This window comes from Drosophila obscura, unplaced genomic scaffold (genome assembly GCF_018151105.1).
Source record: "Drosophila obscura isolate BZ-5 IFL unplaced genomic scaffold, ASM1815110v1 contig_137, whole genome shotgun sequence".
Classification (NCBI taxonomy): domain Eukaryota; kingdom Metazoa; phylum Arthropoda; class Insecta; order Diptera; family Drosophilidae; genus Drosophila; species Drosophila obscura.
The window spans coordinates 615483-737378 of record NW_024542721.1 but is presented as its reverse complement, the minus strand read 5'-3'; the positions used below and the strand labels follow the sequence as shown (position 1 = coordinate 737378).

Sequence of the window (121896 nt, the reverse complement as noted above, 5' to 3'; positions counted from 1 at the left end):
CTCTATAAAGAGCACTGGCATGTTTGCCAGGCTGTACAGGTCTTCGTAGAAGGCACCGCCGAGTATTCGGTGACGCCTCCCCATGAGTGCAGGACAGTTGCAGAGAAGCTGCTCAATGCCCGTTACCCAAGTTCTCTGTCTGGATGCAGACGCATCAGTTTTGGGCATCATATTGCATCATATTGCAATTTGTCTTTAGAGTGGTGCTTAAATTGATTAGGGCAAAAAAACTGCATTCATACACTACAGCATAACACATGGTTATTTTTAATTGAATTTCAAAGTCTCATTTTTACCCATAAATAATGTAAACACAGTCAATTATGATTTGAAATAAAACGTAAAAATGTTGACATAATCATGTATGCTTTTAAACACAATATCAAAATTTACACACTTTTGTAGTTTGAAGTAATCTTGAAAATTGAATTTTTGAATGCTCTGGAAAATGCTCTTTCGAGTCCCCACAGTGCCGCGACAAAGTTTTTAGCGTTGACGAAGCCAGTAGCATTTTAAAGCCTAAAAGAGAATTGAAGAAATAGCCCCGCGCCTCCATGCCATGAAGCGTCAAACAAAAATTGAACGGGCATATGCTACTCATGCAACATCTTGGTATTGCCTTTGCTAATAGGAACACATGCAAACAGGCTTGGTTCCCCCTTTAAAGACTTATGTCGTAGTTGTAGAGACGAGGACGAGACGGTTGAACACCTGTTCTGCTCCTGTCAAGCTCTCAGCAGAAGGAGGCTAAAATACCTAGGCTCTGCCCTTATAAATGACATCTGAGATGTGTCTACAATATGTCTCAGAAAGATTGCAACTTCATAAAACCTTAACCTTTCCGGTAATTAGTATTTTTATTTTTTAGTTTAGATGCAGGCTTTACTCTTTTATTTCAATTGAATTATTAGTACATATACTAGTCTAAAATTTATTCGTCTTACATGTACGCAACATATTCGATTAAACGTGTCACGCGTCATGCAGCAGCGACCCTTAATCGGTTGTGTTTCTGCCTGTGATCTGCGCGTAAAAACTTCAGTTTGGTGTCGCAACAACTACTAAAGGTATTATGTTTTCCGACATAAATAAGCTATGAGCTTCCAGTTCCAGTTTTAAAATTCTCATTGTGATAACAAAATTTTGTAGAAAGTAAGCCATGGGGAAAGCGCATTTAAGTCGGATAAAGATTTATAAATAGAGATTAAAAAGTTTATTATAATTTTTAAAATTTGTTTTGAGTATTATATTTGAAAAAATAAATGTGCATTAATCTTTTATCTTATCGTAATTTGAAGTCCTTACTTTAATTAGATTTATGTAGGTTCAAAAACAGCATATAGTTTTTAAAACTAAAATATCTTATAATTGTATACAATTTTAATATTTCCTTGAAAATTTTGCATAATATTATTATTGCTTTTTGCATAGTTTTACTATTAAAATGTTTATGGAGATTATTATATTATCACATGATTTTCATATAGGCAAGAGATTTAAACAATTTTTTTTAACTTGATAAATTTGAAATTGCGTTGAGAGCTAAATAATTCATTGTTAATATCCAATGTAATATCCATAGAACCAAGTAGTGGTATTAAAATATTGAAAATACTGTAAAATGGTTATAATAAATATCAATACAAGTGTTTATTTGTATTAGTTGCGTTAAGTATTTATGTCCTTGCTTAATGTCTAAGTTGTTAATTGTGATATTATATTAAAAGGTTAAACTTACATGAACAAATTTTATGTGTTCTTATTATAGAAGTATTTTGGTATTAGTTTTTAATGATATAAATTAATCAAATATAGATTTAAAGGATTAAACTTATATTTATAATGTATAGGAATAATTAATTCTACACCTTTTATTTCCCCTTCTGCGATAGTTTATAAATAAAAAAATTGTGTTAACATTCTAAAACACGAATATTTTTGGCGTTTTATGTAAACTTCGAATTATTTTCACTGGAAACAAGATTAAGCGGTACAGTCAATTCCGCAGTTTCACAGCTGTCATTAAACGACAAGCAATTCGACTTTTTGCCTTTTAATAAAATATCTTTGAGTGCTGCTGCAGTTTCGGTTTCATCAATTACCTTTTTGCATTTCTGAAATATAATCAAGAATTATTTTTTCAACTACGAAGTATGTAACAAGAAGGAACGTGTGAGTCGCTTCTGTGGACGCGACACTACTTATACCCGTACTCAGTCAGTATATACATTTTTGAGCTTATAATTTTTTAGAATTAAAAAAAAAAATTAAAAAATTGTACATCTTACATTGCTACATCTGTTACTACTATGTATATTCTCCATCTAACATGTAGATTGTAGATTATAGATGTACCATTTATATTCCAAATCTCCCCCCCTAGCGCACTGAACGAGGCAGAGTGTGCGAGCGATAAAGAGATAGTGTAACGGATCTCTGGCTGAAGTAGGCGGTGGAACCAACAGAAAATAATTTCTTCATTCTGGCTATAATTATAATCCGATCTGATTCAGATTCGGCAATCTGGTAGATATGGGCATTCTCTACGATACTGCGTTTTTAGCTTTATCGTATCTTTAAAATTGTGCCTGCCACAGATTTTCGTCCTTTGTGGGGGTGGAAGGGGGTGAAATTTTGAAATACACTTGTAGCAGTGTGATATCATATGAGTCTGAACACCAAATTTGGTTTCTCTAGCTCTTATAGTCTCTGAGATATAGGCGCTCATCAAGACGGACAGACGGACGGACGGACGGTCAGACGGACATGGCTATATCGACTCGGCTATTGAGGCTGATCAAGAATATATATACTTTATGGGGTCGGAAACGTTTCCTCCTCTGCGTTGCACACATCCACTTTTACCATAAATACAATATACCCCTTAACTCTTCTTTGAGTACGGGTATAAAAATGTAAATCATTCATGAAAAAGAAGTACATACTTACATTTAAAACGAGACCGGAAATGTTAATTGTTTCTTGAGACGTCAAGAAATCGAGTTTCGATTGTTCTATTGAAGAGCAAGATACTTGCTTTTGTTCTGTAAACAGAATAAAAAAAGAAAATAATAATTACGTGAATTATCTTACGTTTTATTTAAATTGAAGCGTGACTTTATCAAATCTGCGTATGCATGAAAGAACTTGAGAGCTTTATTAAATGTTAAAAAAACAGCGCAAGAAAGCTCTCTCGCTCTTGGCGAATTCGCCCCGCTTCGCAGCCCTAGATAAGTAAGGCTTAAGAATATGTTATAACGTGGAAGACAAGAAGTCGAAGTCGAAGTTGAATTCGAGCGAACGTCCCTTTTTTAGTACCTTATTTTTCGTCGAAATATACAAAATTTGCAGCCACCAAACTAGGTTTTGTTGAAGTTAATTAAGAACAAATATTCTAAAATTTCATGGCACCCCCGGGTGGACTAGCAAATTAAATAAAGTTTAAAGGCAGAAAGTGACAGTGACACTTAATTTCGAAAGAAGTTTGCCACCTGCCAAGGAAAGTGGAATTTACCAGGATCCCATCTTATACATAGAGGTATTTGTGCAAAAAATTGAAAGCTCGAGTAAAGACAAAATCATTATAATCTCGTAGTTACTGTCTTGTGCTAAAGTAGGTGCACCTCACTTTCAATTCTAGGCACATACGTATGACATAGTAACATTAGATTTGCATGTATTTAGTAGAGTCTGTACATATATTACATATATCACATATTCACATACATCAAACCATCTTGGACGCAGAACATATATACATATAATTTATAACTGCAATCACTGTCGCCCCTTCCCCCCTTTCTCGTTTTCGTTGCGCATTGGTCATTGGCCAAGCGCACACATACCAACATAGCAGCTGCAGCGGTGAATTTTCGTTCTCGCTTTAGCTCATCACCGTTGCTGACCGGCGTTGTTGTTGGTGTTCTCTTCGTTTGGCGCGCTAACCCGTAATCGTCGGGTATATAGGTTTTATGCCAAGGATCCAACTGTTGATTTGTCAAAGCATGCCTTGCAATTCAATTGGGTGTCTATCGGTCGGTCAGCCAGGCTCAGCATACACAAACGCCAACACAGCATACGTTCATAGCTGCAGCGGTGAATTTTCGTTTTCGCTTTCGCTTGTCACCGTTGCTGTTTGTTGTTGTTCTTGTGTGTTTTCTGTTGGCACGCCTGCGCCAACAGATCGCCAAGTGCCTCGATACCCTTTAATCGTCAGGTATATCGGATTTTTGCCGCATTTGGCATCGACACCCTAGGTCCGTATTAAACAGATCGCCAAGTGCCTCGATACCTTTTAATCGTCGGTATATCGGTTTTTTGCCGCATTTGGCATCGACACCTTTGTCCGTATTAAACAGATCGCCAAGTGCCTCGATACCCTTTAATCGTCGGGTATATCGATTTTTCGCCTCATTTGGCTTCAACACCCTAGGTCCGTATTAAACAGATCGCTAAGTGGTGCGATACCCTCTAGTCGCCGGGTATATTGTTTTCGACCTAATTTGGGTACACCTTCCTGTTTCGACAATTTGCGCCGCAGCATATAATATTATAGTGAGAAAAGCCAAATACAAATACAAAAATTAGTGATTCACTTAAGCATCGGGAGTCAAGATGAATCCCAAATCAGATCATAAGCCTATTCTTGAAGAGCTGAAAAAGAAGCTCAGCTCCCGTGTCAAAGGCATTCGCCGACTAGCGGACCGGCTGGAAGCTGGGGAATTTCCGCTGCAGTTGACAGAGCTCGAGTGCAGACTCGACGTACTGAAAGCAACTATAGCCAAGGCAAGCCAAGTTCAAGAATCAATCGAAGAAATAGATAGTGACGATGACTTTGGGGCCGGAACTCAAAAGCTTTATTAGTTTATTTGAAACGCTTGTTCACAATGACGAAAGCATTCCACTTATCGAAAAGTTTAACCATTTGCTTTCATGCCTCTCTGGTGAAGCGTTGGGAACGGTAAGGGCGTTCCAAATAACCAAGAGTAATTATGAAAAAGCCATGGCTAGCTTAAAACGGGTCTATGATAACGAATGTCTGATCTTTATGAACCATATTGCTGCCCTATTTAGTCTTCCCAAAATGACCTAGCAATCTGCATCGTCCTTAAGGAACCTAATCGGTACCACTTCATCGATATATGGTTCCTTGTTGTCGCTAGGCGATAACCAAAAGATCTCGAATGCAATGCTTATCATCTCGTCTTGAACAGAGTCGATCCTGTGACCAAACAAAAATGGGAAGAACAGCTCGATTAGGAGAAGCTTCCGCTTTGGACTGACTGCGAAAAAATGCTTAATCGCAGATATCAGCATCTTTCGGCCGAAGAATCGGCTGCTGTGCCAAGCAAGCCTCACAATCGGAGCTCATTCGCGTGCTCTACTGCGAATGCTAAAAACCAACAATGTAGTTACTGCAATGCAAAAGACCATTTGTTGACTACTTGCAGTCCATTTGCGCGGCTTGCAGTGATGCAAAGATTCGAGTTTGTCAAATCGGCATCGCTCTGCATCAACTGTCTGCAACAAGGACACACTGTGGTACGATGCAAAGCTGGCAAGTGTCGAGTGTGTGGTCGCTGACATCATGCCCTATTGCATTGGTACACAGTTGTGGATAAAAGTTTAACGTTACCATCACCCCCAGAGAAATCTTCTCCCACTACTATTCAGAATAACCCTTCCACTTCGCATGCACTCCAGCTTTGGATAGAATAATTCTGGCAACGTCGATCGTAAGCGTCCGAAAGGTGATTGTCACTCAAGAAGCGAGGAACTGTCTAAGCTGTCGAGAAGAGTCAGCTGTGTCTATCGGCAACACACTACAAAAGTTTTGGTCACTAGAAGAATTGCCATCTTCTAAAAAGACTATCTCCGAACACAAGTTATCTGAGGAGCATTATAGAAAGACTACTCAAGTCTTACCTTCAAGGTCGGTTTGAAGTACGGCTGCCATTTAAATCAGATCCAAACTGTTTGGGCAATTGCTTCGAGATTGGTAAACGGCGGTTTTTGTCACTCTGAGTTGAAGAAAATGTAATTGGAATTCATGGAAGAGTACCTCTCCTTAGGTCATATGTCGCCGACTGACAATACTGTTCCTTCTGCTCCACACTACGTAATTCCACATCAGTGTATCCTTCGGCCCCAAAGTACGTCCACGAAGCTTCGCGTCGAGTTCCATGCGTTGTCGAAGACGTCCTCTCAGGTGGACTTGAATGACATTCTGATGGTCGGACCGACTATTCAAGAGGAGTTATACTCAACGCTGCTCCGCTTCCGCCCTGGTTCCGCACAGGTTCGCCCTGACTGCCGATGTAAAAAAGATGTATCGCCAAGTGATGGTGAATGAAGAGGATAGGCAGTTTCAGTTGATAGTGTGGAGAAGAGACCCATCTGAGTCCTTGAGAATATACCAGCTCAACACTGTAACATATGGGACCTGGACCTGCCCCATTTTTGGCTATTCGGTGTTTGAAAAGGTTGAGTGAGTCTGCAAAGCTATCATTCCCAAAGGCTGCTAAAGTTATCGGGTCCGACTTTTATGTCGATGATATGTTGACTGGTGCTGGTTGCGTGGAGGAGTTAAAGACAATTAAGTCTGATGTGGCTCACGTTCTTCAAACCGCAGGGTTTGAGCTAACCAAGTGGTTCTCGAACTCACCTGAGGTCACAGCATCCGAGAGCACAGTTAAACCGATAACGATCTCGGACTCCGAGTCAACCAAGGCGTTAGGAATATCGTGGCTACCGCACGAAGACGGCTTTCGGTTTCAAATTGACAGTTCAGTCATGGGTCTCCAAGCGACAAAACGGAGCAAATTATCGGTGACATCAAAGCTGTTTGACCCCCTTGGTTTGTTAAGCCCCTTGGTAATCAAGGGAAAGATCCTACTGCAGGAGCTGTGGCTTAACAAACTAGATTGGGATGAGTCAATTCCAATGAATCTGGAAACATCTTGGAACTTGCTAAAAGAATACTTGGGTCAGCTGGAGAAGATTGCCATACCTCGCTTTGTGCATACTGATCCCATGTCACCGATTCAAGTACATGCCTTTGCCGACGCCTCCATGAGAGCTTATGGAGCATGCGTCTGTATCCGTAGTAAAACTGCAGAAGGTTTCAAGGTCTCGTTGTTGACTGCAAAGTTGAAAGTAGCGCCGCTCAAGACGAAAACGCTTCCAAGGCTTGAGTTATGTGCCGCTCACCTTCTCGCAGATCTCTGTCACCGACTCAAATCGATACTCGAGGTGCCGATTGAACGAATGGTCGGATTCGGAAGTTACCCTTCCCACCCGATCCCACCCTTCGTCGCTATCAACATTCGTTGCGAACCGAGTAGCTGAGATTCAGGAGTGGTCAGATGATGCTACGTGGCGGCATGTTCCAACTAAACAGAACCCAGCAGACATAGTTTCGAGAGGTTGTGACATTGAGGAGATTTCGCAGTCGATCTGGTTTAGTGGACCAGCGTTTTTGAAGGAAGAAGAAGAGAGCTGGCCCAGAAACCCCCACTTCGAGCTTTCTGAGGAAGAGCTGAAGCTAGAAACCAGGAAGATAGCGGTCGGACTGACCGTGGCCGCTAAATCAAATGATTAAGTGGAAATAATCGAGGGATACTCGTCACACCTCAAGCTGCTAAGAGTGTTCGTTTACGTGTTCCGCTTCATCCGAAAATGTAAAGACAAAAGTCTTAAATTTGAAGTCAGTCCGTCACCAGTAGAGTACGATGAGGCTTTTCACAAAATTGTCGAGCTGATCCAAAAAAACGAGTATCAGGAAGAGATCGAAAGGGTTCGTAAAGGCACCAGGTTAGGCCCCAGTCTTCAGCGATTGAATCCCTTCATCAACGAAGAAATGGGGACTTGGTGCTCCTTTTCGTTGTTGCGAGTTGGGGGGCGACTAGTTAACGCTCCTATGTCATACCATGCCAAGTTTCCTTTGCTGTTGACAAAACGCTCGCAGTTTGTGCAGACCTATGTTCGCTATCTGCATCAAACGAATTTTCATGCCGGCCCACGAGCACTTGTGAGCATCCTTAGGCAGCGTGTTTGGATAGTAAACGCTCAGGAGGTCTGCAGGGCAATGGTCAGGTCGTGCATTCGCTGCTTTAAATGCAAGCCTCACCTCCAGACCCAAATGATGGTAAATCTACCCGCAGACCGGCTTGATTTTTGTGGCCCAGTCTATACGACACTAAAAATTCGTGGTAGGCCCACTTATAAGACCTACATAGCGTTATTTGTCTGTTTTGCGTCCAAGGCGGTTCATCTAGAAATTGTCTCCGATCTAAAGACTAAAAAAAATTTTATAAAATTTCTGTGAAAATATTAACATAATCATGTATGTATGCTCTTAAATACAATATCAAAGATTGTAGTTTGAGTTCACCTCCGCTTTTTTTAATTTGGTATCCGCAAAAGGTAGGCCTATTCAACCTATCACGGTCTCATGAATTTAAGACTGAGGATCGAATCAAATAATTTTCCTATACTTCCTGCTATGTCGTCCATTGTCAATTGCTTAAGCCGGTCGTTCTTTCACCTCGCTCCTGCCTTTTCTGCCTTTTTGCGATAATAACTCAATATTAATTGCTAATAATTGTGTACATCATTGAACCTATCATAGCTGATCACTATTTGTGCCGGTTATATCTGTTTAACTTGCTAACAATTGATTCAAGATAATTAAACATTCCGATCGTTAAAAAACTTGCTCAAACGATTTTTAGTGCTTTTATCCATTCCGCTTTGGATCAACGCTCTCTGTGCTTATCGCTCGTGCGCCTGCTGCATCGCCTACTTACACACGCTCTGGAGCGCACAAGTGCAAGCTCTCTAGGTCTCACTCTCTGGATTTTGCTTGCATTCTTCTTCAATTACTCTTTCGGTGTCTCTGCTGTCGTGAGCTTCACCGTTTGTTTTCGTCACTTCGATGGATCGTCTGCCGCTGCTGCTGATCGTCGCTCGCTCTGCTGCCTGCTCTCTTATTTGGCTTACGCTCCCCCTTTGCGTTTTTCTTCGAGAACAGTAATTCAACTGCTGTCAAAAAATGGCTGTTGTCTGCAGTGCAAAGAAATGCGAATTCGGTGGCAACATAGTCGGCGATTCATTCCTCAGTTGCTGGCTATGCGACAATGTCGCCCATATAAAATATGCTGGTGGTGGTAATTTTGGACGGCTACGCGATCTCATCTTAAAACGTATGGGTCTGACTTGGTCATGTTTGGCCTGCCGGGAGATTGAGGCCGAAATGCGCACTTTTATGAGACAGACACGTACTGGCTTTCTGGATGTCCGGAAGCAATTTGTCGGTCTCAACGAAAAGTTCCTGACCTTGGAATCTCAATTTCTTGGCCTCAAGCTTCTGAGTGAATCTCCTAACCGGAAAATCCCTAACACCGATAACAAAAACTTCTTGCAACCTATTGGAATCGGAACGCCTTCTTCTCACCTACATATATCGGAATTCTTGGCTTCGCCGAGTGGTCATGCCTTGCCGGAAATCAATCCGTTTTTCACACCGACTAACAATGTTATGCCAATCACTGTATCCATCGCTGCTGACACCGCTGTTAGTGCTTCCAGTGTGCGTATGCATGTTGCCAAGGATGTCTCCACTGTTCCTGCCTCCGTTCCTGTTCTACCAGTATCTACTGAAACTACCTTCGTTTCTGCCCGGGACTCACTGTCCTCACTGTTCATGCCACCGTTTCTGTTCCATCCATTGCCTCGGCTGCTGCCATCGTTTCTGCCCCGAGACTCCAACTAAGAGCAGTAGTACCTCAAAAGGCAATCTTTGTCTTTCGCCTCCTCTCAGAAACCAAACCGGAAGGTTTTTTTTAACTACATCTTAGTCATTATCTCAACTTACCGGCTGATGACTTTATCATAACTAAATTTAATTTTAATCATAAGCGTAATATTTCATTCTTCTAAATTTTTCTTCCCGATTCTCTTCTATCCAAAGCCCTGGAACCGTCCGCATGGCCTGAGCACGAAGTTCTTCCCAGAGTCCTAGAGTCACTGTCCCTAAGATTTCAAAAAACTGAGGAACGATTTCCAATATCAGAATGTACGCAGTCTTTTGGGTAAATTGACCAAAATATATAAGGATAGCGCCTCTTTTGAATTCGACGCTATAGCTATAGCTGAAACCTGACGTAACTCTTCCGTCTCCGAACATGAAATTTTCGTCCACAAGTTCACCACCTACTGAATGGATCGAACATCATTTGCTGGTGGGGTTCTTATTGCAGTAAAAAATGATTTTGCGTCCGAGCTGTTTCCATTTAACAACACCCATGAAATTGAATTTGTAGCAGACAAATCGATGTATTCATCTCATACCTACGACTCATCCACCCCTTATCCCTACCATCTTCCTCATATTAACAACGTAGTTCTTTCCTTATTTGAAGAAAGCGCAGTTTTTGAAGGAATGTCATCGATTGACATCTGTTTCTCTGCAGGACCTGATAAAGTTCCTTCTGCATTTTAAAGTATTGCGCTCGAGCCCTATGCCAACCTTTGACCATTCCTATTTAATTTGTCTCTTGAACGTTCTTGCCTCCCCGTGATTTGGAAACGAGTCCTACCTTATTCCTCTTCACAAAAAAGGGTCTAGATCTAACGTTGAAAACTACCGCGGAATTGCTAAACTTTCAACCCCTTTTCGTTTGCTTTGTTTCCAATTGGCAGTTGGGCCCGCAACATTCCAAAAAGTATTTTTTGTCTATTTTTTCACTTTTGAGGTTTGGTTAACGAATTTTAGCTCCACCGTTTCTCCATAGATTTTAATAAACAATACCTTAAAACCTTAAACGACGACTAATTAATGCGTCTATCTAAAACTAATAATGCATGAAAAGAAATATTTTTTTTCGACTTTTCCCCGAGTCAAAATTTCGAAAAAAAAATACCGCAAAAAATCATGAAATTTGAATTTGAAAGCTTAATATTTTCCAGGCGTTAAGCTGCAGATACAAAAAGTCTAGGTCGGATTTATAGCTGCGTTTGTCAGCTTTTCAGAACTGCAAAGTTCTATGCAACCAGATATAAAATACCTAAGTTATGTGAAAAATAGAAGCACCACCTCTGAAAAAAAAACAAAAAAAACCAGATTTTAAAATATTCTTAAAAAAAAAACTACACCATAAAAAAAAAAACCATAATTCGTTAATAATTTTTAAACCCCGAAATCTATAAGAATCTTAATTTTGGGCCACAGCCTAATTCTAGAGTTGACTAGTGTAATTTTAGAAAATAAAATCGGGACAAGAGTATATGGAAATCTGTTTTTATTGACTTTCATGATTTTGGCCTTGTAGACATTTTTGGCGTAACTGCCCATATCGAAAATTTAGTAAAGCTTTTAAATACTTAAAAGATCTATCAAGTTATAAAGTGTAAAGGGCTCAATTCAATTTAAAAAAAAAAAAATTTTTTTGTTCTTTAGTTTTACTATATCGACACTGTTTACCGTATTTTATAGTCAGTGATGCAGCCTTAAAGTAAATCCTGTTATTTGTTCGTTATTTGCACTGCCCACTGTACATACCTAATTGTAATCGAAATGGACCTACACCCGCCCCCTCACTGTAATAGCCGTTACAACCGTTCTTTCGTCTCTTCGTCTCGCACTTTTCTCTCGTCGCATATTAACACGAATCGCAGTATATATATGCATTTTTGCCCCGCCCCCTTCCACCGACACAAAGGACGAAAATCTGTGGCAGGCACAATTTGAAAGATACGATAAAAATAAAAACGTAGTATCGTAGAGAATGACCATATCTTCAAGATTGCCGAATCTGAATCTGAATCAGATCGGATCATAATTATAGCCAGAATGATGAAATTAATTTTCAGTTGCTTCCACACATCCACCATCAAGCGACCCGCTACTGATTCTCTTTCTCGTTAGGTACGCTGTCATAGAAGATGTAGAATATAAATGGTACATGTATAATCTACATGTTAGATGTATAACAAACATTGTAGATATAGATAACAGATGTAGCAATAATGTAAAATGTAAAATTTTTTAAAATTCTACATAAATCATAAGCTCAAAAATGTATATACTGATTGAGTACGGTTAAAAGTAGAGTCGCGTTCCAAGAAGCGACTCACACGTTCCTTCTCGTTTTACATGTAAAAACAAAAAACCAAAGTGGAGTCAGAAGTGGACAATGGGTTTGATGTCATTCTAAGCATCCTGCGCTATTCTCTTTCTTCTTGTATTTGCCTTCTTCTAAGGTGTTTAATGAAACATTTTGTCCGCCTTATATACGCTTGGCGTACTCAGTGGCTGGCGGGCTCGTCGCAACAAATTTGGAGTGTTGCCCGGTCGACATATAAAAGAGGAATTGGTTGGCTTCTTCGCACACGAGTTCTTTATTGGTATCTTAGGAATAATACTTAGGGATGCCTTAGCCTAGTCTTTGGTTAATCACTGCGCGGTTCCTGGGCCTCCTTTTGTTCCCTCGCTGATGCACGGCCGCGGCCGTCGCTGCTTAGCAACAATGGGACTTTCCTCCACGCGGTGCCCGTACTTTTCCATCGGCTCGTCTGATGCTCTCCAACTGCTACGTAACGGGACCAAGCTGGTGGCGTGATCGCATGGCCATATAAGGTCATGCGCTGGACCACTGCCGATCCCATTATCCCGCCTCTCTTCCGTGCTCCTCAATTCTCCATGGTAGCGCTCCCTTTGATCGCGGTTCTCCCTCTGTTGCCCGCAGATAAAGAGAGACCTCGGTCAATTTGCGGTCATCCGGCTATCCGGATGTGTCTATGTGTGTGAGGATACCATTCCTCACAGGTGATATCTGGCTAGCAAACCGGCAATTGGGATTTCTCTTTCAAATCTGTTCAACTTATAATGCAAACAATTGAGGTTTGCTAAATACAGACAGCCGCAAAAAAAAGTTTGTCAGGGCTGTCATTTCTCAGACCCTAATGAAAAAAATAAATATGATGTATTTCATTTTCAAATCTTTAGAGATCCCGATACGGATTTTCCGGATGACTTGACAAATCTCTCGAGTCAAAATCTCTAAAGATTTCTGTGGCACCCTTTTATGTGTTTTTTCGATTAGGTTATTACTTTCTCTTTGCGCCGTGAAGCTGTGAAAGCTCAAACAGATTATCAAATTCTTTATATTTTTATGGAATTATTTTGTTCAATAAATATTTGTTTTCCATTATGTACACTTGTTGCGTCTAAGCCCATAAAGACATAGCGCGCGAAAGTATCGTAAGTTTGTAGATCCTAGCTTTTTAGAACAAGGCGCCATTATTGGCAACAATTAAATTGACATACGTTTTTGTAGCTGAAACAATACAACCTTAAAGAATTTTACCGTTATTTTCCCATTTTAAGCAGAGTAATCTAAATAAACCTACTCCTGTAAAATTTTGTTTTTTGACATATCTTTGTCGAAAATGCGTGGATATACATAATATTTAAAATTTAATTTTAAACTTAACTGGATAATTCTCAAAAACACTACGACAAAATAGAAACATTTGATTTCACTTTGTACGAGATAATTATGTTGTACGCCTAGATGATTATATCATATCCTCATACTGGACGTTTACGACACCGCCCTACAAAACACCGCGCCACGCCGCCGTCGATTTTTGGTGTATAAGAAAGCAATTGAGCGGTATCAAAATACGATATCTGTTATGGTTTATGGTTTTTCTATTGACTGAACCGGCCGGAATCTAGCCTTTCCGGATCTAAATCAATTAAACTTATTTATATGGAATTTCATGCGGGGAATATTCAAAAGTTTAAAAAACATGAGTTGCAGTAATTTAACTGACATTTACAAAAAATTTGGGGACGAAATGCCCGATAACGGAATTTATCTGTTTAAACGCCTAAAGCAATTACGCTAACTGGGAAAGATCCAAATCTAAAAATGTTTGTCCAAAGAATATTGATGTATTAAGTTGGGCCTCATGATTTTAAAACTAGTTATTTTTTCCTAATAATGTAACTGTTAGATTTACAGAACAATTAAATTTTTGAATGGTTGGGCCTCATGATTTTAAAACTAGTTCTTTTTCCCTAATAATGTAACTGTTAGATTTACAAAACAATTAAATTTTTGAATGAGCAGTAAAGTTATGACTTTTTATACCCGTACTCAAAAAAGAGTTAAGGGGTATATTAGATTTGTGGTAAAAGTGGATGTGTGTAACGCAGAGAAGGAAACGTTTCCGACCCCATAAAGTAGATATATTCTTGATCAGCATCAATAGCCGAGTCGATATAGCCATGTCTGTCTGTCCGTCTGTCTTTCTGTATGTCCGTCTTGTTGAGCGCCTAGATCTCAGAGACTATAAGAGCTGGGGCAACCAAATTTGGTTTCCAGACTCATGTGATATTTCACTGCTACAAGTGTATTTCAAAATTTCGCCCCGCCCCCTTCCGCCCACACAAAGGACGAAAATCTGTGGCAGGCACATTTTTAAAGATACGATTAAACTAAAAACGCAGTATCGTAGAGAATGACCATATCTACCAGACTGCCGAATCTGAATCAGATCGGATTATAATTATAGCCAGAATGAAGAAATTAATTTTCAGTTGCATCCCCTGCCCCCTCCTTCCAACGACAACGCAACTCATTTGCCTTCTCGCTCGCACACTCTGCCGCGAGCAACCCCTAGCGGAGTAGATGTAGAATCTAAATGGTACATGTACAATCTACATGTTAGATGTAGAATATATGTACAATTTTTGTATATAGTAGAGTCGCGTCTTTAGCGACTCACACGTCCCTCGTTGGTTAAGTTTGGGGGTTGTACCATGGACTTTTTGGTTTCATTAAATTATGTGGTTTTTCAATTTTGACTTGACATTTCATATTGATAAGGTATTTTTTTTTTTTCTGTTAAAATTAACGATGGTGAAGGTTAGGGGGTTTTGTTACTGTGGGTTTTTTACTGTTAATCTGTGGTATTGGTCAACATATGGATTACCAATTATCAACTCTGCAAAAAAAGTTTTTTTCTTATAAATTTTTTGTAAAATTCGGAAGCAACCTCTAAAAAATAAAATATGTAAATTACTATTAAATCCAGGTAATAAAACAGGGGGGTTTTTGAAAAGTTTGGCCCACTAGTGGTGTTTGGGGATTGCGCTGGTGTGGGGGGAGGTCAGGGAATTGTGCTATCGGGTCGAATGGAGACGCGGGGGTTAGGGTAGTGGTGTAGGGGTAATCAGGGGGGGGGGGGGGGGGGGGTAGGGGGTGGGGGGGGCGGGGGGGGAGGGGGGGGGGGGCCGGGGGGGGGGGGGGGGGGGGGGGCCGGGCGGGGGGAGCCCTTTGGGCGCGTTTGAGTACTCCAAAAATGGCACGGGTTGTGGTCCTTTTCCGGGGGGGGGGGGGGGGGGGGGGGGGCGGGGGGGCGGGGGGGCGGGGGCCCCCGGGGGGTGCCTCATTCGGTTTGCCGCGGTGGGCCGTTTGGGGGCTGTAGGGGAGGTGGTCCGGGGGGGGGTTAACTCGGGGGGCTTGGTGTTTTTAGTGTTAGTGAGTAAATTTTACTCACTTTTTTTTCTTTAATTTTATTTTTACTTTATTATTATTATTATACTTTATTATTATTATTATTTGTTGTTCCATTTTGTTTTCAAACTGTTGTAATTGCTTGTGTCTAGTTTTAAATGTTTCTTTTCGTCCAATTTAATTCACAAGGGAACAAAATTGAACTTGTGTGTTGTTTAAATTGTTGGTTATTTACTAATTTGAGGTCGCTGATTTCAAATATGATCTCCATTTTTTCCATCATTTTTTTTTTTTTTCCGTATGTTTTTTCCATCACAAGTCCGGGGGGGGGCCTGCGCGACTCATTCCGCTGTGTTTCTTATGTTTTTTTTTAATTGAAAAAGTATTTTCACTACATGTGATTTACTCCTTGCGAGGGGGGGGGGGGGGGGTGGGGGGGGGGGGGGGGCCGTTGGGGTGGTGGTCGTTTGGCGTGGTGGGGGGGGGGGGGGGCGGGGCCGGGGGGGGGGGGGGAGTGGTGTTTTATTTCGGCGGGGGGCACAAAAAGTCAGTCTCACAGCTTTATAACTTATCGCAAACTACGATCTGAAGCTCGTAGCTCAAAAACATTAAAAAATATTTGTAATATAGATTTGTAATATATACCTTGATATGCTTTATGGGTAATTTTTCAACACCAGCTTTATTAATATGTTATTCACCCTTTGTACAAGGAGATTGGAGGAGACCGTAATGGCCCCGTATTTCCAGTGCCGTCAACAGTATCATTTACAAAAGTACCTGAGAACCTATAGCGCTATTGGGTAACCTAATTCCGATTGCATGTTCTTTTTATACCTGTACTCAAAAAGAGTTAAGGGGTATATTGTATTTGTGGTAAAATTGGATGTGTGCAACGCAGAGAAGGAAACGTTTCCGACCCCATAAAGTATATATTCTTGATCAGCATCAATAGCCGAGTCGATATAGCCATGTATGTCTGTCCGTCTGTCTGTCTGTCTGTCTGTCTGTATGTCTGTCTCGATGAGCGCCTAGATCTCAGAGACTATAAGAGCTGGGGCAACCAAATTTGGTTTCCAGACTCATGTGATATCAAAATTTCGCCCCGACCCCTTCCGCCCACACAAAGGACGTAAATCTGTGGCAGGCACAATTTTAAAGATACGATAAAACTGAAAACGCAGTATCTGATCGGATCATAATTATAGCCAGAATGAAGAAATTAATTTTAAGTTGCTTCCCCCGCCTCCTTCATGTAGAACCCGCTACTCATTCTCTTTCTCTCGCTTACTCTGCCTCGTTCAGTGCGCGAGCAACCCCTAGCGGAGGAGATATAGAAACTAAATGGTACATCTATAACACAAGGGAACAAAATTGAACTTTTTGTGTGTTGATTCAAAACAGATTAAAGTTTTACTAATTTGAGGTCGCTGATTTCAAATCTGATTCCATTTTTTCTATCAGATCGCGTTTTTAAGTTACAGGTATTAGTTAATTGAATTTTTTACATCAAGAAAAGTCGGACGGACAGACGGACAGACAGACATGACTCTATCGACTCTGCTATTGATGTTGATCAAGAATGTATATACTTTATGGGGTCGGAAACGATTCCTTCTCTGCGTTACTCCTCCTAAAGTACCGGGGGGACAAGCCAATCTCTCTACATCAACGACTGAGAAACCAGGTCCTAAGAAGACGGAGAAGGAGACTAAGTCGGTCCACCGTCTTCAAGCAGAAAACGCAGCGAGGATGGCTCCGATAAGCCAATCGGGCCCATCCACGTCAGGGGGCACCGGGGGCAAACCGGTCATCGGAGTGGCTGCCAAGCAGAGCAATATCGAAGCTGGGGTACTCCTGTCAAACTCGGTAGGCGGCGGAACTGCAGCGCAGCGTAAGAAGCCGTCCTATTGCGTAAGAAGCCGTCCTACCAAGAGAGGAGGCGCGCTTTAGCCTGTTAAATGACGACCCTGACTTTAAGTCGTCGGATAAGGGAAAGAAGCAGAGGCTTTGGGCCAACTCAATAATCCCAAACATCTAACGAGCCAAAGCTGAAAAGGGCGTAGACAAGCCCCCGACCGCTGCACAGCTTGGGCTGGAAAATCCTCAAGGAACTGCAGGTTTGCAACTTCCAGTACCTTGAGCATTTTCCAGCCCAAGCTGTAAAAAACCAAGTCGGTGGACCTACTCCTCATTCAGGACGAGGATGATCTGGAGAAGTCGGCTCGAGTGGTGGACTATGGCTCCAAGAAGGTAACCATAGTCCCCTACAAATCCGACTCAGTGGGCAGAGATCCAGCGGAGATCCAGCCAGATCGCGAGCTGCCGGAGGTCCCGGAAGCAGGAAGCTAACTCGCAGAGTCGGACATAGCGTCGGAGTTGTCAGACGACATCTTGGACAGCTACGAGTCGGATGCAAGCGACCTAGCCAAGGTCACGGACACGGAGTCCTCCGTGAGCGATGCTGACGATACAATGGGGCAGGGGAGTCTCAGGAATGTCATTGACAATCCTGCAGATGAACCTCCACCATTGTAAGGCAGCATGCGTTGCCCTCCTGCTCCACCTAGCCAAAAATGCAGCCGATATAGTTCTCATTCAGGAGCCCTGGACCCTCGGAAATAGGGTCTCCGGTCTGAGGACTCAAGACTACAAGTTATTCGTGGCTGATAACGAAGGTAAAAAACTTACTATCATTCTTGCAAAAAGAGTGTTACACTTATTTTTCCTCCCAAATTTCAGTAATGTAGACCACACAGCAGTGAGCCTTGAAGGCCAGGAGAGCTCACTGAGGATCTGCTCCCTTATACATTGGTCATGACATACCTGACCCCCCTCCACACACGCCCCTAATGCGAGGCCAATCCACACCACAGTCAGTGGGGAAGCACTGATACCAATAGACAGGTTGAGTTCCTTTTCATTATTGACCACTCAGATGGTCATGTTAAACCGGGGGATGATCCCACGTTTCTTATTAAAAACCGCAAGCAGGTCCTGAACCTTACACTTGCCTCTCACACGATACAGAACACTCCTCGGACCACAGGTACGTGGGAACAGTTTTCTTATTTTCCATACCGAGTCCAATCCAATTCCGTTCTCTTTCGTAGTGACCAGACGTGTTTTTGTTTTGCGCTCCGCATTTTCCTTTTGTATAAGTTAAACAGTCGGTGTTTTTTTTATCTATAATTTAACTCTCTAACTAACTTACATTAAAATCATACTTTTACCGCGGGTGCATGCCTGATAATTGTGTAAAAACACAACTTATTTAATAAATTTTGTGCGTCGGTTAGTCGTGTGTTTGTGTTGTTGCTTTTCGTAAGTACGCCCTCTCATTACATTTAGCCGCTCTTTGTCGTAGTTATTGCCTTCTATCACTCTCTCTATCACCTAACTCTCAATAACTGTTCTTTCGCTCTCGCTCTTGTAACTTTTTGTTCAGTAACGCTCTCACTTATAAGCTGTTGCTGCAACCACTCTCCTCTCTCATCTTTTACCGATTTCGCTTTAAGCATTGCTCTAAGCATTTGCTCTGCACAGTGGTCTGATTGCTATTTGTTTTGAACTTTTTTTTCCCCGAAGTAAAAAAAAATAAAAGATATAATTATGGAATTTTCTGTCGTCTGTGCCAAAAAAGCCTGCAAGAAGCAGATCACCCATGACTAGCCCAATATCCCCTGCTGGCTCTGCGAAAGCGTAGTGCACGCAAAATGTGTACGGATCTCGGGCCGTGTAGGAGACGCCATTTCCCAAGACAACAACCTACATTATAGTTGTGAGGAATGCCGTGCTGTGGAAAACGACATGCGTTCGTTCATGAGGCAGACGCGGAGTGGCTTTAAAGAGCTGATCGTAGGCTTTAAACAGCAATATGATCGGCTCTTGGCCATGGACACTCAGTTCAGCAGTTTACAGCTGCTGGCTGAGTCTCCGAGGCGCAAGAAGTCTACTCCGCGGGACTTGCAAGTGCCGACTGCCCCACATCCGCCGGAATCCGAAAAACTTACTCCGACCACTCCTTCAGTGCAGCAGTTGATTACGTTTGCTACTCCAAGGGCAACGATCGCTGCTGGTGATGCAGATTCGGGAGCCGAATGCGTCACTTCGGAGAGTATACAGTTAGAAATGTCTGTAGAGTCCGTGTCCATCGACTCCACACCCAACCCCTTAACTATCCCCTCAGTTTCGCTCCCACCAGCTAATAGATGTCCAGGACCACCGGATACTACCACCACAGGTACTAGGCCTGTTGTGCCAAAACCACTGGTGGGAGTCCCACCAAAGCGACAAGTTTTTGTCTCGCGGCTAGTCCCTGACCTCACATCCAATGATGTGACCGCTTTTATACAAATCAAAATAAAAGCCGTCGGCTTAAACGTGGAAAAATTTAACTTTTCTTACGCCAGGGAGATATCTTCCTTCAAGATAAGCGTCTCCCCAACTCAATTTGAAACCATTTGTTCCGCCATGTTTTGGCCGTTTTTACTTGCTCGTATATTCCACCTTCCTCGGATATCTTAATATACGTGCATCACCTGTCCGCTTTCAATTTGCCAGGTACTGTTTGGTCTTCGGTAAACGAGTCTAATAACGTTGTGCCCATGTCACGACATGACTTTATCGACGGCTTGCTAGACCTATCCCTGTCTCAGGTCAACCATGTGAAAAATTCCTTGGCTCGATTGCTTGATCTGTGCTTTGTCTCGGATCCGACCATAGCGTTGTTAACCCGAGCCCTTCCGCTCACTATACCTGAAGACTCCTACCATCCTACATTCGAAGTGTCAGTCGATATTGGCCCTACTGTATTGGATCGAATGGGTATGCTATCTGAACGTGTCCGCTGCTTTCGTAAAGCCGAGTTTACGAAGCTTAATAACCTTATTAGGGATTTTGATTGGTCCGCTCTGTACTTGTGCACTGACGTTATGAAACGCACAAACATTTTTTACAATGTACTTGACACATTTTTTGATTCTTGGTCCCACTTTCTTGTCCGGTTAGATCTGGGAAGCCTCCTTGGTTTACCAAAGAGTTATCCAGTCTAAAAAACTTAAAATCAAGACTTTATAAAAAATTTCGAGAAGTTGGTTTTCCCTCTTCGCTTTGTAATTGCTCGGTCAAATCTCTCCGTTCTTAACGCTCAATGCTATAAAAATTACCTATCGCGATGCAGGATACGATTTTCACAGGACCCTAAACAGATCTACAGCTTTGTAAATAGTAAGCGTCGAACGTCCGCACATCCATCCGCGCTATCATTTCTCAATATGTCAGCAAACAATGATCAGGCAATAGCCGATCTTTTTGGCAAATTTTTTCAAACAACCTATTCTCATGCAAGCTATTCTGGTCAGCCGTATCCATACAGTTTACCAAGGTCGAATGGCATCTTCAGCCCCTTGTTAAATGAAAGCTCACTGCTTCATCATCTTCGACTAGTTAAGCCGGTGTTTTCACCAGGTCCCGATGGAGTTCCCGGCTGTGTACTTAGGTACTGTGCCGACGCTCTGTGTGGACCCTTGCTTAAACTATTCTCCCTATCCATTAACTCTTCATGCTTCCCCCCATCTGGAAGGAATCTTTTATTATTCCGCTCCATAAGAAAGGTAGCAAGTCTGATGCAAATAATTATAGAGGTATATCTAAGTTATCCGCTATTCCTAAAATGTTTGAACAAATTTTAACTCCTCATTTGAAACATCTCTGCAAATCACTTATCTCCGTCTAGGCACGAATTTATAAGGCGGCGATCAACAACCACAAATTTATTAGAGTTTACCTCTTTTATCATTAAAGTCTTCCAAGGTAACTTGCAGACGGATGTCATTTAAACTGATTTCAGTAAAGCATTCGATTCTGTAAACCATTCCCTTCTAGCACAAAAACTTGACCTTTCAGTGTTTCCGCCTAATCTTTTGAGAGATTTCTAGCTACCATCGTTCTAGGTCTCAAAGAGTTCCCTTCAAATACTCCTTCTTTTCACCTGTTAAGGTTACTTCTGGAGTACCACAGGGCAGCCATCTAGGCCCCCTACTTTTCAGACTCTTTAAGTATTAGCAAACTCTCGGGTTCTAATGTATGTGGATGATGTTAAACTCTGTGCCCAGCATAAAGATATTTCATGTCACTCACGCTTGCAATCCGATCTCAATAACTTTCAGTCATGGTGTTGTGCAAATATGTTAAACCTAAATGCCTCGAAATGCCTCGAATTTCATCGCTCCAGCCCCTTTTTGGCTCCTTACCTTGGTTGATGATCTTGGTGTTAAACTTGACCCCAAGTTAAAGTTTTCTGAACACATTTCTACCATGGTAAATAAGGCCATGGGCGTGCTTGAGTTTTTAAAGAGGTGGTCAAAGGAATTAGCCGACCCCTATATAACGAAGACTCTCTACATCTCGCTTGTTCGTCCGATTTTAGAGTACGGCTCTTGTGTATGGTGCCCCCAGTACAAAGTACACCAGGACCGTATAGAATCAGTCCAGAAAAACTTCTTAATTTTTGCTCTGCGTGGCCTTAACTGGGATGCAGGTGTGAGACTACCATCTCACCCTCGTAGATTGCTTTTAATAAACCTTCCAACCTTAGTTAGTCGTAGAAAAATGCTTGGTGTGATTTTTATGCACAACCTGATCAAGGGTGACGTAGATAGCCCTGACTTGTTGAGCCGCATAAACTTTACGATTCCTATTAGATCTACTAGAAACTTCATTCCTTTGTTCCTTCCGCTTTGTAGATCGAATTATTCCTTGCACGAACCATTTAGGGTCCTTTGCTCAGACTTCAATTCCCTCTACCACATAATATCCACTACTAATTCCCTTCCTCTTCTTAAATCACTAATACTAACATACCTTTCCCGTAATTAGTTATATTTCTTAGCTATCTTTGCATGTTTATCTCTTTGATTTGTGTTTAGCTCTAATTTTCCTCGAATTTTAGTCTAACACCTATCTTTCCTGCATGTTCGCGATCGGTTAGGTAACACGCGTCGCGCGTCATGCGGCAGCGCCCCTCGGTCGGTTGGGCGGGAGGAGGGAGACTTACGACAAGTATACAAATCTTAGCCTAATATATTTATTTAATTATTTACACTTAATTACTTAGAGTACGTCCCTAGCTAAGTGTTATTGCTGGGTGGGGAGGTCTCTTCGCCGGAGTCGTGTATGGCTAGTGTGCCAAGTTAAAGACTGCGCAAGTCTATCAGGAGGGGCTTGAAGCTTGGCCTGGTACTTTGCTTTCGATTTGGCAATTTCATCTTTAACTGATCCTACATTTAAGTCTTTATGGATATTTTCATTCCGTATGTACCATGGTGCCCCAGTGATAGTTCTTAGTATCTTCGATTGAGCTCTCTGGATTATTTCTAAACTACTAACGCAAGCATTTCCCCATAGCTCGGAGCCGTATGTCCAGATGGGTTTGAGAACTGCATTGTAGAAAAGTACTTTGTACGCCAGTTTAAGTAGTGAACGGGTGTTTATTAGCCAATGTAGATTAATAGCTTTAAATTTAAGTAGATTTCTCTTCGCTTCGATGTGTTTACGCCAAGTAAGCCTTCTATCCAGATGAACTCCATGAAGTTCGGTGGTTTGTGGAATGTTGATATTGTTGAGACATAATGGAGGGCAAGTTTTTCTGTTTAACGTAGAGGTGACACGGTTGCCCTTTTGCTCATTTGAATGTATCCGCCAGTCTGCTAGCCATTTTTCTAATGCCACGAGATGAGATGATAAGTGTTCAGTGGCCCTTCTTGGTCACTTGGAGCGACTTAATATGGGAGTATCATCAGCAAATGTCGAAGTTGTTGTTAGGCTGTTTGTCGGTAGATCTGCTGTGAATATGATATACAGCTTCACCAGCTTCAATTGGATGACATTCAGAGAGGAAATCTTTGCATCGTACTGCGAAACTTCTTTGCTGTAGGTATGACTCCAATATTCCATGGATGTTCTGTGGAAGTAAAATTTTGATTTTGGGGATTAAGCCATCTAACCAAACGCGGTCGAAAGCCTGGGCGACATCCAGAAAAACAGCGGAGCAATACTCCCGTCTTTCAAATGCATTTCGTATCTCAGAGGTTATACGGTTTACTTGTTCAATGGTTCCGTGTTTTTCGCGAAATCCAAATTGGTGAGTCGGGATGGCACCGTTGATCTGTAGGTGTTGCTTGATACGATTCAGGAGCAGCTTCTCAAATATCTTTGATAGGCAAGGCAGTAGGCTGATATGTCTATATGATGTTGGCTTGGACTTGTCTTTTCCGTCTTTATGGATCATTGTGATGACTGATTTCCTCCATTCTTGAGGATAATAGCCCCATTTCATCATGCTGTTGAATATCACAGTAAGGAAATACACAAAGCTGTTTGTTGTTGGGTGTGGTTTGAAGACGTTTTCTAGATGGACGGCAAATGTATTTGCCTTCTCTTTGTTGCTGCGAGCCCACTCTCCTGTTTGTGTACGCAAAGGTGATTCACTCTCGATTGGTGGGCACACGCCTGATTTTGCTTTCCACAGTGGGAATCGTTTGCTAGTTGGGAAAGTTGCTCCATATAGGATATTTGAGCTCGGGTTTTTCATCTTCTAGGGCTCTGCGTAGTACGTGGTTGGCTATATTTAGCCGCTCTTTCGAGGCAGGTCATCTGTGTGCTTGCCACTCTCGACGAAGACTTCTTTTATCGCGTAGCAGAACTTCAATGTGCCTAGAAGTACGACTGCTGTTGGAAAGTTTATTAGATGCTATTATTGGTGTGGAGTGTTTTGCCGCCAGTGACATTAAGGATACCAATGCTTCGACTGACCTATCAATGTCATCTTTACAATTAATGTTTGGGCAGCTATCAATATGAGAGCTTATGTACTTCCTGTATTTGAGCCAATCTGTTTTGCTAGAAGTTAGATAGTGTGGGCGTTCCGAAAGCTGTGGATGGTCGTAAAGGTGAAGTAGAATGGGCGAGTGATCCGATGATAGATCTGTTAAGTGATCTACATTAATCTAAGCTTGCAGCACCCTTCGTGTAACTGCAAAATCAATCAAGTCGGGTTGCTTGTTTGGATCTGTGGGCCAATATGTGGGCTTGCCCGGAGAGATAAAGTCTAGCTTGTTTCGTGGGGTTATTATTGCGTTATATAGTTGTCTTCCTTTCGGGTTGGTAAGTCTAGATCCCCAATGGGTGTGCTTGGCATTGTAGTCACCAGCTGCTATAAATCGGTCACCTAGTAGGTCGAAGAATGTTGCAAATTCTGTTTCGGAAATGCAGAAGCGTGGTGGGCAGTATACTGCGGCTAGGTTTAGGTAGCCGCTCTGAATTTCAATATGAATTGCTGTTGCCTGTAGATAAGGTGTAGCAAATGAAGGCAATGGATAATGCCTAATGCGATTCTTGATCAGAATGCCAGTACCTCCATGTGCCTTACCATCGGGATGATTTGTTGCATAGAAGTTATAGCCATCGAGGTGAAAATAGTTTTTATTTGTTAGGTGAGTCTCTGATATGAGCATGGCGTCAATGTCGTGTTGAGCGAGGAACTGTAGGAGCTAGCATTTGTGCTGCGAAATGTCATTTGCATTCCAGAAACATATATTTAGACAGGCCATTTAAACAGATTTCTGTTTGATTATGAGCTCCAGGAGGAGATTTTGGTTGCGCATAAGCTCCTGCATCGTTTTTTGTATTGCTACCATTGTGTTTGTTATAGTTACCAGCATTGACTCAATTCCACTAGGCCATTGGGATGGATTAGCAGATTTCTGGGAGCTGATTTGATGCCTGATGCTGCATTATTCCAGCTGTGGTTGGTTGAAGTGTCGGCTTAGAGACTGAGGCGTACGACCCGTTGTTGTAGCTTAACGCCTGAGCAAAAGAAACTCCTGAAGTCGTAGTTAATGGTATATATGGTAAGTTTTGTCGGACGACCGGGTTTCGAGCTGCAGATATTTGTTGGTTTAGACGATTTTTCAATTCTTTATAGACAGGACAACCTCTATAGTTGGCAGTATGGTTTCCCCCACAGTTGCTAAATTTTTTGGCAGATGGGTCGTCCTTATTTACGGGGCAGGCCTCAATGAGATGAACATCACCACAGGCAACGCAGACTGCCCGTAGAGTGCAATAGGTTTTCGTGTGTCCATATTCCTGGCAATTTGTGCATTGGACCGGTCCATTTCGTTTGTGTGGTTCCTCAACGGTGATCCTACGGTGCAGTAGATATTGAAGCTTGTATATTGGGTGAACTTCATTTTTATATATATGCATACTTTCAGGTGTCAGTTCTACTTTGAACATTGGCTGGGGAATTTTATTTCTTTTTATTATATTCATAGCCATTTTGACTTCGAAAGCCATATCGTTAAGTCCATCAATTATCTCATTGATTGGGACTGTTGGTTCGATTCCTTTGACCACTTGTAATCCTTTGCTACTTTTAAGTTGGCAGGTGTAGTAATTAATTTTTTTCATTTTCGAGGTATTTCGCAACTGAACGATAGTTTTGTTCGTCATTGACTTGTATTTTTGTTTCATTTATGTTACCCCTTTTTATGGGCGTGACATAGAATGTGTTTGCGCCAATTGTCTCAGTTATTTTTTTGACCAGTTCAGCACAATTTGCCTGTCGAACATAAATATGTGGCGTTCTTAATTTGTTGGCCTTGGGTGTTTGGGCGATGTCATCTCCATTTGGGACACTTAGTTTCGTAAATCTATTGTTGGCTAGTGCCTTATGTGGCACAGTGTTCTCGGTTATTTTAGTTATTTTGTTGCTGCATTGTTGTTCTTCACATTTTGTGGGCTCAATTTTTTTTTGATTTGCACATAGCGATCGAGCCCAGTCTGAATTAACGCTCCGTTAGCGTTTTTTGAACTTATTGGTTTGGAGAGGTGGGGCTTGTCGCAGTGGGTCGACAGTATCGGGCGCTGAGCAATTGCAGTGGTTGTTGTTGTGGTTGTTGTCGTTGCTGCGGTCGAAGACACAGTTTTGAGCGAGGGCATTGTACTAGTTGTTGTCGATATTAGCAAATCGCTGGTTAGGCAGTACGAGTCGGGGGATGGGCACTGAGCACTCCATGATCCACTTTGCAATGCAGGGGAGAGAGAGCGTGCTCTCTCCTCGTTCACTTGCAGTGATCCGACGCTCGTCTTGTTACTGTTGCCGGGTGTGGCTCACTTTGGCTTTGGTTACAGTGCTTGTGCTCTTTACCGAGCGGGTGCTCTTATACGTTTACATTTGTTCTTTTCTCACTTAAACTCTCTGGACCTAAATCTTCTCTTCGAAAACTTGCATGGGTATTTGAAGCTTCGGCCCTCAGCCTTTTTTTCTTGTGTTCATAAGAGCTTATCATTTTCGTTAAAGGTGAAGCTGCTATTGACAATGACGGTATGGATACTGCCATTCAATAGATATGTTACAAGCATGCATTGATTTCTTTTAATTACTTACTTTTTTTAGATCTCTCAAATTCTTTAGGACGCCTGCGTCTAGTGTGTATAGTATCGCGTCTCATTGAATGTGGTCTGTTGATTCCGTGAAGTTTGAAATATAGTCCACAGGCATTGCAGACCATTTCTCCTCGAACACTTCGCCTCCAAATCGTTGTGGTAAGAGTTCCACAGTTAGAACATGACATGTCCTTTTGAACGCCAGGTAAGGCATTAAAAATGTGAATGTTCTAAAAATGTATAAATTAAATTAATATATGTATATATTGAAGTTTATTTATAAGAACCTTTTTATCTTTTGTTTCTGCTGGTTCGAAATCTGAATGATTGTAAGTTTCCGACCCCTTTTCATTATTTGCATCGCTGCAATCGGTTTTAGTGGGAAAACTTTGTTTTCTTCTACATGTTTTTGATTTGCTGGATTGAGCATCTGATAGGTCCTGCAAGTAAAAATATATTTATTTGAAGCACACATAAAAACGCGAAGGAACGTGTGAGTCGCTTCTGGGGACGCGACTCTACTTTTCTACCCGTACTCAGTCAGTATATATATTTGTGAGCTTCTGATTTATGTGGAATTTTAAAAAATGTTACATTTAAAATTTTTTTTGCTACATCTATTATCGACATCTAGCAGGCACTCGCGCACTGATCGAGGCAGAGTGTGCGCGCGAGAAAGAGAATGAGTAGCGGGTCGCTACTGAACCGATCTAATTCAGATTCGACAATCTGGTAGATATGGTCATTCTCTACGATACCGCGTTTTTAGTTTTATCGTATCTTTAAAATTGTGCCTGCCACTGATTTTTGTTCTTTGTGGGGGCGGAAGGGGGCGTGGCGAAATTTTGTAATACACTTGTAGCAGTGTGATATAACATGAGTCTGGAAACACAATTTGGTTGCTCTAGCTCTTATAGTCTCTGAGATCTAGGCGCTCAACAAGACAGACATGGCTATATCAACTCGGCTATTGATGCTGATCAAGAATATATATGCACTATGGGGTCGGAAACGTTTCCTTCTCTGCGTTGCACACATCCAATTTTACCACAAATACAATATACCCCTTAACTCTTTTTGAGTACAGGTATAAAAAGAACATGCAATCGGAATTAGGTTACCTTCAATAGCGCTATAGGTTCTTCAGGTACTTTTGTAAATGATACTGTTGACGGCACTGGAAATACGAAGGGCTTCATCATGTTACGGATCATCTCTTTCGCATCTTCTTCCTTGTTTTTAGCTAAAAGGGTTGAATAACATATTTTATATAAAGCTGGTGTTGAAAAATTACCCATAAAGACTATATCCAAGGTATATATTACAAATCTATATTACAAATATTTTTTTAAATGTTTTTTGAGCTACTGAGCTTCTTCAGTATCGTAGTTTGCGATAAGTTTATACAAGTCGATGATTGTTCAGTTTAATACATGTACATTTTTGTTTTTTCAAGGGGACACCCCCCTGTTCTGTTCTTTGTTATTCAATAAAATTATACAATTATTTTCAAATTTTTGGTTTAATGTTTGGGGGTTGCTACCATGAAAAGGAAATACACTTTTTTGGTTAAAAATACATTAAAAAAAATTTAATTCGTCGGTTTTTTCAAATAATATTGAAACTTAGAAACTATTTCATATTGATAATAAGGTATTTTTAATTTTTTTTACTGTTAAAAAATTAACGATTGGTGAAAATCAAGAAGTTCAGCCCAGGCTGATATATTTATTTAACTAGTTCGTGCAGGTTTTTTTACTGATTAATAACTGATTAATGATGATATAAATGGTATCAACATATGTGCAATAGATTTCACCAATTACACCGCCTTTTTTCTCAGAACCGACTTTTCTGGGGGTTCGGGGGGTGGGGGCCGGGGGGGGGGGGGGGGCCGGGGGGCTGTTCCACCTGCCGGGCCGGCGGACGGGGTCCGCCCGTTGTTTGGGGGCTGCCGCCCTGGTTTTGGCGCCACGCGCCGCCCCCGGCTTTTCTGGTTTGCTTCCCCTGATTCCCGGTGCGGGTTGGCCGCGCCTCGGGCGGCCGGGCCCGCCCCGGGGCCGGGACGGTTGCTGGTTATCCAACTCATTCCGCAAAAAAAATTTTGTTTGAATTTTCTTGATTAAAATTGTTTGTAAAATTCGGAAGCAACCTCTAAAAAATAAAAATATGTAAATTACTATTAAATCCAAGGTAATAAAACAAGGGGGTGTCCCGTTTGAATTTCGAAAAAAAAATGTTTGGCCCATCCTATGTGGTGTATTATGGATCGGCAGAATATTAGCGACTGGTGTGCGGATGTGAAAGCGAGAGCTCATGACGCGTCAATTGATCGACTCAATACAGGGTCGAATGGAGACGCAGGGTTGGTTCAAGACTGTGTCAGATAGAAGATGAATTTCATGATATGCGAGATCAATACTACTCAAGGGCAGGCGGGCCAAATTGCCCGTGCACGAGGCTTCGAGCAGAGCGCAAGAGCGATCGAGAAAGCGATAACGAAAGCAAAGGAAAGATAGAAAGGCGCGATATAACTACGCGAGACATCGGCTACATAAGCTTCTGCCAAGAGGGAGCATATACAAGTTAACCAAGTCAACGGACCAGAGCCGTATATGTAACGCTTGGACCAGCGCAGAGGGGAAAGTCGTAGCGCCACCAGCAGTCATATTGGGGAGAGCTACAGCAAATAAAGCGCCATCTAGGTCTAAGGGCTGGGGGCAAGAGAAAGTTCAAAGAAAGGCAGTGATAATTTAACAGACTTAATTGTCAACTTTCTCGGGAACACCTCTTTTGGGAGAGACCTGAAGTTTTCAGCTTGCCTCGTGGCGTGGCTTCGATCTCTGCCCTTTTTGGCGACTGACCAGGTCGTTTGACAGCAGTATATTTTCAAGTTCATCTCCAAAAAATAGTCGCAAAACAAAAGCTATCACCCAGCAGATCGAGGAAAGAAAAATTTGATTTCTTGAGTCGCCAGTTTCCCCAGTTTAGGTAACCAGTCAGCATTTTTTTCACCTGGCTGGGGGCTCGGCTTTGGAACGGCTCGAAGCTGCAGAGGGAGAATGGAGCGAAACGCTAAGATCAATTGGTCCCCATTTATTTGGACGATGGGACGGCGACGCCAGACGGCCAAGTTGCCTACGATTTTCGAAATACGCCCCCAAAAAAGACGATTGCATAGGGAAGGAACCCAATCTCAACCCGGCGACTAATAAAGGGGTCAACAAATTGCAGCAGCCATAATATAAACCTTTATTTTTTCCGGTCTCAGTTGATAGACAAGCACAGCACTCAAGCTCGGCTAGTGAGAATTATTTTTTTTTGACGAGCCCAGTATTTTTTGGAGAGCGCTAGATCATCAGCGGAACGTTAGTGTTTGCAGCGGTCTAACCGAAGTCAGTCGAGTTTTATGGCGGGAATTGTAACTCGATAATTCTGTGTTCTAACTTGACGGGAAAATTCTGAAAAACTCTTGTGCCTGAGAGCTATCTTGGATAGAAATATGTTTTAGTGTTAAGTGAGTTCAAATAGTTTTATCACTCAAGCTATTATTATTATACTATTAATATTATTATTATTATACTTTATTATTATTATTATCTATTACTTTATTATACTTTATTATTATTATACTTGTTGTTCCATTTTGTTTTCAAACTGTTGTAATTGCTTGTGTCTAGTTTTAAATGTTTACTTTTCAGTCCAAATTTAATTACACAAGGGAACAAAATTGAACTTGTTGTGTGTTGATTTAAAATTGATTGAAGTTATTTACTAATTTGAGGTCGCTGATTTCAAATATGATCTCCATTTTTTTCCATCAGATCGTGTTTTTAAGTTTTTAGCACTATTAATACCTGTAATAGTGCTATTGACTTTTTTCCATCAACAAAAGTTCAACGAGAAGGAACGTGTGAGTCGCTTCTAAAGACGCGACTCTACTTATACCCGTACTCAGTCAGTATTTACATTTTTGAGCATATGATTTTTTAGAATTTTAAAATTGAAAAAAAAAATTGTACATATATTCTACATCTAACATGTAGATTGTACATGTACCATTTAGATTCTACATCTACTCCGCTAGGGTTTGCTCGCGGCAGAGTGTGCGAGCGAGAAGGCAAATGAGTTGCGTTGTCGTTGGAAGGAGGGGGCAGGGGATGCAACTGAAAATTAATTTCTTAATTCTGGCTATAATTATGATCCGATCTGATTCAGATTCGGCAGTCTGGTAGATATGGTCATTCTCTACGATACTGCGTTTTTAGTTTAATCGTATCTTTAAAAATGTGCCTGCCACAGATTTTCGTCCTTTGTGTGGGCGGAAGGGGGCGGGGCGAAATTTTGAAATACACTTGTAGCAGTGAAATATCACATGAGTCTGGAAACCAAATTTGGTTGCCCCAGCTCTTATAGTCTCTGAGATCTAGGCGCTCATCGAGACAGACATACAGAAAGACAGACGGACAGACAGACATGGCTTTATCGACTCGGCTATTGATGCTGATCAAGAATATATATACTTTATGGGGTCGGAAACGTTTCCTTCTCTGCGTTACACACATCCACTTTTACCACAAATCTAATATACCCCTTAACTCTTTTTTGAGTACGGGTATAAAAATGTTGGCCAAGAATTTTTTTTTTACCGCAAAAAATTATGAAATTTTCATTTGAAAGCTTAATATCTTTCAGGCGTTAAGCTGCAGATACAAAGGGTCTGGGTGGGATTTATAGCTACATTTGTCAGCTTTTCAGAACTGCAAAGTTATATGCAACCAGATATAAGATACTTAAGTTATATGCAAAATAGAAGCACTACTTCTGAAAAAAAAACATTAAAAAAAATACCAGATTTAAAAAAATTCTTTTAAAAAAAACTACACCATAAAAAGCCATAATTCGTTAAAAAAATGTAAACCCTGAAAGATATAAGAAAAAGTTATTTTGGACCACAGCCTAATTCTAGTGTTGACTAGTGTAATTTTAGTATTAGGTCATGAGGTAAATCGAATTATTTATTTGAAAATGTATGGGTTCAAAAAACTTTATTGTACATTTAAAAAAATTACAATCTTTATCTTGCCTTACTTTTCGCAAAATTACAATACTCGACAAAATTTAACTTTTTATTTACGCTTCTAAGAGAACCGACTTTTTCCGATAGATTAAATTTTTACAGCCGTACTCAAAAAGAGTTAAGAGGTATTTTAGATTTGTGGTAAAAGTGGATGTGTGTAGCGCAAAAAGGGAACGTTTCCGACCCCATAAAGTATATATATTCTTGATCAGCATCAATAGCCGATTCTATGTCTGTCTGTCTGTCTTAAGGAACGCCTGGATCTCAGAGACTATAAGAGCTACAGCAACCAAATTTTGACTAATGCAGACTAATGCACTGCTACAAGTGTATTTCAAAATTTCGCCCCGCCCCCTTCCGCCACCAGAAAGGACGATAATCTGTGTCAGGCACAATTTTAAAGATACGATAAAACTAAAAACGCAGAGAGTGACCAGATGGCCGAATCAAATATCGTTCAACCCGGACATCGTCTGCGACAGCACATTCCGCCACAACAGCAGAGATTCGAATGTACACACATTCGAATCAACATCCGGCGAGGACCTAAGCCAGCAGTCTCCGGTGTCGAAACACTATTTTCACTTTATGTACATTATATACTAAGCTTTCGGCCCTATAAGTAGGGAAAAGATTAAATAAAAACTTCAGTAATTCTTTGCACGAAAAGGAGAGTCGTCTTTATTATTGAAAGCAGAAGCCCATCATATTGCTGAAACCCATCCTATTGGACCCATGCTATTGGGGAACATCATCATCATAAGCTCACAGTAAAGTCGCGTCCAAAGAAGCGACTCACACGTTCCTTCTCGTTTTTTTAAATTTATTTTTTGTTGTTTATAGGTGCATATAAATTAATGAAGAAAAAGGCTCATCTGAAATTGGTTGATAAACCCTCCGAAAATCGTATTTTACCGTTTGGAACGTTACTCCAGCTTACTCCAATTTTATGAAGAATACCTTAAACGACGCTTAATTATACAAGTCGAGTTCATGCTTGCATTTCAAACAGAAGTGAGGAGTGAGAGATTTTTTGGTGATTTTTTGGTCAGAGTCTGGGCACATGAGCTTGGGGGCCCCTTAAGCTCAAGGGCCCCGGTGCGCCGCACCGTTGTGCACGTACGTAGCTACGCCACTGGGGCGGAGAGTAGCGTTTATGATGCCGAAGAAAAGAGATGTTTTATCGGTATCTGCGTTGTTTGTGCCATTGGTAAATGTTCCATATGCTCTATGCTCCGCGCAATCTTAAACAAAAATGAGAAGGAACGTGTGAGTGTGAACTTCTGTGGACGCGACTCTACTTTTATACCGTACTCAGTCAGTATATAAATTTGTGATTTATGTAGAATTTTAAAATATTTTACATTTTACATATGTTAATGTGTGTTTGTGTGTGTGTTTTGGTATGCATACGGTACATAAACCGTCTACAAATTTGTCGTCGTAACTAGAACTTGAACCAGTTGGACTGCGGAGAGGGATTCCTACGTCGAGCAAATGAGGGTCTGAAGACACGGCGACAGCCTCTGTTGATTGCAGTTGTAGAGAATGAGTGAACAGGCAGTGATGGTACTGTTTCTGATACTGATTTTATTCAACAAACTTAATTTCTATTTATAGGCAACAAAAGGTACAGAAAGTGCTGAGTCTAGTAAGAATATGGTAAAAGGGAATTGGAATTAATATTGAATTAATTTGGATTTAATATGATATTGTGTTATTGGGCAATTGTGATAGTCAGCAATTGCACCAGTGTTTTTGCCCTCTGACGAGCGATCGCATCGTTGGCAGAAATTGCTGCAGAAGCGGTTATTGTTGACTCAGCTACAATGCCTTGTCGTTTGTTATTATGTCTCCCGTTACATGGGTCGACCTGACTTATTCGATAAGTGTATATTATGTAATATTAATTACTGCATAAATATGCGACTGAACATTCTCCCGGCCGTTGAACTGGTGTTCAACCATCGCCCAAGTCGACTGAAAAGCGGCGTGGAATGGGGATTGGGGGTGATGATCCGCGTGGCTCTGCTTGGTTGATTGTTGACGGCCTTGGGTTCCATGATTGATACTTCTTCCGGAGAATGAACGCAATAATCAATAGCATTGATATTGCTAGGGCAGCATAAGTAGCGATTTGATGATGCTGCACTGTGTTGAGATGGTGTGGCAGCCTTTGTTGATTGATTGCCACTAATTGCAGGCGTAAATCTTCCAATTCTTGAAGATAATTTGATGTCTGGTTCTCCAATTGTGCAGTTGCTGGCGAAGGGGGTGTCGTTGGTAAGCGTATGTCCCCAAATCGAGTGTAGGTTGATTTGATTTCACTGATTGTTGTGCTGAAGGTACTGATGCTTATTTCTGTATTGCGAGCAGTGCATCCAGGTGACAGTGAGAGCAAGCCAGTTCCTTCTAGTTGTATGGTTGATGGAGACCCGTTGCAAACTGCCTGAAGTCTCATTGTAGAGTGTGTTGCAAAAATCCATTTATTTGCTTGCTGAGTTTTGGACCACACCATGTCCGCCTTCGTGTGGGTCACTTCACATAAAGGTGCTGTTTTATTGTTAAACAGCTGAAACTCACAGCGATTGTCGACATTGAAGACTGTTTGATGATCAAAGCAGATGTATTCTGCGTTGAGTAGTTTAAAGCAGCGTCGAAATTCTTCTGGAGTAAATCCCATGAATTGATCTCGGTGAGTGTTTACAGTGATTATGGTCGTTTTGAGATTGAACAAGCTCCAACTTGTTGAGTCCCAGACTGGAATCGGCATGATACTGAAAACTTCGAGCTGAAATGTTGAAACTAACGGTAGTGTCACCTTGAAAATTACGTGTGTGGTAGTCAGTGTTCCTTCGGCTCGCATTAGCCTGTATAATTAAATCACAACACATTTTGTGTTGTGACAGGCAGCATTTGATCAGCTGGCAAGTGATCCAGGATTTGGTCTAGTTGCTCTCTTAATTGCTCAGGAGATACTAGCGTTGGGCTTATTGTCCGATGGTGAATGCCGATTAATACATCAGATATGTCAGACTGCATACGTTGAAGACTCGTTGTCAGCAGAGTTAGTTGTGCTGTGAGCCCTAGGTATGACTGAATTAGATGATCGCCATGATATGTTCCTCTTTCTCGGCTGATGGTTGCCACTTGTTGTTCCAATACCTTTAGGCGGTTGTCCATGGCTGACTTATCCTTCCTGATCACGTTAATTGTGGAGTCGACAATTGACGTTTGATTTCGTAGTAGACGTAGCAGAAAGTCTTCGTTGGTTTGTACCTTTTCGATTACTTTGGCCATTTTCTCAGCATATGTAGAGTCAAGTACACCGAAAAGCTGGTGTGCCACGTTTCCTACTATATCCAGCGGTGATCTGCGTTGTCGAGAGGCCTTCATTAGCATATTTCCTGTTTGTAGTTCTTTGTAAAAATGTTGAAAGTGTTGAAATATGGAGTTGCACGCTGGAACATTTTTTAGTTCAGGGCACATGTGTCTTAGTTCGGACATTCCGGCTGACATGACTTGCATATCCTTCCAATATGGATCCAAGTCGTAGTATATAATCATGGTCCATTTGGAAGTGGTCATTCTTGAGGTTCCAAGTTTCTCATAGAATATTCCAGGCTTGTTTGCAAATTGCGTCACATTCATTGATTGTGAAAATGCTAATGGCAGCATGAGAAGTAACACTACCAATGTGGATGTTAGTGTAGGTGATGATAACCTTTTTCGCTGTGTTGGTGGCTCCTCTATTTCCGCAATGTCTTGAATAGCATTTTTGGAGCGTTTTGTTGCTACCTCCTCTGAGAATAATGGGGCGAGACGACTGATGGGGCGTTTGTATACGCCGGACGATGTTTTGACATCAACCACTCGTACATGGTTGTCTTGCCCAGGATAGGTTTTGATGATGCGACCCATTGGCCACTTCATTACTGGAAGGTTGTCTTCCTTCACCAAAACTAATAATCCTTCGGTCACGTTTGGAGCGGTGGTTTTCCATTTATGGCGAGTTTGTAGTTCGTGGAGGTATTCCGTAGACCATTGTTTCCAAAATGCATGTTTTAAGCGTGAAACCAATTCCCAGCGCTTAACCAGAGTTTTCTCTTGACGATCGGTGTTGACGTCAGGTGCTGCGGTCAAAGGTTCACCGATCAGGAAATGCCCTGGAGTAAGCGCACTTGTATCCGTTGGATCATTTGACATTGGAGTTATGGGTCGGGAGTTGAGAATTGCTTCAATTTCGATTATGACTGTGTTCAGCTCCTCAAACGTCAAGGATGCTGTTTCTGTGGTTGTAACTAGCAGCCTTTTCGCTGATTTTACCGCAGCTTCCCAGAGGCCGCCAAACGATGGGGCCCGAGGAGGAATGAATTTAAAATCCACTTGTTTTTTGTTGCAATGATTTGTGATCAGTGCATATGCCTTTTCGCTAAATATTGCTTCTTTCAATTCCTTTAGCTTGTTATTTGCGCCGACGAAATTCGTTGCGTTGTCGTAATGAATAGTCTGACACTTCCCGTGTCTGCTAAGGAATCGGCGGAGTGCTGCCAAGAATGCATCTGTGGTTAAGCCACTTACTAACTCCAGATGTACAGCCTTTGTGGAAAAGCAGCAGAATACGGCAATGTATGCCTTATCTGGCCGTTTTCCTCAGATTTTATGGTGGATCATAATTGGTCCACAGTAGTCAACGCCTGCATTAAGGAATGGGCGTGCTTGCGTGACTCTTTGTGCTGGAAGATTGCCCATGATCTGGTGCATCAGCTTTGGTCTGGCTCTGGTGCATGTAATACAGCTATGTATGATGCTTCTAGCCATCGTCTTGTCGTTGATAATCCAATATTGTTGTCTTGCGATTGCCCTTAATGCTTGGGCACCGCAATGCAGATTTTCCTCATGAAGCTCACGCATAATCATTTTGACTATTGGGTCGTTATACGGTAGCAGGATTGGATGTTTTGCGTTGAACGGAATTTGAGCTTCTTCGAGTCTTCCGCCAACTCGGATGAGCTCATCATCTCCTAGTAAGGGAGATAACGAAATGATCGAACTCTTTTTATCCACTGTTTGATAGCGTTTTAATTGTTTTAAATCCGCTGTGAACTCAACTTGTTGAATCGTTCGTAGGATCATAGTGCGAGCACGCCTTAGTTCTCCTGCGCAAAGTGTCGTTGTAGGTGCTCAATTAGTTTTTTAGCAGAAGCGAAACATGTACGCTACAATACGTTGTAGTTTGTTGAACGAGTTGCTATGTCTGCATGTGTATAACTCTTCTCCGAGAGAGCTAGATGCGAGTGGCAAGCTGACATGCTTAGCCTTTCTCTCGAGATTGCTGGGCTCAATGATGGGTGGTTTTGTCCATTTATCTCCTGATCCGTGCAAGAATAATGGTCCGTATAGCCATAGACTATGATCCCTTAGCTTGCTTGCTAGGATTCCTCTTGAATGGACATCTGCTGCGTTGTTGGCTGATGAAACATGACGCCATTGTAATTGGTTCGTCAATGCCTGGATTTTGGCGATTCGATTTGCCACGAATGTGTGGTATGTGGACGCCGATGCGTTAATCCAGGACAGTACAACGGTGGAATCAGTCCAGAAGCTTCCTGATACTGTGTCAAGATTCATATGGAGATCCTTTCTAACTCGATTGGTGAGTTCGGCACCTAAAACTGCAGCGCACAGTTCTAGACGTGGTAGGGATTGTTTGGCGGTGGGTGCTACTCGAGATTTTGAGCATAATAGTCGTACAGAGACCTGATTGTTTTTGTAGGTGGCTCGTATGTACACTGCCGCGCCATAGGCTCGTTCCGATGCGTCTACAAAGGTATGTAGATCCTGGGTGAGTGGCACTTTTCCATCATATACGTGCCGGGGAATATCCATTGAGTTTAATGATTGTAGGTCCTCCCGGTACTCCTTCCATTCGTTTTGGAGTTGTAATGGCAGTTCATCGTCCCAATCGAGTTTAATCTCCCACAGCTGTTGCATAAATATTTTTGTCTTGTCTTCATAAATTCCACATAGCCGTTCCAGGTGTCTGGTGAAATCCGTCGCTCTAATGCCAGTAATCGTTTCGTTGCAGTTTCCAAAGACCCCCCCAGGGCTGAAGAGTGTTCGGAAAAAGGGAGTTTTACTATCAACCTGCCATCCGATGCTGTTTGTAAGTTCTCTATAAAGTGAGCTTCGCAATGTGCTTCGATTGGCGTGCGTGGTTTTTCTTCCGTCTCTGAGTTGTCCAGAGTCCAGAATTTTTCCATTAGCTCGTTGAGTCCAATTGCACAAATGGATGCGGAGTTGTGTGCAGACCTGATTTTTCCTGCCACAATCCATCCCAATTTTGTATTTTGCAGCAACGGACCTCCTGACTTTGGCTGCTTTTGGTCTGGGAGTAGTAGCGAATAATAGTGTTCTGCTCCGATGAGCATGTCGACCTTTCCCGGTTTATAGAAATCCGGATCTGCCAATGGGCAATTGTTTGGTATGTTCAAGTTCATTTCATCGAGTGCCTGCGCTGGTTGATCAGCAATTATCTGAGGTAGTACGAATGCTTCAATTCTTTGCGTAAATCCGCCGTGAAGTGATTTTATTAGAAAATTTACTCGTGCTCTGCTGGTCTTTGACTGACCTCCAATTCCTTCGATGCGTAATGTTGTATCATTAAGTTTTACTGACAACATTGATGCCATTCGTTCAGAGATCAGGTTGATCTGTGATCCTGAATCCAGCAAGGCTCTGAAATTGGCTCTCTGTCCATTGTTTGCATCTACTGCTACTTTTGCTTTAGCTAACAGGTTGTAATTATTGTTACTTGCTGCGCCAACCGTCGGTGCTCTTGGTTCTGTACTTACGCCCGATGGTATGTCCAAGTGCAGCAGTGTATTGTGTTTTTTGTCGCATTTGAAACATGTCCGACCTGGGCATGCATTTGTTTTGTGGCTTGTTTTAAAACAGTTGACACACAATTTCTGCTTTTGTACCCAATTTAGTCGTTCTGATGGTGATTTGGAGCGAAACTCATCGCATCCGTAGAGCCAATGGCTTGCCTTCTTGCAGAATGAGCAGAGAGGCGTCTTCGATTTTCCAGTATTTACTGTTGCACATGTTGTGCCTTTTGGCTCTTTCCTTGACATTTGTGTCTTTTTGCCTGTTCTTAGAACTCGAACTCTTTGTTCTAGGAACTGAAGCATTGTGTCCAAGGGCTGTATTTCCTTTGAGCTTCCCAATGATTGCTCGTACAAGGCTCTGTTAGTGACATCCAGCTTATTTTTGATGACGGCAATCAATATTGGATCCCATGTGGATATATTGATGCCCAATCCCTTTAGTGATGCCAGGGATTCGATAGTTGTAACGTACAACTCTTTTAATGACTTGGAGTCGTCATTAACTGTGTTATAATTTAGGAAGCGGTTTAATACCGTGCTAGCGAGGTCTCTGGGATTGTTGTATGTATCAATCAGAACTTCCCAGGCGCTCAAATAGTTTTCTTCCTTTAGATCGATATGTCGGATCAATCTTTCTGCCTCTCCAGGTACGGTTGTTTTCAGATACCACATCTTCCGAACTGTGGGCATGTTTGTTTCATGTATCATACATGAAAACAGGTCATAGAACTGGGACCATTTCAGTATGTCCCCATCAAACTTGGGAATGTTAATGCATGGAAGCTGCACGTCATTAATGTTTGATGTGGCTGGTTTTGCCAATGCACTTTGAACCTCTTTTTCCAGGGTCAGGTAGGCTTCCATGTTGTATCCTCCTTCCTCTGGGTTATCGTATTCTTCGTGAATAGTAAAATGGACTTCTGAGCTTGAGTCCATAGTGATTTTATCAAATCACTTGATGTACGTCCTCCCGCCTCTGAGAATTGTCTCAGAATGCGTTTTATGGACGCTACTATGGCCTTTTGTCGGCGACATAGTGAAGGCAATTTGCTGTAAGTCTCCGTGGTGACAGCGTGTTCCTCCATTTCGCCTTTTACTTGGGGTCGGGGTCACCAAATGTTAATGTGTGTTTGTGTGTGTGTTTTGGTATGCATACGGTACATAAACCGTCTACAAATTTGTCGTCGCAACTAGAACTTGAACCAGTTGGACTGCGGAGAGGGATTCCTACGTCGAGCAAATGAGGGTCTGAAGACACGGCGACAGCCTCTGTTGATTGCAGTTGTAGAGAATGAGTGAACAGGCAGTGATGGTACTGTTTCTGATACTGATTTTATTCAACAAACTTAATTTCTATTTATAGGCAACAAAAGGTACAGAAAGTGCTGAGTCTAGTAAGAATATGGTAAAAGGGAATTGGAATTAATATTGAATTAATTTGGATTTAATATGATATTGTGTTATTGGGCAATTGTGATAGTCAGCAATTGCACCAGTGTTTTTGCCCTCTGACGAGCGATCGCATCGTTGGCAGAAATTGCTGCAGAAGCGGTTATTGTTGACTCAGCTACAATGCCTTGTCGTTTGTTATTATGTCTCCCGTTACATGGGTCGACCTGACTTATTCGATAAGTGTATATTATGTAATATTAATTACAGCATAAATATGCGACTGAACAACATATTTTTGCTACATCTGTTATCTACACATCTAGATTCCACATCTGAAATGTAGATTATACATCTCCTCCGCAAAGGTCGCGCATTGTACAGGGCAGAGTGTATGCGAGCGAGAAAGAGAATTAGTAGCGTGGCCTCGTGCTGGAGGAGGTGGGGGAAGCAACTGAAAATCAATTTCTTTATTCTGGGTATAATAATGATAAGATCTGATTAAGATTCGGCCATCTGGTAGATATGGTCATTCTCTACAATACGGCGTTTTTAATTTTATCTGCATTGCACACATCCACTTTTACCACAAATACAATATACCCCTTAACTCTTCGAGTACGGGTATATAAAACTAATTAAAAAATAAATTTAGATAAATGTATAACATATGTACATACATATATCTATACATATGTATGTACCTATCAAAATTTTGGATGCCACAGATTTTGGTCTATTGTGATGGCGGATGGGGGCGGGGACAAATTTTAAAATACACTTGTAGCAGTGTGATATCACATGACTCTGGAAACAAAATTTGGTTGCTCTAGCTTTTATAGTCTGTAAGACCTAGGCGGCAATCAAGACGGACATACGACATACATGGCTATTGTGAGGTCTATTTCAGGCTGAGGTAAGCATCAGTCTGTCCAGGGTCCGCTACAAGACAATTTGTAGTTTGTAGGTGACTTCAGGAGTCGGGCTGGCTCGTAAAAGAATGTAGTAGGCAGCGAGAAATGATGAGGCGACGGTTTTGTTGGATTGTTCTTGGTTTTTATTTAGTATTCTGGTTTCTTTTCATTCACTTTCTTCATTCACTTAAATTCTGCTGCTTCAACTCGTGGGTGAATGGTGCGCTGGTGGACTGCGTAGTGCAGTGTCTTGGGTGTGTGACTGAGGGACTGCGTAGTACAGTGTCTTGGGTGTGTGACTGAGGGACTGCCTTGTGAAGTGTCTTGTGTTTGGGCCGATGGACTGCCTAGTACAGTGTCTTGGGTGTGTGACTGAGGGACTGCCTTGTGCAGTGTCTTGTGTTTGTGCTGATGGACTGCCTAGTGCAGTGTCTTGAGTTTGGGCTGATGGACTGCCTAGTGCAGTGTCTTGTGTTCGGGCTGATGGACTGCCTAGTGCAGTGTCTTGAGTTTGGGCTGATGGACTGCCTAGTGCAGTGTCTTGAGTTTGGGCTGATGGACTGCCTAGTGCAGTGTCTTGTGTTCGGGCTGATGGACTGCCTACTCTTTCGGCCGATCTTGGCCCTTTTATGCAGCTGGCGATCGCACCTGAGACCCGGAAATAATTAATTCTTGCTGACTTAAGGTTATTGGGTAATAATAATTGTAGGGTGTGGTAACTAGGTCGAAGCTTGATGCTTCGTTGACAATTTTTAGTGAGTCAGGGTGGTTTTGCTGATGCTGCAACCCGGAAGGTGCAGTTGGGAATTGGGTATTTGGTTTCAAAAGAAATGAGTTTTTGCCAACTCTGCAACGCGGAGGTGATATCTGAATTTGGGTCGATGTTTCGAGGCCGAGTGGTTGCGAAATATCGCCAAGAAGTGGGTGACCGAGAATTTCGTGCTGTGGTTTTCGCTGATCGAGAGTTCTTAATTTTAGTAATTGCGTGCGTTGCTTAAGACTATTTTATTTCCGGGGTGCTGACTCACCGCTTTTTGTGAGGAGAGACTTGGCTAGAGCCATGGTTCGCTAGCTCTGTGTATATCAGTTAGATTATTGTCTCCCGCCAGCGGGGATGCGCTGACCCTTCGCCGTTTGTGACGAGCCATGGCTAGAACCATGGTTCGTTAAACCCCCCCCCCCCCCTTTCTTCCGGGTGGGTGATGGAGAGATTAGTGGCGTCGCTTGGCGGGTGCTGAGGTTCGCCATTTTCCTGTCCTTTGGCTTGTGCCGAGTCTCCGGATTCGTCGCTTTTAATCTCGTCACTTTAGCGTGGCGTCGGTAACGTTATATTTTCTACTGCTGCTGTGATCGTGGCCTTTCTGCTGTTCTGGGTGCTTTGTAGTTGGTGTCTGCTTGGTGGGTCGATTATCCCATATGACGATGGTTTTCTCGGCGGTTTTCTTCGGTCGTTCTTTGTCCAGGCATTCTTGAATCGTCGGTGCTATGTCGGGTGGCCAAGGATCCGTCGGTAGTTCTGGGTCGTCTTCGGTGGGTTCGATGGCTCCGGGGTCAAACGTTTGATTCTGGTCTTTCGGTAGGATGGGTCTGTCGAATGTAAATGCTTGGATCTGCGGGGCCAAGTCCGGCGGCCACGGCTCCGGGACTGGTTCGGGCTCATGTCCGGTTGGATCGGCGGCTTCGGAGTCAAATGGCTGGCTGGGGTCTTCGGTAAGAGGGTTGTGTCGAAGGCGCTGGGCGTTTCGATCCTCCGTTGGTAGTCGCTTATGTGGGCGACGATGGGTGTGGCGTTGGCCGTGGGTAGATATGTTTCATATCTCTGATGCAATACTTGGGTGGTATTGGCGGTCGTTTGGCTCATGAACAGGTGAGTCTCGGTGATTCCTCTTGTTTTGGACCAACAGCTGGTACGGGCGACGAAGATCTCGGACCTGGCTCTAGGCATGGCTCGGTGCATGGCGCTAGCAGTCAAGTCGGTACGCGGAAGGTACTCCATTGTGTTGGCGAGGATCGGTGTGGCGTCGGCCGTGGGTACGACAGAGCGGCGGTCGGTGCATCGTGGGGGTATCGTCCTGGTTTCCGGGCCCGCGTTGAGGGGCTCTGTGGATATCAGTTCAATTATGGGCCCCGACCAGCGTGGGGTTAGCGTGGCTGTTTCCCGTGTTGCTGGGCTGTCGGATGGTGGTTGCCGTTGTCCTTTTTCGCTGCTGGCGGTCGGTTTTGAGGGTGTCCGTGCGTTCCCTGCTTCCGATGCGGTTTCTCTGCGTGCTTGCTCTGTTGCTTGTCTTGGACCTGGGCTTCCTGTGTCGAGCGCCGGGTTCAAGTGTGTTTGTCTCGTGTGTGAGATCCTCGTGGTTTGTTTGGGGTGTGTGTACCCTGTGGTTGGCCTAGGACGCGGTTGCTCCGTAGTGACCGTGGGACTCGTTTTCCCGATTGCTTGGTTGTGGTTGGCTTGTGTTGGCCTCGGATTCGTGTTCTCCGTTGAGGGCCGGCGTTTCGTATTCGGTGCGATTGGTTTTGGTGTCAAGTGCTGCGTTGCGTTATTGGGTGCCGTGTGCGTTGTGGTAGGTCGTGGACGTAGGTTCGTTGCGATTTGTTGGGGTTTCTGGTATCGGGGTTCGGCGTCTTGTACGTGGATAGTTGTAAGCACGGGTTCAGTGGGCATGGGGTTACGGTCTCGTAGCTGTAGCATCGTGGAGCCGCATTGGATCGTCGTTTCGGTGGCACCTAGGAAGTCCATGCCGACAATGACTTTTCCCAACATGTTTGGCAGGACCAGGAGCGGGATTTGAACCTCTCGTTCATCCAGCTTGATGTGCGCCAGTAGAACTTGTGAGATCTCATTGACCGAGCCATCGGCCAGGCGTATGCAGACGCATGCATCTTGCAGGTTGGTGTTGTTGTCTAGTTGTCGGGCGAGGTTTGCGCTGATGAAGCTTCTGGATGCCCCGGTGTCGATTGTGGCTTCCGTTGCGTGTCCTCCTATGGTCACAATCGCCACTATCCGGCCGTTGCTCACGTGTATAGAGTTCTTTAGTCGCGGGTTGGAGGGGGCGTCGCTCCGGGCTGATCCCGTGTCAGTTGGGGACGCATGTCGTTTCCCGACGTGTTCTGGCGGCAGCAATTTACGGTCCGTGTGCCGCGTTTTCCACATTCCCAGCAGAATAGGATGGAGGGATTATGGCAGTCGTATGCCGCATGCCCCGCTTCACCACACCGGCGACAGGCTGCGCGTGGGTTGGTGATGGGGGTCGTGATCATGTGATGGGCTACGTCGGGATTCGCCGTACTGTTTGGATGAGCTGGTGGTCTCCCTGGTGTGTGTGTCGATGCCCAATGGGGACTCAGAAATGGCGTCTGGTGCGAGTCGCAATTCCTCGGCTCTGAAGCCGGCCTTGCGTATCTTGGAGTGTTCCGCGGGGGTGCGAAAGTGGTCGGGATGGTCCGCTCTTGGATGCTCTCGAACTCGGTGGCCAACATTGTGAGCTGTGCTAAGCTTTGTAGTTCGTGTCGCCGCACGTACATCTGGTATGCTGGCAGGGCGTTATCGTAGATCCTGTTCAGTTCCTTGGTTGCGTCGTACCTGGCGTGGTGCATGAGTAGACGTATCTCGATGAGGTAATCCTTGAACAATTCTCCTACCGCTTGCTTGCGGGCTCGGATCTGGTCTTCCAATTGTTCAAAATACCGTGGCGGCAAGAAGAAAGTCAAGAATTCTTGGCGGAAATATGCCCATGAGCTGCCTTGTAGTTGGCTGGTGCGGTACCAGCGACTTGCCCGATCGGTGAGAAGCTCTGTCATGGCCCGAGGTAGCTGATTTTTGTCCACCCCATATGAGAGAGCACGTTCCTCGAGTAGTTCGTCCTGTCCGTCGAACCTGATCCCCCATTTCCGAATCTGTTCCGCGATGTGGGCGGTGGAAGAGTCCATGGCTGGCACGATCCTCTGGGTGGGCGAGCGGCTGGTCTCCGTAACTGGAGGTCTGGGCAGATCGGCTGGCGTTACGATGCGTGGTGGGCAGGGTGTGCTGTACCGCTGTGGGGACTTGTAACCCGGCTTTTGGGTCGGTTTTCCGCTGGTCAGACGGCCCAGGAGTGGTGGGCATGGGCGACTTGGAGCGTCCTGCTGGTCTGGCGTATTGCCGTTCGAGGTCTGCCAGTCGAACCCAGGCATTCTGCGAGAGTGTTCCGGCGACTAGTGCGGCGAATCTCTTTCTTCGTTCCTCGACTGTTCCGTCGTTTCCGAATCCGAATTCCTCGGCCAGGACTTCCAGCTCATCCCGCCGGAGTTTGTAGATCCAGCCGTTGGTGACTCCTGGATTGGTATGGTGTCCCTCCGGGCAAAATTCGTCGGGTTGACCGGCTCCGTGGGCTTCCATGGTGTGTTTCTGTGGTTAGTAGCACTGACTTACGTGTTGTTGGTGGTATTTCTGCTTGCGACCGGATTTTGCGTTTTGTGCTTGACGGTTATTGATCCTTGCTAGCCTAGTCTCTTTCAGTGGCCGTGGGTCTTTACTCCACAAAGCTCCGTATTAAGGTGTTAGTCTCCTTAAAGTCACCAAAAGTCCCTGCTCGGGCGCCACTTGTGAGGTCCTATTTCAGGCTGAGGTAAGCATCAGTCTGTCCAGGGTCCGCTACAAGACAATTTGTAGTTTGTAGGTGACTTCAGGTGTCGGCCTGGCTCGTAAAAGAATGTAGTAGGCAGCGAGAAATGATGAGGCGACGGTTTTGTTGGATTGTTCTTGGTTTTTATTTAGTATTCTGGTTTCTTTTCATTCACTTTCTTCATTCACTTAAATTCTGCTGCTTCAACTCGTGGGTGAATGGTGCGCTGGTGGACTGCGTAGTGCAGTGTCTTGGGTGTGTGACTGAGGGACTGCGTAGTACAGTGTCTTGGGTGTGTGACTGAGGGACTGCCTTGTGCAGTGTCTTGTGTTTCGGCTGATGGACTGCCTAGTACAGTGTCTTGGGTGTGTGACTGAGGGACTGCCTTGTGCAGTGTCTTGTGTTTGGGCTGATGGACTGCCTAGTACAGTGTCTTGGGTGTGTGACTGAGGGACTGTCTTGTGCAGTGTCTTGTGTTTGGGCTGATGGACTGCCTAGTGCAGTGTCTTGAGTTTGGGCTGATGGACTGCCTAGTGCAGTGTCTTGTGTTCGGGCTGATGGACTGCCTAGTGCAGTGTCTTGGGTTCGGGCTGATGGACTGCCTACTCTTTCGGCCGATCTTGGCCCTTTTATGCAGCTGGCGATCGCACCTGAGACCCGGAAATAATTGCTTATTGCTAACTTATGATTATTGGTGACAATAATTGTGGGGCGTGGTAAGTGGGTCGAAGCTTGGTGCTTCGTTGACAATTGTTAGTGGGGCAGTGTGTTTTTGCTGAGGCTGCATCCCGGAAGGTGCGGGCTGCAGTTGGAAATTGGGTTTTTGTTACCTCCGCATCGCGAAGGTGATATCTGTGATTCGAGGCTGAGTGGTTGCGAAATATCGCCAAGAAGTGGGTGACCGAGAATTTCGTGCTGTGGTTTTCGCTGATCGAGAGTTCTTAATTTTAGTAATTGCGTGCGTTGCTTAAGACTATTTTATTTTCCGGAGTGCTGACACACCGCTATTTGTGGAGAACCGTGGCTAGAGCCATTGCTCGTTAGCTCTGTGTATATCAGTTAGATTATTGTCTCCCGCCAGCGTGGATGCGCTGACCCTTCGCCGTTTGTGACCATGGTTCGTTACACTATATCGACTCGACTATTGATGCTGATCAAGAATATATATTCTTTATGGGGTCGGAAACGTTTCCGTCCCTGAAATACACACATCCACTTTTACCACAAATCTAATATATACCTTAACTCTTCGATTTCGGGTATAAAAACTGTATTTTGAACGAGGAGGAGGAAATGGGAAGGAGCTAAAAGGTGGCTCTATCGGTAAAAACCGCGAAACAGAAATTTTACTAGCCGAGAATCCTCCCATAACTAAAAAATAAACATTGTTTGGTTACGCAGCCAAATAGTGGACAAATGCATAGATTATAGCCAGAGGTGCAGCAGTAGAGTAAATCCTTATTATTGTTCGTTGTTTGCACTGCCCACTGTACTAAATTGTCATTTACCTACAAACTCATGCACGCATTCATGCTCCAGCACGGCAGCAGCCTATGCAGCCGTTCTCTTTCGCCTCTTCATCTCGCGCCTTTCTTTTTTTCCTTTGCTTTGCTATCACTCTCTCGATCTATCGCTCTCTCGCTCGCATTAGGGCACGGGCAATTCGGCCGCCTGCCCTTTGATTCAGTCTGGACCTAGCAACCACTGCACATCGTCTTGGAATCAAGCTATTCAATCCGACACCCCGCGTCTACAATCTGACCCCGTCTTGAATCCAGCTAACTTTCCAACCGACTCGTCATCAACCTAACTCGAACCTTTCGGTATCACATTGACTCTGTATCGCCTTCTATACTGTTTACAACAATAAACCATATTTAATCTAAACAACCATCGTCTCGTTAATAAACATATCGCAAAACTACGCTAGTGAAAAAGCTCGCTAGCTCAACAAACATCTTTCGAAGAAACTTAGACTTATTATGTTTACATTTTGTATTGGCAAAAATTAAGCTTTGAAATTCAATTAAAAAATAACCATGTCCGACCGCCAAATAATTTCTGCACGTATATTCTTGATCAGTTGCGGTCCATCGAGGGTATTTTTTCGCGATTTTAGAAGCATAGGCCCGTAGATCGAACATTTATTAGATTTATTATTAGATTTCTCTAATAATGAGAATAGGCAAACAATGCAAACAAGTTTACCACCCCGAATTGCCGAGGAGCATCCCCAGCCGGGATTACAAGCGTGCGCCCTCCCATTCCGAACATAGCGCCTTGTTCGTTACATAGACCCAAGTATCATATAACACCGGCCAAATTGATGACCCAGCATTCGGCCGGATGCTCGTACATCGTCCCTCTCACCGTAATTACCAACTATAATTGTGGCCAGCCCCTTTTCCAGGGCACATTGAAGAAGCAGAGCGGCCGCGAGCCCCTCTCCACCACTGTTCAACCGGAAACTATAACGATATTTATTTACATATATGGAGATTACAATGTGGGATTACAGATATTAATAGGGATTTACTCTACTGCTGCACCATGCGCATCCTTTCGCTTGTGTTAATTTAATTTAATTTAATTCCGGATTCCGCCGGGCTAATATACAAAATTCTCGTGTCAAGGTGTTTTCGTTTTAACTCCTAACAAAAGACTCGACCGATTTTAATAAAAATTTGTTTTGTATATTTATTAGGTATGCAAAAAATATTTAACTGGAAATTGACCTGTACGCATTGATAGATTTTGGAATAGAAATATTTTGACCACTTTCCAAGAATCAGGAAATATCGATTGCGTCAATGATGTTTTCGATATGTTGGTTATGCATGTCAATATATTTTCCAAACACAATTTTATGAAATTCGGATTCATATCAACTCCAGTGACATTTGACTTAATTACAATGTTCTAGGGGTAAGCCCCCTGCGCACTTGTTTCGGTTCAGATATTTGATTTTTATTTACTTATTTCTTCTTCATCGTTCTCTAGCACAGATAAAATATATTAAAATTCTACAATATTCATAAGCTCCCAATCTCAGCACCTTCCAGTATTTTATTTTTAACTGCACTTACTGTAACGTAATTGTTCGTTTGTTAAAAGTGTTAACTTAAAACACATTTGATATGGACAGTTCATTAGCAATAACCAATGCAAATACATCTCAGGTCCTTAGAATTCTGGTGGAGCTAAAATCTGGATTGCAAATCTGCCATACCAAAGAACAAAGCTTGCCAAATTTGAAGAATTCAGACATATGTTCATCGACTCTGGTGTGGATGTTATATATGTGTCCGAAACTTGGTTTGTCCCGGACTTAAGTGACTCGTTAATTGAATGTAGAGGGTACAATGTATATCGTTCTGATCGTGTAGGGCATGCCGGGGGCGTTGCAATATACATTAATAACAAGATAGCTGCAAAACTCGTCTGTAAGCAAAGACCAGATAAGCTCCATAGAATATATGTTTCTAAAGATCACCATCAATAGAAGAAAGTTGCTCCTTGGTTGCATATATCGACCAAATCGCAAGTTTCGATTCGAAATATGACTACTCAGACCTGTCATGACTAATTATTGACATTTCCTTGACCTATACAGACTTAATCACCTGCCAACTTTATCTGTGATAATCTTAGAGAATCCCGATCGACAGAGAGCATGTTGAGCCTTGGCTTAAATATAGTGAACAACCAAATCTCCACAATCTTTACAAAAACCAGAAACACACTACTAGACCTATTCTTTGTCGACAGTGCTGACAAAATTCTACTATATTATCTGGACGTGGATATGCAATGACTGCACCAACAAGTGGCCCACGCGACACCAAGCCGGCAGCACAAAGACAACTATCTCTTTCGCCGAAACTAAATCGAACTCTTTGCTAGCATACGACAGTTAACGTACTCTTTAACATTGTTTTGCTTGCCTCTGCCTATGCTATTGTGAGCTGAGGAGAGGCCCGCATGAGCCTCGTCTGCATTGCATAACTAATTTAATTCGATCAACGCCGTAATCGGCTGGTTTTCGTTGTCTCGAGCTTGCACAGTCATGATGAAATTATACAAGGTAATCCATTTCCGCAACGCGCTCTCTTTTCGTAAGTACGCTCTCTCATTACAATTAGCTGCTCTTTGTCGTAGCTATTGCCGTCTATCACTCTCTCTCTATCACCTAAATCTCAATAGCTGTTGTTTCTCTCTCGCTCTTGTAACATTCTGTGCAGTAACGCTCTCACTTATAAGCTGTTGCTGCAACCATTTTCCTCTCTCATCTCAATTTTACCGCGTTTTTAGTTTTATCGTATCTTTAAAATTGTGCCTGCCACAGATTTTCTTTCTTTGTGGGGCGGAAGGGGGCGTGGCGAAGTTTTTAAACACACTTGTAGCAGTGTGATATCACATGAGTCTGGAAACCAAATTTGGTTTCTCTAGCTCTTATAGTCTCTGAGATCTAGGCGCTTATCAAGACGAACAGACGAACATGGCTATATCGACTCGGCTATTGATGCTGATAAGGAATATATATACTTTACGGGGTCGAAAACGTTTCCCTCTATGTGTTGCACACATCCACTTTTACCACAAATACAATATACCCCTTAACTATTTTTTTAGTACGGGTATAAAAATTGTACTTAAGTTTTTTCCATAAAAGTCCAAACTTGTTTATCCAAATGACCGTTTGGTTCTAATATGGCCAGAAGTGACCTAGGCCAGAAACATAAATAGCACCCCTCGTATTTGGATCGATAAAAAAGGGCTTAGGAAAGAATTCCTTCGCACCAATGCACTATGGGCTTTGACCACTTTTTCTGGCCACATTTTTATTTAAATATTGTTGACCTAATACGAATACATTGTCTTTAATGTTATGCAGTACAGGGCGCAGTTAATTAAGCGTTAGTCAGCGTTTGTATGGGCCAAGTTGGTGGTGTTTTTTCGTCTTATAGTGTAGTTATATTCATTATTTAATTGTTTTTACAATGGGTTCGATTCAGAAGGTATGAAATAGTTTATGTGTTTGCTGTTAAATTGTGTCATAATTATGTTAAATGACTCATTTTTACAGTTAATTGTGACGTGTTTTGGGGCGTACAGTGACGTCCTGAGATAGGACTTAATGCACTTGTAGAAATTCAATTCTTGTTCAAATGTTCATAGTGGTAATCGGACTGTGGCTTCTTGAATATCTTTTTAACTTTGCGGTTAAATGTGTTTTTGGGGGTTGGCAACCAATTTTAGTTGGATTTCTGATGTTTTTATAACAAGTTTGATGCGCTTAATTGGATCTACACACATATGGAGGTACGTTTGTTTGCTTTTTGTTTTGTCATTTTGGTTCTGAGCACCGCAATTTTGATGTTATATTTTCCAGTGGGACAGGTGTCAGGTGTTTTAGGATTTATCAGTTTCAGCAAAGTTCATTGCACCATATGTAAGTACTTAGTGGTAGATCATCGTGATTTTGTGTAGTGATTTGCGTATCCGGTTGTCATGCGTACGGTTTTGTTAAGCTAGGTTTACCTGGGGTATTTGAGGGAGGGTTTGTTTTTTTTTGTTTATGGGCCGAAGAAATTTCACGGACGGTTCCACACTTCCGATACTATTACTCATCGATTACCTTGGGGCATAAGCAATAATCTCATTCCAACTGAGGTTGGTTTACAGGAGTCATTCGTTCGGAGAGATCCACTGGAGATTGTTCGTGGCTGGCTGGTCATTCGTCGTGTGTGGGTCACAACTCCATGGGTACAAGGGGGGCCTTTATTTACAATAAATTGGTTCTTCATATTTAGGTTCTGATTTTTTTGTGTCCAGTATATTTTCATTTTTTTTTTGTTTTTGGGTGCCCGCCCCTTTGCCTTCCAAATTTGTTTTTTTATTTTTGCTTGGTTTTTTTAGGTGCAGCCATTTTCATACCTTCATTTTTCTATTTACTATCAAAACTAACCAATATGTTTCGTTTGGGTTATTATTTGCCACAAGGGTGTTCCCATAGTGCAATGACCCCGGGTGGATGGACTCTTCAGGAGAGTAGCCAACAGGCTGAGGAGGAAGCTGGCCAAGCTAAAGTCCGAATCCACCGACAAACTACTATCTGAGGCGACTGCAGGCGTGCACTCGAACTACACCCCATGGAAGCTCACAAGCCGGTACAAACGGCAATCCAACCCTAACTTCCCAGTTAGGAAGGCAGACGGCTTATGGGCGAGGTCAGCAGCGAACCGGGTGGAAGCTTTTGCAGATGAGCTGGAGTGCAGATTCAGACCATTCAGGGCGGCCTCAGCGAGGAGAGCAAGCCTAGTTTCTGCTAAGTGGGATGAAATCCAACAAATAGAGCTCCCGTTGGCCCCAATGATAAAAAAGCCCCAGGAAAGGACAATACAGATAACAGATTGGCAAAAGTGCTGCCACTCAGAGCGCTTTTGTACCTGTTACAAATACTGAATGCAACGCTGAGGTTGGGACACTTACCCAAAGCATGGAAAGCCGCGCTAGTTTTCATGATGCATAAACCCGTCGAATCCCCGGAAGACCTGGCCAATTACAGCCCAATCAGCTTGATACCCACTTTTGGGAAGCACCTGATTATTGGACAGCCCATCTGTAAATCGAGCTATCCCTAATCACCGATTTTTTACTTTTACAGTCGGCGTAAACCTCTACACCAGAGCAGCTTCATAGGGTGGTGGAGCATATCCTGGATGACTTTCACAAAAAGTCGCACAGTGCAGAGCAGTTTCCACGGTGAAGGCGATTGAAGCCAGAGTCCCACAAGGCAGCGTGCTAGGGCCAATGCTGTACAGCCGCACGATATGCCTAAGGATAGCGTTGACAATGCGTCCCAGCCAATCGATGTAAAACTTACCACACTTGCCGACGACACGGCAGTCCTGTCAAGGGCCAACTGCGTTTACGACGCTACGGACTACCGCCAGCGGTACCTTTAAAGGTTTAAGAACTTGGCATTCAGGTGGAATATCATTGTAAACCCTGAGAAGTGTGTGGTACACACACTTAGGAAAGAAACGTGCCCTGGGGTATTTCTTCTGGCGAGCTGTTGGAGCAGCGGAAAGAACAAAGGTACCTGGGAATCACGTTGGACACCCGCCTGACCTTTGAGAGCCACACAAGGATGGTCAGAAGCGCCTTGAATATCAATGCTAGAAAACTCTACTGGCTTCTTAAGCCTAACAACAAGCTCAGCCTAGCCAACAACATCCGACTGAGTTCCCTCTGTCGGTGACATTATTTACGAGCAAGCCACAAGATCCCTGACCAAACTGAGATTGGTAAGGAGCAGAACCAGACGAAGGTTAAACCGCATCTATCCGTCCGACTTGGCCACCAGGAACCTGTTGCAAATCTCCGTTGTCGTCCGTTGGTCCCGCATTTAACTTAAAATAGTAAATAGAAATGGTCCCTGATCTTTAACGAAAGTTGCTAATCAACAGTAACAGTACGTTAAGTAATTGTACTTTATTGTCTGCGATAATTTTTTACAATAAACCAACATAATGACACTAAAAAAATAAAAATAAATCTTCGTTTTTAACCAAAATCCATGCTCAACATAATTTTTTCTCAGCTTACTAAGGCTCTATCTAATGATGATTAGAACTTCTGTATTATCTGTCTGATCCTTCTGCCAAGGAAATTCACCGCCGCAAACTCCATTACATGCCATGAATTCAGTCGTGCGGTGCATTTTAAGTGCGCTTATGTGCGTGCCAGATACTTCATGCAAGCATTGCAATTCTGATTACGATGATTCTGATTAAAACATATCATCTTTGTTGTTCGTTCGTTCTTTTTCGTAGTGACCAGACGTGTTTTTGTTTTGCGCTCCGCATTTTCCATTTATTTTACCTAAACAGCCGGTGTTTTATCTTCAAATTAACTCTCTAACTTATTTATCTTAAAATCAATCTTTACCGCGGGTGCATATGCATGCCTAATAATTGTGTAAAAACACAACTTATTTAATTAATTTGTTGTTGCTTTTCATAAGTACGCCCTCTCATTACATTTAGCCGCTGTTTTTCAGTTGGTTCCCCCGCCTACTTCAGTCAGATACCCACTACTCATTCTCTTTCTAGCTCGAACACTCTGCCTCGTTGTGTACGCGACCGCCCTCTAGCGGAGGAGATGAAGAATCTAAACGGTACATTTGGTATCTTCATGTTAGATGTAGAATATACATTGTAGATGTAGATAAGAGATGTAGCAAAAAAATGTAAAATGTAACATTTTTTTGAGTACGGGTATAAGTAGAGTCGCGTCCCCAGAAACGACTAAAATGTTTCTTCTCGTTTTTTTTTTCTTTAAATAAATAAAAATACATCATGATGGATTTTGCTGTCGTCTGTGACAAAAAAACCTGCAAGAAGCAGATCACCCATGCAATATCCCTTGCTGTCATTGCGAAAGCGTAGTGCAGGCAAAATGTGTAGGGATCTCGGGCCGTGAAGGAGATGCCATTGTTGCGTTGATCATGAGGCAGTTGCGGAGTGGCTTCAAAGAGCTGATCGTAGGCTTTAAACAGCAATATGATCGGCTCTTGGCCATGGACACTTAGTCCAGCAGTTTACAGCTGCTGGCTGAGTGTCGGAGGCGCAAGAAGTCTACTCTGCTGGACTGGCAAGTGCCGACTGCCTCATGTCCGCCGGCAGCCGAAAAACTTACTCCGACCACTCCCTTAGTGCAGCAGTTGATTACGTTTGCTACTCCAAGTGCAACGATCGCTGCTGGTGATGCAGATTCGGGAGCCGAATGCGTCACTTCGGAGAGTATGCAGTTAGAAATGTCTGTAGCGTCCGTGTCCGTCGAGTCCGCACCCCGTAACTATCCCATCAGTTTCGTTCCCACCAGCTAATAGACGTCCAGGACAATCGGATACTGCCATCTTAGGTAATAGGCCTGTGCCAAAACCACTGGTGCGAGTCCCACCAAAGCGATAAGTTTTAGCCTCGTGTCTAGCCCCTGACCTCACATCCAATGATGTAACAAAGCAAAATAAAATCCGTCGGCTTTAAGGTTGAACCATTTAACATTTCTTACGCCAGGGAGATATCTTCCTTTTAGATAAGCGTCTTCCCGACTCAATTTAAAACCGTTTGTTCCGCCGGACCATTTGGTGGTTAAAGAGTTTAAGGCTAAGAAAAAGAATAGGCCCCCATTACTCTTCCAGGTAGTCAGACCAGTGCTCCATCTCCATCCTAATCTTTCACCTCTACTTATACCCATCCAAAAAACAAACTTCCTCTCTTTTAGTTACCTACCAGAATGCTAGAGGCTTGCGCAGAAAGCTCAGCACTCTTTTTCTTGAGAGTTTAGCATTCTCGTCCCATGTTATTGTGTTAACCGAGACCTGGTTAAAGCCGGACATCCTTAGTTCCAAAGTTTTGGCCGGTCGGTACACAATTTTAAGAAATGACCGTTCGTCTCGACGTGGGGTCCTCATTGCTGTGGACTCAAACTTCACGTCGGAACATTTCATAGTCCAGGTTCAACAAGACCTGGAATTCCTGTGCGTATAATTGATTCTCCCAGGCTTTTTCATAATCATTACTTGCTCGTATATTCCACCTTCCTCGGATATCTTAATATACGAGCATCACCTGTCCGCTGTAAAAACTGTTTCTGTTTCCAGATAAAGACCATTGTTCTTGGTGATTTATATTTGCCAGGTACTGTTTGGTCTTCGGTAAACGAGTCTAATAATCTTGTGCCCATGTCACGACATGACTTTACCGACGGCTTGCTAGACCTATCCCTGTCTGAAGTCAACCATGTAAAAAGCAGCTTGGGTCGATTTCTTGATCTGTGCTTTGTCTCGGATCCGATCATAGCGTTGCTAACCCGAGCCCTTCCGCTCAGTATACCTGAAGACTCCTACCATCCTACATTCGAAGTGTTGGTCAATATTGGGCCTACTGTATTGGATCGAACGGGTAGGCTGAACGTGTCCGTTGCTTTCGTAAAGTCGAGCCTAATAACCTCATTAGGGATGACACATTTTTTGTTTCTTGTGTCCCACTTTCGTGTCTTGTTAGATCTGGGAAGCCTCCTTGGTTTATCAAAGAGTTATCCAGTCTAAAAAACTTAAAATCAAGACTTTATAAAAAATTTCGAGAAGTTGGTTTTCCCTCTTCGCTTTGTAATTGCTCGGTCAAATCTCTCCGTTCTTAACGATCAATGCTATAAAAATTACCTATCGCGATGCAGGATACGATTTTCACAGGACCCTAAACAGATCTACAGCTTTGTAAATAGTAAGCGTAGAACGTCCGCACATCCATCCGTGCTATCATTTCTCAATATGTCAGCTAACAATGATCACACAATGGCCCATCGTTTTACCAAATTTTTCCACACAACATATTCTTATAAAAGCTACTCTGGTCAGCCGTAGCCATACAGTTTACCAAGGTCGAATGGCATTTTCAGCCCCTTGTTGAATGAAAGCTGACTGCTTCATGATCTTCGACTAGTTAAGCCGGTGTTTTCACCAGGTCCCGATGGAGTTCCCGGCTGTGTACTGAGGTACTGTGCCGACGCTCTGTGTGGACCCCTGCTTAAGCTATTCACCCTATCCATTAACTCTTCACGCTTCCCCCATCTGGAAGGAATCTTTTATTATTCCGCTCCATAAGAAAGGTAGCAAGTCTGATGCAAATAGTTATAGAAGTATATCTAAAACATCCGCTATTCCCAAAATGTTTGAACAAATTTTAACTCCGCATTTGCAACATCTCTGAAAGTCACTTATATCTCCATCTCAGCACGGATTTATAAGGCGACAATCAACAACCACTAATTAAATAGAGTTTACCTCTTTTATCATTAAAGGTTTCCAAGGTAACTTGCAGACGGATGTTATTTACACTGATTTCAGTAAAGCATTCCGTTCTGTAAACCATTCCCTTCTAGCACAAAAACGTTACCTTTTAGGGTTTCCGCCTAATCTTTTGAGATGGATTTCTAGCTACCTTCGTTCTAGGTCTCAAAGAGTCCTCTTCAAAAATTCCTTCTCTTCACCTGTTAAGGTTACTTCTGGAGTACCACAGGGCAGCCATCTAGGCCCCCTACTTTTCACACTCTTTATTAATGACCTGCCTTCAGTATTAGCAACCTCTCGGCTTCTAATGTATGTGGATGATGTTAAACTCTGTGCCCAGCATAAATATATTTCATTTCACTCACGCTAGCAATCCGGCTTCAATAACTTTCAGTCATGGTGTTGTGCAAATATGTTACACCTAAATGCCTCGCAATTCAAAGTAATGACATTTCATCGCTCCAGCCCCTTTTGGCTCCTATAGCCTCTGTGGTGGTTCTCTTGAGAGAATTACCTTGGTGGATGATATTGGTGTTAAACTAGACCCCAAATTAAAGTTTTCCGAACACATTTCTACTAAGGTAAATAAGGTACCTTTCCCGTAATAAGTACTATTTTTAAAAGATATACATATTTGCATGTTTAGCTCTTTGAGTTGTGTTTAGCTCTAATTTTCCTCGCCTTTTGGTCTAACACCTATCTTTCCTGCATGAAGTCAAGCGGCAGCGCCCCTCGGTCGGTTGGGTGGGATGTGGGGCTGCGTTTCTGCTGGGTTCCGCGCGTAACAGGATTCGGCTTGGTGTCGCATGGGACACTTGATGGTGCTGTCATTGCAAATCAGCGTACAGACCAAAAAAAAAAAACCTCAAAATTAGATCTGTAAAAATTGGTCAGCTCAAAAAAAGAAAAGTAAATTCATCTAAACAACTGTGTCAGACCGATTAGGCGATCGATAACTCTGTTAAACATAACACATGCCTTTTTGTATGAGCTGCCACTAACGCGTGTGTATAACAGCAGTCAATTTTGCGCTTAACAGTACAAAGTAAACAAATATCACAAAAGTGGATTCCAGTCGCTTTGAAATTGTAACGAACCATGGTTCTAGCCATGGTTCGTTACAAACGGCGGAGTGTCAACGGATCTACGCCGTTCGGGAACAACAATCAAACTGATATACACAGAGCTAACGAACCATGGCTCTAGCCACGGTTCTCCACAAATAGCGGTGTGTCAGCACCTCCGGGAAATAAAATAGTCTTAAGCAACGCACACAATTAATTAAGAACTCTCGATCAACAACTGTACACATTCTTGTCCACACAACAATTTAAAACACCCCACCTCTTGGGAAATTTCGCAATCGACGACCCACATAAGAAATATCATTTGCGTTATTTCACAATAAGTCAAGCCAGCATAAAATTATCGACCTACCGGCCCAAATTCAGCTATCACCTTCCGCGTTACCGAGTTAGCAAAAATCAATCCTAAGCCCAATTCCCAACTGCAGCCCGCACCTACTGCGATGCAATCTCAGCAAAACCTTTTCCTGAACACTTCTGACCCACTAGCAAATTGTTAACGAAGCACCAAGCTTCGACCTAGTTACCACACCCCAGAAATATTGTTATCCAATAACCTTAAGTCAGCAAGAATTAATTATTTCCGGGTCTCAGGTGCGATCGCCAGCTGCATAAAAGGGCCAAGATCGGCCGAAAGAGGGAGGCAGTCCATCAGCCCGAACATAAGACACTGCACTAGGCAGTACATCAGACCGAAAACAGAAGAGGCCAAGAACACAAGACAAGGCACTAGGCAGCCCATCAGCCCGAACACGAGACACTGACTAAGCAGTCCACCGGCTCACAGGCCAAGTAACAAGATTCGCGAGTAATCCATTGAAAACAAGCCCCCGAAGAATTAAGTGAATGAAAGAATAAAGAATCAACCAAGAACCAGAAAAGCAAAAACCACCGCATCATAATTTCTTCCCTTGCCTACTGTATTTCAAGGCTAGCTCGAAACCTGAAGTTCTCCTACAATCTACAAATTTTCTTGTAGAGGACCCTGGACAGACTGAAGCATACCTCAGCCTGAGATTGGACCTTACAAAATGAAAAGTATGACTTTTGGCTGAAAAGTAAAACGCAAAGTGAATGTGAAAACCGGAGTCTGCCTGTATGTCCACAACCGGCACCTCTCCCTACGATCTAAATCTACGCCATTGAAGAAGCTCAACATGTTTTCTTCAGCACTTATGTAGGTTTCAAGCTGGGTGAAACATATGACCCAAAAGATTTAAGGTTGACAGCAACAAGAAGTGTTCTTCAGCACTTATGTAGGTTTCAAGCTGGGTGAAACATATGACCCAAAAGATTTAAGGTTGACAGCAACAAGAAGTGTTTAAACCATAGACCATTGCAAATTATGCTAGGACTATTGTGGACACTGACACTAAAACGAGTGAAGCGTTAAGTCGCTTCTATTGCCCGTACTCAGTCAGTATATATGTATGTGAGGTTATGATTTATGTAGAATTTTTAAATATTTGATCAGTATCCATTTTTGTTTGCTACATCTGTCATCTATATCTACATCTACACGGTAGATTCTACATCTCTTCCGCCAGAGGGCGCACGCAAACTGCGCGGGGAAGAGGGAGTGACTGAGAACCGGCTGCAGCGCTGGAATTGGGTGTGGTTAGCAGCTCAAAATAATTTCTTCATTCTGGCTATAATAATCTGATCTGAACCAGATTCGGAAATCTCGTAGATATAGTCATTAGGCTGTGTCAAAATTAAAAATTTGTTTTTTCAAGGACACCCTCCACTTCTGTTCTTTGTTATTCAATAGAATTATAGATTTTTTTTTTCAAATAATTAGTTTAATGTTTAGGGGTTGCTACCACGAAAAGAAAATACACTTTTTTAGTTAAATATATGTACATTAAAAAAAATTGAATTGAAATTGAATGAATAATATTGAAACTTAGAAACTAGTTCATATTAATAATAAGGTATTTTGATTATTTTTAGTTGCTGTTAAAAAATTAACGATTAGTGAAAATCAAGAACTTTAGCTGAGGTTGATATATTTAGACAACTAGTTTGAAAAAACTTGTGCAGGTTTTTTACTGCCAATAACTGATTAATGAGGATATGAATGGTATCAATATATGTGCAATAGATTTCACCAATTACACTACTCAACAAAATTTAACTTTTTATTTAGGCTGTGAGCCAAAATGACTTTTTCTGATAGATTTCGGGATTTTTTAATTTTTGTAGTACTTTTTTATGGTATAATTTTTTTTTTAAGAATTTTTAAAATCTGGTATTTTTTCATGGTTTTGACCGTTTATCCATAGATTTTAATCAACAATACCTTAAACGACGCCTAATTAATGCGTCTATCTAAAACTAAAAATTTTGGACAAGAATTATTTTTCTTTCGACTTTTCCGAGTTTTTAAAGTCAAAATTTCGAAGAAAAAAAAAATAATAATAATAATAACATCGCAAAAAATTATGAAATTGAAATTTGAAAGCTTAATAACTTCCAGATTCAAATTTTTTATTAAAATTCGGTAGCAACCTCTAAAAAATACAAAAAAAAATAACAACATACAAATTACTATTAAGTCCAAGGTAACAAAACAAAGGGGTGTCCCGTTTGAATTTCGAAACAAAAATGTTTGGCCCAGCCTAATGGTCATACTCCGCTTTTCGTTTTCTCACATCTGCAAAATTGTGGATGCCACAGATTTTGGTCCATTGTGGTGGCGGAAGGGGGCGGGGAGAAATTTTGAAATACATTTGTAACAGTGTGATATCACATGAGTCTGGAAACAAAATTTTGTGGCTCTAGTTCTTATAGTCTCTGAGATTTAGGCGCTCATGAAGACGGACAGACGGGCGGACGGACAGACATGGCTATATCGAGTCGGCTATTGATGCTGATCAAGAATATATATACTTTATGTGGTCGTAAATAAATCTAATACATATACCCCTTAACTCTTCAAGTACGGGTATGGTGATGGACTTCACAATATTTTGTGTTCCCATAAAATGCAGACTGTAAATCATATCGACTTAAAATCCATGGATCGACGCAATCAATGTAGTTCGGAACACAATATGATGAGAGAACCGGAATGACTAAAAGAATATTATCCTTTACTACTTTTTTCCAGTACGGATAATCCTAAACGCTTTAAGAGCTTATATAGTCTTTGAAAACAAGGTTTCAAACATTCAAGACGGACGGACTTGGCTATATACCCTCGACTTTTGATGCTGATCATTAATGTTAGAAACGCTTAGATCTCTATAAGACTGTTGCGTATCTACAGCTACACAAATTTAAATTTGTCCTGGTAAGCGCGCCCAATGATGCCAGGGTTTTTATACCCGGTATTCAAAGATTACAATTTAAATCGATTACAATACATAAACTAAAAAAAGTATATTTTTTAAATGATACATGATAACGAACAAACAGAAATCTTTTGAAAAGAACAGTTTTCAAATGAAAAACCGTTCAAATATTAAGCCATTTTTAATTGGTTTCATTCTGGGGAATTCATTCATTCGATAATCTCAGTAGGGAATATTTACGACTGTATAGGTATTTATAAAGGACTGTCTGCACTTCTCGATATTTGAAATTTAACTTACCAGCTGATCGTGCCAGAGCTTGCCAGAGTTGAGTGGTAGCTGCGTCTGTTGTGTGATCCGAGCTCACACTATCGGGAGTCTTTCTATCATTGATTGACGATGTTATGTCCATTTCTAGTTTATGAGAGTCAGAACTGTCACCAGAATCTAATAAGGAACTGCTATTTGTTTTTATTGGTGTAAGTTTATAATCTGACCCACCACGTTGGGTAATGGTAATACTGTAGTTTTGAAGATCCTCTTCACTTCTATGTGACTGTATTGGAGTTTGGCAAAAATTGTGTATTGGGATGGAATTTCTTTGATTCGAATAATCATTCCTTTTCTTTTTAACGGAAAGGTCAATTTCAACTCCGTCATAAAAATCATTTTTTTTTGTTGGACGTTTTGATTTTATCACAGAACTTTTAATACTTGTATCAATTACTGCAGAATTACGTGGAGATTGAGGATTAGAGCACGGGGGGGAAATTACAATTTTTTTACTTATATCCATAAGAACTGCTGCAGTCTCCAGTTGCTGTTGCAAGCTTTGAAATTGTTCAATATCAGAATCTTTATGAAATGCTGAATTGAATCGTTCATGTATTGGCCCAGACATACATTTTGCTTGCGTTTTAATCTCATCATTTTCCATATTGGTTGATTGAAAAAGACTGGGATGAAAGGTATGGGCTTGAAAATTCTGGGTTTTACTCTCTACACTTCCATCAAAAGTAGTTTGAAAAGTGGAATCTACTTTTTTTTTGTCGTACTTAAGCTGAGAGAAAGTGCTTAGCTCAGTCAGGGCCTTAGCTGCTATTTCCTCCGACGAAGACTTTAAAACTGTATCAAGCTGTATTTCCAAATCATTTGTGTCCTGGAAAAATAGAAATATTAAATGAATAGTTATATCAGTAGGTTTGCGCTTGTTTGTATGGAAACAAATGTGTCGGAATCTAAGTTCTCAGGGTCTTAAAATGTGCCTTCTCTATGGTCATTCTCTACGATACGGCGTTTTCGGTTTTCTCATATCTTAAAAACTGTGCATGCCACAGATTTTCGTTCTTTGTGAAGGCGGAAGAGGACGGGTCGAAATTTTGAAGTACACTTGTAACAGTGTGATATCACATAAGTCTAGAAACAAAATTTGGTTTGTCTAGCTCTTATAGTCTAAGAGAAGTAGGCGCTCATCAAAAGGGACAGACGGCCTAACAAACTATTGACGATTGACAATTTAATTGGTATGGTATCAAAATTTTCTTGTTTTAAATCACGACATTTTTCGAGCATTTTGACAATGCTGCCAGTAAAGCCATTAGGGCCTGTTTAGGTACCATAGTATGGCGAAGTGGTAATTCATTCGCATGCATCAAGAGTCTATTGAGATTTCTTTCTAATAAGCAAACGACTCTTTTTTTATCTCCACTCTCTGCAGTGACTTTTGACACTTTTCACTCGTGATTCATTCGGTGAATCACTCATGGCACGTCCTAATCCTGTGATGACTCACTGGTGAAACTCCAGATGAAATTTATATGGGCATGTCTGCTTTTCTCACTCGGGAAACTTCATATGAAATTTTCACTGGATTCTCTAGTGATTTCACCAGTGGCTTATACGTATAAGCCATGAGTGAAATCACTCGTGACATCGATGATTTCACTCGGGACTCTTTCGAAATGTCCCATATGAAATCACTCGTGACTCTTTCGATATATTCTATATGAAATCACTCGTGAGACTTCTCATGAAATTTAAAGCCACCTAAAAATTTCTTAAAACAGTTTATTGAAGTAAAATTAAATATATTTATTTTACACAGATTTTCTTGATTTTTTGTTGATTAAATTATTTTTAATATTTTGTAGGGACTTCAGGATAACACTATCCACCGACTCGATCGGGTTAATAAGCAGAAATGCTCCTGAAATGATATAAAAAACGAGAAGGAACGTGTGAGTCGCTTCTGGGGACGCGACTCTACTTATACCCGTACTCAGTCAGTATATACATTTTTGAGCATATGATTTTTTAGAATAAAAACAAAAAAAAATTTTACATTTTACATTTTTTTGCTACATCTGCTATCTACATCTACAATGTATATTCTACATCTAACATGTACATTGTACATGTTCCATTTAGATTCTACATATCCTCCGCTAGGGGTTGCTCGCGCACTGAACGCGGCAGAGTGTGCGAGCGAGAAAGAGATAGGTAGCGGGTCTCTGGCAGGAGGGGGCGGAAGAACTAACAGAAAATTAATTTCTTCATTCTGTCTATAATTATGATCCGATCTAATTCAGATTCAGCAATCTGGTAGATATGGGCATTCTCTACGATACTGCGTTTTATCGTATCTTTAAAAATGAGCCTGCCACAGATTTTCGTCCTTTGTGGGGGCGGGGCGGAATTTTGAAATACATTTGTAGCAGTGTGATATCACATGAGCCTGGAAGCCAAATTTGGTTGCCCTAGCTCTTATAGTCTCTGAGATCTAGGCGCTCAACAAGACGGACAGACAGACAGACAGACAGACGGGCAAACATACATGGCTATATCGACTCGGCTATTGATGCTGATCAAGAATATATATACTTTATGGGTTCGGAAACGTTTCCTTCTCTGCGTTACACACATCCACTTTTACCACAAATCTAGTATACCCCTTAACTCTTTTTTGAGTACGGGTATAATAAGCAGATAAAACAAAATGTTTCCGGATACCTGAATCAAAAAAAAAACCTATTAAGAGACCTACACAGTCTTAATTTTATTTCGTCTTATCTTTAAGAACCAAATATAGTACGGCGCGGGACTTTAAACATTTTTTTCCGAGAATCCCGTCCAGGTTGTACTCATGGACTACTGTTACGTCCAGCACACTTTTGAGGCACCTAGACAATGAGTCCTTCTCCAGCAGCTTCCAAACTTTTTTGAATCAAGTTGAACATATATTTTTAAATTTTTAGTCCTGTATTTGCAGTTTCTTCGAACAAAAAAACACGCGCAGCGACACACTTGGTTAACGGGACCACATGGTTAGAATGTTCTAGACATATTTTGTCTTGCGAATCCCATTTTAAAATTTAATTCAGGGGTGCCCAAAATTTGCTTACGGCAGAGCACTTACCAATACTCCCAAACAAAAACACAAATACGATTAAGGGAACAGTCCAAACTCGAAGAAAAGACAACAACAAAAGCATAGCCAAAGTCGGGTAACATCAATCAGAGAAGAGACAAAACTGGTTTTTGCTGGACTGATCGCATACAGACAAAGTTGTTTGCATGTGTTGAGCTTTCGGTATGCTGGTACACAGCACAAACTGTGTATGCATAGAAGAATTGGTTTCCTATGATAAGGGCAATTACAAAAACAAAAGAGCTCGCAGGGCAATGGGCCTGGGCACCGCTGCTTTACTGTAACTAACAACGCGCACTGTAATCACTGAATCCACTTACCTGACTTCAAAAACACTGAAAAAAATACTTTTAAATATATAAATCAGAGATGGGCACGCCGTGGCTCTTTCAGCTCCAGTGGCACTTTCCAAAATATTTTTCGTGAGGCGCCAGCAAGTCGGTGCAGACGGTCGTCGCTTGCGTTCAGCGAGCTGTGAATTTTTACAAAAACATTGCCACAGAAATTTGGCGTCAAAGAGACGGCAAAAATGCTTCGAAGGCGCGATCTCGAGATTGCAACAACACATCATGTGTCTTGGGCTACGCAAATGAAAATCAAAGCAACAACAAATTTAAAGGGAATTGCTCAGCTGTCGACGAGTTTCATTGTATTCACTTTTCTCGCCCATCCTGTCTGGCTCATGACTGCGATGCGTCGCGACGGGGGTTGTTTTTTTTGTTTTTTTTTCTGTCTGGCTCTTTCCGTTAGTTTTCGTGCCCATCACTGATCTAAATAGACGCTCAACTAAAAAAATCACAGCCGCTCGAAACAAAAGAGTGCACCAATTAATCGGTTTTTTTCACCCCTTTTCCGCAGTTTCAAATAATTTTTTTCCCACCAAAAGATTGCATTTGACTCTGGCAGAATAGAATATTAGAATAGTAGACGAAATGAGTAGAACAGTTAGGGTCGCATGCAGGTACAGAAAACCAGAAATATGAGTGAGAGGGTAATCTATGGATATCTGCTTCTATTTCTTACGTGCCCCTTTCGGTCCACAGCAGTTCATGCTGACGTCGACGTTGCTGCCTTTTTCCTATGATCCTTTAATGCCATGACAGCCAGAACTGTAGGCGCTCTTAACAGCATTTCCATCACATCCAATTGCCACAAGAGAAGAACGATATTTCCATGATTTTTCTAAAAACTCTTTTCTAAACCGTGGCCGTGAACTACGATTCGATGCGTTCGACAAATATTTTGGACTGATGCGAGAACAGGGCGAAGCAATGCACTATAAGCAGTAATTACATATGTGTGTGGGAACGGGAACGTACTGAGAGAGCGGTTTTCAGTATAAGAGATTATGTGTGACTATGTGATATTAATTTCCTAAGAACTATTAACGGCTGCTGCTGCGAACAACAGTCATGAACCAAGTTTTGTTTTGAAAAAAAATTAACATCATAGGCTTATCTCGTTAAACACATTGAAAATCTTTGCGAACTTTTTCGCGCTCTCGACGAATATTACTATTACTAAGGTCTATTACATTTTATTTTTATATGTGACTAGCTGTACCCGGCCACGTTTCACTGTGGCACATTGTGGTTGCATGGATGAGAAGTGAGTCGAATAATACGTCCAACATAAATTTGTTTTTGTAATAATTGGAGGGTATCAAAAACACAATATTCCATTCCCGTTTCCGGCATCTTCAGTTGATCGACTCCCATTTCGTCCCCGCTACGCATATGGATGCTTCATTTTATTATATCTCTTATCTCTCCCGGTCTTCCTCATTCATATTTGAAAACCATCTTCTTGTGCAGCATCTTTATTAATCTGTATACATATATTAATGATGATAATACTCACACAAAACAATTTCTAACACAGATCAAAAATGTATGTAAAAATTTCAGCACCTTTCAGCAAACAGGCATTTCTAAACTGTTTTTAAACAATTAGCCAAATCGGTCTATTAGAGTCTAGCCAATTGGTCTATTAGAGTCTAGCCAATTGGTCTATTAGAGTCTAGCCAAGAGTCTACACGTACTATGTAGAATTTAATAAATTTTAAATGTAGATTCTACATCTTCTTTGGAAAGGTCGCGAATTGCACAGGCAGAGTGTGTGCGAGCGAGAAAGAGAATGAGTTGCGTGGTCTAATGCTGGAGGAGGTAGGGGAAGCAACTGAAAATTAATTTCTTTATTTTGGCTACTATAATGATTCAATCTGATCCAAATTCGTCAATCTGGTAGATATGGTTATTTTCTACGATACTAGTTTTCTAGTTTTCTCGTATCTTAAAAATTGTGGATTTCACAATTTTTTGTCATTTGCAAAGGCGTTGAGGGGCGTGTTCGTAAAAATCAGACTGGAAATATGTATACATATTGAGTCAGTGAAGTAGATTAGTGTCAGTGTCAAGCTTTGCATAGTCAATTTTTTTTTCAGTTGTATCACATACATATAAACTGACTGAGCACTGGGTATAAAAGTAGAGCCGCGACCTTTGCCCCGGCAGACAACATTCCCGTTCGTTTTAATAAAGAGCGTTCTAAGAAGTGAATTTTAAAGAAACCTCATTTAAAACCAACCGAAAGGTATTTTCTTAAAAAGGCCTTCAAACTAAAAATAAACTTATCTTAATTAGGATTAGGATTCAAACTTACTAGCTTCAGAGTTTCGGATATAGCTAAAAATTCTTTTAGGGCGTTGTGGGAATTATGTGCCATAGTGCGAAATTTTCCAAAACAATCCAATTTGGCTCTGCACTCACGACAAATTACGTTCGGAAACCCATCATTAGGCAATGGCTGCAATAACAATAATATATATAATATACAATTATTTTTTTTATAATAAAATATTTAAAAATGTTTAAATAAGTTGCTGAAATCAATATATAGTTCTTGCAAACACCCGAAGAACAAACATACTGCTTATAATTGTTATATTTAAATATGTAGGATAGCTTCGGTATAACATCAAAACAAACAATATTTAATTGTTTGATTTTTTTTAATGTTTGATTACACTGCCCGACACGATTTTTCCTCAAGGAACAAAACCAAGCTTTTTTCAGAGGTAGTGCTTGTTTTTTCACATAACTCAAGTATCTTACGTCTGGTTGTAAAGAACTTTGCTATTTTAAAAAGATAATTGAAACTGATAGAAGTTAAGCCCCAACACTTTGTGATTTCAGCTTACCGTCTGGCAAATATATGAAGCATTGAAATGCAAAAATTATGATTTTTGTGCGGTATTTTTTACGAAATTTTGACTTTAAAAACTCAGGAAAAGTCGAAAAAAAATTATATCCTGTGTCCTCTATTTTTTGTGTATAGGTGCATTAATCGTTTAAGGTATCGCTCATTAAAATCTGTGGAGAGACTTTGGAGCTAAATATCGTTAACCAAACCTAAACGAGAAGGAACGTGTGAGTCGCTTCTGGGGACGCGACTCTACTTATACCCGTACTCAGTCAGTATATACATTTTTGAGCATGATTTTTTAGAATTTTAGAATTAAAAAAAAAATTTATATTTTACATTTTTTTGCTACATTTGTTATCTACATCTCATCTACAATGTCTATTCTACATCTAACATGTAGATTGTACATGTACCATTTAGATTCTACATCTCCTCCGCTAGGGGTTGCTCGCGCACTGAACGCGGCAGATTGTGCGAGCGGAGGAAAATTAGCTGCGTTGTCGTTTGTTGGAGGAGGGGGAGGGGAAGCAACTGAAAATTAATTTCTTCATTCTGGCTATAATTATGATCCGATCTGATTCAGATTCGGCAATCTGGTAGATATGGGCATTCTCTACTATACTGCGTTTTAGTTTTACGTATCTTTAAAATTGTGGCTGCCACAGATTTTCGTCCTTTGTGGGGGCGGAAGGGGGCGGGGCGAACTGAAATACACTTGTAGCAGTGTGATATCACATGAGTGTGGAAACCAAATTTGGTTGCCCTAGCTCTTATAGTCTCTGAGATCCAGGCGCTCATCGAGACGGACAGACGGACGGACGGACGGACGGACAGACAGACATGGCTATATCGACTCGGCTATTGATGCTGATCAAGAATATATATACTTTATGGGGTCGGAAAATTTTCCTTCTCTGCGTTACACACATCCACTTTTACCACAAATCTAATATACCCCTTAACTCTTTTTTGAGTACGGGTATAAAAATGAAAAAATGTAACAAAAAATACCTTTTGGAAGGTTGCGGGCCCAACTGCCAATTGGGAACAAAGCAAACGAAAACATTTGGTACCTGTTCGCGTTCTTTTGGTATGAAATGTTATTGACAGTTACTTTTTTCGTTATCAGAGGTAGGATACCTATTCAGGTCAAATGTTTCCTTTATATTCTCACGAGTGCAGGTCCACACAAATTGGATCTCGTCGCGTCTACCTAATCATAGCCATGGATATATAACTCTGTGCCTATAGTGTCTGTGCCTTAGTGTAGTTCTGACTTCCCTCAGAATACGATCGGGTGTTTACCAAAAAAATCTTACAATTAATTAAAATCAATTGTCATGGATACCTCTGGCCGATCATTTTCATGTGCTTTCCAAGCAGACTCATTTTGCTACATATGTGGTAAGTACACGATGATCAACGAAATAAAAATCGCTTTTACCGAAACTCTCCAAAAACAGTATGAAGAAAACTTTAAAATCAAACCCGAAAATTTTGTTGAACAGTGGGCACCAAGCTGTATATGTCTGTTGAGGAATTAATCGCTTAGTTTTAAGTCAATATTCATTCATATAAGAGTTGCCCTAATCATATGCTCGCGATTGTTTGCCCGCTGTTCTTATTGCTTATGTCCAAAAACTTAACTGTAACATTCTCACGCGTATAGCCAAAACGCGCAGCTGCACACGAAGACATCGATGTGCACCGTCTTGGTATTGGAGTGTCGCATCGCGTGATCTTCTAATTCCCTTTTGGGCTCGACTTTACTGGTGGAGTTGAGTCAGTACCAAACTATACTTGAGATTACCCGCACGCGTATTCATCATCGCACCGCTATTGTCACCCCCGCTTTGTATATAACCCGCTGTGCAAATAACATTTAAACCACTAATATTACATATGAATCAAATAAAAATACATAAAGATTAATACAGTCCACTCATTCGCAACCATAAGCAATTTTTGGTCCTTCGAGCCGGATCTCCGGCTAATTTTATTTGAAATATATTGAGTGATATTGCTGGTCGTCATGAAGACTCTCGTACATCGTATAATTCACCAGCGTGGTGCGTGCAAATCCCAACTAACTCGTGCATCTACGGAGGCTCAGGAGTTTGTACAGTCGTGCACGTCTGTGCAAACATTAGAACACAAGTTGGACCGATTGGCTGCAACTTTCAACCGCTTTATGGAGCTCTCTGAGGACTTAGTTCAATACAATGAGGAAGACGGATTTGTGGATCCGAATTTGGATATCGCCGAATATGAGGGAAAGTTTTATAGTGCCCATGCCGTTCTCACTGGAGCCATAAGTGAGCGGAGCAGTCACGATAATGGACACGACTCGTCAAATCTACTGATATCTAGTACTGTGGAACGCCTATTTGAGGGACAAACACAACTTTTGGAGAAGATTCGGGAGTCAGCGCGACCCGCTGAGCTGCAGTTCGAAAAAATACGCCTTCCTACATTTTCTGGAAGATACGAAGATTGGTGTCAGTTTAGTGATCTGTTCTTAGGCTCAGTCGACAAGAAGAGTAGTCTTTCCAACTGTCAAAAGTTCCATTATTTAAAGTCGTATCTAGATGGTGAAGCTTTGTCCCTGATTAAACATATTCCCATTACTGACGATAATTACCAGGACGCATGGGAGAGGCTAAAAAATCGTTATAATAAAAAATCACTGATTGCGCGGTCGTTCATTCAAAACTTTCTTTCGCTGCCAACTGCAAAAAGTTCAAACATAATCGAGTTGCGTAACATAGTCGACACCGCGGACGAGAGTATACGTGGTCTACACGCGCTGAAATGCGACAGCCGCGATGTATGGCTTATCCATATCTTGCTCTCAAAATTAGACCCTGAATGCAAGGAAGCTTGGGCTACGTCCAGTGAATCGTGCAAGGAAAATGTGACCATAAATGACCTGTTCGCCTTTCTCTTCGCCCGGTTTGATGCGCTGGAGTCCTGTCAAGAGTTAACAGTAGTTCATGATTCTCCCAAACGTCGTGCAGTTTCTCATCATGTGGACGTGCCAACTACATCTGCTCGTGGTTGCGTATATTGTCACGGGCCACACAGTCTGTATGTGTGCACTCAATTTAAAGCTATGAACGTCGTGGATCGTCGCACATTTGCATGGAGGGTAAGTTGTGCTTCAACTGCCTAAGTCGATCTCATCAAGTAAAGGATTGTAATTCCACAAATACGTGCCGTCTGTGCAAGTCGAGGCACCACACTCTTGTCCATCCAGAAGAGATTCGCACCACCCCGAGTGTTGCTGTCAATACATCCGCTGACCCAAACTTGCGCTCGCCCATGCATGCTGCTGAGGTTGATCCTGCCGTGGTCATCCATCATACATTGGAGAGAGGAGTATTGGCCACTAGTCAAGCTATATTGCCAACAATTTTAGCCACTATAGTCGACTCCTGGGGCAATGAGACAACCTGCAGGACTTGATGGATACTGGTTCGACGATAACGATGGTCTCCAGTCGTTTATTCAACGGATAGGGCTGTCGCGCACGCATGCTCGTATACCAGTTGTTGGCCTAGGTGCAAGCCCGGCTGGCGTTACTCGAGGTCGCGCCACGTTCACGCTGCTCTCGCGCACAAGCACAACATCCGTAGTGGTAACAGGTCTGATTATGAGTACTTTAACATCCCGATTCCAGCACAGAGGATTGAGTCGAACACCCCATGTGGGGAGATTTTGAGCTACCCTTAGCAGACCCTACATTTGGGACACCAGGTGAAATCGACCTGATTTTAGGAGCTGATCAACTTTGGAACATATACACTGGAGAACGAAAGAGTTTGGTTTCGCATATCCTATTGCACTTCATACTAAATTTGGTTGGGTCATTACAGGCAGTTACCATATCGGTATTGATGATTACACCCACGCACTAGCTCATCATGCTCACGAGGGTCTGGATACTTTAGTCCGATCGTTCATGGACATGGACCAAGTTCAACCAAGTAGCGCTACCATTGACGCTAGTGATCCCGCTGAACAACACTTCGTTCAAACGCATTCCCGCAGAGACGATGGAGTGTACGTCGTCCAATATCCATTCAAGGATTCCGCTCCGCCATGGGATCCACATTGCCGCAAGCCATACGCCGCTTTCTTCTCTCGAACGGAAATTTCGAAAGTTTCCGGCACTCAAACAACAATATGTCGACTTTATGGAGGATTACTTACAACGAGGACACATGGAGTTGATTCCTCCTACTACCTTAGCGAGGATCTCGCCAGTCACAATTATTTAGCACACCACGCAGTATTTAAACCAGACAGCACCACTACGGATGCCGAGTTGTGTTTGATGGCTCTGGGAGGACTGCAAGGGATATTCACTCAATCACGACTACACATTGGACCACCTATTCAAAGGGATTTACTTGGAGTCTGTTTACGGTTCCGACACATCGTTATGTGTTCTGTACAGACATTGAGAAAATGTTTAGAGGCATCCTAGTTTCAGAAGAACACACGCAGTATCAACGTATTGTCTGGCGAAAGGAGGAGACTGCTACACTTGACATTACCGACTTCTGACCGTGACTTATGGTTTAGCGTCTTCACCGTTTCTGGCTGTTAGAGTTCTCAAGCAAATCGCTCAAGATCATGCCGAGTTGTATCCGAATGCTGCTGCGGTGTTGGTAAGGGACGCGTACGTGGATGATATTCCTACGGGATGCGATAATATCAACGAACTCATTGCACTCAAGGATGAATTGATTTTGTTATTGAGTCGAGCTCAATTTAAACTTCGAAAGTGGAGTTCAAACTGTTGGCCACTACTACAATCGCTGCCAAAGGACATTTGTGAGTACCCCTTGAAGCTCTAGAAGAAGGAGCCCAGCTCAACATGTGAAGGTCTTGGAATACGTTGGGACCCGGCTGTGACAACTTTCCTTAAGCTGACCATTCCCGACGTCACAACTGCTCTGACAAAACGGATTTTGCTGTCGGAGCTTGCGATCTACGATCCCTTGGGTTTGCTTGCCCCCAGTACTGTATTTCTAAAGGTTCTCTTTCAAGATAGTTGGCTGAGCTCGGTCGAATGGAACGAGCCACTACCGGTGCAGTTATGTTCACGTTGGCAACAGTTTGTAGCAGAAGTTCATTTATTGGACACGTGTCGCATATCTCGCTACATATCCTCACCACTTCAAGCAGCGGAGCTGCATGGATTGCCGATCATCTTCTCATGCATACGCGCTGTTATTTACAGTCGCGTGAAACTCAATAGACTACGTTGTCAGACTGATCGCCGCAAAAACCCGTGTTGCGCCCATCAAACCTGTATCCATTCCGCGGCTCGAATTGAATGCAGCCCATCTTCTTTCAAAATTGATGTCTCTGGTTAAGCAAGCACTAACTATTCCTATTTCCAGTACCTCATGTTGGTCTGACTCAGAAGTTGTGCTGCATTGGCTCTCATCGCCCCTCGGACTTGGAACACTTATGTTTGAATCGGACTGCTGAGATCTGATGCTTGTCCACGTAGTTGCTGGAATCACATTCGCACTGGGGTAACCGCGGACTGTGCATCACGCGGACTTTTACCGAGGGATCTTGTAGACCATCAACTGTGGTGGAATGGACCACCGTGGCTTTCACAATCACGGCTCACTTGGCCACCTGCTACGGCAAAGTTTGCACTGTCGACTGGGAGGCTGCGCACATGGAAGTTAAGGTCAAGCCTCAAGTTAATCTACACATTTCCGATGAAGGAAATGATCTTCAATGTATGATTAACAAGGCTTCCTCTGGTCACATCTCTTGCGGACAATAAGCTACTGCTTCGTTTTGTACACCGTCTTCGCTGCAAGGAACGCCTGTCATCGTTTTTATCATCATGGGAGCTTCAATATGCACGCCTGGATAATCAAACACGTTCAGATGGAGTCTCCAAGTGGAGTACAAGCAGCTAAGCACTGGACGACCACTTTCTCAAAAATCCAAACTGATTCGCTACACTCCATTTATTGACGACCAAGGAACAATGCGCGTAGGAGGACGCATTGACAATTCAATGGCAACTTACGAGGCAAAACATCCCATACTTCTACCAAAGGAATCACCAGTCGCTGTTTTATTAGCTAGACACCAGCACGTCACATCGCTACACGCTGGAGTTGAATTTATGTTCCACACTTTGAGACAGAAGTATTGGATTCTGGTGCCCGCAACATAGTCCGGAAAACGTATTCAACTGCAAGATTTGTTTCCTCCAGCGTAAAGGTACGAGCACACAACTCATGGCTGACTTCCCGCTTTGGGTTCAGCCCACCCGCTGTTTCTGCATTCTGGATTGGATTACGCTGGACCAGTTATTATCAGACATCGCTTTCAAACGATTCTGGCTCGACGTGGCCCTATATCCGACTTATACTCAGACAATGGCACAACATTCCACGGAGCCAGACGGGAATTAACGGAAATGCAACGGATGGCTGTACTCAAAGTCAAGATGAGGACATTGCAAGTTTTCTGACGAGTCAGGAAATCAACTGGCACTTCATTCCGCAGCTGCCCGCATTTGGAGGTATTGGGAGACTGGCGTACGACAATTAAACTTCACCTTCGCCGGTAATTGGGAGCAGGCATTAACTTCGAAGAATATTCCACCGTTTTAACCCAGATTGAGGGTCTACTAAACTCCGCCCACTGTGCGCTCCAGCGATCACAGCCTGGATCCCCTTACCCCGCCATTTCTTACAGGTCAACCTCATATGTCGGTGCCAGAGCCACGTTCTTGGACGTGAACATTAACAGACTGCAGCGTTGGAGACAGCTGCAAGCCAAGGTTCAAGGGTTCTGGAAACGTTGGAATCTTGAATACCTTTCTTCCTTGCAGTCGCGCACCAAATGGCAGCAGGGACCAACAACATAACAGTGGATACGCTTGTGGACTGAAGGAGCCGAATCAACCTCCTAGCAAGTGGCTGCTTGGCCGCATCACCGAAGTTCATCCTGGTCAGCGGAGAGTTCGAGTGGTCACCGTAAAACTGCCCAGGAGTGTACAGAGACCTATCACCAAAATTGCTGTGCTTCCCTTTAACTGAACATTCGTTCAGGGGGGCCGGTATGTTGAGGAATTAATCGCTTAGTTTTAAGTCAATATTCATTCATATAAGAGTTGCCCTAATCATATGCTCGCGATTGTTTGCCCGCGTCTTATTGCTTATGTCCAAAACTTACTGTAACATTCCACGCGTATAGCCAAAACGCGCAGCTGACACGAAGACACGATGTGCACCGCTTGGTATTGGAGTGTCGCATCGCGTGACTTCTAATCCTTTGGGCTCGACTTTATTGGTGGGTTGAGCAGTACCAAACTATACTTGATTACCCGCACGCGTATTCACATCGCACCGCTATTGTCACCCCCGCTTTGTATATAACCCGCTGTGCAAATAACATTTAAACCACTAATATTACATATGAATCAAATAAAAATACATAAAGATTAATACAGTCCACTCATTCGCAACCAATGTCAAATGTGTAGATTGAATTTAACAGCATATGATTACGACGAAAAGTAAGTAACTCGAATCCACAAACTATTAACTTTACCCAAAATACTAAACATATTTTTTTTCAATTTTTTTCAAAACAATTTAAATGGTAGCAATGATGTGGAAAAAAACAGATATTCACGGCGCCGAATGTTTCTTTTGTTTAGTAAAGAAAACTGGAACTGGTGGTTACACATAATACTGCTGCTTCCTGTGTCTATGGGATAGTAGATCTACAGAAGAGCATTACTCAAGAAAACTCTGGCCAAAACGGGAGGAACATACTTTGGAAAATTACAACATACAGAATTCAGCTCTCGTGAAGTTTTACCACCATTACACATTAAGCTGGGACTAATGAAAAATTTTGTTAAAGCACTGGATAAGGAAGGCGAATCAATGCGTTACCTAAAAGCTGTTTTTCCACGTCTATCGCTGGCAAAAATGAAAGAAGGAGTATTTGATGGTCCCCAAATAAAAAAACTACTAATAGATGATGGATTTCCAAATATGTTATCTAAGAATGAAAAAGCAGCTTGGAACTCATTCCGAGGGGTAGTAACAAACTTTCTTGGAAACAGCAAGTCTGATGATTATGTTAATATCGTCCAAGAGCTAACTAAGAATTATAAAAAAAAATCGGGGCAAATATGTCACTAAAAATCCATTTCCTGCACTCCCACTTGGACTTTTTTCCGACAAACCTAGGCGACGTTAGTGATGAACTCGGAGAGAGATTTCATCAACAATTTAAATCTATGGAACAACGTTATCAAGATGTTTGGAATGAGAACATGATGGGCGACTCTGTGTGGAATCTCATAAGGGAATCTGGTTCGAAAAGAAAAGGAAGACAGCCAGAAAACTTAAATTATTTAAAAAAATGTTAACAAGCATTAGCAAACCAAATGTATTACTTATGTTTAAAAACTTGTAGCAACATAACACCAAATAAAAAAGTTTGTATATCCTTAGAATTAACTGAAAAGACTTAAACGTACTGATTGTTGTATGGGTTAAGGAATGAAATCCCATATCTCAGGTTTTTCTACTTTGGTTTTATTGAAATATGATTAGGTAGACGCGACGAGATCCAATTTGTGTGGACCTGCACTTGTGAGAATATAAAGGAAACATTTGACCTGAATAGGTATCCTACCTCAGATAACGAAAAAAGTGACTGTCAACAACATTTCATACCAAAGGAACGCGAACAGGTACCAAATGTACAACCCTTTTCGTTTGCTTTGTTCCCAATTGGCAGTTGGGCCCGCAACGTTCCAAAACGTATTTTTTGTTACATTTTTTCATTTTTTAGGTTTGGTTAACGATATTTAGCTCCAAAGTCTCTCCACAGATTTTAATGAGCGATACCTTAAACGATTAATGCACCTATACACAAAAAATAGAGGACACAGGATATAATTTTTTTCGACTTTTCCTGAGTTTTTAACGTCAAAATTTCGTAAAAAATACCGCACAAAAATCATCATTTTAGCATTTGAATGATTTATGTTTCCCAGACGGCAAGCTGAAATCACAAAGTGTTTGGGCTTAACTTCTAGCTGTTTTAATTATCTTTACAAAATAGCAAAGTTCTTTACAACCAGACGTAAGCTACTAGAGTTATGTGAATAAAAAATTTTAAAAAAATACCAGACTTCAAAAATTCTTCAAAAAAAGTTCTGCCATAGAAAAAAAACCATAATTCTTAAAAAAATTGTAAAGCCCCATATCTATCAGAAAAAGTCGGTTTGGATCCTTGAAGTTAAAGTATAATCGTACTTTTTCTTCTAAACGACAGACAGATTCCGTAGAACTTTTTTTTGTTGCCCTTTTTATGTTCTAAGTACTAGTTTTACTACATATTGTTACTTTTTTATAATTCGTATTTCTGGATCGAGGAACAGAAAATAGAGAATTGCTTTTAAAATTATCTGAGACTTTATTTAGAAGGAATTAAGGTTCTGTTAGGAAAACCTCTAAACTAAGAGTGATAATTCCAAGTAAATACGGCATGAAACCCAAGTCCTTGGCCAACTTAGCCAGATCAAGTTACACTTGCCTTCAGCCTAAGCCTAAGTCTCCTCCATAATAGGCCGTCAGTCACTCGATATGTTTAACATCTAACTTCGTTCATCGGCTATCACTTGTTTGTATTCGACACAGCACACCCTGGCGGTCTGGCGTTCTGGCGGTCATGGCATAAAAGTGTTATAGGAAAAATTGTTCGGGCTCGAAGTCGGCAAAGGCAGCGACGTCGAAATCAGCATGAAATTCTGTCCAGCTTCAACTGCTGCGGACCGAAACGGGCGCGTAAGAAATATAAGCAGATATCCATAGATTTCGCTCTCTCTCATAAAGGGGTGCCACAGAAATCACTAGTGAAATGGGAAACCGCGCAGAGGATTTCCGCTTAATAATTTCCGCCGAATTTTTCGAATTTCAATTCGAATAGGGTTCATTTTGCAGTTTTATTGATTTTATCATATCAAAACAATTGGTTTTTATTTTTTTCTTTTGTGATATCAAATAAATGACTTCATAATTTTATAATTTCAAACCAAAAAAACATCCCATATCGTGCGAGTCAAAGAAAACAATGTATTCGGCAACTCTAGCAGTTGTTTTGGCAACTCAAAAAGAACAGACATCAGAGTTTTACGGTAAACTTAATAAAAATGCTTTTAGCGAGACTGTTGGCCATCGAAGAGCTACTGAGGCAACATATTAGAATAGAAACCTTGCAGCGCAGGATTCTCAGATGCGCAACGGACTCGTTTTCACGTTCAGACGATACGTATGTGATTTTTGTGATTGTGATCAAACTTTGCTAATTTGGCTCATTAAAATTAACAGTTTTTGGTATAGTGATCGGTATGCTTCTCCTTGAACTGCCATAGGTCTGCACTTAGCCGAACAGGGATTTTTGACATAAACGCAATGGCAATAATGTGTAGAAATGGTTTGTTAGTTCTGTTTTGGCATTTTGAAGCGATGCCACCTGGTAGAACTACAAATGACTACGAATGACTACAAATGAGAACAAATGTTTTCAAAATTCGCACAAAAAGTTTGCACACGTTTGACGCAAAGATAGTTTTACTGCAATGAGCTATTTTTTGTAATGCTTAATTAAAGAAAAACAGAATGCTTTTAATATATTGAATATTAAATATATCGCTGCGAATTCGGCTTAAAAAGGTGGCAATACTGTATTAACTTCGAAAGTCCGAATCGGCCTAGGTGGCCACCTCGATCTGCAGCGGATTGAGCGCGGAATCGTTAAGTGAAAATTCAGTCAGCGGATTGGATAGTGATTTACTAAAATGCTTATTTTATTAACATAACATGTATAGTGTTACGTTATTTGGATGAGGGTTGATCATCAATTGAACAACCTTTATGGGAAAGTAGGATTCGAATCGTTTTAGGTGTGTTTTATGGGTGTATTTAATCAAATCGCTGGATAAATTGTGAGCGATTTTGATTCCGCTGAAAAATCGGTGTGTGGCCCCGCGGAATGGAATTGAGGTGATTTTCCAGCGAAAGTGATTTCTGGACTAAAAATTGCAGAAACTGTAGAATCGGCATTGAATGAATGGAAGATTTTCGAAAAAGTGGTTGCAATAGTGACGGACAACGCGGCTTCAATGGTAAATGCATGCAATACGCTCAAGAAACGCCAATTGGGATGCTTCGCGCATACCCTTAATCTTGTAGTACAAGATGTACTATCATCTCCAGCTGTTAAAGCTGCACTTTTAAAATGCAAAGCAATTGTGACTTTTTTTAAAAGCAGCGCCACTGCATATGCCAAATTGAAAACCGCACAAGGAGACCAGTCATATAGTCTTATCCAAGAAGTGCACACCCGCTGGAACAGCGCCTTCAATATGGTCAAACGATTTTTGCAACTGAAACATGAAATTTCTTCAGTTCTGCTCAATATTCCGACATATTCGAGTTGCTCAAAATTTTTGATGATGCCACACATTATGTGTCTGGCGACACGAAGGTGACCATTTCCTTAATAATACCGGTGACTTGCGGATTGTTTTTGAGTCTGGAAAAAGTGGCAACGAATAAATAATCCCAACTATTGAGGGAGACCATGTCCGTATATTATTGAAGGAAAGGGCTGAAGCGCGATTGTTCAAATTTGAAAACAGGACCGTCACTAGGATTGCCACCATGTTGGATCCTCGGTTTAAAAAGGAGGCCTTCAGAGTACCTTTCAATGCTGCGGAAGCCATGAAAGCATTAGAGTCCCATCATCTCAATAGAGAAGTGCAGGCATTGTCCTTAATTGGGTACGTCCAGGAAAAATGTCAATCCAAAATCAAGAACAAGAGGGTTGACTGAATCCTGGCGCTTAGACAGTACACAGAAAGGCCTAATGCTCCGCATTCCCTGGATCCTCTTACATATTGCAAGGTTATTAATAAAATATCTATTTAAAAGTATAACATTTTCTTAATATATGTATATATTATTATTCACAGACTCATTTCTTGGAATACCCAAGCTTGGCGGCAGTTGCCAAGCGCTTTCTCTGCATCCCGGCATCCTCTACCGAATCAGAGAGAATGTTTAGCAGAGCGGGTCAAATTATATCTGAAAGAAGGACATCTTTAAAGCCAAAGCATTTAAACCTCCTCCTTATGCTTAACAAAAATCAGTGGCTGCTGGACTGAATTTATTATATATTATCATTATGTTCCTTAACATAATCTTCCCAAAGAACGGATGATCTCAACTTTTTATTTAATTTTTAACCATTATTAATTATTCATATTCCCGAAGGACGGGCACAACATTTTTATTTAATGTTAAATCTTCATTCATCAATATTATGAATAAATAGTTTAAAATTAAATGGGTGTTGAATATTTGTTCCAGTTAGTTAAAAGTATTATCTTTAAGAAAATATATAACAAAATATGTAAGCTGTCAAACAATTTTATATTATGCCTTTTTAAAAATTGCAACATGTGCTTTTATTTTTGCTGCAGCTGTATATATGCCAGGAAATCTGAACTGTTTAATCAAAATAGGTTTAAAAAGAAAAAAAAAAATTTTTTTTTAAATAATTTTTAATTTTAATTTAATTTTTAATTTTTTTTTAAGGTCGATACTATAGAAAATATCTATGGTTTGGACTATCACTATCGAAAACATCGAATGGGGCCACTATCGAGGTTTTACAGCTCTACTGCGAGCTCTTTTGTTTTTGTAATTGCCCTTAGCATAGGAAACCAATTCTTGTATGCATACACAGTATGTGCTGTGTACCAGCATACCGAAAGCCCAACACATGCAAACATCTTTGTGTGTATGCGATCCGTCCAGCAAATACCGGTTTTGTCTCTTCTCTGATTGATGTTACCCGACTTTTGTTATGATTTTGTCTTTTCTTCGAGTTTGGACTGTTCCCTTAATCGTATTTGTGTTTTTGTTTGGGAGTTTTGGTGAGTGCTCTGCCTTAAGCAAATTTTGGGCACCCCTGAATTAAATTTTTAAATGGGATTCGCAAGACAAAATATGTCTAGAACATTCTAGCCATTTGGTCCCGTTAACCAAGTGCGCCGCTGCGCGTGTTTTTTTGCTTGAAGAAACTGCAAATACAGGACTAAAATTTAAAAAATATATGTTCAACTTGATTCAAAAAAGTTCGGAAGCTGCTGGTGAAGGACCCATTGTCTAGGTGCCTCAAAAGTGTGCTGGACGAAACAGTAGTCTATGAGTACAACCTGGACGGGATTTTCGGCAAAAAATGTTTAAAGTCCCGCGCCGGACTATATTTGGTTCTCAAAGGTAAGACGAAATACTCGGTCAGTATATAAATATGTGAGCTTGTGATATATATGGAATTTTAAAATATTTCATATTCATATTTCATATTTTTTTTGCTACATCTGTTATCCACAATCTACAATGTATATACTTCTACACTGCAAAGGGTAAAGTGTGTGCCAGCGAGAAAGAGCATAGAAATTTTGAAATACAATTTTATCAGTGTGATATCACATGAGTCTGGAAACAACATTTCGTTTCTCTAGCTCATATAGTCTCTGAGATATAGGCGCTCATCAAGATGAACGGACAGACATAGAATCGTCTATTGATGCTGATCAAGAATATATATACTTTTTGGGGTCGGAAACGTTTCCTTCTCTTCGTTACACACATCTACTTTTACCAAAAATCTAATATACCCCTTAACTCTTTTTAAGTACGGGTATAATAAGTATCCACTAATTTCAAAGTGTCCTGTAATTCTATTACCATTTGCTACAACCTACCTATGCGAATTGAGATTTTCGATTCTCAGTATGTTCTATTAAATAGAATAGAATAGCCTTATTAATGATTGCTGCAAATTTCAATCGTCTGTGCTCAGTTAAACAGGCTCTTATTTCTCACTAAACATCTTTTCATATTAGGTTTTTGATTTAAGTAATAAATAAATCTATATCTACATATATATCTCCGCAACGCGTGCACCAATATGCATGCTGTTTTTGATAGCCAGAGAATGTAGCATGGTTTGCACAAACAAATTTGTACTTTTCTATAAATAGGTTCCACAAGGTTCGCAAAAATTAATCAAAACGAGAAGGAACGTGTAAGTCGCTTCTGGGGACGCGGCTCTACTTATACCCGTACTCAGTAAGTATATACATTTTTGAGCTTATGATTTTTTAGAATTTTAGAACTAAAAGAATTTTACATTTTACACATAACGAGGTAGAGCTTGCGAGCGAGAAAGAGAATGAGTAGCGGGTCTCTGGGAACGTTTCCTTCTCTGCGTTGCACACATCCACTTTTACCACAAATCATACCCCTTAACTTTTTTTTTGAGTACGGGTATAAAAATCTCTAATTTGGTCTAAAAATGTGTTTGAACGCCTATTTTATTTTTTTGTCATTCTGTAGAACAGAATAGGGATATTGGATTATCGATATTGTATCGATACTTAAATGCGATATCAAAGTGATATTTGACGAAATCATCGATATTTCTTACATTATATCGAACAATTTTCTCGGCTCGGAGAAAAAAGCACATTGTGCTTGGTGTTAGAATTGCATTGTTTCCAGTTAAATTGCCTGCTGTAATTATGACGAAGTAAGTACCATGCTTACTATTTATTCTGCACTTTCGATGGGTACCTTTCAGAATAATATAAAAGCAGACCAAAATTTGACAGTCTTTTGACACCTGTTACCTGTTGTTACTAAATCAGTTCCATGCTGTTAGGACAATCACCCAACTTCAAAATCGCCTAATGCCAGAAATATTGTCAAAATGAATATTTCGCAAAAGTTTGGAACGAAAGGACTGGACAAACTAACTTTGGAGTTTATCGTCTTAATTTAACTGCATATAGGTGAAATCAGAGAAAAATGGATCTCATCTCATATTTTATTTATTTGTTCTTGACGACCTTATATTTAGGTGGTGCGCACTAGCACTAACCATACGGTGTATATAGATGTGCCAGTTCATACGAATGTGGCTCAGCTGAATGTTCTGCCCCTGTATACACTAATGGACGAAATAATAGGTGTGCTTTACTTTTCTTTTTTAACTTTTTTTTCTAATTAAAATCTTTTCTAATATCAGCCAATCAAAGTTTTTTCAAAACTTATATACATTTTCCTTAAACAAAAAGTAAAAACAGTTTCACAAACCATTTAATTTACAACAAAATTATATATTTCCTTAAATCCGCCAATTTTGGCTGGACACAATAATAGGTGTACGAAGATTAATGTTGAAACTGAATTGATATTTTACTATTTGACAAAAAGTCTTTCCGACCTCTCTTTTGAAATCACCCCAGTGATTCTCGATGGGATTAAGGTCGGGGGTTTGACTTGTCTACCCAAGAACATCCACACTTTGTTCTCGGAACCAATCCTTTACTACTCGAGAGGCGTGCTTCAAGTCATTATCCTGCTGGAACTTCCATAAAAGTGGCATATTATCCTCGGCATATGGTAGCATCACCGTCTCCAATAGATCTTTGTATTCGAATCTGTCCATTATTCCGTCAATACGATGAATCGGACCAACACCATACAATAAAAAGCAGCCCCATACCTTTAGGCTACCACCTCCATGTTTAACAGTTTTACATGGAGTGTAAAACACCTGCGAGCAAATGTTACCTGGTAGGTTTGCTACTGCCAATCGTCGCCGAACGGTCCGTGATGACACAATATTCCCAATTTCGTTGGCAATCGCCCTGAAAGACTTGAACGGGTCGCGTTTAACCAACTGAACCAAGCCATCGTCGGTCTTAGATGATGGGTGCTCCCTGAGTTTCACCTATTTTTTCCGGTTTTGAGGCATTGGTTACGAAGTTTTGAGATCGTTTCATTACCCTGGCAATGGATTTATAAGTTTTTCCTTCATCTCGTCGTCTCTCCACCGCACTGCATTGACGCCCACGGCTTATCTATTACAATTTTAATGGCTGTTAAATCCCAATTTAGTTATATTTTCCTAATAAATTACCTTCTGAAACCAAATAGTTATCTTATAAACTACAAATTATTGTTTGGCTTCATACACCTATTTTATTGACCAGCCGAATTTGCAATCTAATAGCCATATGACATTAGACCTCGACAAATTTGCTGCGTAGAGAGGGATAACATGAGAGACATAATGGAACATTATTTTTCGTAGCCTCTAGACACGTCTAATGGCTTTCAGTCGAACAACTAAGGCACTACTTAATTCAAAATGATGTTTTCCAGCTAAACATAGCCACCAAGCCATTAAAATTGTATCCGCAGAGTAAAATTTTCGATAAGTTCTGCCGCAGCGCTGCTCCTAGCTCAACTGGACAGCCAGCTTGACGACAGTATAGTTCTCTCGCTATGACTGCAGGAATTTCCCATAAGTCCAGCTAGTCATTTAGCAGAGTCTAATGTCATATGGCTAATATCCAATCCACAATTTTTCCCAGAACGCTAATTAAATACGGGAATTCACCCAATTCCCACCGAAACAGTGTGACCATATTAAAAAAGTATAGTTTTCCTTATAAAATGTTATGTTTATATCGATTTCAGCCGATATCTTAAAAAAAAAAATTCACACCTATTAAATTGTCCATAAGTGTATATACTGTATGGTTAATGGCACCCCCATACCATAATTTATGTTTAATAGTTTTAAGTTCTTCAAATTTGTGTTTATTGTTCTTCGCACATGCTGAGCTATCACTTAAAGTAGAAAACATTACATTTTGTCATATTCGACCAGAGAATGCTGCGCTATTAGTTCACAGGCCCATGGTTCATGGTCCGCAGTGACCACTATTATCTTTGGATATCCCTACTCAATAGACACAGAATTTTTTGGGGTCTCTTGGACTTTAGATTGTTAGCTTCAAGTATTATTCATATTTTAGAAGGGTTTGCCTCCAAAGAATATTTTTTTTTGTAATTATCAAATTATTTAAATGGGTCTTGCCTCACGAATCTTATCACATTTTTCTCAAGAATTCGGGATATTTTTGATTTTTGTAGCCGTGTTTCCTCTTTAATAGTATATTTTATTGCATTATCATTAATTTCCTTGGAAAACGTCAAGGTTTCAGCAAAAATTCCGTTACGAAAATCCATTTTTGTGGCCTTTTTCATGTCCATGGGTATCTGGGTACTTCTAAGCAAGTCCCTTCCCATCCCTAATATCTAAACTTTGTTTTATGGATTTTTTATATCTAAAATTACTAAAACTAATAATCATTAGTTTAAGACCAAACACCTCTTAGAAACATGCTGTTTTTACGAAATATAACATGTTTTATTTCGGTGTCCCTATTATTTCGCACAGCCAAAAGTCGATGACGTACCGATCAAAATTTTGTATTATTTTTTTCACCATTATACTTGGGTTTTTTACTTTTTGTTTATGGAGTGCAAACATCAATCTACTAATAAAAATTAAGATCACCGCAAAATTCCAGAAAATAGACATTTTATAGAGTATTTTCTGAAGCATGGCCAAGTGTCCTTGTTCAGTCGCATATTTATGCATTGATTAATATTAAATAATATACACTTATCGAATAAGTCAGGTCGACCCATGTAACGGGAGACATAATAACAAACGACAAAGCATTGTAGCTGAGTCAACAATAACCGCTTCTGCAGCAATTTCTGCCAACGATGCGATCGCTCTTCAGAGGGCAAAAACACTGGTGCAATTGCTGACTTTCACAATTGCCCACTAACACAATATCATATTAAATCCAAATTAATTCAATATTAATTCCAATTCCCTTTACCATATTCTTACCATACTCAGCACTTTCTGTACCTTTTTGTTTCCTATAAATAGAATTTAAGTTTGTTGAATAAAATCAGTATCAGAAACAGTACCATCACTGCCTGTTCACTCATTCTCTACAACTGCAATCAACAGAGGCTGTCGCCGTGTCTTCAGACCCTCATTTGCTCGACGTAGGAAACCCTCTCCGCAGTCCAGTTGAACTGGTTCAAGTTCTAGTTGCAACGAAAAATTTTTAAACGGTTTATGTACCGTATGCATACTAAATCACACACACAAACATACATCACAGGTACTAGGCCTGTGGTGCCAAAACCACTGGTGGGAGTCCCACCAAAGCGACAAGTTTTTGTCTCGCGGCTAGCCCCTGACCTCACATCCAATGATGTGCCCGCTTTTATACAAAGCAAAATAAAAGCCGTCGGCTTAAAGGTGGAAAAATTTAACTTTTCTTACGCCAGGGAGATATCTTCCTTCAAGATAAGCGTCTCCCCAACTCAATTTGAAACCATGTGTTCCGCCAAGTTTTGGCCAGAGCATTTGGTGGTTAAAGAGTTTAAGGCTAAGAAAAAGAATTGGCCCCCCAGTGCTCTTCCTACCATTCAGAGCAGTGCTACATCTCCATCCTCATCTTCCACCTCTACTTCCACCCATCCAAAAAACTAACTTCCTCTCTTGTAGTTACCTACCAGAATGCTAGAGGCTTGCGTAGTAAGCTCAGCACTCTTTTCCTTGAGAGTCTCGCATTCTCGTCCCACGTTATTGTGTTCACCGAGACCTGGTTAAAGCCGGACATCCTTAGTTCCAAAGTTTTGGCAGGTCGGTACACAATTTTTAGAAATGACCGTTCGTCTCGACGTGGAGGTGGCGTCCTTATTGCAGTTGACTCAAACTTCACGTCGGAACATTTCATGGTCCAGGTTCAACAAGACCTGGAATTCCTGTCCGTAAAACTGATTCTCCCAGGCTTTTCCATTTTCATTACTTGCTCGTATATTTCACCTTCCTCGGATATCTTAATATACGAGCATCCCCTGTCCGCTTTAAAAACTGTTTCTTCCTCGCTATCAGATAAAGACCATATGATAGTTCTTGGTGATTTAAATTTGCCAGGTACTGTTTGGTCTTCGGTAAACGAGTCTAATAACCTTGTGCCCATGTCACGACATGACTTTATAGACGGCTTGCTAGACCTATCCCTGTCTCAAGTCAACCATGTGAAAAATTCCTTGGGTCGATTGCTTGATCTGTGCTTTGTCTCGGATCCGACCATAGCGTTGTTAACCCGAGCCCTTCCGCTCAGTATACCTGAAGACTCCTACCATCCTACATTCGAAGTGTCATTCGATATTGGCCCTACTATATTGGATCGAATGAGTAGGCTATCTGAATGTGTCCGCTGCTTTCGTAAAGCCGAGTTTACGAAGCTTAATAACCTTATTAGGGATTTTGATTGGTCCGCTCTGTACTTGTGCACTGACGTTATGAAAGGCACAAACATTTTTATACCCGTACTCAAAAAAGAGTTAAGGGGTATATTAGATTTGTGGTAAAAGTGGATGTGTGTAACGCAGAGAAGGAAACGTTTCCGACCCCATAAAGTATATATATTCTTGATCAGCATCAATAGCCTGTCTGTCTGTCTGTTCGTCTGTCCGTCCGTCCGTCCGTCTGTCCGTCTTGTTGAGCGCCTGGATCTCAGAGACTATAAGAGCTAGGGCAACCAAATTTGGTTTCCACACTCATGTGATATCACACTGCTACAAGTGTATTTCAAAATTTCGCCCCGCCCCCTTCCGCCCCCACAAAGGACGAAAATCTGTGGCAGGCACAATTTTTAAGATACGATAAAACTAAAAACGCAGTATCGTAGAGAATATCCATATCTACCAGACTGCCGAATCTGAATCAGATCGGATCATAATTATAGCCAGAATGAAGAATAATTTTCAGATGCTTCCCCCACCCCCTCCGGCAAATAACAACGCAACTCATTTTCCTTCTCGCTCGCACACTCTGCCGCGTTCAGTGCACGAGCAACCCCTAGCGGAGGAGATGTAGAGTCTAAATGGTACATGTAGAATATACATGTTAGATGTATAATATAAATAGTATATGTAGATGTAGATAACAGATGTAGCAAAAAAATGTAAAATGTAATTTTTTTTTTTTTAATTCTAATTAATTATATGCTCAAAAATGTATATGCTGACTGAGTACGGGTATAAGTAGAGTCGCGTCCCCAGAAGCGACTCACACGTTCCTTCTCGTTTACAATGTACTTGACACATTTTTTGATTCTTGGTCCCACTTTCTTGTCCGGTTAGATCTGGGAAGCCTCCTTGGTTTACCAAAGAGTTATCCAGTCTAAAAAACTTAAAATCAAGCCTTTATAAAAAATTTCGAGAAGTTGGTTCTGCCTCTTCTCTCTCTCGATATGTAATAGCTCGATCAAATTTCTCCGTTCTTAATGCTTAATGCTATAAAAATAACCTATCCCGATACAGGATACGATTTTCACAGGACCCCAAACAGTTTTACAGCTTCGTAAATAGTAAGCGTAGAACGTCCGCACATCCATCCTCGCTATCATTTCTCAATATGTCAGGAAGCAATGATCAGGCAACTGCCGATCTTTTTGCCAATTCTTCCAAACAACCTATTCTCATGAAAGCTACTCTGATCAGCCGTATCCATACAGTTTACCAAGGTCGAACGGCATTTTCAGCCCCTTGTCAAATGAAAGCTCACTGCTTCACGATCTTCGACTAGTTAAGCCGGTGTTTTCACCAAGTCCTGACGGAGTTCCCGGCTGAGTACTCAGGTACTGTGTCGACGCTCTGTGTGGACCCCTGCTTAAACTATTCACCCTATCCATTAGCTCTTCATGCTTCCACCCCAACTGGAAGGAATCTTTTATTATTCCGCTCCATAAGAAAGGTAGCAAGTCTGATGCAAATAATTGTAGAGGTACATCTATGTTATCCCCTATTCCTAAAATGTTTGAACAAATGTTAACTCTGCATTTGCAAAATCACTTATATCTCCGTCCAAGCACGAATTTATAAGGCGACGATCAACAACCACAAATTTATTACAGTTTACCTCTTTTATCATTAAAGGCTTCCAAGGTAAGGTAACTTGCAGACGGATGTCATTTAAACTGATTTCAGTAAAGCATTCGATTCTGTAAACCATTCCCTTTTAGCACAAAAACTTGACCTTTTAGGGTTTCCGCCTAATCTTTTGAGATGGATTTCTAGCTACCTTCGTTCTAGGTCTCAAAGAGTCCTCTTCAAAAACTCCTTCTCTTCACCTGTTAAGGTTACTTCTGGAGTACCACAGGGCAGCCATCTAGGCCCCCTACTTTTCACACTCTTTATTAATGACCTGCCTTCAGTATTAGCAACCTCTCGGCTTCTAATGTATGTGGATGATGTTAAACTCTGTGCCCAGCATAAATATATTTTATTTCACTCACGCTAGCAATCCGGCTTCAATAACTTTCAGTCATGGTGTTGTGCAAATATGTTACACCTAAATGCCTCGCAATTCAAAGTAATGACATTTCATCGCTCCAGCCCCTTTTGGCTCCTATAGCCTCTGCGGTGGTTCTCTTGAGAGAATTACCTTGGTGGATGATCTTAGCGTTGAACTAGACCCCAAGTTAAAGTTTTCTGAACACATATCTACCATGGTGAATAAGGCCATGGGAGTGCTTGAATTTATAAAGAGGTGATCAAAGGAATTCGACGACCAGTATATAACGAAGACTCTCTATATCTCGCTTGTTCGGCCGATTTGTGTGTATGGTGCCCCCAGTACAAAGTACACCAGGACCGTATAGAATCAGTCCAAAATAACTATTTACTTTGTGCTCTGCATGGCCTTAACTGGGATGCAGGTGTAAGACTGCCATCTTACCCTCGTAGATTGATTTTAATAAACCTTCCAACCTTAGTTAGTCAAAAAAAAATGCTTGTGATTTTTTATGCACAACCTGATCAAGGTTGACGTAGATAGCCCTTGCTTGTTGAGCCGCATAAACTTCACGTTTCCTATTAGATCTACTACAAATTTTATTCCTTTGTTCCTTCCCCTTTGTAGGTCAACTTATTTCGTCCATGAACCATTTAAGGTCCTATGCTCGGAATTCAATTCCCTCTACCATATAATATCCACCAGTAATTCCCTTCCTCTTCTTAAATCACTAATACTAACATACCTTTGCTGTAATTAGTACAATTTATTAGCTATCTTTGCATGTTTAGCTCTTTGAGTTGTGTTTAGCTCCGCATTTTCCTCTTATTTTACTTAAACAGCCGGTGTTTTATCTTTAAATTAACTCTCTAACTAACTTACCTTAAAATCAATCTTTACCGCGGGTGCATGGCTAATAGTTGTGTAAAAACACTTATTTAATTAATTTTGTACGTCGGTTAGTCGTGTGTTTCTTTTGTTGCTTTTCGTAAGTACCCCCTCTCATTAGATTTAGCCGCTCTTTGTCGTAGTTATTGCCGTCTATCACTCTCTCTTTATCACCTAACTCTCAATAGCTGTTCTTTCTCTCTCGCTCTCGTAACTTTCTGTGCAGTAACGATCTCACTGATAAGCTGTTGCTGCAACCACTCTCCTCTCTCATCTTTTTTTTACCGATTTCGCTTTAGCATCGCTCTAAGCATTTTCTCTACACATTGGTCTGATTGCGCTATTTGTTTTTAACTTTTTTTTCTCGATATAAAAAAAAATTAAGACATTATGGAGTTTGCTGTCGTCTGTGCCAAAAAAAACCTGCAAGAAGCCGATCATGACCAACCCAATATCCCTTGCTGGCTTTGCGAAAGCGTAGTCCACGCAAAATGTGTAGGGATCTCGGTCGTGTAGGAGATGCCATTTCCCAAAACAACGGCCTGCACAACGACATGCGTTCGTTCATGAGGCAGACGCAGAGTTGCTTCGAAGAGCTGATCGGCTCTGGGCCATAGAAACTCAGTTCATCAGTTTACAGCTGCTGGCTGAGTCTCCGAGGCGCAAGAAGTCGACTCCGCGGTTGATTACGTTTGCTACTCCAAGGGCAAAGATCTCTGCTGGTGATGCAGATTCGGGAGCCGAATGCGTCACTTCGAAGCGTATGCAGGTAGACATGTATGTAGCGTCCGGGTCCGTCGAGTCCGCACCCAAGTCCTTAACTATCCCTAACTAATAATCTTGTGCCGATGTCACGACATGACATTATCGACGGCTGTTGGTCGGTATTGGGCCTACTGTATTGGATCTGGCTATCTAAACGTGTCCGCTGCTTTCGTAAAGCCGAGTTTACGAAGCTTAATAACTTTGTTAGGGATTTTTGTGGGTCTGCTCTGTACTTGTGCACTGACGTTATGAAAGGCACAAACATTTTTTACAATGTACTTGACACATTTTTTGATTCTTGTGTCCCACTTTCTTGTCCGGTTAGATCTGGAAAGCCTCCTTGGTTTACCAAAGAGTTATCCAGTCTAAAAAATTTAAAATCAAGACTTTATAAAAAATTTCGAGAAGTTGGTTCTCCCTCTTCTCTTTCTCACTATGTAATAGCTCGGAGCTCTCTTTCGACCTTAGTTAGTCGTAGAAAAATGCTTGGTGGGATTTTTATGCACAACCTGATCAAGGGTGACGTAGATAGCCCTGACTTGTTGAGCCGCATAAACTTTACGATTCCTATTAGATCTACTAGAAACTTTATTCCTTTGTTCCTTCCGCTTTGTAGATCGAATTATTCCTTGCACGAACCATTTAGGGTACTTAAATCACTAATACTAACATACCTTTCCCGTAATTAGTTATATTTTTTAGCTATCTTTGCATGTTTAGCTCTTTGAGTTGTGTTTAGCTCTAATTTTCCTCGAATTTTAGTCTAACACCTATCTTTCCTGCATGCTCGCGATCGGTTCGGTAACACGCGTCGCGCGTCATGCGGCAGCGCCCCTCGGTCGGTTGGGCGGGAGGAGGGTTGCGTTTCTGCCTGGGTTCCGCGCGTAACAGGCTTCGGCTTGGTGTCGCATGGGCCACTTGATGCTGCAGTCATTGCATATCAACGTCCAGACAAGAGTTAGAAGGAATCTCCATATGAATCTTGACACAGTATCAGGAAGCTTCTGGACTGATTCCACCGTTGTACTGTCCTGGATTAACGCATCGGCGTCCACATTCCACACCTTCGTGGCAAATCGAATCGCCAAAATCCAGGCATTGGGTAACCAATTTCGATGGCGTCATGCTAACAACGCAGCAGATGTCCTTTCAAGAGGAATCCTAGCAAGCAAGCTAAGGGATCATAGTCTATGGCTATACGGACCATTCTTCTTGCACGGATCAGGAGATAAATGGACAAAACCACCCATCATTGAGCCCAGCAATCTCGAGCGAAAGGCTAAGCATGTCAGCTTGCCAATCGCATCTAGCTCTCTAGGAGAAGTGTTATACACATGCTGACATAGCAACTCGTTTCGCTTCTGCTACAAAACTAATAGAGCACCTACAACGACACTTTGCACAGGAGAACTAAGGCGTGCTCGCACTATGATCCTACCAACGATTCAACAAGTTTAGTTCACAGCGGATTTAAAACAGTTAAAACGCTATAAAACAGTGCATAAAAAGAGTTCGATCAGTTCGTTATCTCCCTTACTAGGAGATGTTGGGCTCATCCGAGTTGGCGGAAGACTCGAAGAAGCTCAAATTCCGTTCAACGCAAAACATCCAATCCTGCTACCGTACAACGACCCAATAGTCAAAATGATTATGCGAGAGCTTCATGAGAAAAGTCTGCATTGCGGTGCCCAAGCATTAAGGGCAATCGCAAGACAACAATATTGGATTATCAACAAGACGATGGCTAGAAGCATCATACAGAGCTGTATTAGATGCACCAGAGCCAGACCAAAGCTGATGCACCAGATCATGGGCAATCTTCCAGCACAAAGAGTCACGCAAGCACGCCCATTCCTTAATGCAGGCGTTGACTACTGTGGACCAATTATGATCCACCATAAAATCCGAGGAAAAATCTCCACAAAGGCTGTACATCTGGAGTTAGTAAGTGACTTAACCACAGATGCATTCTTGGCAGTAATCCGGCGATTCCTAAGCAGACGTGGGAAGTGCCAGACTATTCATTGCGACAACGCAAAAAATTTCGTCGGCGCAAATAACAAGCTAAAGGAATTGAAAGAAGCAATATTTAGCGAAAAGGCACATGCTCTGATCACAAATCATTGCAACAAAAAACAAGTGGATTTTAAATTCATTCCTCCTCGGGCCCCATCGTTTGGCGGCCTCTGGGAAGCTGCGGTAAAATCAGCGAAAAGGCTGTTAATTACAACCACAGAAACAGCATCCTTGACGTTTGAGGAGCTGAACACAGTCATAATCGAAATTGAAGAAATTCTCAACTCCCGACCCATAACTCCAATGTCAAATGATCCAACGGATACAAGTGCGCTTACTCCAGGGCATTTCCTGATCGGTGAACCTTTGACCGCAGCACCTGACGTCAACACCGATCGTCAAGAGAAAACTCTGGTTAAGCGCTGGGAATTGGTTTCACGCTTAAAACATGCATTTTGGAAACAATGGTCTACGGAATACCTCCACGAACTACAAACTCGGCATAAATGGAAAACCACCGCTCCGAACGTGACCGAAGGATTATTAGTGTTGCTAACTCTGCTGACGAGTCTTCAACGTATGCAGTCTGACATATCTGATGTATTAATCGGCATTCACCATCGGACAATAAGCCCAACGCTAGTATCTCTTGAGCAATTAAGAGAGCAACTAGACCAAATTCGGGATCACTTGCCAGCTAATCACATGCTGCCTGTCACAACACAAAATGTGATACAATTATACAGGCTCATGCGAGCCGAAGGAACACTGACTGCCACACACGTAATTTTCAAGGTGACACTACCGTTAGTTTCAACAGTTCAGCTCGAAGTTTTCAGTATTATGCCAATTCCGGTCTGGGACTCAACAAGTTGGAGCTTGTTCAATCTCAAAACGACCATAATCACTGGAAACACTCACCGAGATCAATTCATGGGATTTACTCCAGAAGAATTTCGACGCTGCTTTAAACTACTCAACGCAGAATACATCTGCTTTGATCATCAAACAGTCTTCAAAGTCGACAATCGCTGTGAGTTTCAGTTGTTTAACAATAAAACAACTGGAAGGAACTGGCTTGCTCTCATTGTCACCTGGATGCACTGCTCGCAATACAGAAATAAGCATCAGTACCTTCAGCATAACAATCAGTGAAATCAACCTACACTCGATTTGGGGACATACGCTTACCAACGACACCCCCTTCGCCAGCAACTGTACAATTGGAGAACCAGACATCAGACTATCTTCAAGAATTGGAAGATTTACGCCTGCAATTAGTGGCAATCAATCAACAAAGGCTGCCACACCATCTCAACACAGTGCAGCATCATCAAATCACTACTTATGCTGCCCTAGCAATATCAATGCTATTGACTATTGCGTTCATTCTCCGGAAGAAGTATCAATCATGGAACCCAAGGCCGTCAACAATCAACCAAGCAGATCCCCATTCCACGCCGCTTTTCAGTCGACTTGGGCGATGGTTGAATACCAGTTCAACGGCCGGGAGAATGTTCAGTCGCATATTTATGCATTAATTAATATTACATAATATACACTTATCGAATAAGTCAGGTCGACCCATGTAACGGGAGACATAATAACAAACGACAAGGCATTGTAGCTGAGTCAACAATAACCGCTTCTGCAGCAATTTCTGCCAACGATGCGATCGCTCGTCAGAGGGCAAAAACACTGGTGCAATTGCTGACTTTCACAATTGCCCAATATCACAATATCATATTAAATCCAAATTAATTCAATATTAATTCCAATTCCCTTTACCATATTCTTACCATACTCAGCACTTTCTGTACCTTTTGTTACCTATAAATAGAATTTAAGTTTGTTGAATAAAATCAGTATCAGAAACAGTACCATCACTGCCTGTTCACTCATTCTCTACAACTGCAATCAACAGAGGCTGTCGCCGTGTCTTCAGACCCTCATTTGCTCGACGTAGGAAACCCTCTCCGCAGTCCAGTTGAACTGGTTCAAGTTCTAGTTGCAACGAAAAATTTTTTAACGGTTTATGTACCGTATGCATACCAAATCACACACACAAACATACATTAACAGTGCTTATTATTAATCACATGACTGTATATATGTATATATTTCCATGGCTATCAAACGTTTGCTTGATTTTTTGAATGGAAAGTGTTACATACAGGGGTGCCACAGAAATCACGAGTGAAATGGGAATCCGCGCAGAGGATTTCCGCTTAAAAATTTCCGTGTTACAACAGAATTCCGGGCGATTTCATTTTTCTTAGCATTTTCACAAACCAAATTCGAACTAAAAATAGGGCTGACACCTTTCAAGATTCAATTCGAATAGGGTTCACTTTACTAATTTATCATATCGAAACAATTGGTTTTTCATTTTTTTCTTTTATGATATAAAATATTTGATTTTTCAAAGCTGTACTTTTATAGCAGTTTTACACCGGGCGCGTCTGTTATGGATATCGGAATAGACGAAATGAAGAAGAAAAGGCGTCTACATTGGCAGACGTTCGTCTTGAATTTTGATTTGGGTGCTTGATGACAAGGAAAGAAAAAAAAATTTTGGAAAATCAACAGAATTATGCAAGACGACAGGAAAATGGACGAAAGACAATTCATTCTCATATTTATTTATTATTTTCAGACATTTCTTTGTAGAGTTTGTGCGAGTTCTTCTTCAAATTATGAAAATCCTCAAAGTTCGTCTCCATCAGTGCCTTAATGTCATCCGGGGGTCACAAAAATGTCGTATGATAATAATACAATCAGTTGCAAGTATTTTATTTAATGATTTTATGTATATTTTCACCTTTTAGCACAATCATACAATTTTAGCGCCAAAATTTGATTTTTGATCTACAAGTTTTTGTTGTTATTAGTGGTGATAGTTGCGCTGATAGGCAGAAAAGTGCAAAAATGTGCTCTTAAGCGCATAAACAATCGAATATATCGAACAGACACATATGAATCAGAGACCGACGCAACTTTTTGCAACCACTAGGGCCCTATGCTTAACCTATGTACAAAAAAACTGCGTCTCCGGCAAGACGCACAGAAGCAGGACGCAGCCCCAATGTAAACAGCCTATTATAATGTCAAAGAAAAAAAACATCATATATCGTGCGAATCAAACAAAACAATGTACTCGGAACTCTAGAAGTGTTCTGGCAACTCTTCGTGCATGGCAGGAATCAGCTGTTAAAAAAACAGACATGAATTTTACGGTAAACTTAAAGAAAAAATGCTTTTACCGAGACTGTTGGCCATCGAAGAGCTACGGGGGCAACATATTAGAATATAAACCTTGCAGCGAAGGCTTCTCAGATGCGCATCCGACTCGTTTTCACGTTCAGCCGATACGTATGTGGTTTTTGTGATTGTCTTCTCAAACTACTGCTAATTTGATTCATTACAATTAACAGTTTTCGGTATAATGATCGCTATGCTTCTCTTTGTGATGCCATGGGTCTGCACTTAGCCGAACAGGGGTTTTTGACATACATGCAATGGCATTAGTGTGTAGAAATGGTTTTTTAGCTCTGTTTTAGAATTTTGAAGCGATGCCACCTGGTAGAGCTACAAATGACTACAAATTTGTTCACAACGAGCTATTTTATGTAATGCTTAATTTAAAAAAACAGAATGCTTTCAATATAATTAATACTAAAAATCTTTCTGTGGCACCCCTGATAAATCAAAAAATAACTTCTGTCGTTTTAGAGCAGGGCTCGGAACGGCCCTATCTAATGAGTATAGGAAAAGGCGCTGCAGCTGCGCTGTCGGTACACGTACAGTATCAAAAAGCAGCAAGACTTCGTGTGGCTTCGGCAATGAGACTTGGGCTCATGCATGATGCAATTATATAAGGTGGTCTCGTCGGCAGCAGCAGGCCCTTAACAATACTTACAATAAGTGCGAGTGAAAGGGCTCAGCGCAGTAAGTGTGAGTAAAACAACAATAGAGCGTGTGGATTAACCCTCTGATGGTCCATGGGGTTTAAAGTGGCCGGTTATAATAAAAGGAGTTGATTGTTTGTTGATTGTTGTTTTTTATAATTTAATTTTTAATAGTTTTGAATTGGAAATTAAGCGTTGTTTTTGTTTTTGAATAGATATTTGTTTGTTGAGACTCTTAATTTTAAAATAAATTATAATCTTAAAATAAAATAGAGCTCTGGGTCTCTTTCCGGAACAGCATCATCATTCAGGCGCCTTCTTTTAAAGACTTGGCCTTTTTTTGGAGCTTCCACTCCGAAGCTTTAAAAAGGCTTTCGCAAATTTTGGAGTTCTCTCCCAGGCTGCAGCCTAGAGATTTCTCCCACAATTCTCTTCTCACAACACATTTTGGTGCCTTTATCAATTTTACACCGAGCACGTGCTTGCGGCAATATGTCATTTTTTTTTCACAAGGGTTAAGGTTTCCGCAAAAATTTGTCCATACCCAACCTTTCACTACAACAAGCGAGCGCGCACTGAACGTTAAGGTCCTCAAACCCGAACGATTCGGCAGCCGACGAGACCACCTTATATAATTGCATCATGCTTGGGCTCTTGTTTTCTCTCTTTTTCTACAAAGAGAGAACGAAAACCGAGAATCAGCCGTCGACAAATGCAAGATCACGCTGCGCAACTTTTTGTTGCGACACTGAGAGAAAACATGTTTAATGAATATTGGAAACAACACTTTTTCTTCATCCAAAATACGGATAGCGATGCGCAATGCTTCATATGTTATTAATTTGCCAGTTATTATTTTATTTCAATTTTTATTTCCCACAAAAGTATCAGCACGAAATAATTGCAACTTTTATTGCAAATCGTTTGTCGCAGTTTAAAACATAAAACGTTTTCGGTCGCAGGCATCTTCGGGTTTTTGCTACACACACACGCGCACTTTAAAACGTGTCACTGTATGCGTATGCAGCACTTTTTATAGAGTAAAGACGAAATAAATATGTTAAGACCGATTTAGCTAATTGTCGAAAAGAAACAAAAAATACTTTAAAAGTGCCTGTGATTTGTTTTGGAAATTGTTGTTTGTGAGTATTATCATCATTAATATATGTAAACAGATTAATATAGAAGCCACGACTAAGAATATATAATCTTTTAACCACGGAGCCGGGAAGCAATTAGGCTACGGAATAGTGCGAATCAATTTTCTGATGAAGAACAAAAAATTGCACGACAAGAGCGCTGCGTTGATGTGTCACGAAAGTTTGTGAGCGCAATGGGGCATTGAAGTTTTCTCGAGAAACGCTTGGATTGTGCTGCACTAATGGAATGCAGAAATGGTTTTGTCCGAGTACTATCATCATTAATGTATGTATACAGATTAATATAGATGCCGCGACTAAGAATAAATAGAGAAAAACACGAAGCATCCATATGCGTAGCGGGAGACGGAATTAAAGTCTATCAACTGAAGATGACGCAAACGGGAATGGAATATTTGGTATTTTATACCCTCCAATTATTGCAAAAATAATTTACATTGAACGTATTATTCAACTCACTTGTTATCCATGCAACTAGTATCTAGTATTTAAAATAAATATCTTTTTTATGTACCTCTAAAATATCTTGATTTGATAGGTGTACTTTAAACACAAAAAGTTTGCGGAACACTTGTTTAAGGTATCGCTATGCATAAACGGTTGAGCTACGGTTGATGCCTAGTTAATGTTTACTTATCATCCCGAATATTTACCTTATTTAATTTAACATTATTTACTTGGATTAAGCAATTGAACCATTCGTCTACAAAAAGGATTTCGTGCAGCAGGTACAACTTGCTTTTATACCCATTATTCGGTGGAATATACCTCGCGCAGAAATACGACAACGACCCTACCTCCTCTGCAGCGCTTCGTTTTTTGACTACTCTCTGTCCTTACGAAACACCTGGAAAAAGTTGGGATCGAAGTACTCATTGTCGAAGAAATTTGAGTTGATCAAAATGGCAGTGTCGTCAAATTGCACGTAGAGTTAGCCAAATAGACAGGCTGAGTTATCAGGTATATTTTCAAAATATATGCGTATGGATTTAGCAACGTCCATCGACACAGTCCCAAAAAGTGGCAGTGCCGTCCGGTCAGCGGCCACGGAAGGAAGATCCAGAGCAGGACCAGGCAGTTCTCAATGGGAAACAGGGGCATGGCCCATGCGTATCGGCCCATACCGATACAGGCATGAACTTGTCATCAAAGACCGTAGAGAATAGGGCTTCAGAGACTCCACGTTTGAGTTAACGAACTTCAACGCAGATAGATCGGCATCTCGCTTGACCAGCTTCGCAGAAGAAAGAAAACGCACGGCGGCATATAGATGAAAATGAAGCAACGAAGCTGAGCGGTAGCGACGTCCGAATCACATTCGGAGCAGAGATGAAGCGACATAGCGAAAACACCACCGAATGCAGTGAGAGCTAACTAATCCCTATTTAGAAATAACATTCACTGTATATCTTCATTTGTCTTTGTCATCTCTTCGCACGGACGCGATCAGCACTACGGTAGATGAACCAAGGAATCACTGTGGAATCGATCATCAAAATTATACATATTTATAGTTTACGGGGTCGAAGATGGTTTCCTATGTGGATTAAAAACTTCTGCCCAACTTTAATATAAAACATATACAAATTATCAGGAATCGAGTGACAAGAAGATACAGATCAATGTTTTATCTTGTATGGTAACATATACTTATGAAACACATATACATATTTATAGAAATAAGTATTATGGGGATGTTTATTTAAGATAGCTTCAAAATTGAAAAACCAGTTTTAAAGGAAAATACGAAAAGAGAAATAGACTAATATTTATGAATACACATATTTATACATACTATATAGCACCCTTCTGTGCATTACAAACACCTGACCAAAATTAGAGGAGTATATCAATATTTAAGTACATATGTATACATGTATCTATGTACATATGATACTGTCAATGAAATTGTTAATGCTGCATAGAATCCGTCATGTCTGATTATGATTTGTGATGTCGTAATCACAAAAATAACACACACACACAATTCGAACACATATTAATATAATTCTTACGATTCCCACATACCACGGCAGATTTTTAACCGCTTGCATGTACATATGAGTACGGGATTAATGTACATATATTTGTATTTGTGCGGAATTGAAATCTGCTTACCTTTATAGAGAGACAGTTGATTATCTGAAATGTAATATGTGAGGATGAGTCATCTCTGTGCTCTTGGCGGTAGTTATTAATTGTATGAAGTGATTGGCATAAATTTGATTTTAATTTATCGGTAACTAAATCATCTTGATGAAGTAAACGTCGCTCCATCTGAATTTCCGAGTTTGTTTTTGTTTGTTCTATTTTTTCCTGATGCAGTTTGATTTGCTTTGAGGGCTGATTTTTCAATACTGAACTACCGGAAATTTCGGGTACCAAAAGCGTAGCATATTGTTCACTGCTGCACAATGTGGTTTTTTTGTTAGAGTAAGGCACACTCGGTGTGTATTGTGTTTTATGAAGAGGTTTACTTGGACCCGTTTCATTATTGGTCAAAGCCACTGATAGCAGGTTATCATCTATGCAGCGGCATGCATTTGGGCTTAGAGCATTGCAGAAACATTTATAAGACTTTTTTTGTTCATTTATCTCTTCGTTTTTATGGTGGTCGAATTTGTTCTTTTTATCGTTTCGTATCGGGATATTATAAATTTGTAGTTCCGAAATATCGCACTCATTAACCAATGTGAGACACAATCGACAAACTTGATGAAATTTGTTTGGTACATTATACATAATTAAATATTTATATGTATATGCACTTCTTAAATAAACTTTCATACGATTTCTCTTATTTAGAGATTAAAAACGATAACTTTAAAATAAATTATAAAATGAATAACACTATTCCTCAATTTTTCATTGTTACACGTTCATTTAAGTAAAAACAGTTCATTCCAGTGGTTCTTTAAAATGTTGATGTTCAATTGAGCTGGTTTGCTCTTTATTTTAAGCTGAGAGAACACTTTGATGTACATATCAAATAGGGTATTCTCGTAAGTGTTGCGTCACTGAACTTAATCAACAGGTTTATGCACCGCACATCGTTTCAGGAAGTTGTCTCGTATATTCTTAGCCCAATAGTAAAAGAACAAGAATATAAAAATTAAAATATATTTATTGTCAATAAAAATGTTCTCAATAAAGATGAACACCCGTTTTAAAAGGTTTTTATAAATTTTTGGCCCTTAGAAGGTTGTGTGTAATAATAAAACTTTATCAGCCTCTTTCAGTTTCAAATAAAGTTGACCACTTAATTTTATGTTGTTTATAAAAATAAGGTATTGGTGTTGTTTGGAGTACGGGGAATCCATCCCGTGCAGATTTCTCCAGATGAGTACAGCCACTAACCATACAGTATATAGATGTGCCAGTTCATACATCGAAAGGGGCGCAAGCTGAGTGTTCTGTCCCGGCTCCCAGCGCTTCGGCTCTGTGAGGCTGAGACACTCGGGTCGGGAGCCAGGCCATTCGGGTCGGGAGCTGGGCCGTTCGGCATGTATGACTCATGTCGGGAAGCGAAAGCAAGCTGAGAATTGCAAATGTATGTGTGTAAACAGACACGACAAAATTTTGTATCAATTCTTATTTTCCGAAACCGTTTTGAGTTTGTTTTGAGTTTCGTTTCCAGGTTACGTAAATGTGTGTGTGCCATGTATTCACACATACTGTGCTTGTGTGTGGGCTCTACAATTGTTGGCCGCTTGAATTGGTTTTTCGTTTTGTTTTGAGGGCTGATGTGATGTAGCGACCTATTCAGGGCCGGATCAACCCTCAACCGGGCCCTGGGCAACCATCAATCTGGGGCCCTCCTTTATTTTGTATTTTTCTCAGTGGCCATTATATTTTGTATTCATTATTTGGAGTTTTGTTTTTTCAACAAAATTTTTCTGTTATTTCTAGGAGGGCCCTAGGCAACTGCTAATCCGGTCTTGGACCTATTCCCGTCGTAAGATTTCATATTTTCTTGGTGTGTTCTGTCGCTCGTCTCGACGCGGGTCGGGTCGAGGCATTGACGAAGCCGAAAGCATAGGCAAAGGCAAGCCGAAAGGAGAATGGAAGAAATACCCCGCGCGCCCGACGCAACAACAGCTTTTCAAAACAAAACGAAAAAATATTTTATGAACGGCTTCGTCAATGCCTCGACCCGACCCGATGTGCCAGTTCATACAACAAAAGGGGCGCCAGCTGAGTGTTTCTGTCCCGGCTCCCAGCGCTTCGGCTCTGTGAGGCTGAGACACTCGGGTCGGGAGCTGGGCCGTTCGGGTCGGGAGCATTCGGCATGTATGACTCATGTCGGGAAGCGAAAGCAAGCTGAGAATTGCAAATGTATGTGTGTAAACAGACACGACAAAATTTTGTATCAATTCTTATTTTCCGAAAACGTTTTGAGTTTCGTTTCCAGGTTACGTAAATGTGTGTGTGCCATGTATTCACACATACTGTGCTTGTGTGCGGGCTCTACAATTGTTGGCCGCTTGAATTGGTTTTTCGTTTTGTTTTGAGGGCTGATGTGATGATGTAGCGACCAATTCAGGGCCGGATCAACCCTCACCGGGTGGGCAACCATCAATCTGGGGCCCTCCATTTTTTCACGCCAGTTCCTTCTTTTTTCATTTGAAATAAAAACTTATAAATTTAATGTTTGCTTTATTAATTTGTATTTTTATCAGTGGCTATTATATTTTTTATTCATTATTTGGAGTTTTGTTTTTTCAACAACATTTTTCTGTTATTTCTAGGAGGGCCCTAGGCAACTGCTAATCCGGCCCTGGACCTATTCCCGTCGTAAGACTTCATATTTTCTTGGTGTGTTCTGTCGCTCGACTCGACTCGACGCGGGTCGAGCCGAAAGCAGAGGCAGCTAGCCTAAAAGAGAATGGAAGAAATACCCCGCGCGCCCGTCGCAACATCAGCTTTTCAAAACAAAACGAAAAAATATTTTATGAACGGCTTCGTCAATGCCTCGACCCGACCCGCGTCGAGTCGAGCGACAGAACACACCAAGAAAATATGAAGTCTTACGACGGGAATAGGTCCAGGGCCGGATTAGCAGTTGCCTAGGGCCCTCCTAGAAATAACAGAAAAATGTTGTTGAAAAAACAAAACTCCAAATAATGAATAAAAAATATAATAGCCACTGATAAAAATACAAATTAATAAAGCAAACATTAAATTTATAAGTTTTTATTTCAAATGAAAAAAGAAGGAACTGGCGTGAAAAAATGGAGGGCCCCAGATTGATGGTTGCCCAGGGCCCGGTTGAGGGTTGATCCGGCCCTGAATTGGTCGCTACATCATCACATCAGCCCTCAAAACAAAACGAAAAACCAATTCAAGCGGCCAACAATTGTAGAGCCCGCACACAAGCACAGTATGTGTGAATACATGGCACACACACATTTACGTAACCTGGAAACGAAACTCAAAACGTTTTCGGAAAATAAGAATTGATACAAAATTTTGTCGTGTCTGTTTACACACATACATTTGCAATTCTCAGCTTGCTTTCGCTTCCCGACATGAGTCATACATGCCGAATGGCCCAGCTCCCGACCCGAACGGCCCAGCTCCCGACCCGAGTGTCTCAGCCTCACAGAGCCGAAGCGCTGGGAGCCGGGACAGAACACTCAGCTTGCGCCCCTTTTGTTGTATGAACTGGCACATCGGGTCGGGTCGAGGCATTGACGAAGCCGTTCATAAAATATTTTTTCGTTTTGTTTTGAAAAGCTGTTGTTGCGTCGGGCGCGCGGGGTATTTCTTCCATTCTCCTTTCGGCTTGCCTTTGCCTATGCTTTCGGCTTCGTCAATGCCTCGACCCGACCCGCGTCGAGACGAGCGACAGAACACACCAAGAAAATATGAAATCTTACGACGGGAATAGGTCCAAGACCGGATTAGCAGTTGCCTAGGGCCCTCCTAGAAATAACAGAAAAATTTTGTTGAAAAAACAAAACTCCAAATAATGAATACAAAATATAATGGCCACTGAGAAAAATACAAAATAAAGGAGGGCCCCAGATTGATGGTTGCCCAGGGCCCGGTTGAGGGTTGATCCGGCCCTGAATAGGTCGCTACATCACATCAGCCCTCAAAACAAAACGAAAAACCAATTCAAGCGGCCAACAATTGTAGAGCCCACACACAAGCACAGTATGTGTGAATACATGGCACACACACATTTACGTAACCTGGAAACGAAACTCAAAACAAACTCAAAACGGTTTCGGAAAATAAGAATTGATACAAAATTTTGTCGTGTCTGTTTACACACATACATTTGCAATTCTCAGCTTGCTTTCGCTTCCCGACATGAGTCATACATGCCGAACGGCCCAGCTCCCGACCCGAACGGCCCAGCTCCCGACCCGAATGGCCTGGCTCCCGACCCGAGTGTCTCAGCCTCACAGAGCCGAAGCGCTGGGAGCCGGGACAGAACACTCAGCTTGCGCCCCTTTTGTTGTATGAACTGGCACACCTATATGCTGTATGGTTAGTGGTTTAACAGACGTTCCGAAGTCAAGGTAACCTCGGAGCCCGAGTCGAAAAGTTGTCCTCAGGTGGCAAATACTAATCATTGCCGTGCCAGTAGGACAGAACTAGTGCCGGAGACGAAATACGTCTGAACGTAAGGCTGAGGTTCCAAAGGACTTGAATTTGGTGTGCAGGTACTTGTCGGTTTACGTCTGGCCAAGCTGTGGAATTTGGGTACGGCATCCACAAATGGTGCAATTGTCTGTGATTTGACATTCTCCAAGCCGATGGCCTTTTTCGAAGCAACATAATGTCTTTACTTAATGTAGCTGGAACGAGCGTCAGCGGTGACTTGAAGAAAGTGAGGTCATGATCGGACTGGGTGATTCTCTTTAAAAGAGATATGTTCGGTACCGATTGTTCCCAAAGCTCCACGGTCGAATTTGGCAACTTCGCGGAAATGAGATAAGCTAGAACGACGTCTGCAAAGCAACTGCCTGTGGAGAACTGGGAGCGGTGAAGGGTCGTGAGTCATTTGTGGACAGCCCTCTGGAGCTCCTTTAAGGAGGCTCAAGATTCAGTTCGGATGGAGGGTAGTGTAAATATAACCTCCAGAGATAGGGATTTTAAAGAAAAGACATCCGTCATTTCTGATATAATTTTATTGAATGATCTTTTGTATGTTTCTTAAATTCTACTTGGCTGAGGGCCAGCGTAGCTGCGCTGCCAGGAACGCCGGCAGCGGAGCGGCAGCATTTATGTATTTAATGTATATATATATGTGTATATGCCCAGCGCTGCTGACAGCGAGGGCGCGAGGGAAAATGTATATGTATGTGTGTATGCATGTGCCGTCAAGTCATGGGAATATGTTGACGCTGCACTTATGTCGCTCGAGACATTCTTGGGCGATCGTAATACGATAGCTCAAGTTATGTCTGGGACTTTTAATTACATAAACACTGCAACAAAGTGTTACAGTGTGTTCCCCTAAGTACACTTGGTACAGTGGGTATTGGCTATGTGTGCATACTACATCTCCCTCCTTTTGAAAAATAACGTAATATTTATGAAGTTATTTTATAATTTTATTATGATAGTTATTTAGAAAATTTTTAGAAAAAGAAAAATTTTTTTTTTTTTAATTAAATGAATTTAATACTAATACATATATATCCCATAGTTCAAAATAAATTTTTTTTTTTTTTTTTAAAAAAATTAAAAAGATTTGATATATTCCTATAGATATACTTATGTATGGCCATACTAATTCTATCTATGAGTAAAAAAGTTTTAGTCTATCCTTATGTACTTTTTGTTTTTTGTCTTTTATATTTGAAATTGTTATATTATCCTTTTCTCCTATACTATCTACCTTATATGGTCCAGTATATTTAAAATCTAACTTATGACCTGTTTCATTTTTCAATAAAACCTGATCTCCTATTTTTAATTTGAAATCCAAACAGTTTTTATCGTAATTAATTTTTTGTTTCTGTTTATTAGATTCTATCATTAATCTTGCTCTTTTAAAAGCTTGTTCTAGTCTAAATTTTGATTCTTTAGCGTAATCATCTATATTATAGAGAGGATCTATTCTATCTATGCTATTAAAATGTATTGGTAAGTTCGAAGTCTTACCGAAAACTAATTCATATGGACAATAATCATGTGCCATAGAGGGGGTTGTGTTGAAGCAATATACGAAGTATTGTAGCCATACATCCCAATCTGTTTTGTCAGTTGAGATGTATGAGCGTATGAACTCATTAAAAGTTCTGTGGCTTCGCTCCACGGTTCCTACAGTCTGGTGATGATGTGCTGTGGATGTTATATTTTGAATATTTAAGTTTTTACATAAATCTTCAATTATTGAATTTTTGTATTCCGTTCCCATGTCCGTAATGAACGTCTTCATTGGACCGTACTTTAGAATAAAATCTTCAAATATAGCTTTAGCTACTGTTTTTGCACTTTTGTTATTGATTGGTATGGCTACAAGGTATTTTGTCAAATCACAGATTAAAGTGACTGCATATTCGTTTCCTTGTTCTGATTTAGGAAGTGGACCGATCGTATCCACAATTACCCTATCAAACGCCATTTGTGGTGTTTCAGTTATAGTCAAGGGGTCTTGGTATGTTTGGTTGTTTTGGACTTTTGGCATTTGGGACACTTTCTCACATAATTTGTAATTTGACGTGTCATGTTTTTCCAATAATAATGCCTTCTTATTTTCGCTAATGTTTTAGCTATACCTGTGTGACCTCCTTGAATTGGATCATCATGGAATGTAGACAGTATCTCTTCTTTTTCTTTATTTTCTTTTATTGTGGTCACCGGCTTGAGTAGCGCTACTCTTAAATTCTTTAATATTTTATTGCCCTTGTTCTTAAAAGAATCTATTGAAATGTTCTCAAAGATTTCTTCGCTCGGTGCCATTTTAAGTTGGCTGACGTTATTTATACCGGCTTCTTTTTCAAGCCTTTGGAAAAATTGACCTAAGTCGAAGGTTCCATTAGTATAAAGGTCGCTAACTTTAATTCTTACAAATATCTTTTTCCCATGTTTAAAGAAACACTTAGTCGAAGATAAATGTAAGGTCACTACTTTTTTAACATCATCATTTTGTATGACGTTGTATATATTGGGCTTTGAAGAGATCGATTGCTTTTGCAATTCTGTGTTTGAACCTGCGCAGGTTTTTTGTCTACTTTGATATCTTGTAGTGACTTTTAGTACTGTATTGGTTGTCTGTATATTCTTTAGGTCTTTAATGGTTATTCTTGATAACGCATCTGCTACATAATTATCTTTTCCCTTTAGATACTCGACTGTGAAGTCATATTCCTCTAATTCGAGCCGCATGCGTGTAAGTTTTGAGCTAGGATTGACCATTGAAAATAAGTATGTTAGTGGTCTGTGGTCCGTTTTCACTGTAAAGTGTTTTCCATAAATATATGGTCGAAAATGAGTAATTGCCCAATGAATTGCTGCTAATTCTTGTTCTGTTGTACTTTTGTTACTTTCGCCCTTGGTGAATGATCTGGACGCGTATGCAATAGGGAGTTGGAGATCTTTATGGTTTTGAGTTAAAACCGCTCCACACGCTTGCTTACTTGCATCCGTTATTATACAAAATTCTTTTGTGAAGTCTGGGTATTGTAACAAAGTTGGTTTGATGAGTTGATCTTTTAAGTGTAAAAATGCATTTTGGCATTCATCTGACCACTCAAATGGAACATTCTTTTTACATAATCTGGTTATGTGCCGGGAATAGTCGGCGAAGTTTCTAATAAAACGTCTGTAATAATTGCAGAATGCAACGAATCTTCTAGCGCTGTCCGCGTCGTGCGGGACTGGATAATTTTTGATGACGTCATATTTCTTGTCATCTGGCAAGATTCCTTTATCAGTGCATTTATGGCCGAGAAAGGTCACTTCATGCATGAAAAATGAACATTTTTGTGGATGTAATTTTAGGTTGTGTTTCCTACATACCTCAAAAATATCTTGTAAGTTTTTGAGCATATGTTTTTCGGAACAACCAATGACTATAAGATCGTCCATATATAGGAATGCTTGCGAAGCTTCAAGTCCAGAGAATGCAATAGTCATCATTCTCTGAAATGAATTTGGCGCTATTTTTAAACCAAATGGTAATCGCGTGAAGCGATATGAGCCATTGCTCGTTGAAAAAGACGTTATATTACGTGAACTTTCTTCTAGTTCAATTTGATGAAAACCTGACATTAAGTCAAGGCATGAGAAATATTTTGCTCTACCTAGTTGATCCAAAATGTCATCAATTCTAGGTAGTGGGAATTTATCTGACAAGAGCTTCTTATTTATTTGACGATAGTCAACTACTAATCGCCATTTCTTTTGTTCAGTGCCCGGAAGGGCTTTCTTTGGTACAAGTAATAGTGGGCTGTTATATTCTGATACGGACGGTTCGACTATTTTGTCGTCTATTAATTTTCCTACTTGCTTCTGGATCTCTGTAACTTGGCTATGCGGGCTTCGATAGTTTTTGATGTATACTGGTTCGTCATCCTTCAATCTCAATTTTTGTTTATAAAAATTATTTGTTGTTATTGATTCGGTGTCAAGCCCGAATATGTCACTATATTTGGAACATAATTCCGTTAATGGTTGTTTGAATGGAGCTGGAAAATTCTTTTTGAGCTGAGCTAGGACAGTTTGTTCCCTGATTTTAGAAGTTGTTTGAACTACATTGTAATTCGAAAGTGGTTCATATTTTAAATTATTTATATTAATTAATTGGTCGGTACTGGTCGTATTCAGTAATCGGACAAACGCATTTTGCGTGGTTGCAACTGTGTTTGCAACAAAAATACCAGTTTGGATTTCCTGGTTTGGAATTAGAACATTATCTTCACTTGAAGTTAGTTCTATTTTTCGAATAACTTGTGATCTTGCTGGTAGAAGTATTGTATTGTTACCAGAACTGTATGTTATTGGAACATAAATGTGAATGTTTATATTGTTTGGTCGTATTATAAACCAGTCTTCTGAAGGTTTTAGATCAATTTGACAATTTAATGCTTTTATAAAATCAATCCCTATTATTCCATCACATGGGATTGCGAAATTTTTGTTTACTAAATGGAAATTGTGAGGAATTATGTATTTATCTGTCTGTAGCTCTATTGGTGCAAGGCCTAGGGATTTTATAATACCTTCACCTATACCTTGAATGTCTATTTTATTGTTTATTTGTATGTCGTTGAAGACATCTGAAGTTTCTTTTACTAGCGATATGTTCGCTCCTGTATCTACTAGGAATGTTAGATGTTTTCCTGTATTGGCATTGTTAAATGACACGAAAATGTTAAGATTGAGATTGATGGTTTGAACTTTTGCTTTTAATGGTTTGGAGTATCTAAAGGAGTTTGGGAGTTTCCCGAAGCCGTCTGGGTAACACGGACATTGTTTTGTCGTGTACCTCTATTATTGTCGTATTGGTTGTTATAGGTGTTTCCGTTTCCACGGTTATTTCCTCTATAACCACCACGACCTCTATAGTTATTTGAATGCTGATTATTGTTATAACTGTTGATGTTGTTATAACCACGGCCATTTCCTCTACCACGATAGTTACCTCTATAGGTACTACCGCGGTATGCCTGACCTCGTCTGGTATACAATATGGAATTTGCATTACCAGTCATGTCAGTGGAACATTGGATATATTTTGTTATGGCATCATTCATTGTAGGGAATGTGCCTGCTTCTAGAATGGTCTTAAGTCTGCCATGCTCACAATTTTTAACCATTGTGCTAATGGCTTCTTTGCTGCTGAATTTATCAGCGTGCTCAGCTGGCAGACCCTCATCGATGTATGATGCTTCTAGGAGTTTTCTCATCTCGTCTATTTCTTTTGTAAATTCTGTGGCTGTTTTGCCTTTTTGGCATATTTTTGCCATTTTTGCCTTAACTACGTCAGATGTTTCACCGACAATTGTAGTTTTCAATTTTTGAATGATCGACTGGATGGTCGTTTCATCCTGGACTTTGTATAGTGTAGATCCGATTATTTTGGATTTTATCACTTCGACAGCTAGAGATTCATAAGGCCCTTTTGTCAAATTGACTAAGTTAATGGCAGTAATGAATCTCTGCATATGGATCTTTTGTCCATTGAATTCAGGGATAGCGTGTGAAATGTCTTTAATATATGCCCGTTGGGCAACTGGGTCTTCTGCCATTCTGATATGTTGGTTGCTAGGTGCTGCACTAGTTGACGAAGTGTCGTCGTTTATTGGAAGGTTCGATCGATTTGATCGAGAATCGTCTTCCGATATTATGCTAATATTTTTGATATTCGGGGGCCTGGGGCTTATTGGCCTTGATCCCGATTCTGCAGCTGGTATATATGTCGCTGCTGTGTTGAGAATTGTTGGTATATGTATGTCCAAATTGAGCTTTTCTTTAACGGTAACCAATCGTTCTCTTAGACGTTTGAAAACGTCTGTTGCTTGGAACCACTGTATATCGTCAAGTCTTTGTTTATTTGTTAGAAAAAGCTCTCTGATCTCATTATAGATTTCAACTAGGTTGGTTACATGTTTAATGACCGTACTATTTTGAGTAGGTCTGTTTTGCGTTAAGCATTTATAGGACTTATCGAACTCTGCTCTAAGAGTACAGACTTTAGCGCAGATCGTAAGCCAGGCCATGTGGTGTTTCTATGTTGTTCATTCCAAATGGAAGACAATCTGACATCATTAACCAAAATTCCCGATTTTAAGATTTAAATATTACGAAGTCGATGACCCTGCCTAGAATGGAATGCTCTTTTATTACTGATTTTACCGCGATACCTGGAATGGTAGTTAACACAATTGCTTTTTGTGTTTTTGAACAGTCTATTAACGGCGAAAATTCTAAATGAAATGTACTCATGTACATATATTCGAGCTCTAATATGCTCCTTGGGGTCGTTGAGACCAATTGTAGAATTCTGTTTTTAAAATTTGGGTCCCTGTTATAAACATTCCTAATTGCGTTTAGAGTTGTCATTTTATTTTTCCTTTTCAAATTCTATATTTTGTCCAAATCATTAGCCTTACTCAAATATTTCTTTTTAAGGCATTTATTGTGCAGTTTATAAATTTTGAAAAAGACGTTAGCACACAAAATAACAACAATTATTATCAACAGGGTATTAGTAAAGCCTAAATCAATTTCTTTTGATTCTACTTTATTAATTACATTTGCAGTGGAATCCACTGTCTTGGTGTCTACTAAACCCATGTTGGTGACAATCCCTGTTTCTCTATGAAAAAGTATGCCATTTATATATGGCTTATTTTTGGTGTCATTTCCTAACTTACTTATAGTATTGTCTTTCATTCATATTAGTTTTTGAGATGCTTTAAATATATTTTTTTTTTTTTATTGTTTTTGTTTTTTTTTTTTATATTCAATATCAAATCAAATTTCAAATCTAATTTCAAAAAAAAATGTAAAATTTTTGAAAAAAAAACTAATTTTTGAAAATATGAAGATAGAGTGTTAGGGCATAGGGCTGATTTACATTGGTTTTTTTTTTTATCAGTCCTATGTTTTTAGTGAAAGCCTAACAGATATTAGTAGTTTACAAGCAGCGTGTTACGCATCGACTTGTGGGTAGAAGTTTAAATTATTGGCAATTCAGGCATTGGCAAAATGCAGCCTTTATTGCGTTACTTTGCATCGCAAAGTTTGTTGTTGAGTTCCTCCAGTTGGGTTTTCAATTTTTCCTGGTCCTCGTTGATTTTTTCTGTCCGTAGTAGGTCTTTGACCAACCTACGTTCCCGGAGCAGTTTAATTCGCTTCCCTCCCCGCTTCTTCTTTGGCTTGGGCTGTTGCGGCTGTTGGCGTGCCCGGTACTCAGCTATTGTGAGTGGGCGTGGTCCATCGGTTGGACAAGCCTCCAGAGCCTCCTGTAGGCTTGGCTTGTCCCTTTGCTCGAGGGGAGCAGCGTTTATTAAATCTGATTCCAGATTGGCATCCACCGGTGGCGTAAGGGGCGTTAGGCCTCTCACGCGAATTTATTTTTCGGCTGCTGATGTCCTGGGCCTCTGGGCTCAGGCGGTTCCGGTGCCGGTCATCGCACAGGTATTCGTCGTACGCTCTATGTAGCGCTGTCGGTGCCTTTTCAGGTCTTTATCTTCTTTTATGTCAGCACGCTTCTTGTTTAAATTTTTTTTTTTTTTATGAAAATCCAGTAATTTATTAGAGGCAATTTGGATACGCAGGATTATTTTTGGGTCTCACTGTTCACGGTCATTTGGAAGTGTATTTTAAATGCACATTTTCTTTTGTTTTTATTGGACGATTTGATTTTCAGCTGATAAAAATTACATTTGGAAGTGTATTTGGAAGTGTATTTTAAATGCACATTTTCTTTTGTTTTTGCGTGAAAACTGTTTTTGCAGAATTATTTATATTTTTTTTTTCTCCCTTGTCACGGTCGCCATGTAAATATAACCTCCAGAGATAGGGATTTTAAAGAAAAGACATCCGTCATTTCTGATATAATTTTATTGAATGATCTTTTGTATGTTTCTTAAATTCTACTTGGCTGAGGGCCAGCGTAGCTGCGCTGCCAGGAACGCCGGCAGCGGAGCGGCAGCATTTATGTATTTAATGTATATATATATGTGTATATGCCCAGCGCTGCTGACAGCGAGGGCGCGAGGGAAAATGTATATGTATGTGTGTATGCATGTGCCGTCAAGTCATGGGAATATGTTGACGCTGCACTTATGTCGCTCGAGACATTCTTGGGCGATCGTAATACGATAGCTCAAGTTATGTCTGGGACTTTTAATTACATAAACACTGCAACAAAGTGTTACAGTGTGTTCCCCTTAAGTACACTTGGTACAGTGGGTATTGGCTATGTGTGCATACTACAGTAGACTGAAAGGTATCTTCAGCCACTAACCATACAGTATATAGATGTGCCAGTTCATACACCAAACGTGTCGCAGCTGAGTTTTCTGAGACGTTCGGCATTTTTTCGACATGTTCGATTAATGACGAGATGCGATTGGCGTATTCTGTCGCTCGACTCGACGCGGGCCGAGGCATTTACGAAGCCGAAAGCAGAGGCAAAGGCTAGCCTTAAAGAGAATGGAATAAATATCCCGCGCGCCCGTCGCTAGAACAACCCTCAAATCAAAACGAAAAACCGAAATTCAGTTCAAGCGGCAAAAAATTGTAGAGCCCACACACAAGCACAGTATGTGTGAATACATGGCGCACACACATTTACGTAACCTGGTAACGGAACTCAAAACGGTTTCGGAAAATAAGAATTCATAAATATTTTTTCGTGTCTGTGTACACACATACACTTGCAATTCTCGGCTTGCTTTCGCATCTCGTCATTAATCGAACATGTCGAAAAAATGCCGAACGTCTCAGGCCCACGACCCGAACGTCTCAGCACCACAGCTGAATGGTCCCAGCACCCAAGCCGAAGTCCTGGGGGTGCTGGGACAGAAAACTCAGCTGCGACACGTTCGGTGTATGAACTGGTACATCTATATACTGTAGGGTTAGTGCATCAGCTGGACTTTGAGTATCAGCCTCATATTTTGGAACCGCTCACGGAGGGCATGCTAGGCGAAATCGAAGCCCTCATTCGTGAGCGGAGCCTGTGACACTTTGCGACACCGCTCTTTTTCTGATTAAGGTGGTATAGCTTTTCCATCGGAGCCAATCTCGTTTTATTGACGTAGATGGCTATATTAAGGTCTCGGGACGTGTGCCATTGCTGGTAGTCCCTGCTGAAAACTTCCGTCTCACACGGAGAAAGGCGGCAACCGCTGGACGTAGGCGCCTGGACGGCTAGTTGCGCCGTTGCAGTGACAGTAGGGGTCTTGAACTTCAGCTTGATTTTGGGATTCGCAGTCGCCAGCACTGCGGAACAGGTCCTAACTCCTTCTTAACCTACGCCCACATGTCTCGGACTATTTCTCGATGGACTTGAGATAGCGAATGGGTTAGCGTGCGAGCATCTGGAGCATTGAGTTTCTTGTCGAAGTGAGTCAGCCTGCCCGTAGCCAAGGCAAACTTCAACCGTGCGGAACCGACGTCAGAATCGGCCATTGGATTTGGCACCGTGCAAGTGACTGGTGAGGGAAGCAGGAAATCTTTGAAAATTGGGTTGGTAGTCTTAAACGGCCCGGGCGATATTGGGATCGGATATGAAGCTGTGGGCATTGTGACTGAGGCGATAAAGTTGGGTGGATCTGTGGCACTCAACGAGCTCAACGAGTCTCTTGCCAGCCAAGTGAATGGGCTGGAGAGCGCTCGGACACCACACAAAAAGACAATATATATATATATATAAGACGATGGTTTTAGTTGAATATGTTTAGTTTATTAGTTGCACGGGAAAGGTGCCGGCCACGATCGAGATTGTTTTCGTAGATAGAAAGCGATTCGTATGTCCGTATGTAAGACCGAATTGGGTTGTTTAGAGGAGGATATCAAATTATATCGTCTTGACAAATCTATATATATAAAAGTTGATGCCACTTTTCATTGTAACTTTATAATTCAAGAACGGGCTCACCTATCTAAACTAAATGTTTAGCCTTTGTTCGGACTATTTAGTAGATGGTTTGTGTAAAGTTTGCACAAAATCGGTTGAGCGGTTCTTAATTTATCACATGTTTTGTAACAAATGAATTCAAATTGAAACAAATTTCAGTGTTAACAGTACCAGCATATTTTTATATGTCATTCATGCGGTGCAACCGTCAACCGTCAACGACTTCAGAAGTATTTTTGTATCGCTCCACCGTGAAAATCAATTAATCGCGATTAATCATAAATTAATTCGAGAAAAAGCGCTCGGGGTAGGCATGGGTACTAGTGATCGTGCTGCCCATGCATACCATCCAATCGTGTAATAAAAATGAATAGAAATAATAGAAAAAAACAAATGTCAACGTATAAGAGCACCAGCTCGGTAAAGAGCACAAGCACTGTAACCAAAGCCAAAATGAGCCAAGCCCGACAACAAAGGCAGCAGTACAAAAAAAAACTGCATCACTGCAAGTGAACGAGGAGGGAGCACGCTCTCTCTCCCCTGCATTGCAAAGTGGGTCATGGAGTGCTCAGTGCCTATCCCCCGACTCGTACTCCTAACCAACGATTTGCTAATATCGACAACAACTAGTACAATGCCCTCGCTCAAAACTGTGTCTTCGACCACAACAACGACATCAACCACTTCAATTGCTCAGCGCCCGATACTGTCGATCCACTGCGACAAGCCCCACCTCTCCCAACCAATGAGTTCGAAAAATGCCAACGGAGCGTTTATTCAGACTGGGCTCGATCGCTATGTGCAAATCAAAAGAAAATTGTGCCAACAAAATGCGAAGAACAACAATGCAGTTAAAATAACTGAAATAGCCGAGAACACTGGGCCACATAAGGCACTAACAAACAATAGATTTGCAATACTAAGTGTACCAAATGAAGATGAGATCGCCCGAGCACCCAAGGCCAACAAATTAAGACCGCCATCTGGTAGACTGGTCAAAAAAATTCCTAATAAAATTAGCGCATACACATTCTATGTCACGTCCATAAAAAGGGGTAACATTAATGAAACAAAAATACATGTCAATGACGAACAAAACTATCGATCAGTTGCGAAATACCTCGAAAATGAAAAAATGAATTACTACACCTACCAGCTTAAAAGTAGCAAAGGATTACAAGTGGTTATCAAAGGAATCGAACCAACAGTCCCAATCAATGAGATAATAGATGGACTTAACGATCAGGGCTTCGAAGTCAAAATGGCTATGAACATAATAAATAGAAATAAAATTCCCCAGCCAATGTTCAAAGTAGAACTGACACCTGAAAGTATACATATAAGTAAAAATGAAGTTCACCCAATATACAAGCTTCAATATCTACTGCACCGTAGGATCACCGTTGAGGAAAGAAATGGACCTGTCCAATGCACAAATTGCCAGGAATATGGACACACGAAAACTTATTGCACTCTACGGGCAGTCTGCGTTGCCTGTGGTGATGTTCATCTCAATGAGGCACCCATCTGCCTTAAAATGTAGCAACTGTGGGTGAAACCATACTGACAACTATAGAGGTCTTGTCTATAAAGAATTGAAAACTCGCCTAAACCAACAAATAACTGCAGCTCGAGACCCGGTCGTCCGACAAAACTTACCATATATACCATCAACTACGACTCCAGGAGGCATTATCCATTGCCTTCATTTGCTGCACCTTATCTACAGGCAACAGCAATTCATACTGAAATTCAGAGCAGCTACCAAACCTAGCCGCAGTATACTGCCCACCACGCTTCTGCATTTCCGAAACAGAATTTGTATCATTCTTCGACCTACTAGATGACCGATTTATAGCAGCCATTGGGGATCTAGACTTACCAACCCGAAAGAAAGACAACTATATAACGCTATAATAACCCCACGAAACAAACTAGACTTTATCTCTCCGGGCAAGCCCACATATTGGCCCACAGATCCAAACAAGCAACCCGACTTGATTGATTTTGCAGTTGCACGAAGGGTGCTGCAAGCTCAGATTAATGTAGATCACTTAACAGATCTATCATCGGATCACTCGCCCATTCTACTTCACCTTTACGACCATCCACAGCTTTCGGAACGCCCACACTTTCTAACTTCTAGCAAAACGGATTGGCTCAAATACAGGAAGTACATAAGCTCTCATATTGATAGCTGCCCAAACATTAATTGTAAAGATGACATTGATAGGTTAGTCGAAGCATTGGTATCCTCAATGTCACTGGCGGTAAAACACTCAAAACCAATATTAGCATCTAATAAACTTTCCAACAGCAGTCGTACTTCTAGGCACATTGAAGTTCTGCTACGCGATAAAAGAAGGCTTCGCCGAGAGTGGCAAGCACACAGATCACCTGCCCCGAAAGAGCGGCTAAATATAGCCAACCACCTACCACGCAGAGCCCTAGAAGATGAAAAACCCGAGCTCAAATATCCTATATGGAGCAACTTTCCCCAACTAGCAAACTATTCCCACTGTGGAAAGCAAAATCAGGCATGTGCTCACCAATCGAGAGTGAATCACCTTTGCGTACACAAACAGGAGAGTGGGCTCGCAGCAACAAAGAGAAGGCAAATACATTTGCCGTCCATCTAGAAAACGTCTTCAAACCACACCCAGCAACAAATAGCTTTGTGCTCCCACCAACCAACAATCCCGAAGCTACTCCGCCTATCATATTCCAATCAGGAGAAGTCACAAGGGTCATTAAAGACCAAATCTCAAAGCAAAAGAAAGCTCCTGGCCACGATTTCATCTCCCCTAAAATGATCATAGAATTGCCGAGCTGTGCAGTGTATTTCCTTACTGTGATATTCAACAGCATGATGAAATGGGGCTTTTATCCTAAAGAATGGAGGAAATCAGTCATCACAATGATCCATAAAGACGGAAAAGACAAGTCCAAGCCATCATCATATAGACCTATCAGCCTACTGCCTTGCCTATCAAAGATATTTGAAAAGCTGCTCCTGAATCGTATCAAACAACACTTACACATCAACGGTGCCATCCCAACTCACCAATTTGGATTTCGCGAAAAACACGGAACCATTGAACAAGTAAACCGTATAACCTCTGAGATATGAAATGCATTTGATAGACTGAATATTGCTCTGCTATTTTTCTGGATGTCGCCCAGGCTTTCGACCGCGTTTGGTTAGATGGCTTAATCCACAAAATCAAAATATTACTTCCACAGAACATCCATGGAATATTGGAGTCATACATACAGCAAAGAAGTTTCGCAGTACGATGCAAAGATTTCCTCTCACTACTCGACAAAATCGAACTTTTTTTTCCTCAAGGATCAAAACCAACTTTTTCTTATAGATATGGGGCTTTAAAATTTTTTAAAGAATTATGGTTTTTTATCTATGGCAGAACTTTTTTTTTAAGAATTTTTGAAGTCTTGTATTTTTTTTCTTACATCTGGTTGTAAAGAACTTTGCTATTTTGAAAAGATAATTAAAACAGCTTGAAGTTTAGCCCAAACACTTTGTGATTTCAGCTTACCGTCTGGGAAATATAAAGCATTGAAATGAAAAAATTATGATTTTTGTGCGGTATTTTTTACGAAATTTTGACTTTAAAAACTCAGGAAACCTCTATTTTTTTGTGTATAGGTGCGTTAATTTGGCGTTGTAGAAAATTCGAAACTATTTTTGTTTGTTTGTTTGATGCCTTTACTTAGGCTTGAGACGCGGGAATTAGCAGTACAGACCAGAGCTGTGGGCGGCGATAAAGGGCGATCAAAAATAAACCGTGCGAAACGAAGTTCAATTTACGAGTGCTTTATTCCCACGCATCGCTTGTCGGCTATGCTGCGGGCGTGTAGTTACATGTTGCTTGGATTTACAGTGGCGGGACTTCATACCGTAACCTTACGAACTACATTGCATTTCATACATAACTTCATTGCTTTCTACTTATTGACTATTATTCTATGGTGTAACGACATTCCGGCCGCCTTGAACGACCGCACGTCGGGCTTCAACGTATCGGCAAAAATGCCAGCTTATGGATTGGGCGTCTAATCACGCCCCCTCCTGTTCGCACCTCTGCCACCCTGGCCTTGCCGTCTGCTCCCACGACGACGCTGGTGACCCTGCCGGTGATCCACTGCTGCGGCGGCGTATGGTCGTTGTGGACCACCACCATGGCGCCGACCTCGATGTTGGCCTCTGGGGTTTGCCATTTGCTGCGTCCCTGCAGGTTGTGGACGTAGTCCTTCGACCAAGCCTGCCAGAACCGTCGTTTGAGCTCGGAGAGTAGTTGCCACCTTTTGGTAAAGGTGGTACCGCTGCTCCGTCCGTCTGGCTCGCACCCTTGCGGCAGCGAACGAAGGGGCTGGCCGATCAAAAAGTGGCCTGGCGTAAGCACCTCTCCGTCGTTTGGATCCGTACTGGCTGGAGTGAGCGGCCTGGAGTTCATGATGGCCTCGGCCTCGGCCAACACGGTCCTCACCTCGCTCTCGGTGAGCGCGGCGTCCGCGACCTGCCGCACGATCAGGAGCTTTGCCGACTTGACGGCCGCCTCCCATAAACCGCCGAAGTGCGGTGCTCGCGGGGGGATGAACTTCCACTCCATCCCTTGCTCCGCCGCGAACGTCCTCAGGCTGGACTGCTGCTCCTCGAACGCTTCCTGAAGCCTCTGCAGCTCGTTCCGGGCTCCGACGAAATTTGTCCCGTTGTCGGAATACATCCTCAGCGGAACGTGGCGTTCTTGCGATGAAGCTTTTTAGAGATAAAAGAAAACAATTAGTCGACAGGTCTGGGACAAGCTCTAAATGGACGGCCTTCGAAGCGAAACACACAAATACCGCGATGTACATTTTGAGCGGCTGACGACCTCGAATCCGAAGCGAGACGTTGATGGGACCACAAAAGTCTACCCCGCAAATCAGGAACGGACGACCTTCCCTAAACCTGTCTGCTGGAAGATTCCCCATAATCTGACCCATCAATTTAGGTTTGTATCGAAAACAGTGGATGCATCTCCTCACTATGCGAGTGCATTCTCGACGTGCATTTACTAGCCAAATCTCTTGTCTCAGCAAACTTACTAATGTCTTTGCATTGGCGTGACAATTTTTAAAATGCAGGTTGCCTAAATAGAGTTCGACGTATTGACTCTTGGCGGGAAGTAGAACCGGAAACTTAGCCTCTATTGGCACTGGAGCATGCAACAGCCTTCCTCCGACCCTGATAAGTGTAAACGATCGCCCCTCCTCTGATCTTTTTTGGATAAAAGGGGCCATCATCTGCAGGCTCAGTTGCAGCAAATGCCCTTTCTTCAGCTTCTTAAACTCTTCAGAGAAGACGCTTCGCTGAACCAGCTCCATCAATTTTAGAGACGATTGCTGCAACTCCTTTGCAGTTAGCTCCCTGTAACGTTCCTTGCAAAAACTCGAACTAATTTGGGGTACGACGAAAAACGAGAAAATATTTCATTTGAAAACGAGTTCGCAACGCCAATTAGAACCTGGGCGGACCGTTTCGCCTCGGAGTTCTTCACATCATCTGGGATGTTAAAATGCGGGTTCTCTGGCCAACAATGCTCAGGCTCACATAAAAATTTCGGACCTTCTAGCCATATGGACTCCAGGAGCTCAGGCACTTCGCATCCGCGAGACAGCGATGGAACATGACGCCACGTAATGCCCTGACATAGCTCCTGAATCATGGCTACTCTATTTGAGACAAATACTGCAAGTGACGACGGTTGGGTTTTAATCCAATGTAGCGTTATTTCTGAATCCGTCCAGAAAAATACGCTCTCGATTCGACACTTTTCCAAAACTTGCTTTACGTAGGCCCAAAATTGCGCCAATAACGCTGCGGCGCACAATTCGAGCCTCGGGATGGTCTTTGTTTTTAGGGGACCTACTCTTGCTTTCCCAGCGATCAATCGAACGTACGTTTGACCTTCGAAAAGCGCTCGCACATAAATGCAGCACCCATACGCTTGACTAGACGCGTCCGCGAAGCCATGCACTTGAATCGACGAGCACCCACTAGCCATAACGTACCGAGGCACGGCTATTTTGTCAAGACCACACAAGTTTAGCTTTAGCCTCTCCCAGCTTGTATGCAGTGACATTGGGATGGCTTCATCCCAATCCAGCTGAAGCTGCCACAGCTTCTGGAGGAAAATTTTCGCTGTTATGCTGATTAAACTAAGTAGCCCAAGCGGATCAAACAGTCGAGCACTAATTGACAGAATGGTGCGCTTAGTCGGATTCAAGTTTGTGAAGCTATCTTCCAAGTGATACCGGAACGTATCTGTTCTTGGACTCCACCTCATCCCCAATGTTTTGGTCGAATCGGCATCATTGAATGATAGGGATTTCTCCTCATTGTTTCCATCCATTAGTTCTGGATGGTTCGAAAACCATTTCGAAAGCTGAAACCCTCCGGAGCCAAGAATCTCAGACACCTGATCGCAAATCGACTTCAGCGTGTCTACGTCATCGGCTCCTGTCAGCATGTCGTCTACATAAAAATCACTGCAGATCACCTCAGAACCCTTCTTGTGGGTGTCTCTGTGGCGTACACCGAGCTCGTGCAAACAACGAATGGCAAGGAAAGGTGCTGCGGAAGTACCATAGGTAACTGTGTTCAACCGAAAAATTTGCAATTGATCGGTGGGATGTTCTCGCCACACGATGAGTTGGAAATTCCGGTCTTTTACGGCCACATCCACTTGCCTATACATTTTCGAAACGTCTGCCGTTAAAGCATACCGATTCACCCGAAATCGAACGAGTGATAAAAATAATTCCCTCTGAATAGTAGGTCCCACCATAAGTAAATCGTTTAATGACCACCCAGATGTGGTCTTGCTCGACGCGTCAAAAACGACTCGAAGCTTGGTGGAACAGATATCAGGCCTCTGGACGCACTGGTGTGGTATAAAATAATGTGGTCCTGGCGGAATCGCGTTGTCTGTCGGAGACATATGGCCGAGCTCGATATATTCTTTCATGAAACTGAGATACATGTCGCTCAGCTCACTCTCTCTTAACGTTCGTCGCTCTAACGATAAGAAACGACGTTTTGCGACCTCGAAGGACGACCCCAACGATACTGGGTCTGTCTTAAAAGGCAACGGTATTTGAAACCTTCCGGTCGGTAAATTGCAGACATTGGCTTTGAAAAACTCTTCGCATGCCAGCTGCTCTGCCGAATTTGTTTGAGCATGTTTTTCTTCTGGCGTTGCATCTATCTCCCACAGTCTTTCGACCATTTGAGACAGAGAGTCTTCTTCCGGTGAGTAGGTTGCGACGCAGCAAGCGGCTTCTCCAGTCAGAAGCTTGCTACACCGACCTGAAGCTACCCAACCTAAAAGGGTCTTTTGCAACAATGGTGCCCCTTCACCCAGTTTTATTTGGCCTGTGCACAACAGATCGAAGAACGAGTCTGCTCCAATCAGCATATCTACCCTTTGAGGTCGATGGAATGCTGGATCTGCCAACTCCACATTCGCAGGAATTTTCCACTGCT

The 121896-nt window shown here is 41.5% G+C and overlaps 1 protein-coding gene across 2 annotated transcripts; it reads right to left on the bottom strand.

The window, feature by feature from the left end:
• Positions 1–1395: 1395 nt before the first annotated feature.
• LOC111080316 lies at positions 1396–100674 on the bottom strand. Of its 2 annotated transcripts, none has more exons than XM_022375855.2 (8): positions 99914–100673; positions 67183–67326; positions 61395–62253; positions 28100–28221; positions 27266–27418; positions 26980–27208; positions 2950–3044; positions 1396–2114 (listed from the first exon to the last, which is right to left on the bottom strand). In XM_022375855.2, the coding sequence occupies exons 1-8, from the start codon at positions 100580–100582 to the stop codon at positions 1947–1949; spliced, it is 2439 nt and encodes an 812-aa protein (XP_022231547.1). In that variant the 5' UTR covers positions 100583–100673; the 3' UTR covers positions 1396–1946. The 2 variants fall into 2 exon arrangements, with proteins under 2 accessions (XP_022231547.1, XP_022231548.1); XM_022375856.2 differs by having other exon boundaries at positions 1998–2114; positions 2946–3044; positions 99914–100674.
• Between the last annotated feature and the right edge of the window lie 21222 nt (positions 100675–121896).

Bases quoted from the DNA above. Each gene is read 5' to 3' on its own strand.
- LOC111080316 (XM_022375855.2), bottom strand. From the start codon at position 100,582: ATGAAAGTTTATTTAAGAAGTGCATATACATATAAATATTTAATTATG. The intron at 28,222-61,394 runs GTAAGTTAAATT...CAACCCTTTTAG, and splicing joins AGCTCTGGCACGATCAGCTG to CTAAAAACAAGGAAGAAGAT. The intron at 3,045-26,979 runs GTAAGTAATTAA...TTCTGTTTACAG, and splicing joins ATTTGAGAGATCTAAAAAAA to AACAAAAGCAAGTATCTTGC.